At 52.3% G+C, this 106220-nt stretch overlaps 4 protein-coding genes, 1 long non-coding RNA gene and 1 pseudogene across 23 annotated transcripts; 4 read left to right on the top strand and 2 right to left on the bottom strand.

Moving 5' to 3' along the window:
- Window positions 1-12330: 12330 nt before the first annotated feature.
- LOC102166857 (vomeronasal type-1 receptor 41-like) lies at window positions 12331-13271 on the top strand (annotated as a pseudogene).
- Window positions 13272-15783: 2512 nt separating this feature from the next.
- LOC102165847 (uncharacterized) lies at window positions 15784-24989 on the bottom strand. Of its 11 annotated transcripts, none has more exons than XM_084961632.1 (6): window positions 24893-24989; window positions 24636-24723; window positions 24176-24288; window positions 23526-23741; window positions 20609-21004; window positions 15784-18815 (listed from the first exon to the last, which is right to left on the bottom strand). In XM_084961632.1, exons 4-6 carry the CDS (start codon window positions 23634-23636, stop codon window positions 18114-18116), a joined length of 1209 nt encoding a protein of 402 aa, XP_084817758.1. In that variant the 5' UTR covers window positions 23637-23741; window positions 24176-24288; window positions 24636-24723; window positions 24893-24989; the 3' UTR covers window positions 15784-18113. The 11 variants fall into 11 exon arrangements, with proteins under 11 accessions (XP_084817758.1, XP_084817753.1, XP_084817756.1 ...); XM_084961627.1 differs by having other exon boundaries at window positions 24181-24288; XM_084961630.1 differs by lacking the exon at window positions 24636-24723 and having other exon boundaries at window positions 24176-24291; window positions 24766-24989.
- On the top strand, window positions 20885-23331 carry LOC146402406 (uncharacterized). The gene is made up of 2 exons (XR_014806624.1): window positions 20885-21013; window positions 21853-23331. It is a non-coding gene; the product is annotated as an uncharacterized LOC146402406 (long non-coding RNA).
- LIG1 (DNA ligase 1) lies at window positions 24532-90615 on the top strand. 4 transcript variants are annotated; one of them, XM_084961387.1, is made up of 29 exons: window positions 24532-24716; window positions 24857-24938; window positions 53709-53780; window positions 59401-59490; window positions 63085-63220; window positions 65601-65727; window positions 66769-66864; window positions 68224-68331; window positions 69292-69423; window positions 69641-69716; window positions 72175-72255; window positions 72499-72555; window positions 75686-75858; window positions 76646-76812; window positions 77175-77251; window positions 78073-78164; window positions 78394-78493; window positions 79385-79470; window positions 80010-80125; window positions 81132-81227; window positions 83173-83283; window positions 83788-83859; window positions 84229-84373; window positions 84479-84561; window positions 85807-85959; window positions 87566-87619; window positions 88273-88416; window positions 90179-90271; window positions 90374-90615. In XM_084961387.1, exons 3-29 carry the CDS (start codon window positions 53764-53766, stop codon window positions 90455-90457), a joined length of 2766 nt encoding a protein of 921 aa, XP_084817513.1. In that variant the 5' UTR covers window positions 24532-24716; window positions 24857-24938; window positions 53709-53763; the 3' UTR covers window positions 90458-90615. The 4 variants fall into 4 exon arrangements, with proteins under 4 accessions (XP_084817513.1, XP_084817511.1, XP_084817512.1 ...); XM_084961385.1 differs by having other exon boundaries at window positions 69289-69423; XM_084961386.1 differs by lacking the exons at window positions 24532-24716; window positions 24857-24938 and adding an exon at window positions 51076-51178.
- Window positions 32308-50744, bottom strand: ZSWIM9 (zinc finger SWIM-type containing 9). 4 transcript variants are annotated; one of them, XM_084961375.1, is made up of 5 exons: window positions 50051-50245; window positions 49075-49350; window positions 43084-43180; window positions 39297-39609; window positions 32548-35459 (listed from the first exon to the last, which is right to left on the bottom strand). In XM_084961375.1, exons 1-5 carry the CDS (start codon window positions 50118-50120, stop codon window positions 33276-33278), a joined length of 2940 nt encoding a protein of 979 aa, XP_084817501.1. In that variant the 5' UTR covers window positions 50121-50245; the 3' UTR covers window positions 32548-33275. The 4 variants fall into 4 exon arrangements, with proteins under 4 accessions (XP_005664703.1, XP_084817502.1, XP_084817501.1 ...); XM_005664646.4 differs by lacking the exons at window positions 43084-43180; window positions 50051-50245 and adding an exon at window positions 50714-50744 and having other exon boundaries at window positions 32308-35459; XM_084961376.1 differs by lacking the exon at window positions 43084-43180 and having other exon boundaries at window positions 32308-35459; window positions 50051-50258.
- Window positions 90616-93279: 2664 nt separating the features above from the next.
- On the top strand, window positions 93280-105688 carry CABP5 (calcium binding protein 5). 3 transcript variants are annotated; one of them, XM_013998554.3, is made up of 7 exons: window positions 93300-93440; window positions 95063-95093; window positions 95588-95731; window positions 96990-97099; window positions 101262-101409; window positions 104174-104232; window positions 105373-105688. In XM_013998554.3, the coding sequence occupies exons 1-6, from the start codon at window positions 93378-93380 to the stop codon at window positions 104197-104199; spliced, it is 522 nt and encodes a 173-aa protein (XP_013854008.1). In that variant the 5' UTR covers window positions 93300-93377; the 3' UTR covers window positions 104200-104232; window positions 105373-105688. The 3 variants fall into 3 exon arrangements, with proteins under 3 accessions (XP_084817988.1, XP_013854008.1, XP_084817987.1); XM_084961862.1 differs by having other exon boundaries at window positions 93280-93440; window positions 104174-105688; XM_084961861.1 differs by lacking the exon at window positions 93300-93440 and having other exon boundaries at window positions 94768-95093.
- Window positions 105689-106220: the final 532 nt, after the last annotated feature.

The following is a 106220-nucleotide window of genomic DNA, read 5'->3' as shown; positions in this document are numbered from 1 at the left end:
GTATATCATCAATGGGGGGGGGAGAAACAGAGCAAGTTGCTTAGACTAGTAAACGTGTATTTCATGCAAAATGAGCTCAGAAAGATAAAAAAGAGGAAAAAAATAGAACACACATGATAAACATATAGCAAAGCATCAATCCCATCATATCCACAATGAAATGGACTAAACCAAAGGCAGATAATGCAAGACTGAAAAATACCAGACTCTGGGAGTTCCCATCGTGGCTCAGTGGTTAACGAATCCGACCAGGAACCATGAGGTTTCGGGTTCGATCCCTGGCCTTGCTCAGTGGGTTAAGGATCTGGCTTTGCTGGGAGCTGTGGTGTAGGTCACAGACGCGGCTCGGATCCCACTTTGCTGTGGCTGTGGTGTAGGCTAGCGGCTACAGCTCCGATTCAACCCCTAGCCTGGGAACCTCCATATGCCGTGGGTGCAGCCCTGAAGAGACAAAAACAAACAAACAAACGGGATAAAAAGTGATGTACTATGCAAGGGTTAATCAAAAGAAAGCAGGAGTGACTACATGAAGAGGGAACAAACCAGACTTAAGACCAGGTCCACATCTTTTAGAAGATTCATGTCCAAAGAAGAAAATAAAATAACATTACAAATAAAAAAAATGAAGGTGACATTAATTACAAACGCCCCATCCCAAAGCTGGTGTATTTTCATTCATAATGTATTTTTTTTTGGCTTCTTTTTTTAAGATTGCTGAAAGCAAAGCAAGATTAAAAACAATGGGGTTTCTGTCAGCAGATGGACAATTGTCTTAAATGCAATTTAAAGACTGATGCCATTTAAGTAGCATAAATACACTGAACCTAGGAATTAACCCATGATAAAAAATGTGTAAAACCTCTAAGAAGAAAGGATGCTATCAATTAATCTAACTGTGGCTTAAGCACCTTTGAATAAAAAGGAGTAGGTCATAATTTGAATAAAGGATGTTATAAAAATAGAATGATGCATGGGAAAAACAAAAGCAAGCAGAACAGATTATAAAAAAAGAAATTAAATGAACTTGAGAGGCATGACACGGTATCAGCTGTAAATAGATATCAGTTATGATGCAGAAAATAAAGGACATGAAATCAAAGTATAAGATAAGGGGAAACAATCAATCCATGGAATTATTTGAATGGGCAGATATTTTACTAACAAACACAAAAGTGAAATAGAATGCAGCAAGTGTAATAGATGCAATTTTAAAATAAAAATAAACTGTAGAAAATGGCAGAGGGCTGGAAACTTAAAACAAATCCTAAAGGGGAAAAAAAGAGTGAGGAAATGAAAAGCAACACATATGAAGGAATAGAGAAATAGCAACAACGGTATGAGAACGAAAATAAAATATATTCATGTCACACAGAAGAGTCAGGGAAAATTAAATTTAAAACTGAATTGTCTGTAAGAAAGGTTAGGGTGGTGAATGGAAATATTGAGTGTTTTGATACCTCTCTCTCTTTCTCAACACTGAGGATGCAGGTTCGATCCCTGGCCTCACTCAGAGGGTTAAGGATCCAGCATTGCTGTGAGCTGCAGAGGTGGCTCGGATCTGGTGTTGCTGTGGCTGTGGTGGAGGCTGGAAGCTGTAGCTCCTATTTGACCCCTAGCCTGGGAATTTCCATATGCCACAGGTGTGGCCCTAAAAAAAGTTTTTTTTTTAATTAAAAAAAATTAAACAATTAAAAAAAAAACAAGCGAACTGTGTCTCAGATCCTTACTCAAAGCAGCTGGCTTCCCCCAAGAAGGTGAGGCATCGCAGACAGGCTGTATATCAGGAACGGGAGGGCGAGGCTACCTCCCAGTGGGTCACCTTGTCACCTGCTGTCTCCACGACCTTGTTTACTGGGGACCATCCTGATGCACCCAGAGGAGCAGCAAATCCCTCTCCCAGATGCCAAACGAGTTCTCTAGTAAACTTATTAAGTTTGCTGCTGGGCACGTGAGTCACCATCTGAGGATGTACATTTTCCCATCGAAGACATCAGAATATAAACTCCGACAAAAAAAAAAGAAGAATTTCCCCGGTGGCTCAGTGAGTTAAGGATCCTGTGCTGTCACGTCAGAGGCTTAGGTCGCTGCTGTGACACACGTTCATTCCCTGGCGCAGGAACTTCCACACTCCTGGGGCTCCGCCGAGGGGAAAAAAAAAAAAAAAAAAGTAAACTCCAGAATCTAGAAACCTGATCAAAATTAGTTGTCGCTCAGCTAATAGAAATTCCCCCAGGGCTTGATAAAAAATAAAAAATCTGGATTAAAAAAAAAATCTGATCTCAGAACAGCTCCTCAGAGAACTTGTTCACTTTTGGGGTTTTTTGGCACATTGTTTCGGAAAGAAATTGATCTATAACATTGTTTCAGGTGTGTGATGCGATGATTCGATGCATGTGTATATCGCGAAAGGATGATCCCAATAAAAGTTGGTTAATGTCTCGGCTCTCCCATCACGATCCTTTTTTGGTGAAAACGCTAAAGATCTACTATCTTAGCAACTTGCAAGGAAACAATACCCTATTGTTACCTAGACTTATCATTCCTTTGGGCAGATCTCCCCAAACTGTTTATCTTTGAATTGGAAGTTTCTGCCCTTTGGTCAAGGTCTGCCCATTCCCCCGCCGGCCTCTGATAACCACTGTTGTTCTGCTGTTTCTATGAGTTTGGCTTTATTAGACGCCACATATAAGTGAAATCATACGTACTTGCCTTTCCCTGTCTGACATAATTCATGCAGCATAAAGCTCTCAAGGTCCATCCAAGCTGTGGCAGGTTTTCTTTTAAAACAAACCAACACGAGAGCTCCTGTCATGGCTCGGTGGTTAACGAATCCGACTAGGAACCATCAGGTGGCGGGTTCGATCCCTGGCCTCACTCAGTGGATTAAGGATCTGGCGTTGCCGTGAGCTGTGGTATAGGTTGCAGACTCGCCTCGGATCCCGTGTTGCTGTGGCTCTGGTGTAGGCCGGTGGCTACAGCTCCAATTGGACCCCTCACCTGGGAACCTCCTTATGCCACAGGCTCGGCCCTAGAAATGGCAAAAAGACAAAAAAGAAAAAAAAAAAACAAAAAAACAAAACAAAACAAAAACAAACCAATCAACAAACAAACACATGGAAAACAGTATCTTCAACAGTAGATACTGAAGCAGCAAAGTGATGCAGTTATACATACAGACTCTGTACACATTCTTTTCAAAAATATTCTTTTCCATAAGACATATTGTTGTCTCTGCTGTACGCTAGGACCTGGCTGTTTATCTCCTCTGTGTACAAGAGCTTACATAATTCTAATGCCAACCTCCCATCCATGCCTTCCCCAACCCCCTTGGCAACACGTCTGTTCTTCGTGCCCATGCGTCTGCTTCTGTTTCATAGATAGGCTCTTTTGTGTCATATTTTAAGATTCCACATATAAGTGATATCATATGGTATTGGTTTTTCTCTTTCTGACTTTGCTTAGTTCAATCATCTCTAGTAACATCTGTGTTGTGGCGTTATTTCATACTTTTTTATGGCCAAGTAGTATTCCATTATATATATATACGCACACTGCATCTTCTTTATCCACTCATCTGTTGATGGACGTTTAAATAGATTGTTTCCAAGTTGTGGCTACTGTGAATAATGCTGCTATGAACATAGAGGGGAATGTATCTTTTTTTTTTTTTTTTTTTTTTTTTGCTTTTTGCTTTTTAGGGCTGCACCCACAGCATATGGAGGTTCCCAGGCTAGGGGTCGAATTGGGGCTACACCTGTCAGCCTACACCACAGCCACAGCATCGCCAGATCCGAGCCTCGTCTGCGACCTACACCACAGCTCACAGCAATGCTGGATTCTTAACCCACGGAGGGAGGCCAGGAATCGAACCCACAACCTCATGGTTACTAGTCAGATTCGTTTCTGCTGCACTGCAATGGAAACTCTGGTGAATGTATCGTTTTGAATTCGAGTTTAGACTACATGCATGCCCGGGAGTGGGATTGCTGGATCGCGTGTTTTCTGAGGAATCTTCGTCCTGTTTTCCATAGTGGCTGCACTAATTTACATTCCCACCAACAGTGTGGGAGGGTTCATACGTCTTTATTTGTATAAGACGAAATTATTAGAGGAGCTATAAAGAACTTTTTGAATAATCTGGAAACATAGGTTATGTTTTAAAATTGTCACTTGACCCAAAGATCCATCTTCAGAGATCTAGTCTATGAAATAAGAGAGCCTATATGCAGAGACAGCATGGAAAGATAGAACCAGTTTATGTATCAGGAGAAAAAGAAAGCCAACTGAAATACCAGGAATAGTGGAATAGTTGGAAAGAAAATGGGAGAATCCATATGGTGGAAACTTCCATAACACTTTCAAATGAGTTTTTTTTTTTTTTTCCCCGTTAAAATTGCCAGCTTTATTCTTCTGGCTAAAAGATCCAGAAGTAATATGAGGCTTATATCTGTTTGTTTTTGCTGCAGTGTGCAGCGGCTTGATCTCAGTTCCCAGACCAGAGATTGAACCGGGGCTGCAGTGGTGAAAGTGCCAAATCCTAACCACTAGACCACCAGGGAACTCCTAAGGTTATATTTTTTCCCCATAATTCTTTCATCAAGAGGTTAGCTGCCCTCATTGCCTTTAGAAGCTGGTTGCTAATTATTCGATTGACTCTTAGTTATAAAGACACTTTCATTCTTTTTGAGCTACATGTTCATTTAAAAATACCTATAGGAGTTCCCATCGTGGCACAGTGGTTAACGAATCCGACTAGGAACCATGAGGTTGCGGGTTCGGTCCCTGCCCTTGCTCAGTGGGTTAAGGATCCGGCGTTGCCATGAGCTGTGGTGTAGGTCGCAGACGCAGCTCGGATCCGAGTTGCTGTGGCTCTGTCATAGGCCGGTGGCTACAGCTCCGATTGGACCCCTAGCCTGGGAACCTCCATATGCCATGGGAGCAGCCCAAGAAATGCCAAAAAAGACAAAAAAGACCAAAAAAAAAAAAAAAAACCTATAAGCAAAAAGAAAAAGAACTTGCACCACACAGAAATAAGCATAGTTAAATTTTTGACATATGTATGTATGAATACACTCTCCCCCCAATTTGTGATTTTCTCCTACAAATGTGAGCTGATACTAAATATGCTACTTGTAACCTGTTATGTTTTTCTTTACAATATGGAATGAACATATTTTCATGCATGGGTGTGAAACTTCCCAGTTGGAACAGAGACCTGGAGACTGTGTCAAAATACAAATTCCAAATGCTGGTAAGAAGGAAACTGTCTATCAGTTCACTGGTGACCTTGGTTAAGGTTTCCGCATTATCACTGCAGCAGCTTGAGTCACTGATGTGGCGTGGGTTTGTTCCCTGGCCTGGGAACTTCTTCTTGCTGTGGGTGTGGGCAAAAAATTAAAAATTAAAAAAATTTAAAAATTTAAAATTAAAAAATTAAAACTATGGGGTTTTTTTTGGTTTTTGGTTTTTGTTTTTTTTGTTTTTTGTTTTTTTTTTTGTCTTTTTGCCATTTCTTGGGCTGCTCCCATGGCATATGGAAGTTCCCAGGCTGGGGATTGAATTGGAGCTGTAGCTGCTGGCCTACACCACAGCCACAGCCACACCAGATCTTTAACCCACTGAGCAAGACCAGGGATTGAACCAGCGTCCTCATGGATGCTAGTCGGGTTCATTAAATGCTGAGCCAGGACGGGAACTCCTCTTATGTTCTTTTTGAATAAATGAGTTCCGCAGGAATCCAGAGGCTTTTCCTCCCTCTTCCCTTTCCCGATTTGGGGCACTCCCAAAAGACCAAGAGTCCTGGGAGTTCCCTGGTGATCAAGTGGTTAGGACTTGGTGCTTTCACCACTGCAATCCCTGATCTGGGAACTGAGATCCCACATCAAGCTGCTGCGCACACACAAACAAGACTGAAGTCTTGAAAGGATCGGGCCCTTTCTTCCCCGTAGCACCCAGAGATGGAAGACCACCTTCGTGACTTTCCCAGGTCAACCACCCTCTCATGCTTTGGTCGTGGCCAGTGTTGGGGCCGGACAGACCATTTCCAGGCACATTTTGGGGTAGAGGGACATTCACGTCTCCCAGGTGCCACATCTCTACATCTCACATCTCTCTGTGCCACCCTCACTGGTCCTGCTCCGGTTCCCCAAGACGTCTGATCGTTCGGATTGTAGGAACCTGAGGGCTCCTGGGTGTGATCTTTTGGTCCAATATGGGAAGAAGCAATGCCTCTGTCTCACTCCCCGTTGCCAGCATCCTCCTGCATGTTTGAAATGAAGTCTAGTCCCCAGGGACACCCAAGGGACATTGGGACAACAAATGTCACAATAGTATCTCTTTCTCTTCTGGGTCAAAATATTTTCTCATGTGTAAATTTTTTTTTCATTTTATTTTTGCCCAGCCTCAAGCATGCTAAAACCTTGATAGACATGTGGTCCAGCAACTATACCTCAAAACAAAAGCAAAAAATTGTAATAGACAAAGCCTGAATGAAATGGGGCAAATGTAAATGGCTGGGTTTTCGGATCAGTGGATATTATGAGGCTATAATTTTTTAAAAAAGGAAAACTCACCATTTGGGACCATTTGGATGCCCTCTGAAGGCATGGTACTTTGTGATATGTCAGACAGAGAAAGACAAACGGTATGCTCTCGCTTATACGTGGAATCTCAAAAAGCTTAACTCCTAGAAACGGAGAGCAGGTCGTCGGGGGCTGGGCAATAGGAGAAATGGTGAGATCGTGGTCAAAAGTTACAAACGAACATTCCTAAAATGAATAATTTCTGGGAATCTAATCCACAGCATAGTTACTATACTTAATAATCCTGCATTGTATTAAAATTTTTTTTATTACTCATGAATTTCATTACATTTATAGTTATACAACAATCACTGCCTCCCAGTTTTATCGCATTTCCATCCCAAATCCCCAGCGCATCCCCCCACCCCACAACCTATCCCCTTTGGAAACCATACGTTTTTCAAAGTCTGTGAGTCATTATCTGTTCTGCAAAGAAGTTCACTGTGTCCTTTTTTTAGATTCCACATGAACATTTGATGTTGGTGTCTCACTGTCTGACTGACTTCACTTAGCACGATCATTTCTAGGTCCATCCATGTTGCTGCAAATGCCGTTATTTCTTTCCTTTTAATGGCTGAATAATATTCCGTTGTGTACGTATACGACTTTTTTTTTTTTTTTTTTTTTTTTTGTCTCTTTGCCATTTCTTGGGCCGCTTCCACGGCATGTGGAGCTTCCCAGGCTAGGGGTCTAATTGGAGCTGTAGCTGCCACCCTACGCCAGAGCCACAGCAACCCAGGACCCAAGCCACGTCTGCAACCTACACCACAGCTCACGGCAACGCTGGATCGTCAACCCGCTGAGCAAGGGCAGGGATCAAACCTGCAACCTCTTGGTTCCTAGTCGGATACGTTAACCACTGCACCATGACGGGAACTCCGCATATACGACTTCTTGATCCACTCCTCCGTCGATGGGCATTTAGGTAGTTTCCACATCTTGGCTATTGTACAGAGTGTTGCAATGAACACTGGAGGACATGTATCTTTTCGAGTCATGTTGTTTCTGGGAGTCTAATCAGCAGCATGGTTACTATAGTTAATAACCCTGCATTGCATTTTTTTTTTTTTGGCTGCACCCACGGTATGTGGACGTTCCCAGGTCATGGATGGAACCCTTGCCACAGTAGCAACCAGAGCTGCAGCAGTGACAATGCTGGATGTTTAACCCACTGAGCCACCAGGGAACTCCAACAATACTGCATGGTGCACCTGACATTTGCTAAAGGAGTAAATGTGAAATGTTCTCATCCTTGACCGCCCCATGCAACCACATACACACAGACAGGAAATTATGGGAGGTGATTGAGATGTTAGCGAATTTTATTATGGTCATTATTTTGCAATATCGGTTGACATACAACTCTGTGAAGGTTCAGGGCGCTGACCCCTGCACAAGTGAAAATCCAAATATAACCGTACATTGAGCCTTCTGTACCTGTGGCTTTGGATCAGTGGACTCAACCAACCCTGGATGTAGAGCACTATAGTACATATTTAGTGGGGGAAAAAAATCCGTATGTAAGGGAACCTGCACCTGCTCAAACCCCTGTAGTTCAAGGTGTGACATCATTCAATGGAGTCTCAACGAACCTGTGGAAAAAGTAAGTTATAAAAGCAGGAGGCACAGCAGGCTCAGGAGGAAAAGGAACGTGTTCTCTGAGGAGCTGCTCTGGAGCCAGACTTTATCACGTCCTGGGGGACTGTCCATTCGTGGAGGGAAAACCAATTTCGATCCCCTAGATTCTGAAGTTGGCTTTAAGATGCAGAGCAACGGAGAAGCCTTTACATCCTCAGAGGGCGACTTGGCATCCTGATCAATAAACCTCAGGAACTTACCAGGAGAATCACTTGGCATCTGGGAGAGGGATTTGCGGCACCTCTGGGCATGTCAGGATGGTCCCCAATAGACGAGGTCGTGGAGGCAGCAGGTGACAAGGTGACCCACTGGGAGGAAGCCTTGCCCTCACGTCCCTGCTCTACAGTCTTTGCTGGTCAGACCCAGCCTTTCCGCAATGCCTCGCCTTTTTGGGGAAGCCAGATGCTCGCAGTAAGGATCTGAGACACGCAGCCTTGAGCATGAGGGGGAGGCATGAAGACCCTCCCAGTTGTCCCATCCTCCCCGCAAGCTTCCTTACAGAGACTTCCATTGTATTCAGATTTAACCTTCAGGTGTTCCTCTGTTGGAGAGAAGGGTACTTCTGCTTTTCTCATATCACTGCCCCCCATGCTCTTTTCCTCCACGAATGTCGCTTTACCTTCCTTCCTGCTTTCATCCTATCTTTCATTCATCAGTATCTCGTCCCGCTCTCCCGTACTGTTTCATTGCTGCTGTTTTGTTTCCATTTAAAACCACATGACCCTATTTATTAATGTTTTCAAGGTTATGGCCACGTCTTCAGCCTATGGAAATTTCCCAGCCAGGGACTGAATCTGAGCTGCAGCTGCGACCTGTGCCCCAACTGCGGCAACACCGGCTCCTTTCAACCCGCTGCATCAGGCTAGGGATGGAACCTGCACCTCCACAGCGACTCCAGCTGCTGCAGTCAGATTCTTAAGCCACAGTGCCACAACGGGAACTCTGTATCATACTTTCTTCATTGTATTTTTTTTTTTTTTTTTTGTCTTTTTGCCTTCTCTAGCACCACAACCGCGGCATAGGGAGGTTCCCAGGCTAGGAGTCAAATTGGAGCTGTAGCCGAGGCCACCATCCACCTGATAGCAAAACCACAGCCACGCGGGATCTGAGCCGAGTCTGTGACCTCACGGCAATGTGGGATCCTTAACCCACTGAGCAAGGCCAGGGATCGAATCCGCAACCTCATGGTTCCTAGTCAGATTCGTCAACCACTGTGCCATGACGGGAACTCCTCTTCATTGTATCTTGACTTTCAGCTTATTATTAACAGATATATGAAAATTCCACACACCTTTATCTATCTTTTCTTTCATGTCTCTTCTTGATTCTGTACATTTAGTCTGATGTATATTTACATGTGATAAAATTTGCCCCTTGAATTCACTTCATTCCTTTTCCAATCATCAGTAAGTCTCACTTTTGTTTTTTGGGTTTTCATTTTATTTTATAGATAACACCATTTGTCATTCTACTTTTATGGATAACACTGTTTATCAAATTATCACACATCATTTTCAATTAAAATGCTTTAATTACATGTAAGCAGATGTACACCACTGTTTTTTCTTATAGGTTTTACACATCTTTTGCCAGATATTAATTCCTTTGTTTAACAGTTTTTGTGATCTATTTTATGTATCCCTCTTGGGGTTTTTTGTTTTGTTTTCTAATGTGGGATCTAGTTCCCAGACCAGGGATGGAACCCAGGCTGCAGTAGTGAGAGTGCCAAGTCCAAATCACTAGAACACCAGGAAACTCCAATGGTATTGCTCTGTATTTATTTATGTGATTATTTTTTTCTTTTTAGGGCCACCCCCATGGCATACTTTCCCAGGCTAGGGATTACATTGGAGCTGTAGCTGCCAGCTCACACCACCACCACAGCAACGCCAGATCTGAGCCGCATCTGTGACCTACACCACAGTTCATGGCAACGCCAGATCCTTAACCCACTGTGCAAGGCCAGGGATTGAACCCACATCCTCATGGGTGCTACTCAGATTCATTTCCACTGAGCCACAATGGGAACTCCAGGTATTGCTCTTTATTTTTTTATTTTATTTATTTATTTTTTTATTACTCTTTAAATTGCATTTTAAAATTATTTTTTGCTGGCGTATAGAAACCCAAATAATTTTTGTTAATTAATTTTGCTTTCAGTGACCTTGAAAATCATTCTTAAATATTCCAGTAATTTAACCAATGATTCTACTGGTTTCTTTCTTAAAACTTAAATAATCTGTCAATGATTTAAAAAATGGTCTTCCAATTTTCTGATTATTATAGATTTCACTTTCTCTCTTTATAGGAAACCATGAAATCCGAAAGTATGAGGCATAGAAGCAGCGGTAGCAGGTATTTCTACTAAGTCTCAAATGGAGAGATTTCAAAACGCAAACTTAAAGATGATTCTTGACATTCTAGGTATAAGTTTTTAAATTTTGGTTTCTAATGATCCCTGGCCTGGGAACTTCTGCATGCCATGGGCACAGCCCAAAAGTATTTTTTTTTGGTTTATGCAATAGAGCTGGTGTTGTCTTTTTCACACTTATTTCGTTGCTCTTTGCTCCCAGAGGTATGCTGAGTGCATAATGTGACTAGTAGACTATGGTCACATGAGCTGAGCTCATCGTGTGGTGAATAGAATATTCTCCATTATTCCATCCTTAACAGTGATTCATAGATATTATTTGTATCTGATGTGTTTGGTGCACCTCAGCATTGAAGCATTCTTTGAGATATTTTCTGGGAGAATTTTTCCCGCTGTTCAATGTTATCATGAGGAGCCTTGCATATTTATGTCTTTCTATTATTTCAATATAATTTTTTTGTAAGTTATGTTTTCTAGAGTTGTGTCCCCAAATCTCCTCAATTTCCAAATTTATTGGCATAGACAATCATAGTATCATGTTATTTTTCTAATATTTGCCACTCGTCCACTGCTCTCTCTTCAACATTGTTAATTCCTGGAGTTTCCGTCGTGGCTCAGTGGTTAACGAATCCGACTAGGAACCATGAGGTTGCGGGTTGGATCCCTGGCCTTGCTCAGTGGCTTAAGGATCCGGTGTTGCCGTGAGCTGTGGTGTAGGTCACAGACGCGGCTCGGATCCTGTGTTGCTGCGTTTGTGGTGTAGGCCGGCAGCTGAAGTTCTGACTGGACCCCTAGCTTGGGAACCTCCATGTGCTGCGGGTGCAGCCCTAGAATTGACAAAAAGACAAAAAAAATTGTTAATTCCTGATATTATTGGTGTCTTCCTGTGGGGGAGTGTTACAGTTTCATATAGATTTTTTTTTTACTTTTTTTTTTATTACTCGATGAATTTATCACATCTGTAGTTGTATAATGATCATCACAATCCAATTTCACAGGATTTCCATCCCAAACCCAAGCACATCCCCCCATCCCCTAGATTTTTTAAACTATATGTTATTATTATTTTGAAGGACCTGACTTTTGAATTTGTTTTTCTTTTCCACATGAGGATTGTAATCTTTTTTTTTTTTTTTTTGGTCTTTTTAGGGCCACGCCCACAGCATATGGAGATTCCCAGGCTAGGGGTGGAATCGGAGCTGTAGCTACCAGCCTACCCCACAGTCACAGCCACAAAGTATCCAAGCCATTTCTGCGACCTACAGCAGAGCTCACGGCAACACCGCATCCTTAACCCACTGAGCGAGTCCAGGGATCGAACTCACGTCCTCATGGACACTAGTCGGGTTCATTACCACTAAGCCACTACGGGAACTCCTGTAATCTTTTAATTTTGGCCTTTACTTGTATCAATTCCAATCATCTTTTTAGAATCGATGGCTATTTCTGTCTACTGCTACCATTTTCTTTTTTCCCTCTGTTTCAATGAGCAATTGGAACTCTATTTTCCTTATAAACCTAATTCTATATCTAAGGTTCTCAAGAATTCCCCCGGACCAGGATCTGGAAGCGACACACCTTGGCCTGTCATCCAGAAGCGTTTAACATGCTTACATCTTAACCTCACACTGACCTCTGAGTCCTTACAGCCTTCCTCAAGCTCCATTATTTCAAACTTCACGGCATAATCGATTTTGTTTCATTTGATCTAATTACAGCATGTAAGACATCAATGCAAAAATGTTTCCAAGTGATGTAGTTTGAGGGCTTTTCTTCATATTTCAAATTTGTGTTGGGTTCATGGGAAACTCATTGCTCTTCATGTTCCATATGTCTGTCTTCTTAAATCAAAATCCCTTGAAAAAGTCTATATGATTTGACCCGACTTTGGTCAATGCCTCGTCTGCATGTTCAAGTTGATACCAGATAGCGTGTCATCCTTTGGAGTAAGCCGTTTTCTGGATGAGGTTGGGTGTGAGGTAACTTCGTTCATGCACAGAGTAACCCGGGGACTTTCCATCTGTACCACCGCCCTCCTGAGCGCCTTCCAAGCCGTCACCATCAGTCCTGGGAATTCTAAGTGGGCGTGGCTGAAATCGATAAACTCTGGGTGCATCTACCCCTCCTCCTTCTTCTTCTGGGGCATCGACCTGCTCATCTACATCCACATCATCAACATGGTAGAAGCGAATCCCAATTTCACAGCTGTTGGGTCTGGATAGTCTTCACTCCACTGCCCAACGAAGCAGTTGGTACACAACCGCTCAAGGGCATGTGTGAATGTCATAATAATTCGAAATCTCCTTTCTGTGGGCTTCATGGTGTGGTCCAGGCTCTACGTGGTGAATCTCCTCTGCTTGCATCACCAGAGAGCCTGGCATGTTCACAGCCCCAGCCTCTGGTCCCAGCCATCTCCTGAAATCAAAGCCACCCATACTATCCTTTGGTTGGCAAGTTGCTTTGTCGTCTTTTCTTTTTTAAACAACCTCATGACCTTCTATTTGTTTCACAAACCTGAGAAAAATCCAAGATTGGAGAGAATTCCTGGGATAATTTCACCCTGCTACTCAACCACCTGCCCTTTCGTGCTGATGCAAAGTAGTAAGATTACTTCCAGGTTAACATCTTCCCTTTCGAAGATAAGAAGGATTTTTTTTTCCTTGAAGAAAAACATCCAATAGGTGACCTCACACCCACAGGTCCTTGTGGCAAAGAGGAGTCTTTATAATGATTTGTAGAAGGAAAGAAAAAAAAACAAACGCCATGTGGATCTTGAACATTGAAATAGGACTAGGATGAAGTGAGATGAGCTATCTATTAAAAATACACCCAGATTTGAAGTCTTACCATGAAAAGGAGTACATAAATATGAAATTAATAACTTTCATTTTGATTGCTTGTTTGAGTACAATATTTGTGGGTAAATGAAATATATTACACATGGATGATGACAACTAAATTTATCTGCTTTCTTTTGCTCTTTTAAAAATGTGGCTGCTAGAGAGTTCCGGTCATGGCTCAGCAGAAACGAATCCAACTAGTATCCATGAGGATGTGGGTTCAATCCCTGGCCCAGCTCAGTGGGTTAAGGATCCGGCATTGCTGTGAGCTGTGGTGTAGGTCAGCAGCTGCAGCTCCAATTCAACCCCTAGCCTGGGAACTTCCATATGCCATGGGTGCAGCCCTAAAAAGCAAAAAAAAAAAAAAAAAAAAAAAAAAAAAAATGTGGCTACTAGAAACGTTTACATTACATTTGAATTCTATTTCTATCAAATTACACTCCTCTATGGCAGTCATGTATCTATGCAGCATACACATGGCATGCCTCACATGTTTCAGGCACCGTTTAAGGGCTGGGCATACATTCGTGAACAGCAAAAGCAAAATATAATTATTAAGGAGTTTATAGAAAATGTTTGTGGTGATGTCGGCTTCATAGAATGTCTTTGGGAGTGTTCCTTCTTCTTTAACCTTTTGGAAAAGTTTAAGAGGGATGGGTATAAATTCTTCTTTGTAGGTTTGGTAGAATTTACTTGTGAAGCCATCTGGTCCTGGACTTTGGTTTGCAGGGAGTGTTTTTATTACATATTCAATTTCATTTCCAGTGATCGGTCTGTCCAATTCATCTAGTTCCTCTTGATTCCGTTTTGGTGGCTCTGTGTCTCTAGAAAGTTGTCCACTTCTTCTAGGTTGTCAAATTTGTTCACATATAATTGTTTGTAGTATTCTCTTATGGGTTTTTTTTTTTTTCTTTTGTATTTGTGTAGTATCCGTTGAGATTTATCCCTTTTCATTTCTTACTTCGTTTGAGTTCTTTCTCTCCTCTTCTTAGTGAGTCTGGCCAGAGGTTTGTCAATTTTGTTTACCCTTTCAAAGAACCAGCTCTTGGTTTTACTGATTTTTTTTCTATTGTTTTTTGAATCTCTAGTCTATTGATTTCCTCTTTGATCCTTAGATTTCCTTCCTTCTGCTGAGTTTAGGTTTTGTTTGTTCTTTTTCTAAATCTTTTAGCTGGTATGATGTCAATTTGAGATTTTTCTTCTTTTTTGAGGAAGGCCTGTAATGCTATGAACTTCCCTCTAAGCACTGCTTTTACAGCATCCCACTGATTTTGAATGGTTTGTTTTCATTATCATTTATCTAAAGGTATATTTCATTTCCATTTTGATTTCCTCGTTGACCATTGGTTTTTTAGTAGCATGTTGTTTATTCCATGTAGTCAGTTTTTTCTCATTTCTTCTCCTGTGGTTGATTTCTTGTTTCATGCCATTAGGGTCAGAGAAGATACAGAAAGAATTTCTGCACTCTTAAAGTTGTTGAAGTTATTTTTGTGCCCCAGTATGTGGTCAATCCTTGAGAATGTTGGATGTGCTCTTGGAAAGAATGTATATTCTGATTTTTTTGGAAGTGATGTCCCATTCCTACGCTCGATTCCAGCAAAGGTACTTATATTATGCTAGAAATTACACAAGGAGGTAAAATATTTAAGGCATAGCATATGAAAAAACACCATCCCTAGAAGTTCCTGTGTTGCAAAATGGGTTAAGGATCCAGCATTGCTGTGGTTGTGGTGTAGGTCGCAGCTGCGGCTCAGATTCAACTCCTAACCTGGGAACTGGTGTGGCCAAAAAAAGAAGGAAAAAACTCCACCATTGTGAATGGTTGTGAATGCCTTAAATGTTCTTGGAGAGTAGTTGTATAAGCCTTCCTGGATCAAGTTGTGAAAAAGTGAGGCTTCAAATAGAGTGACAGGTATTAGACATGATACTACTGGAGGCAATTGTCTTCAATGGTCGGAATCTTCAGAGACCCAGATTAATCATATACATGCAGGGGTTCCCGCTGTGATACAGTGGGTTAAGAATCAGACTCTGGCAGCTCAGGTCGCTGTGGAGGTGTGGGTTCCATCCCCAGCTCTGGCGGTGGCTTAAAGGATCTGGCATTGCTGCAGCTGTGGTGTAGGGTACAGCTGTGGCTTGGATTCAGTCCCTGGCCCAGAAACTTCCCTATGCTGTAGGTACGGCCAAATATTCAATACATGTTAAATATATTCAACATGCCAGCATTCAGTGTATATAAAAATTGAATGAGATGCAGTGAGTGCCCATATTTGGTGATGGGTTATCTTTTTTTTTTTTTTTTTTTCTGGTGAGATAAAGGAGATTCCAAATACCAGATGGTGACTGCCTTAGGTTATCTGTGAAATTATCTTTATTGTTTTCTAGGTATCGTTTTCCAACTATAAGAAATGAATTCATATTGTTACCAAACAAGAAATACACTTAGAGACTTAAAAGCAAGATACAGAAAGGGTGAAGTGTTAAAATCTTCCTGTGCTAAGATTATTTTGGCTGTGATTGAATCAACCTCTCATTCTCTTCCTTCGCCTTCTTTCGTCCCTAAATGCAAGAGCCCATGCAGCCCACCCTCAATCCCCGTGACCCCCAGCACCTCTGTCCTCACTGGACCTGGATGGCTCTAGGGTGGATGGTTTCCACGTGGTCGAGGACCTTCTGGAGGCTCAAAGGAAGGATCTCTACTTATCAGCATGACATCACAAGGCTGGTTTCCGAAGATCCGATTTCATTTCTGCCTCAACCATACCCGTTTCAAAATACCTGTGGGGGTTCCCATCTCCATAAGCCTCAGTCGGCTCGTCTGTAAATGGGGGGGGGGGCTGTTTTCCCAGAAGTGAATATCCAGACTCAGAGCTGAGCGGGAAAATAACCCAACGCAAAATCCCACTAACCTCACTGCGGCAGGTTGGAGACCCCCCAGCAGACGGGGCTGGTCTCCTGGTCCTTGCATGGCCTCCCAAAGGGCACAAACAGAGGAGGGCAGCACATGCCCCCTCTCCCAACCAGAGGAGAACTGACCAGAAGGAAGACATTGGCTTTGCAGACAGAGAGGTGCATGCCGGGCTCACATTCAAGCACCCACAGCTTGGACCAGCACTTGGGGCGTGACCCAGAGGTTTCTCAGGCCACAAGCCACCACGGGGACGTTCTCATGACCAGAGGCCCTCATTCGCAGAGTAAATTAGTAACAGCTACAGGGCCACCTAATGGGTCATTCGCGGTAGCAGCTCTGAGTTTACACCACATAACCCGTGTACTGGGTTGGGTATGTGCACTTTCTGCTCTGGGTGAGATTTATACATGTCCCCTCCCCTTATTTTTGATATTTTTGCCATTTCTTGGGCCACTCCCGTGGCATATGGAGGTTCCCAGGCTAGGGGTCGAATCCGAGCTGTAGCTGCCAGCCTACGCCAGAGCCACAGCAACGCGGGATCCGAGCCGCATCTGCAACCTACACCACAGCTCACGGCAACACCGGATCCTTAACCCACTGAGTGAGGCCAGGGATCAAACCCGCAACCTCATGGTTCCTAGTCAGATGCGTTAACCACTGAGCCACGACAGGAACTCCATTATACGTGTTCCTCTTGACTTTGCAGGAAAAAAGAAAAAGAGAAATGTTTTGTGAAAGCCCCTCTGCAAAGCCCTTCTTGAGAATATCAAGAACACGAAGCAGCTTACCGGGACCGTGGTGTGTGGCACGCCTCCATGCCTTTGACCTGTGGGCCAAGAGGGCAGCAACTGGCCACCTGTGGCTCTTGAAAGTGCAGTTGGTTCAAATTTGGCGAGTTTGACTATTCACTTAAATTTTGGTGAACGCCGAATAAAGATCGGTACCCACGTTAACAGAGTCGTTCCAGAATGGACTGCCTGGTTATGTATGTATGTATGTATTTTGCTTTTTAGGGCCACGCACACGGCCTATGGAAGTTCCCAGGCTAGGGGTCAAATTGGAGCTGCAGCTGCCCGCCTAGGCCACAGCCACAGTAACGTGGGATCTGAGCTGCATCGGCAACCTACGCCACAGTTCATGGCAACACCCGATCCTGAAGCCACTGAGCAAGGCCAGGGATTGAACCTGCATCCTCATGGATCCTAGTCGGGTTTGTTAACTGCTGAGCCATCAAGGGAACTCCAGGATTGCCTGGTTTTGGATAATGTCCTATGGTTATCTAAGATGGGCTCCACGGGGGAAGCCGTGTGAAGGCACATGGGAAAGTCTGTGTGATATTTGCAACTTCTTGTGAGTCTATTTCAAACCAAAAAGTTACAAAAAACAAAACAAAAAACCAAACACAACTCTTCCACAGGGGTACTAGCCACAATTCAAACGCTCAAAAGACCACATGGCTGGTTGCTAAGATATTGGAGGGCACTGATGCCAAACTTTCCTTTCTTTGGCAACCCCAAAGCATGTGGAAGTTCCCTGGGACCGGGGTCAAACCTCTGTCACGGCACATAGGTGCCAAGCCGGAATGGTGGCAACACTGGATCCTTAACCTGCTGAGCCGCCAGGGAACTCCCCCAAATATTTCTCTCGCTGCAGAAAGTGCTATTGGACTGCACTGTCCTAAAGAGGGCCTCTCCTGGACATGGTTACTGCTTGTATAACGGCTTTGGGGACATGGAGCCCTCCTTGGCTCCCCGCTACCCAGCACCCAGCCCTCACCCATCCCCATGCACCCTCTGATGCTGCTGCAGGTTGCTGGGATGCGCGAAGCCCTTGCCGCAGATGCCGCACTTGTAGGGCGTGTCCCGCGTGTGCACCTTCTCGTGGACCGCGCAGTAGTTCAGGTCCTTGAAGAGCTTAGGGCAGAAGCGGCAGGCGTGGGGGCGTGTGGCGCTGTGCACGCGGCGATGCTGCAGGAGCAGCGAGGGCCTGGCGAAGGCTTTGCCGCAGGTGTCGCAGGGGTAGGGCCGCTCACCCGTGTGCATGCGCCGGTGGATAGACAGGTAGGACGACTGTTTGAAAGCCTTGCCGCACGTGGCACAGCGGTAGGGCCGCTCGCCCGAGTGCACGCGGTGGTGAGAGGCCAGCGCATTGGACTGCTTGAAGGCCTTGGCGCACAGCGGGCAGACGAAGGGCCGATCGCCCGTGTGCACGCGCTCATGCACCCGCAGGCTGTGGCCGTAGGTGAAGCGCTTGCCGCACACCCCGCACGCGTGGGGCTTGTCCTCGCAGTGCTGCCGCCGGTGCAGAAGCAGGGCGGGCCCAGCTGCGAAGGCCTTGCCGCAGTCCGGGCAGGGGAAGGGCCGCGAAGGAGCGTGCAGAGGCTCATGACGATGTAGCTCGTAGGGGGTCTTGAAGCGCTTTGGGCAGGATGCGCAGGAGAACGGGCGCTCCCCGGTGTGGATGCGGCGGTGCTCCTGGGGATGGGGACAGCACGGGGAGTGAGGGCGGGGGCTCCTGTCTGCAGGACACGCCTCTCCAGGTAGACGCACCCCTAGTACTTGCCGGTCTCCGGTCTCTGGTCTCCGGTGTCCGGGAGAGAGACCAAATGAACTTAGACCAACCATCTAAACTTTTTTTTTTTTTTTTTTTTTTTAGGGCCGCATCTGAGCACATGGAAAGTCCCAGGCTAGGGGTCCAATCAGAGCTGCAGCTGCCGGCCTACACCTCAGCCACGGCAAAGGCCAGATCCAAGCCGTATCTGCGACCTACACCACAGCTCACCACCAAGCGGTATCCTTAACCCACTGAAGAGGGCTAGGGATCCAGTCCGAGTCCTCATGGATACCAGTTGGGTTCTTAACGCACTGAGCCACAACAGGAAATCCCAAACATTTTCAAAATTACAAATCAGAAGTCCCCGATGTGGTTCAGTGGTAATGGATCTGACTAGTATTCACGAGGATGCAGGTTTGATCCCTGGCCCTGCTCAGTGAGTTTAAGGATCTGGCCTTGCCATGAGCTGTGGTGTAGGTTGCAGATGTGGCTCGGTTCTAGAATTACTGTGGTTGTGGCATGGGGGCAGCTGCAGCTCCGATTTGACCCCCAGGCTGGGAACTTCCATATGCCGGGAGCGCAACCCTAAAAAAGAAAAAAAAAATTACAAATCAAACCATTAAGTAAAATACATTTCAAATAATAATAAAATGAAATAGGTGCTTCCTCCGACCTGGACAAATGGACCTTCACCATGACCTGGAAGGCCATGTTCAAAGTCATAATTTTTGGAATTCTTAGAGTTCCATACACTAGAACTTGGGGGCCCAGGAGAGCCTCCTGGAGCTTCTCAGGCCTCTGGGGATATGGCACCCACAGAAGGACAGCCCGACCCACATCCCTAAGCCTCCCTGCCACCCTTCCAGCCTAGTGCACACACGCTGCTGGCAGGGCAAAGTAGGCCCCTGGGATGGTGGATTCAGAGAGAGCCCTGGAAGTAGACCTGTGGCTTCTTGGAATTTCAAGGTCTCTTGTCCCTTTGGCTACACAAGGAGGGGCAGCAGGAGAGGGGCACCCGTCACGTGAGGGATCCAGGGTAGGGCCCTGAGAGTGGGGGCTGCCTCCGCTCTAACTCCTGGCTTCTCTTTCCTCCCATCATGGCCCTTGACCCTCTCCCCTTGCCCTCCCTTTCCCTCCCCAGCCACGGAAGCCTATCTTTCCAGTACGTTCTCCAAATCTAACCCCTATCTCCTTCTTACCCTCCTCAAAAATCTTTCCCTATTTCCCATCAACTCATGGCCACCCAGCGACCACCTCCCTCAGTGGTAGGTCTCCTTTCTCTAGGCCTCTCTCTCGTCTTTCCTGGGCTTGGTCTACCTTCTAGCTCATCTCCACATTCGTTTAACTCAACCCCACCTCTGCCATCCTGCCCCCATTCCCTTCCATCCCAGCCACATCTCCCTCTGCAGTGGGCTCTGCCTCTCCCCATCCACCCCAGGTACCTCCAGTCCAAAGGCCCCGCTCACCCTGGTCGCAGAAAGGGCCACCCCTCCGTTCAAAGCAGGACCTACAGCAGGTCCACCGCCCTTCCCCCGCAGGCCCCACCCCCTCCTACAAGCCCTGCCCCTTTCCTTCAGGCCCCGCCCATCTCTCCTCCACCGCCCTGCCCCTTTTCCCGCAGGCCCCACCCCTCTCTCCAGACCCTGCCCACCTCCCCGTGCCCCGCCCAGCCCCGCCCATTTCCCGCGGGCCCCGCCTCCCCTCGGCCCCGCACCTGCAGGTTGCTGGCTCGCTTGAAACGCTTGCCGCAGGCGTCGCAGCGGTGAGGGCGCTCGTCGCTATGCACCAGGCGGTGGCTCTTGCAGTCCGAGTGGCGTTTGAAGGCGGCCGCACACAGGCCGCAGCGGAAGGGCCGCGCCGCAGTGTGCACCACCTCGTGGCTCAGCAGTTCCCAAGCGCGCTTGAAGGCTTTCCCGCAGGCCCCGCAGCTGAACCTCCTGAGCAGCCCCTCCCGGCTCTCAGAGCTGTCGCGGAGGGAGCCTGGCGCCCTCTTCGAGGAGCGCTCCGCCGCCGCTGCCGCGTCCGGAACCAGCCGCGCTGTCGAGTACGCCCCGTGCTCATCGATGAGCTGCACCAGGACCGGAGCCGCATCCTCGGCTCCTCCGGGAGCCTGGAAGAGGTGAAGAAGGGGCTCGGGTAATCCCCCCATCCCACCCCTGCCCAGGCGTGACTGTGAGCTTGGGGCTGCAGCCGCCACACTTACAAAATGGGCAAATAACGGGACCGACCTCCTGGAGCGGTGATGCGGATCAAGAGGGTTAAGATTGAAATCCTGCTTCCCCACCCCACCCCTGCCCCTCCTGGCGCCTTCCTGTCAGCAAAAGGGAGCTCCTCCTTTTCTTCCAAGTGCTCGGGGCAAAAACCTGACACGCCTTTCTCACAGATCTTCATCTAATCTCTCATCAAGTCCACTGACTTGAAAATACATCCAGAATCCGACCACTTCTTTCCATCCCCAAGGCCAGCACCCTCCTGGAAGCCAAAATCATCTCTCGGGCTACCGCCATGGTCTCCTGAGTTCTCTGCCTCGACGCCCAAGGTCTGCTCCCCACATAGCAGCCACAAGGCACCTATTAACACCTAAGTCGGCTGAAGTCCCTTCTCAGCTCAGAGCCCTACCTGGCTCCCCTCTAACTCAGAGAAAAGCCCAAGTCCTCACTCTGACCCAGGAAGTCCTTCGTGACACGCCTGCCTTTCTTCTTTGACCTCATCGCTCACCCTCACCCCTGGCTCACCAGGCTCTGGCCACTCCTAAGGCATCCTCAAGGTTCCCTAGCAGAGTGGTTGCCTAGAGCCCTCTTCCTCTCAAAAGCTGTGGGGTTCCTCCCTCACCTTTGTCAGGTCTTTGGTCAAACGTCACTTCTCCTTCAGCTCTTGCCTTACCACCCTATTTAAAATGGAAACTCATGCTATCCCTCTGACTTTTCCTACCCGCTTCCTGGCTTTATTTTTCTCCAGAGTACTTATCTTTGGATGTGAGCCTGGAGCTGTCTGTGTTCCTCTTTTGCACCCTGTGAGAAGAGTCAGCCTGGCAATGAAATATCCATAGAAGAAAACAACCCCCAAAGAAGAAAGAGATGGCTTCCTGATGAGCACCTAGATCTAGCTACACCTGAAGCATCCTTTCCTCCATTCTGGTTAGGTCAGGCAATACATTACCTTCTGCTGCTCAAACAAGTTTGAGTTGTTGTTGTTGTTTTATGTCATATGGTAGGCTGAAGAATGGCCTCTAAATATATCCAAGTCCTAAATCTCTAGAACTTGGGCTTGTTGCCTTAAATGGTAATAGAGGAGTTCCCTGGTAGCATAGCAGTTAAGGACTTGATGTTGTCACTGCTGTGACTCGAGTTCCAACCCTGGCCCAGGAACGTCCGCATGCCACAAATGTAGAAAAACAAACACAAACAAACAAACAAAGGGTAATGGAGACTTTGTAGATATGATTGAATGAAGGATCTTGAGATGAGGCGCTTTTCTGCGTGACTCTAAATGTAACCATAAGTGTCCTTATAAGAGGGAAGCGGAGGGATATCTGATGCTGAAGAAGATGGCTAGGTGACCCCAGAACTAAAAGCTGCTGGCTGTGAAGACAGAGGAAGGGTCAGGAGCCGAGGAATGTAAGGAAGCTCTGGAAGCTGGAAAAGGCAAGGAAATGACTTCTCAGGCGTCCGAGGCAGCACAGCCTCGCTGACACCTTGATTTCCACCTTGTGAAACTGATTTTGAACTTCTGAACTACCAACTGTAAATGAAGAAATGGGTGTAGTTTTAAGTCACCCAGTCTGTGGTCCTTGGTTTCGGCAGCCATAGGAAACCAGGACTTGCCATTGGCAGCCCAGACTCCAAACACAGAGGGGACGCTGGTAATAAAAACCTTTTCTTTGGCATTTATTCAACACTTGCTGGATATTAGGCACCAGACCAAGTGCTCACAATAAACTGAAGCTCAGAGATGGTGAGTCACTGGCCTGAGGTCACAGAGCTTGGAAGCAGAAGAGGCAAGATTTGAATCTGGGAAGTCTGGCTCTAAAGCAGCCCTCACCAGTCCACGGTCCCCTGCGAATTCAGTGACAGGGTCAGAAATAACATTAGTTATTGGATCCTCAGGGGATGTGGGCACTGTTCTGAGCAATTCATGTGTATTAAGTCCCTGAACTGGAGTTCCCGTCGTGGCTCAGTGGTTAACGAATCTGACTAGGAACCATGAGGTTGCAGGTCCGATCCCTGGTCTTGCTCAGTGGGTTAAGGATCCGGCGTTTCTGTGAGCTGTGGTGTAGGTCGCGGACGCAGCTCAGATTCCGCGTTGCTGTGGCTCTGGCGTAGGCCAGCGGCTACAGCTCCGATTAGATCCCTAGCCTGGGGACCTCCATATGCCGCGGGTGTGGCCCTAAAAAGCAAAATAAACATTAAATAAGTAAATAAATAACTAAATAACTAATTCATTCTGGAACAACTCTGTTAACGCGGGTACTGATCTTTATTCGGAGTTCACCAAAATTTAAGTGAATACACAGCAGTGTGTCCATGGGCCAAGTCACAAAGCCAGGAAGTGATAGATCTGGGACTCACACTCACTCACAGCTGCCTGAATCTCTGCTCCTACTGGGGTGAGGTGGGGATCAGGGAGCTCACCTCTTCTTCTGGGACCTCAGGCTCTTCAGGGTGTATCCTCAGCTGACCTGGATCGAACCCCAGACAGTCTGGGGGGTCTCCAGGACCCGCTTCTCCGTCTCCTGCCTTCATGAGGTGAGGTCTGTCCCTGACTCAGTCCTTGGGCTCCAGATGCCAAAGAGAGGGTGAGGTGAGGCTGCTGTCAGTCAGCTCCCGGTGGTGAGGAGGCAAAGGGGGCTGAAGAAGAGAGAAGGGGTCTGAGGCGACAGGGAGGGCTTTTTCCATGCTGCTGGTGTTGGGAGAGGGGTCTTATCTGCCCTAGAGGCCCAGGGAGGCCATCTCTCTCCAAGACTCTCCTGGGAAGGGGTGCGTGTGTGTGTGGGGGGGTGACAGTCGCACTATACTCTCCATCCCCACAGCCTTGAATCCAGGTCATGCGTGTCCTTGCCCAGCCTCCTCCCGGGCCTCCCTGCCTCCAGTCTCCCCTCTCCAGTCTGTTACCCACACGACCCCAAACAGGTCTTTCTACGGCCAGATGACCTTGTCCCTCGCCTGCTCACGATCCTCCCATGGCTCCCCAGCACCATGAGACAGCGTCAGGCCCCTCAGCCTAGCAGTCCAGGCTCCCTACATACTCTCCAGCATCATTTTTGATATATTTGCCCGCGGACCTTACATTCCGGCGCAGCCCCCTCTTCTGCAAATAGATCCTTAACTCTTCCACTGTGGGGCGTTTGCACCTGTTGTTCGCCCGGATCTCAGAGCCTCTGTCACAGTCCAGCTCCTGCTTCAAGGCACAATTCAAACCTGTTACCCGCGCACACACTCACCCGGACCCTCCCCATTCATACATGAAGAGGTTGCTCCTCAAGAACTGCCCAAATCTCCCCAGACTAACAATGGTCTCTCCCAACCAACTCCGTCCCCCTCAGTCGGACACGCAATGAACTCGCCCACCCCAACCTCCTACCTCCCCACCAATGAACCCGCCCATCCAGAGGCCCCGCCTTCTTTTCCCGATAAAGGTCTTCCAGGCCCCGCGCCCTTCCAACAAGGGTCTCCCGAAGGCCTCTCCGCTCCTCTTCCAACCGTGTGGGCCCCCTTTCGCCCTTCCCCCCATTTTCTCCTGACCTCCGTGTCAATGGTCTCGCTCGCCGAATGGTCCTTTCCGCCCCCAGGCCCACTGCCCCCCATCCCTCTTCTGGAAACTTGGTACGTCCTGGAGTGGTAGAAGAGAACGGGAATCGGGCGAGACCATTACCAGAGCGGGGGGTGGAAGGTGAGGTGAGCCATGAAGGGAGTCCTTTCAACTAGGGACTGACCAGACCTCTGGCTTCCCTGGTGCCTTTCAGATTCGACCTGTATCTCTCCAAACTCCGCTGCCTCACCTTTCGGTCCAGGTATTCTGCCGGTTCACGGGAGTCTCCATCCACGGTAGGATTCTGGGCCCAGTGCCTCTGGCTCTTCCGAATGCGCATGCGTAATGCCTGTCTGGTACCGTGGCTGGTTTTTATCAGGTTGACCCGGCGAGTTTTCCCTCCCTATGGAAATTTGGAGCATCACCAAATTCACCTCAAACGCCAACCCACAGCGTCCGCCTCTCAAAAAGAAATGGAAAGGGCTGATATATAATGACAAGCAATTACCGATATGCTTAGCATGTGCTAGATAGTATAAGCATGTGATTTTTAGTTCTTAAAACGGTCTGAGTTACTATTATCCCTATTTTCCACATGGAGAAAGCGAGGCTCAATGAGAAAGAGCCTCAAGTGCATGACCACGTATTGGGAGCCTGCTGTGTATGACTCCATCCCGGCGCTCTTTCTGCTAAAACGAAAGCTCTTGAAAGTGCAGGGGTGGACGGTTCCCGTGGTGGCACAGCGGGTTAAGGATCTGGCTTGGGTCCTTGCTGTGGCGTGGGTTAGATCCCTGGCCCTGGAACTTCGCATACCCCGGGCTTGGCAAAAAATAAAAAAGTGTGGGGGTGGAGGTTGAGGGAGGACCTACCCTCTTCTCTGCTGTGTGCCCTCGGATAAGTCACTGAACCCCTCTGATTTAATTTTCCCAGCTGGAAAAAACGGACACAATCCTTATCTCCTGGGGTGTATAGGGGTGATCCTATAGGTGACCCACCCAGCAGACCCACCTAGCACAGTGTAGTTCAGGGATAGTTAAATATCAGCATGGAGGCAGGCATGGGATTTTGATGGGTAAAGAAAGCCAGATGGAAAGCTATAAAGAGAGTTCTGGACCAAATGCGTAGAGATTTACTGCTACCCATCACCGGCCAGTTGTTGCTACAAAGAACACAGTGTTGCCAGAGAGTCTGAGATGGCCTGGCTTCAGCAGAGTGGATTTCAAACCATTTTGCAACTCCAGGCTTCTTTCCAGGTGCAGTGAGTCCAAGTGGGAACAGACTGGGACGAAAAAGCAGGACCCTGTGTATCCCAGCTCTGGCTTTAACATCAGTAATAACTTTGATGATGACAGGCCGTCTTCGGAAAACATCCCATGTGTTATCGCAGTCAATCCTCAAACTTATGTGATAGATATTCCCATTTTACAGATAAGAAAACTGAGGCACTGGGAGTTTAATAATGCAGCAAATAACAGTGAATCTGCTAAAACATCCCAAGTCCTCCTCTACCAGACCCTCATTTGTTTTCTAATGTAACCCTTGTGCTCCATCCTTTCTTTAATTTTTAATTTTATTTTTTAAATTTATTTTTTAAAAATTTTATTATTGTTGATTTACAATGTTCTGTCAATTTCTGCTGTACAGCAAAGTGATGTGGCTACACATATACATACATTCGTTTTCTCACATTCTCCTCCATCATGTTCCATCACAAGTGACTGGATACAGTTTTCCCAGGGCGATGCAGCGGGATCTCATTGCCTCTCCACTCCAAATGCAATAGCTTGCATCTACCAACCCCAAACTCCCAGTCCATCCCCCCTCTCCTCTCCCCCTCCCCCTTGGCAACCACAAGTCTACTACCTATGTCCATGGCTTTGTGTGTGTGTGTGTGTGTGTGTGTGTGTACATAGGTTCATTTGTGCCATAGATTCCAGATACCCATCTTCTTTTATCACCTCAATTCCTGATATCAGTTCCTCTCCTATCCCCCTCAACTTCCCTGTGACTCTGTTTATCTAAAACTCCCAATCTCCCATGTCATATCTCTGCTCTCAAATTCTGAATCTCTTCCATTCATTTCATCAACAGTTTATGGAATATCCCCTCTGTGCCGGGTGCTCTTCTGGGCTCTGGAATTTTTCGTGGTAAGCAGCACAAGGCCGCCCCCTAGTGGGGACGATGGACAATTTTAAAGATAAATGATGAACAAGTAATTTAGATCCGGTTTTTGAAAGAAAGAATAAGGGGGGATGGGATAGCGACTGGTGGTGGGAAGGGGATAGTGGTTACTTTAAATAGGGATGTCAAGGGCATCTATTCCTGGGAGGTGACATTTAAGTCTGAAACACAAACAGTTGGATGGGCATTCCAGGCAGAGGGAATAGCAGGGGCAAAAACTAGATCAAACTGGTCCTATGTGCGGGGGGTGGGGGTGGGGGATGGGGCGGAACGGGGAGAAGCCTGCTGTGGGTGAAACAGGAGGGCAAGTGATAAGAGATATGGCCGGGGAGTTCCCGTCGTGGCGTACTGGTTAACGAATCCGACTAGGAACCATGAGGTTGCGGGTTCGGTCCCTGCCCTTGCTCAGTGGGTTAAAAATCCGGCGTTGCCGTGAGCTGTGGTGTAGGTTGCAGACGCGGCTCGGATCCCGCGTTGCTGTGGCTCTGGTGTAGGCCGGTGGCTACAGCTCCGATTCAACCCCTAGCCAGGGAACCTCCATATGCCGTGGGAGCGGCCCAAGAAATAGCAACAACAACAAAAGAGACAAAAAGACCAAAAAAAAAAAAAAAAAAAAAAAAAAGAGAGATATGGCCGGACAGTTAGGAAACGGGAAACTCCATATTTGCTGTAACATCCCAGTTCATCCTGTATATTAGTGCTGGCCAACAAACATTTCCCAGATTATGGAAATAGTCTAGATCTCCACTGTCCAATACAGCAGAGCCACTGAGGATTTGAAATGGGGTGTGACTGAGGAACTGAATTTTTCATTATATTCCATTTAATTACTTTAGCCACATATGACAACCTCCTACTGATTTGGATAACTTCCCACTACACCTCAAAAGATCCAGCTCTTGGAGTTCCCGTCGTGGCGTAGTGGTTAACGAATCTGAGTAGGAACCATGAGGTTGCGGGTTCGGTCCCTGCCCTTGCTCAGTGGGTTAACGATCCGGCGTTGCCGTGAGCTGTGGTGTAGGTTGCAGACGCGGCTCAGATCCCGCGTTGCTGTGGCTCTGGCGTAGGCCGGTGGCTACAGCTCCGATTCAACCCCTAGCCAGGGAACCTCCATATGCCGCGGGAGCGGCCCAAGAAATAGCAACAACAACAACAACAACAAAAAGACAAAAAAGACAAAAAAAAAAAAAAAAAAAAAAAGATCCAGCTCTTCCTTAAAACTCCCACTCTCCCCAAACACCCCAATGCTCCCTACAAGCCTCCACTCGCCCCTATAAGAATCCTCTACCTACTACACAATGCACAAACAACCCAATTCTCTTTCTTTGTACATATGAATTCACCCAAACACTCCCACTCCCTCAGAACACCCAATGCCTAGAATCTCCCCAACTCTCCCTATTTCACCCTGATTCTTCTATCACACTCTCCATTCCTCCAAGAGCACCTCAGTGCCTCGGCTGTTACTCTGTTTCCTCCCGCGGTATCCCTTAAACATCTCACCCCGCCCCCTTCCGTTGCAGAGTTACCATGGCAACGCCCATCTAGGATTTCTCTCCAACCCTCCTGCAGCTATTCCGCGCACCTAGCGGGGCCCAGCACCATAGAAACTGGAGTGGTCCCCTCCTCCCCCCTCACGCGAGATGGCTGTTCTGGGACCTAGACCCTTCAGATCCGAGAGAGCCGGGAGAGATGAGGGGCCCCCACAGTGCTCAGCGAGCAAAGGGTCCTCCCCATTTTTCAGCCCGGATCCAACTGAGCACCCTGCAGCAGGCAGACGCTCAGATGGAAACGCCAGGCAGCGGATTCTACTGCGCAGGTGCTCACAGTTAGCGGACCTCGCAGGAGGCGCTCAGACTGCTGGGAGTTGTAGTTTCCTGGCTGAGACACATGTGGCCAATGGGTGGGCCGGATAGAAACCAGGTTACTGAAGCTGAGAATCGCTGGGCAGGCTCGACTGTCACTGTAGCAACGTGGAAACCTGATGAACCTTACTAGCCTGTTTGCCATGTTTATTCATCTTTCTTGCTCAGTACTTATTTTGCACCAGATGCTCTTCTAGGCACTGGAATTACAGTGGGAAACAAAATAGAGCTTAAAATTTGCTGTTATGAGACTGCATTATAACAATGATGATCGCAGATCACTAGAGAAAACGGTGTAATAGGTAATTGAGATGCTTTAGGAGAGGTAGAGATGCAGATAATGTGAGAGCACTGGTACGCACACGAATTCCTCTATCCTCACAGAACCCTATGAGGTGCTATTACTATCCCCAAACTGACAAACATAGATTAAGCAACAAAAGGACATAAAAGTAGTGGAGCTGGGATGTGAAACAAGACCACTTGGCTTCATTCTCTGTGAGTTTAACTGCAATGCTCAACTGGTAGAGATTTGTGGCATAATTTCAAGCAGTGATAAGTGTCATGAAGAATAAAGCAGAGAGGGAGTTCTGGCTGGGACACAGCGGGTTAAGGATCCCATGTTGCCACAGCTATGGCATAGGTCTCAGCTGGGGTTAGAATTCCATCTCTGGCCCAGGAACCTCCATATGCCAGTGGGTGTGTGTGTGTGTGGGGGGGGAGAATAAAGCAGAGAAAGGGGATAGGATGACTCTTTATTTATTTATGTCTTTTTTTTTTTTTTTGTCTTTTTAAGGCTGCATCTGCGGGCATATGGAGGTTCCCAGGCTAGGGGTCGAATCAGGTCTGCAGCTGCTGGCCTGCATCACAGCCACAGAAACACCAGACCCAAGCCCCATCTTTGACTTACACCACAGCTCACGGCAACGCCATATCCTTAACCCGATGAGCGAGGCCAGGGATCGAACCCGAGTACTCATGGATGTTATTCAGATTCATTTCTGCTGAGCCACGATGGGAACTCTGGGATGACTCTTTAAACGGACGGTTCAAGAATGGCTTTTAGGAGGTGACATTGTGGGGCACAGTCCAAGGGTCACTGATCTTTGGGAACACGAGGTTCCCTCTGCCAAGACTGCCTCCTCATTCTTTCTCTGTCAAACGCATCCTTCAGGATGTGGTTTTGTGAAGAAGCTTCTGCTCTGTCCTGTTTTGCTGACCATAAATCTCTTCCTCCTCTGAATTCACCTCTGAAACATTTGTCACAATAAAGCTGTCAGGGGTAATTTTACGTATGTATGTATGTATGTATTTTTTGCTTTTTTGGGGGGCAGAGGGTAAGTTCCCAGGCTAGGGGTTGAATCAGAGCTGCACCTGCTGGCCTACACCACAGCCACAGCGTCACAGAATACTTAACCCTCTGAGCGAGGCCAGGGTTGGAACCTGCATCCTCGCAGATACTAGTCAGGTTTGTAACCTGCTGAGCCACAAGGGAGCTCTGGGTAGTTTGATTTTTTTGTACGTCCAATCAGGCCATGCCCCTGCTTGAAAAGTTGGGAATGGCTTCCCACTGAGTAAAGAGTCATCTCCTCATGTACCAATAAGGCCCTGATGTCACCATCCACAATCTCTTCCCTTTCTCATGCCCTGACCCCCCCTTTAGTAGCCGGTGTTCAGGATATATTATGGCCTGAGTTGCTTCCCTCCCAAGGATTCTCCTTCATCCACATCCAACAATCTAGAGATACAAGAGTCAAGTAGGGACATTTGGGACAAGGGTCTGCACTGGACTGCTGTTAGGTCTGCCTGCCAGGACGCCTCCTGCATCCTTTCTTTAACCCCCTCCCCCCCAGTGATCCTGTACCTTCCGTCTGCCCTGGCGACATGCTGCAGGAATAGGCAGATGTCCAGCCGGGCCTATCAGAGCAGTGCGTCTCCAGTCATGGCCTTTGAGCCAGAAGCGTCAGCCTCGTTTGGGAACTGATTAGACATGCACATTCTCAGGCTCCGCCTCAAACCTACAGAAACTCCATGGGGTGGGGGTAGGGGTGTCTCTGTTTTAACAGGATCTCGACGTAGTCAGTTTTCTGAGGCCTGCTCAAGCTTTAAGCAACACGTAGACAATAAAGATATTTGTTATTAACACTTCTGAAGCGTTGTGGTTGTTACGCAGCAGTAACGTAACCATAGCTGATTGATGCTGATACTTGAGTGAATCCGATCAACTTCTTCTTTGAGATTCGATACTCAGATGCTGGTCGAAAGGTCTCTGGGGCTCAAGATCTGAGGATATGAGATGAGGACAAGATGCTATCTTTGGAGTTCCCACTGTGGCTCAGTGGTACCGAACCTGACTAGTATCCATGAGGACGCAGGTTCGATCCCTGGCTTCACTCTGTGGGTTAAAAATCCAGCATTGCTGGGAGCTGTGGTGTAGATCAGAGATGTGGCTCAGCTCTGGTGTTGCTGTGGCTGTGGTGGAGGCCGGCAGCTTCAGGTCCGCTTCGACCTCTAGCCTGGGAACCTCCATATGCTGTGGGTACGGCCCTAAAAACACAAAAAGAAATAAAGACCCTAACTTTCTCAGCCAAAGGAGACAGCCTTCTTTGGACGGGTAGAAGCACAAGGGAGAAACCAGGTATTATTTGAGTCCCTGGACTCAACTTCACTTGAAGCTTTTGATTTCCCAGTGATGCGAAGGGCTGGCTGAACTTTTATATTAAGCTCCCTCGCTGCTACTCAGAGTGTGTTCCAGAATCCAGCAGCAACCACATCATTAGAGAACCTTCTACCATCTTGGGCCCCACCGCAGACCTACTGGTGATTCATCAGTTCATAAAATTTGAGACGTGCTGAGCTATTTCCACCTGGATTTGTCCCCTGAAGTAGGAGTCAGTGTCCTTCACCAGTTGTGGTAACAGAAATCCCAACTCAAACTGCTACAAGTACTGAAATATCCTTTTTTTTTTTTTTTTTTTTCTGCTGTGCCTGCGGCATCCAAAAATTGCCAGGCCAGGGATCCAACACATGTCACAGCAGCAACCCAAGCCAAGCAGTGACAAGACCAGATCCTTAACCTGCTCTGCCACCTGGGAGCTCTTAAAATATCTCATATCTTACTTAGGAAGCTGCCCAGGAGGGCAGACTCCAGGGACTCTACCAGGCCAAGCAAGGGTGCAGCTTTGCTTCATCTTTTAGTTCTGTCATTGTCATATGCTACCACGATGCTTGCGAGCAGGTAGAGGCCTAACCATCTTTTCTAGGGCTTCTTCTTAGGATTGAGAGACCCTTTAGAAGCCTCCTGCCCTAAGCAGACCCAGGATTGGGCCACATGCCCATTCTTCAACCAATTACTGGCACAGCAGCCGAGATTGGCATGGACTAGTCATTTGGGGGTGGGATCCAAGGATGTTGGCACATCGTCACCATGGCACACTGGTCCAGGCGAGGGAGGATGAGGCCTGAGCTACCGTGGAGATGGATTTATGCGGGGCCCCTTCATTCCATCCAGCCCCAGCAGGCCCTGTGGATAGAAGACACGGGGGATTGCTGGACCATTTCAACTTCCCTCTGGGTCTGGGCCTCCCACCATCCGCCACAAGCCAAGAACTCAGCATGAAAACCAAAATAATACTGTTTTATTCCCATCTTGAAGCACAATGGTCCCGACAGTCCCCCCACCCCACTGGAGAGCCCCCAGTCCATCCCACCAGCCCCCCGGCGTCCTCCCTTATTCTGCCTCTTGTGAGAATGAAGGCGAATGGGATCCGAGACTCCAGACTTAGAGAAATCCCCAAACCGCTCTGCTCTCCTTTCCCTCCTCCCGTACCTTCCCTTCGTCATCTTTTTTCCATCCCTCTCCTCCATCCTTGCCTCCTCCTCCCCTGCCCCACCCCCTCGCCTCGCTCTCCTTGTCCCCATTTCTGCCTCTTTTCTTTTCTCTCTCTCTCTTTTTTAGGGCCACATCCTCGGCATACGGAAGTTCCCGGGCTAGGGGTCCGTTCGGAGCTGCAGCTGCCGGCCTGCAGCACAGCCACAGCCATGCCAGATCCAAGCCGCGTCTGCAACCTACAGCACTGCTCATGGCAGCACCGGCGCCTTCACCCACCGAGCGAGGCCAGGGATTGAACCCCTGTCCTCAGGGATGCTAATTGGGCTCCTGACTGCTGAGCCAAGACAGGAACTCCCATTTCTGCCTCTCTTCTTGTTCTCTCTCTCCTCTGTGTCTGTGTCCCCTTTGTTTTTCCTCTCCTCCATTGTCCCCAGCTCTCCCCCTCCTCCTGCCAGGTAGTCCCCTCCCCCAGCTTGATCCCCATCCTCCGCCTGCCCCTGTCTACACCTCTCCCCGCACATCTCTTCTCCTGAGGGTCCACCGTGGCCACCACCACCTGCCACCGCTGTGGCTTCCCCTGGGACCCAGAGAAGCAAACTGCGGAGATGAGGTCCCTGGATGCTCCGGGGGGTGGCTGGAGGGACTGGGGTGGCCTTCTTGGCCTCAGCCCTGTTATCTTTGGGATCAAAGAGTGCCCTCCTGCACCCTCCAGCACCACTACCGCCGTGGAGGGTGACAGGCAGGGGCTGGCAGGCTCAGGGCTCCGGGGCTCGCCCCCAGCAATCCCTGAGCAGGTCCACGTGGAATAAGGCTGCGCCGGTGAGGAGGCGCGCGGCGAAGAGGTGGCGGCAGGGCAGGCGGCGGGCGGCGTGGATGGAGCAGCTGCAGCGCGTCAGGGCTCCGTCCAGGAAGAAGTCCGAGGTGCCATCCTTCAGGGCAAACCCAGCGCCCGTCCAGTGGAACCCGCGGGTCCCGTGCTGCCGGGCAAAGGCCAGCTCTTCGGCCACCAGCTCGGCCAGCTCTGGCCCGCAGGCCGCTCGGAACTTGGCCAGAGGCTCCCAGTCCACCTCGTCCTCCCCCGACAGGCAGCGAGGCCTCTTTGGTTCCCTTGGGCCTTCTCCACTACCTTCCTGCGCGCCCTCCCCAGCGGCCAGGTACAGCCTCCTCATCACTGCCCACTGGGGGTCACCCTCCAGCACAGTCCCCGCGGGGGTGCTGCACGGGACTCCATTCCCCAGCCCCAGACAGCCCCCTACTGGGTCCCCACACTCCATCCCCTGCCCGCCTCTGCTCTGGGAGCCCCCAGACTGGGCGCCCCCTCCATCCCCGTTCTCCAGGCCTGTCACCCTGGTGTCCCCCAGCTGGACCAGAACCACATCCTCCAGATCCCTTCTTCTCTTGACACCCAACCTCACTCCCCGCTCCTCTCTGGCCTCCGGCCCTCTCAGCCTCCCCTCTCCCGGCGGGGCCTCCCTGTGGTCTCTGTTCTCTCGAACCCATTCCAAGGGCTTCTCCATACGGACCCCCCTCCAGTTTCTGACCTCCAGCCCCCTTCCCTTCTCTGCGTCCGACGGAGGCCCCTTCCACTCTCTGGTTTTCAGCCCACTTGCCTTCTTATCGTGCAGCCAGGCCCCCCTCCAGGAGCTCCCGTCCAGGCTCCTGGCCCCCTCAGAGTCAAACCCGGGCCCTCTCCCGCCTGTGGTCTCCAGCACCCGAATCCTTCCCTCCTCCAAGTGGGCTGTCCTCCAGGTAAAGCCTTCTGAGCCTCTCGACCTCTGGTCCTCCCCCGGGGCCCCCCTCCAGGTGTAACCTTCCCGGCCCCAATCCTTCTCACCCTCCAAGGGGCCCCCCCTCCAGTCTCGGATCTCGGGCCCTCTCAAGTGCTCCTTCTCCAACTGGGACCCTCTCCAGACACTCCCCTCTAACCCTCTCACTTGGTTCTCCAGCTGGACCCCTCTCCAGTCTCGAATGTGCAGCCCTCTCCCGTTTTCACTCTCCGCAGGAGCCCCTCCCCGGTCCCTGGTTTCCAGCCCTCGCGCCCATTCCTTCTCTAACTGGGCTTCTCTCCAAACGCTTCCTTCTTTCGGGGCCCCTCCCCAGTCCCGGGTCTCCAGGCCCTTCACCCTCTCGTTCTCCACCCGGGCTCCCCGCCCCGGCTCACCCTCTAGCCAAGTGCCCCCGTCATCGGAGACGTCGGGCGCCGCCTCCCCAGCCGCGTCGGCCCACTGCATGGCCACCAGGTCGCGCAGGCACTGAGCCACGCTGCGCGAGGGGCTCAGGCGGCGCAGCAGACGCCGACGGTGGCCGCGCACCAGGGCGCACGCGTCCAGGTCGCGCGCCGCCTCGAAGGCGCGGAAGCGCACCCACATGTCCCGGCGCGGCGCCCAGTTCCGCTCGAAGTAGTCGACGAAGGCGGCCGGGCCGTGGGCGCGCAGCTCCGCCAGCGCCTCGGCGTAGGCGGCGGGCGACAACGCGCCGGCGAGGCGACATAGCCGCGGCCACAGGCCCGGGTCCTCGCGGCCCGCGCCGCCCAGCTCCTGCGCCTTGCTGAAGAGCGTCTCGAGGCCCTGTGCCCGGCAGATCTGCACGCGCGCGCCGGGCAGCAGCTGGCGCACGGCGGGCAGCTGCGCCGCCACCTCGGGCCCTGCGGTGAGGCAGCGCACGCGACCCTTGACGTCGGGCGCGCTCTGCAGCAGTGAGGCCAGCGCGAAGCGCAGCAGGCTTGGCGTGCCCGGGCGCGCCACGCAGCAGGCGGCCTGGCGCGCGCGGCCCGCGCCGTCCACGCACAGCACCGCCAGCAGGTCCAGGGCGCCCTGCAGCCCCGGCAGCCGGTCCACCAGGAGCATCCGCGGGAAGCGCCGCAGCAGCGCCCGGGTGCGCGACGTCAGGAAGAACACCGTTTCCACCACCGCCTGGTCCTCCACGAACACCAGCTTCACCTGCGGGCGAGGCGGGGGGGGAGAGAGGTCAGGAGGCGCCCGGGGGTCGTCCGCCCACGATCTCCCCCTTTCGGGAAAGGGGAATGTATTCATTCGTTCGTAAGTGCGTGCAGGAGGCAGTGCAGGGGAATGGTTCAAAATGTCGGAAGTGGATTGCCTGAGTTTTGGATCCTGGCACCACCATCTAAATGCTGTGTGATTTTTGCCCACTAGGCTGCCTCTCGGAGCCACAGTTTCCCCTACTGGGAGCTGGGCATTCCTTCCGTCCTGCGCTGAGCAGTGGTTCTCAAAGTGTAGGTCCTGGACCGACAGCGTCAGCATAACCTGCTGGGACCTTGACAGGAATGCCTAGTCTCAGGCCCCCGGCAGCCCTGCTGGGTCAGAGATTCCGGGGAGGGGCCTGGCCATCTGCTTTGACAAGCCCTCCAGGGATTCCCACGGAGGCCCGCTGGAGTTTGAGAGCCACTGGGCTGGAAGTGAAGCGCGTCGATGGTGGAGCCAGGTTGCCTGGGTTTGAGTCCCCGCCGCACCACTTTCTAACGTTGGGACCTGAGCTTTCTGTGCCTCAGCTTCCGCCTTAACCTCCCTGTTCCCCAGTTTCCCCTTCTGGGAAGTGATTATTCATTCCTTTGAAACTGAACAGGGCCCTGTGGGACCCCTGGGCACACAAGCCTTTCGGTGTCCCCATTTCTTATTTGTAGGGGATAAGCTTCCACCTCCTCGACCTTCCCTGACTTCCAAGGCAGGTTCACAGGGTGGTGAATCAGGGAGGAGGGGATGCAGAGGTGGGGAGGAGCAGGCGAGAGACAAGAGTGCAGCCTCCGGGAAGGTCCTGGTTCCTCTTCAAGGAATATACATAGCAATATCTTTGAGTTCTCCTGCAGAACGAAAACCCCCAACGAATGGAAAGTATTAGCTACTTAATGGAACATTCTCCACCCCAGAAAGAAGGAGGGCCACCAGAACCAGCCCTGGGGCCACTAAATGATGCAAGCTTGCCTCTACCCTGATCCTGCTCTGAGGCCCTGTTTTCCACTCCCCAAACTGTAGAACCACCTCCTAATCTCTCCCAAGGGGGGGCACAGTCTTTAAGGTATTAGCCTGCTGTGGGTTCCCTTGGCTGGCAAAGCAATTAAAACGATTAATGGAGTTACCGTCATGGCGCAGCGGAAACGAATCCGACTAGGAACCATGAGGCTGCGGGTTCGATCCCTGCTCAGTGGGTTAATGATCCGGTGTTGCTGTGAGCTGTGGTGTGGGTCGCAGACTTGGCTTGGATCCCACGTTGCTGCGGCTGTGGTGTAGGCCGGCTGCTATTAGACCCCTAGCCTGGGAACCTCCATATGCGGCGGATGTGGCCCTGAAAGGCAAAAAAAAAAAAAAAAGGTGAGTGATCTGGTCCTTTTGATAGATATTGACAAGCTGTCTTCTGCTGAGATTGTAAACAGTTGACCTTTCAGGATTTTTTTTTTTTTTTTTTTTTTTTTTTTTTTTTGGCCACGTCCAGGGCATGCAGAAGTTCCTGGACCAGGGATTGAATCCATTCCACAGCAGCAGCCTGAGCCATAGAAGTGGCAACGCCAGATCCTTAACCCACTTCACCACAAAGGAACTCCCAGTATTCTTAAAAGTAGCACATTTAGATCACAGTTCATGTTTTTCCAAAGGCGAAACACACACATGAGAGAAGGCCGCCTCATTTCTGTGCAAGATCCCTCTCTGCCCAAAAAGCCAGCTTGCTCTTCTAGTGTTTCTTTATGTGACTACATGAGGCCTCCAGATTCCTATTTGCTTCATCTTACACATAAAACACATTATGTACACTGTTTTACGCCTCGAAGTTGGAAAGCAGATGGACAAGCTCACCATCGCCCCCGTAATGGCAAAAAAGAAAAAAACACCCCATGATTCCTAAACTAGCAATTGGGACCAACAGCAGAGTCCTCAAAAGGAATTGGCAGGAGTTTCCTGGTGGCCTAGGAGTTCAGGATCTAGCATTGTCATTGCTGTGGCTGGGCTCATTGCTGTGGCTTGGGTTTGATCCCTGGCCCAGGAACTTTTGCATGTTGAGGGCCCAGCCAAACACAAACCAACCAACCAACAAACGGAATTGCAAACCTGGGCAGGGTGGGAAGTTAAAACAGTGAGTGTGAGGGCAGCTAGATCTCTAAAGCTCCTGCTTCTCCTCAGCCCCTGGGGACTGGAGGGTTATTGTGTGGAGGGGCTAAAACAGAGAGGGTTGCTGGCCCCCGGGAACATCGGCCTGCTGTGCGGGGGTGGGGTGGTTAGGTCAGTGCATCTTGCTGACCCAATGCCAGCAACCAGCCCTCTTCCCCCAAGTGGCTCCAGAAAGCGGGCAGCCTGGCCTTTCCCTGCCGGCCAGCCAAGTGGCTGCAGTTTTCTCAGGGGGATTTGACAGGCCCCAGAGGAAGCACAAAAGATGCTAACAGCTGGCATGCCCCAACATACAAAGCAAGATGCAAAAAAGTGGTACAATATGCCATCTTGCTGGGGGCGGGGCAAGGGGAAAGAAGGTTAAAAATAAATTCATGCAAACTTATCCATATATAGAGCTGTGCCGTTTGATACAGAAGCCACTAGCCACACGGGACTGTTGACATTTCCATTAATTAAGTGAAATGAAGAATTCAGGAAACAAGGCCCTGTTACATAGCACAGGGACCTTCAATAATCTGTGAGAAACCATCATAGGAAAGAATATGAAAAAGAATATGTGTGTGTATAACTGAATCACTTTGCTGTACAGCAGAAATTGACACACCACTGTAAATCAACTATACTGCAATCAAAAAGAAAAAAAGAATTCCGTTCCTCAGTCATACCGGCTACATTTCAAGCACTCAATAGCCACAGGAGCTACCCCGCTGGACGCTGCAGATAGAGACTGTTCTTAGCATCATAGAAAGTTCCACTGGGAGCTCCCGTTGTGGCTCAGGGGTTAAGGAATCAGACTAGCATCCGTAAGGACGTAGGCTCAATCCCTGGCCTTGCTCAGTGGGTTCAAGATCCAGCATTGCTGTGGCTGTGGTGTAGGCTGGCAGCTGCAGCTCTGATTGGACCCCTAGCCTGGGAAACTCCACCACAGCTCACAGCAAGGCCAGATCCTTAACCCACTGATCGAGGCCAGGGATGGAACCCACACCCTCATGATTCCTAGTCAGAGTTGTTTCCACTGAGCCAGGACAGGAGCTCCCTTTTTGTGTGTGTGCATTTCCTATTGGCATAGTTCAGTTAAAAAATTTTTTTAAATATTATCTTCCATCACTTTGCATCCTCTCCTTCCTCACGCCAACCCTTCCGCCAAACCACATTTGCATGCACCTGTCTAGGGTTGGTTTTTCCCGCGACAACTGCAAGGTTGTAGTAGCCAATCACCGCAAGTGGCTGTTTAAATGTTGATTCATTAAAATGATATAACATTTAAAAACTCAGTTCCCCGGTCCTACTGGCCGCACTGCAAGTGCCTACTAAGCCGCGTATGCCAGGTCGCTGCCATGCTGCGCAGTGCAGAATCACCAGGCATTAGCATTATGGCAGAAAGCTCTACTGCCCTAGAGGATGGGCTCTGTGCGAGTAAGGACCCTGTGTCCTGCTGGGGGCTGTCCCTCGCCCCGTTCCCCTCAACGCCTTGATAAATACATGTAGAATGAATGCGCGAAGGAATGAATGAAATGTGGGAATATGCATCGGTGGGCGGGTGGTTGGATGGATGGATGGATGGATGGACGGACGGACGGACGGACGGATGGATGGGTGAACGCGAGTCTTGCGCGCGGCTCTCCCCCGCCCCCGGCCTGCCTCTCGCGAGACCCCCACCTTGGCCTCGGGGTCGGTGCGGAAGAGCCCCTCGAGCACGTGCAGGGCGTCCAGGACGCCGTGGTCGCGGCCCTTGCAGTAGGAGAGCAGGCGGCGCACGTCGGCCGGGGCCACAAACTGCTTGGAGATCTTGTTGGTGGTGCGCACGGGCAGGCAGGCGTTGGCCAGCAGGTGGCCCGGGCGGAAGTAGTAGGCGAACTCGAGCGGGCAGGCCGGGTGCGAGTGGGTCAGCTGGCACTCCGTCACCACGAGGCGGTCCCGCAACGGGCTCAGCTTGACGATGATGAAGGCCGGGCAGCCGGGCTGGGGGGGCCTGCGGGAGGAACGACCACCGCCGCCGTCACATCACCCTGCTGCCTGCCCTCTCGCGCCTTCCCTCTCTCTCCTGGACTCTGTTTAAGAAGAATTGTGGCAGGCATAGAGAAGAGGGGAGGGCCTCCGGAAGAGGCCAGCCGTGTGACCTTTGGGCAGGTCCCGGGGCCTCAGTTACCTCTTAAAAGGGAGGAGATTATCCCCGTCCTTTTCGTCCTTTTCGCAAAGGGTTGTTGTGGGGATTAAAAGAGCTGACTCAGGGAAGGCACTGAGAAACAGGGTCTGAGCCCCATGGGCCGTGGAATTCCCTACCTACCCGCTGCGGCTCTATGAAAAGTGGATGAATGGCTTTTTATATTTACCTCAATCAACTTTAAGAAATAAAACATTTCATATGCTCCTGAATCTGCTTCTGATTTAGCAATGACAACATTGCCAGCTGAGGCCCTCTGTGAACCCTGTCCCAACCAAGTCCCTTCGCTCCTTCTGTCCCCCGAGGTAGCCACAACTCAAGTTAGGTACTTAGCATTCTTACATATGTTATGAACCTATAAACAATGGAAGACTTGGCACTGGGTTTTAAAATTTTGTACACACAAAAAGGTGGTCCAGGAGTTCCCATCGTGGCTCAGTGGTAACAAACCCAAATAGGATCCATGAGCATGGGGGTTCGATCCCTGGCTTCGCTCAGTGGGTTAAGGATCTGGTGTTGCCATGGGCTGCGGTGTAGGTCGAAGATGCAGCTTGGAGCCCAAGTTGCTGTGGCTGTGGTGCTGGCTGGCAGCTGTAGCTCTGATTTGACCCCTGGTCTGGGAACTTCCATATGCCACCAGGGCAGCCCTAAAAAGCAAAAAAACAAAACAAAACAAAAAACCAAAAATGAAAACCAAGAAAACCAAAAAACAAACAAAAAAAGGTGCTCAAATTCATTAGGCATCAAGAGAACACAAATTAAAACACCCTAGGGTGGTATATGCACTTGTGTGTGTGCATGCGTGCACACACACACACACACACACACACACACAAATATTACTCAGCCATAAAAAAGAGTGAAATGATGCCATCTGCAGCAAAATAGATAAGCCTAGAGGTTTTCATACTAAATGAAGTAAATCAGACGAAGATAAATATATATATATGTGGCATCTAAAAAAATGATACAAAAGAACTGATTCACAAAACAGAAACAGATTCACAGACATAGAGAACAAATTTAGGATTACCAAAGGGGGAAGGGGGGGAGGAATTTGGGATTAAACTATACACACTACTATAGATAAAAGAGATAATCAGCAAGGACCTACTTACAGCACAGGAAGCGATACTCAATATCTGGTAATAACCTATAAGGGGAAAAAGCCTAAAAAGGAATATATATTTACAGATCTATACACACACACACACACACACACACACACACACACACACACACACACGACAACTGAATCAGTTTGCTGCACACCTGAAACGAACACAGCACTGTAAATCAACTACATATCAAAAGAAAAAAGAAAAAAAAAACCCTCGGGAGAAGCCACTACCCGCCACCAAATAAAAGAGACTGATAACGTCAGATGTCCGTGAGGAGGTGGAGCAACCGGAACTCCCACGGGTTGTCGATGGGCGTGTGAAACGGTCCCAGCACTTTTGCAGAACAGCGTGGCAGCATCTACTAAAGCTAAGCACGTGCCCCTTCTGTGAACAGTATTTCCACGCAAGATAAATGCCGGCGGAGAAGCCCCGAAAGATGTTTACTAGAATGTTCTTAACACCACCACTCCTATCAGCCAAATACTTGAAACAACCCCAGCATCCAACAGGACGGGAAAACAAGTTTTGATATATACCTAAAATATCAATCGCCACTAAGAATGAACACACCGTGGTTATTCGCGGAACGTGGATGATCTCACGTGCCTGCTCTATAAAAGAAGCCAGACACAGAAGAAGACCCGCCACATGGTTGCAGTTTATAGAAAATTCAACAGCAGGCAAAACTAACCTCTGCTGGCAAGGGACAGGATACAGGTTACCCTGAGGGTTTGCCCCTGTGGAGGGCATGGAGGGTGGGGGGTTTCTTGGCACCGGACACGTTCTGCCTCTTGTACTGGGTTCTAGCTACAGGTGCATTTTATTTGGGGAAAATTCATCACGTTGCACACATATGATGTGTGCACTTTATTTGTTTGTTTATTTATTTATTTTGTGGTCTTCTTAGGACCACACCTGCAGCGTATGGAAGTTCCCAGGCCAGGGGTCGAATCACAGTTGTAGCCGCCTGCCTACGCCACATCCATAGCCACTCAGGATCTGAGCCACATCTGCAACCTACACCACAGCTCACGGCAACACCAGATCCTTAACCCACTGAGCGAGGCCAGGGATTGAACCCTCATCCTCAGGAATACAAGTCGGGTACCTAACAACTGAGCCACAATGGGAACTCCTATGTGTGTACTTTTATAAAGGTGTGTCACACGTTTTTAGGAAGATTTCCTTGGCAACTTTCTGTTTTCTGGTGTGAGAGGGGGCAGCATAACAGCCCCCCAAGGATATTCACATCCTACTCACTGAAGCTGTGCAAATGTCCCTGCATATGGCAAAGGGACTTCTTGAAGATATGATTCAATTCAGTCTCAAGAGGAGGACCTGATGTGGGTCATCCAGATGGGCCCAGTGTGATCACAAGAGTCCTTTCAGGTGGAAGAGGGAGGCAGGAGTGTCAAAGTCAGAGAAAGATTGAAAGAGCCGTGCTGTTGGCTTTGAAAATGGAGGAAGAGGCTGCAAACCAAGAAATGTGGGCACCTCCAGAAGCAGGAGAAGGCCAAGAGACAGAGTCTCCCCCTTAAGCCTCCAGAAGAAACGCAGCCCTGCCAGACACCTCGATTTTAGCCCAGTGATTCCCACGTTGGAGGTCTGACCTTCGGAGGGGTAGGGTCACACATTCGTATTCGTTTTGAGCCACTACATTTGTAGCGCTTTGTTACAGCAACAACAGGGAATGAATGTGAGCATCACACTCCATCTATGCTTCTGTAGCTTGCTTGTTTTCACTCATCAGCTTTTCAAGACTTTTCTTAAAAAGACAACAACAACAACACAAAGGAGTCCCCTGTGTGGCTCAGCGGTAAGGAACCTGACTGGCATCCATGAGGATGTAGGTTCTATCCTTGGCCCCGCTCAGTGGGTTAAGGATCTGGTGTTGCCTTGAGTTGCAGTGTAGCTCACACATGCAGCCTGGATCCCGTGTTACTGTGGCTGGCAGCTGCAGCTCCGATTTGACTTGAACCCTAGCCTGGGAACTTCCATATGTGGCAGGTGCGGCCCTAAAAAGAAAGAAAAAAAAAGACTTCTCCATCTTGTTCCTTTTTTGGGCTGCCTAATATTCCCCTCCACAGCTCCGCCAACTATTAGGTTGTCTCCCATTCTCACTTCTTATTCACAATGCTTTAGCGAACACTCTCTTACACACCTCTTTTGTGTGTGAGCAAAACTCTGTCTCAGACAGTGGTTTTCAAACTGCAGGGCAGGGCCTGTCACTGGACATCGACTTAGGGAGTTACATCCGCCTGGTAAAAAATGAAAGAGAATTTGAGAAAACTATAGCAGAGTATATTTCTCTGATAAGATTTAAATGGATACCTGCTGTCTGAAAGGTGTTTGCGTTTATTCGTGGGAGGTGACAGCAGCGTGTTTGGTAGGAGGTGTTGTGTTTCTAGGGCAGGGGTTGGCAAACCTGTCCTGCAAAAAGGGCCAGTGAGTAGCTGTGGCTTGTCGCTATATGGCAGACACGGCCAGGGACCATATGTCCATGAATGGGTGCCAACAAAACTATTTACAAAGATGAGCTGCCGCTTGCAATTGGCCCAAGGGCTCCTAGTTTGCCAAGCCTTGTAACATAGACCATCTGAAGCCTGGCATATAGTTAAGAAGCCTGGCACCCCCAAAATGCTCCCTCACTGTTTCCAAATAGTCCCTGAGGAGGGTAATCCACCTTGAGAACCTCCGGGATAAATACTTAAGAATTGTCTTTAATAAAGCAGAAGGAGGAGTTCCCGTCGTGGCGCGGTGGTTAACGAATCTGACTAGGAACCATGAGGTTGCAGGTTCGATCCTTGGCCTCACTCAGTGGGTTAAGGATCCGGTGTTGCTGTGAGCTGTGGTGTGGGTTGCAGATGCAGCTCGGATCCCGTGTCGCTGTGGCTCTGGCATAGGCCAGTGGCTGCGGCTCCGATGAGACCCCTAGCCTGGGAACCTCCATATGCTGCGAGAGTGGCTCAAGAAAAGGGAAAAAGACAAATAAATAAATAAATAAATAAATAAATAAAGCAGGAGATCCTCAACACACCCCCTTTCTCCTTCATGTATGAAATAAAGTAAAATCCAGGAGTCTGACAGATTTTTAAAAATCCACATAGTGTCTGAGATTTTTGTTTAAAGTAACAAAAATAATGCAAAATTAGAAAAATCATTGAGGGAGTTCCCCTGTGTCTCAGTGGTGACAGACATGACTAATACCCATGAGGATGCAGGTTTGATTACTGGCCTGGCTCAGTGGGTTAAGGATCCAGTGTTGCCATGAGCTATGGTGTAGGTTGCAGATGCAGCTCAGATCTGGTGTGGCTGTGGCTGTGGTGTAGGCTGGTGGTTACAGCTCTGATTCATCCCCTGGCCTGGGAACCTCCATATGCCCCAGGTGTGGTCCTACAAAGAAAAAAAAATCACTGAGTGTACGAATCGTTCTAAATAAAATACAAATGTAGAGCCACTATGGTGGTATCAGGGAACGAAAAGAAATTCCCAGCATGCACCATTTCTGATCTACAAAAATGGCAAGTGCGTGGGGTTTGACTTGGTACGTTTCTCTAGAAAAACTCACGGGCTTTTATGAAACTCTCTGGTCTGAATTCTTTGGGCCTGGGTGTTTCAGCAACTAGAACGAGCCCCCAACTCGTGAGAGGTCGCCTCTTCTGGGAAGCCGTGCCTCTCACTGGAGACGAGCACGTCCCCTCTGTGGGGTCCCAGTGTCTTGCACAATGGTCCACGGTGGCCTCAACACGTCACCTCTGCCATTTCTCTCCATCTATCTGGGGGAATAACATCACCCCCCACTAACTATAAACGTGGCCAGGAATTTTTGCCCGTTTTGTTTCCTGCTGTATCCTCAGCACCAAGAACAGCTCCTGGCACTTGGGAGATGCTGGGTCACTACATGATGGGTGAATGACTGCATCCTAATGTTTGAACCCAGGTGCCCAGGCACACCTCTCATCCCATCGAAAGCACCCGTCACCAAGTCCTGCCTATCACGCCTTCTAAACCCTCCAAACCACCCACTTTTTTCCCTGTGTGACCAACCTACTCTAAGTTTTTTCCCTCTTTACGGAACACCATTCTCCCTTCTTGCACCTATTTTTAAAAATTTTTTTCGCTTTTTTAGGGCCACACCCCTGGCATATAGAGGTGCCCAGGCTAGGGGTCAAATGAGAGCTACAGCTGCCGGCCTACACCACAGCCACAGCAATGTGGGATCCGAGCCGTGTCTGTGACCTACACCACAGCTCATGGCAACGCCGGATCCTTAACCCACTGAGGGAGGTCAGGGATCAAACCCGCAAACTTATGGTTCCTAGTCGGATTCATTTCCGCTGCGCCATGACCAGAACTCCTTCTTTTCACCTATTTAACTCCTACTCGTCCTTCACAACTCAGAGCCGGCATCGCCTCCTCCAGGAAGCCCTCCCAGACCATCCCCAGGCGAGGGCAGATTCCATCACATATTGGGGTAGTGATGTGACCGATGCCCAGCTGTGATGAACGCTCTCCACTGAACGCGGAGTGCTCCCACAGAAATCCCGGCATCTAAAACACACACACCCCGCACATGGTAGGTGCTCAAAACAAACCAAGAGATGAATGAGCAAACACCATCGTGCCTAGGACCAAAAAGTCCCTGGGGTGTCAGCACATTTAACTTTCATGTTCACGACCCACGATGGAAAGAAAGAGGAGCAGAAAGAGAAGGGGAGAGAGAGAGGGAGCTGCATGGTAATTACAAGCATGGGCTGTGTGGTCGAGCGGTATGGGTCCCAGGGCTGGTTTTCCCTCTTTAGCAGCTGTGCTATCTGGGGTGAGCCCCTTAACCTCTCTGCCTCAGTTTTCTCATCTGGAAATTGGGGCTAATAATAATGCTGACCTCACAGGGTCACTGAGAGGGTTAAAGAAGAGGACATAAATGGCTAGAAAAGGGGCTGGTGTCTAATAAACAGTTAATGAAAAGTAGCCACTATTTTCAATCATCTTTTTCCTTTTTTTTTTTTTTTTTGCTTTTTAGGGCCGTACCCACAGCACATGGAGGTTCCCAGGCTAGGGGTCGAATCAGAGCTACAGCTGCCAGCCTACAGCACAGCCACAGCAACACAGGATCCGAGCCATGTCTGCCACCTACACCACAGCTCACAGCAGCACTGGATCCTTAACCCACTGAGTGAGGCCAGGGATCGAACCTGAAACCTCACGGTTCCTCGTCAGATTTGCTTCCCCTGAGCCACAACAGGAACTCCTCTATCATCTTTTTTCTTCCAAAAGGACCGTGGCTTTGCTTTGCATTCCACTCACTCGTTTCCTCATGATCCCTCTGGGTCTTGAGATTTTGTGGTTTCAAAGGCTGGTGTGTTGGGAGCGGCTGGCAGTCTGGTTCTAGAGGAGGCAGTGCTATGAGAGGCTGGGGAGGAGCGGGGAGAGCTGGGGATCCGTGGGTGTGACGTGGCTGTCACGGTGCAACCTTCAGGAAAGAGGGATGGAGTGGCCGGAAAGACAGCCCTTCTGTGAGGCCCCTGGACCCTCAGCCCAGCCGCCTCCCTGGCCTCCGCTTTCTCTCCCCCAGCCCAGGTCCATCAGGCCCCAGAGGGTCTTCCTACCCCCCAGAGCTGCCCCAGCTCGCCGCCGCCGCCGGGGCTCCCCAGTGCCCCAGGATAAAGTCCCAGCATTCCAGCCACATCTCCTGCCTTTTCTCCCGCACTAACTCCCCAGATTCAGACCTCGGTCCCTGGGCTGTGACGCCAGAGAGGCCCTGCCTGAGTTGCTGGAGGGACAGAGAGGTTCAGAAGTGATGGGCCCACATCATCAGCCACCTCCACTCATGAGCTCCCCCCGCCCCTGCCCCGCCGAGGACCCTCTCACTGACCCCCAGTCACCAGGCCCGAGCCCAAGGCACCGTCCTTGCCCCCGTGCCAGCCTGTACTGTCTTGCCACACCTCCGGTCCCCACCTCCCTCTGCTATTTGTAGAGAGCCAGTGCCTGCATGTAGTATGTGCCGTGTGTTTAAGTCAAATACTGTACATACACAGATATAGAAACAAAAACCTTTCCAGACTCCACTGACGGGTCACCTCTTCCAGGAAGCCCTCCAGGTCCACCTGTAAGCTCTCAGTAGAGCTGGCCACTCCTCTTTTGTCATGCTCCATTTCCCTCGTCAACCTCTTACTACCTCGGGCCATTTCTTTTTTGCCCCCTGGAGGGAGGAATGTCTCTGTCTCCTAGATTAGATCCTGAACCCCTCAAGCGCAGGGACCACTGCTCCATAGGCCCTACGTTCTGGGTTCCCATATACACCGTAGGGGCTCCATAAGTGTCTGTTGCTTTGAATCGGCTTCTGCTAACAAATAGTGCTTCCAGATTGGGCCTAAGCTTCCGGCAAGCTCGGATGTTCTAGGGATCCGGGCTTCTCTGGGTGTTTGATGCTGTTCTGCTTCGGGATCGCCAAGTCTGTTTCTAGAACAAGCAGTGCATAAGCTATGGAGAATCTGAATTCTCACATTAAACGTTTAAGTAACGGTGAGTGAGAATGGCCGCTCGCGAGTGCTCACCTGGGCCCCCCTGAAGCATGTGCCTGTCTTGGCTCATTTACTCCTCAACAAACTCCAGCGATCCATACCGTTACTTCTCCCATCTTCCCAGGGAGGAAGCTGATGCCTGGAAAGGGGACGGCCCTAATTCAACGTCAAGGATGGATCAGTGCTGGGGTCCTGGTTGGTATCCAGGCTGCCGCCCCCCCCGGGCTGTGCTCTTGGCTCTGGAAAGGCTGTCACGGACGGACGCAGCCGCCCTGGGTCCCAGGCAGGGGTAGCGCCTCCCTGCACGCAGCCTCACAATAAACTCACAACAAGCCCGCAAGGCAGGTACTGCGGTAACCCTCTTGCAGAGAGGAGGAAACCGAGCCTGAGAGATGGGCGGTCCGTGGCCTCAAACCCCACCCAGGAAGTGGTGGAGCGGATCTTAAGCAGTCTGCAGGCAGAGTCTCTGTCTTTTTTTTTTTTTGCTTTTTAGGGCTGTTCCCACGGCACATGGAGGTTCCCAGGCTAGGGGTCTAATCTGAGCTGTAGCCGCTGGCCTACACCACAGCCACAGCCATATTCACCACATCTGCGATCTACACCACAGCTCAGGGCAATGCCCAATCCTTAACCCACTGAGGGAGGCCAGGGATCAAACCTGCGCCACGATGGGACCTCCCAGAGCCTCTGTTCTTAAGCACTTCCCTCTGTCTACAGCCCCATCCAAGGGTCGCCAACTCACACGCAGTCAGGGTCCTGACAGGCCAAACAAGGAAGTGGTGAAGGCGGAGGTGGAAGGGACTGGGGGGGGGTGGCAAACCTGAGCGCCAAGGCTCAGTCCCACGGGGACTCAGTCTCAGCGTCTGTCCTTGGAAACCCCACACTGCATGGGAATGTTCGGGGTTTAAAACTGGGGTCAGTTAAAACACCCCCGGCCACCCGGAGACCTTTCCTAGCCCTCTTGGATTTCTCAAGCTGCTTGTGGCATTACACTTGGAGGGAACTACCCTTGAGTTTGTTCACGGAATGTCAGTCTTCCGTCCAGTAAGAAAGTTCTAGAAGAGCGAGGAATTTGCCTTGCTAAACCCCACACCGCCCCCAAGTGAAAGATCCCTAGCTCCCAGCATGGGACCTGGCCTTGTATCTCCTGAATGGATGGATTTTTTTTCTATCTTTATCCTGTGGTTTTCTCTGCAGCCCAGACTCTAATCTCTCTGTAGGTGTCCAAAATCTGGCTCTCATCTGTTTCTCCTGGCTGTTTGGTGTCTTTGGCACTAAGTCTCCATGTTTCTGGAATTTTCTTTATGTCGTGTGTGTGTGTGTGTGTGTGTGTGTGTGTGTGTGTGTGTGTCCATCTGGCTCTCTGCCTCTGCGTGGCTCTTTATTATAAAGTCTGTAACTGGAGCCCACCCGCTAAAGGTGTGCGCCTTTGTCCCTCTGGGAACCGGCTGTCTCTGTCTCAGGAAGCTTCCCTCCTGACTCCCCTGGCCTCTCTTCACCGTGTGTTTAGGGGCTTTCGTTGGAATCGCTGCCCTCCTAGTCTCGGGGTGGGGGGCTCGGCGCCTCCCCCTTCCCCTGGCGGCCCCTCCCCCCAGCACCCCGCAGGGCAGGCGGCTCAGCTCACGCACCCCACGGCGGGCCGGCTGGGCGCGCGCACGTCCTTGCACACCAGCCGCACGTAGCTGTACTTGAGCACGTCGATGAGCGTGTAGAGCGGGGGCGCGCTGGCCCAGCGGCAGCGCGCCAGGTGCATGGAGCTCTTGACGAAGAAGAGCGCCAGCCGCTGCTGGCACCAGGCGTCGAAGAAGCGGCTGAACTCGGCCCAGGAGAAGAAGGCCCTCTCCCGCAGCTCCTGCTCCTCCTGCCCCGCCACCGTGCCGGGAGGGGGCTCCATCCTGGGGTGCCTGAGTGGGAGGGGCAGGGAGGACACGTGGAGATCAGATCCATCCCCACCCGAGGGGGCCCTCTTCCTCCACTCTGCGCCTGCTCTTCAGGGCTGATTCCTCAATCCAGGTGGGGCCTGGGGCGGGATAGTCCCGTTAATCTCTAGACATGAACCTCCACCCCATCTCTGGCTTCCTCCCACCGCGTGTTTTATTCTTGGGACAACTGGAACCTTTCATCCTGATCCTAACTCCAACGCCGGTCCCCTTCTCCACGGGTGTGACCCCCACCCCCACCCCCGTACAATTAAGGTCCCTCTCCCAAAATAGGCGTCCTTAAACTCAGTCGCGGACGCCTCCTCAAATGTGTTCTCAGCTTCCAGGTAGGATCTCCTCGCCTTCCAGATATGCCTCCCACATTTGGCGGCAGCCTCTAGTGCCTCCATTTCCATAGAAATACCCTCCCCCGCCCCATGTGCCTACACTTGGGCTGTAAGCCACATCCAGCTTGTCCCCCCTCTAAAAATGTTCCATCTCCAGATGTGCTCTGCCCATTCAGTTATGGGTTCCTTGTCCCCAGTCATACTCTTTTTCTTTTCTTTTGTTTTTTAATGGCCGCACTGGTGGCATATGGAGGTTCCCAGGCTAGGGGTCCAATCCGAGCTGTAGCCACCGGCCTACGCCACAGCAACACGGGATCCAAGCCTCTTCTGCGACTTACACCACAGCTCACAGCAACGCGGGATCCTTAATCCGTTGAGCAAGGGCAGGGATCGAACCCACGGCCTCATGGTTCCTAGTCGGGTTCGTTAACCGCTGAGCCACAACAAGAACTCTGCTAGTCGTATTCTTCATGCATCTGTGGCTCCCTCCTCCCCAGATGTGTCTCAGATTCTAGGCAGCTATTGCCCCTCTCCTGGATGGGACCCCTATGGGTTGCCATATCCAGCTGTGGAGGTGCCCCCGTATCCAGACGTCCTCCCCACATCTAGTATGGACCCTCTGCCTACAGGTGTGTGCCCCATTCACTTGTGGCCAATTCTCAGAAGTGTCACCAATATTCATCTGTGGTCTCTTCCTGCCCAGATATACCGCCCAGTCCAGTTGTGGCCCCCTCCTCTCATCTACAGTTCCCGTCCTCCCCAAATATGGGTCCTCATCCTAGACATGGTCCGTCGTCCTTAGATGGGCTTTATCACCCCAGATGCTCCCCCACGTCCAGCTTCGCCTCCCCCCCTTGGGCAGCCCCTCCCAGCTGGCTCCTGTCTCCCCAATCCCTCCCAGCCCCGCCCGCCTCGGCACCTCCCATCCAGGCTGTCCCACCCAGCTGTGCCTCTCCCCTCCCCCAGATGTGCACCCTTCCCGCCCCTCCCCAATCACCTACCCGCCCCGGAGCGGCGTCCACCTCCCACAATGCCCCGCGCCGAGGCCCGGCCCGGCCCTTGCTCCCGGGATGCCCCGCGCGGCCTCCCGCCTCTCTTCCCGCCGTGCCTCGCGAAGCAGCTTCCACCGAAGCTCCCTTTTCTTGGCGGTCACTCCTTGGACCCGCAGCCGCACCCACTCATTCAGTACAAGAGGAGGCTCGGGGCCGTTTCCCAGCGTGCTCTGCGGGAGGGCTCGCCCCACTTCACCCCCTTTCTTGCGGTCTCGCGGCCAAGAAACTACAACTCCCAGGACCCTCTGCGCGACGGCGGCGCGGCCGTCCTCCGGGCTCCGCCCCTCAGCTCGGCCCCGCCCCCGGCCGTAGAAGTCTGCGCGCGAACTCCGTGGCGCGAATTTGGTACTGCAGTGTAGCGCCCTGCGGTTCCGGGTGTGACGCTCTGGCCAGCGGTGTCTGGCCCGGAGAGAGGCAAGTGGAGTCGTCCGTGCGGGGCTTCAGGGCTGGGGAATGGCGCGCGTGTAGTAAACTCAGAGTTCATGCCTTCGCAGCGTCGGTCAGCTGCAGAGGAGCGGACGTGGGGAGACGCTGAGGCGGCCAGGAGCGCGCTGTGGAGGGGAGAGAGCGGGCAATGGGCCGCTCGAGGGGGCGGGGCAGCATCTGTCGGAGGCTCAGGGGCAGGTAGAATGTAGGTGAGGCCTGGAGCCCCTGGACTGAACTGGCTCTGAGGAGAGGCCTGGAGGGGCGGGACCACATGGAAGGGCGTGTCTATAGAGGGATGGGGGCGGGGAAAGGCTGTTGGTGGGCGGGGTCATCTGGAAGTTGGACTTGCGGGGCGGGGCCGGGGGAGGCGGGCCCACCTGGAAGGGGTGGGGCTAGGGAAAAGTTTAATGAAAATGTTGGAAGAGGAGTTTCCGTCGCGGAAACGAATCCGGCTAGGAACCATGGAGTTGCGGGTTCGATCCCTGGCGTCGCAGACGCGGCTCGGTGGCTCGGCTGTAGCATAGGCCGGCAGCGTCAGTTAGATCCCTAGCATATGGGAACCTCCATATGCCGTGGGGGCGGCCCTAAAAAAAAAAAAAGCAAACAAAAAAAGGACGGGGCCAGCTTTAAAGGCTGAACCCAGGTAGATGGGTGGGGTCAGGGGGAAGTCAATGGTAAGACTGAGGCAAAGGCCTAATGGGCTAAGGCCTTATGAAAGGTCAGGAACTTTCTGGAGGGCCCTGCAAGGAGGCGGCCAAGGCGTGGGAGGGAGTGGGGCTCAGGGGAGAGTAGCTGAAAGGTCTGAACTTATCATTGCCCAATGGCTTATCATTGCCTGAGGGCCCGAGAGGCCTGAGGAGGGAAGAGAGAAGTCTTGGAGAGCTTCAAGGGTAACGGGTTGGGCACTTGGCAGGGAGGGGCATTTGGAAAGGGGAGCTGGCTTGGAAGGGGGAGGGGAGACAGCAGAAAATGGGATTATGGCCGTCACTCCTTGGCCACCATTTCAGCCCATTTGAACCTCTGACTTATTAGGCAGCCTGAGAAGAAGGCACGAGGGAAAGGCAGGAAGGATGTGTTGAGTTGAGTAAGACCGTAAGAGTTTAATTTTAGGATCCTTAGGCCTGCAGATCTCCCCCTCCATCCCCAGGGCTAATGACCCTGGGAGAGGGATAGGGATGTTTTTTGTTTCTTTGTTTGTTTGTTTTGTTTTGTCTTTTTGCCTTTTTAGGGCCACACCCGTGCGGCACATGGAGGTTCCCAGTTTAGGAGTCTAATCGGAGCTGTTGCTGCTCGCCTACATCACAGCCACAGCAATGCCAGATCCTTAACCCAATGAGCAAGGCCAGGGATCAAACCCACAACCTCATAGTTCCTAGTCGGACTCGTTTCTGCTGCGCCACAATGGGAACTCCGGGGTAGGGATGTTTTAAATGCGAATCCAGATAGTTCTCAGAACTGGAACCCTCTGTTTCTGGTGTCTGTCATTGACTGGTTGTGTGGCCCTGACCAGGGCACTGTCCCTCTCCTGTCTCTGCTTCCTGAGTTGTCTTTTAGGGGACGCAAAGCTGTTTTAACCTCGGCACAAAGGAGAGTAGCATATTCAGGAGAAAGGTATAAAATATTTCACGGGAGTTCCCATCTTGGCTCAGCAGAAATGAATCCGACTAGTATTCATGAGAAGTGGGTTCAATCCCTGGCCTTGCTTAGTGGGTTAAGGATTGGGTGTTGCTGTGGCTGTGGCATAGGCCAGCAGTTTTAGCTCCAATTTGACCCCTAGCCTGGGATCCTCCATATGCCATGGGTGCAGCCCTAGAAACACACACACACAAATAAAATATTTCAGTCTAGTGCATTCTCCAGTGGAATGGCATTCAGTAATTAAATGCATCATATGACAGTTTGTTTATCCATTCACCCTTGAAGGACCATTATAAATACGCAGGGGGTACATTCCTTCAAGGCTTTAGAAAGAGAAGAAAAAGGATTAGCTCACACACAGGTGGTTGGTCTGGGTCAGCACCTGGGAAGATCTTTGAAGGGCTCCTGGGCCTCATAGGAAGAGAGGCCTTTCTCCCTGTCTTCAGAGTGGACATTCTTTCTTCTTCTTCTTCTTATTTTGTTTTTTTAGGGCTGCACTTGCAGCATATGGAAGTTCCCAGGCCAGGAGCCCACAGCCACGTCGGATCCTTAACCCACTGAGCGAAGCCAGGGATTGAACCTGCATCCTCATGGATGCCAGTCAGATTTGTTTCCACTGAGCCACGATGAGAACTCCCCAGAGTGGACACTTTTTCCTTGTGGGAAATGCGGGGTCGTCTTTAGTGGTGGAGGCCGATGTATGTGGTGGACAGGTCCGGAGGAGGCTGACCTGGTTAGCATAGAGTTCCAGCCCACTTGTGTAGACGCTGCAGCCATTCCCCACACCTCAGCATGTGAAGCTTTATCCTAGTTAGAGGGGTAGGTGTCTGGATCTCTGCGCAGTCAGAATCCTCGCTGAGTATTTGGATGTCTGTTTCAGGAACAGCCGACTGAGAAGAGGAGGCTGAGAGGGGAGAGAGAATTCTGACGCCATCATGCAGCGAAGTATCATGTAAGGACCCGCCACCGTCCTACCACCACCAGGCTCCCCTCTCCTCTCTCTAATGCTGTGCCTTTTTTTTTTTTTTCTATATTAAAATTGTTATATTATGCAACTAAAATTTATAAAGAAGAAAGCCTTATATACCATTAAATATTTTATATAGCATAATAAAAAGAATAGCTTAACTGGTAAGAATAACAAAAATAATATACCCTCTGAAAATAAGTAAGATATAAAATGCATAAATTGGTTAAAAAACATTGTAACTATATAAACATGTCCTCACAGTTTGTTACATCTTCTTGATTCTTCAGTATAGGCATTACACCATTCTAGGTGATGTGATAAACAAGACATTATAGGCCTTACATTGTACCGTGGAGAGAAATGGTTATTAATAATACAGTTGTAGAACTGTATTATTTAATTATAATTATCATAAATTCTTTGATGGAGAGGAAATCAGAATCAGATCTAAGAAGACTTCAGCATTCCAAGAATGATGTCAAATGACCCCCTTCATGGTGGATGATGCGCTTATTTACTATGAGATATGTTTCTTCTCCAGAGACTCCTTGTTTGTGTATCAATTGTAGATTTTTGGTTTGCAGTTATTCTGCAGTTTTGATATGAGTTTATATGTATATGAGATTGTTTTAAGTTGTTCTCTTAATTGCAAGTTCATCTCCAGTGTCCTGCATTTGTACCCACCTCTTCTCATGATTTCTGATTTTGGTGGCATAATTGTGCATGGATGATTTCGTATCTTTACTGTATATGTACTTTTACTGGTGAGCCTTGTCATTTGTGGAATTTTTGTTTCCTGTTGCTGTCTTTTCTTTTCTGCCTAGAGAAGTTCCTTTAGTATTTGTTGTAAGACTGGTTTCATATTGCTGAATTCTCTCAACATTTGCTTATCTGTGAGGGTTTCGAATTCTCCTTCAAATCTGAATGAGAACCTTGCTGGGTAAAGTAATCTTGGTTGGAGGTTTTTTCCTTTCATCACGTTAAATATATCATGCCACTCCCTTCTGGCCTGCAGAGTTTCTGCTGAAAAATCTGCCGATAACCTTATTGGAGTTCCCTTGTATGTTACTTGTTTCTTTTCCCTAGCTGCTTTCAAGATTTTCTCTTTAATTTTGGTCAGTTTGATTAATATGTGTCTCGGTGTATTCCTCCTTGGGTTTATTTATTTATTTATTTTTGTCTTTATGCCATTTCTTGGGCCGCTCCCACGGCATATGGAGGTTCCCAGGCTAGGGGTCCAATCGGAGCTGTAGCCACTGGCCTACACCAGAGCCACAGCAACTTGGGATCCGAGCCGCATCTGCAACCTACACCACAGCTCATGGCAACGCCGGATCCTTAACCCACTGATGGAGGCCAGGGATGGAACCCGCGACCTCATGGTTCCTAGTCGGATTCGTTAACCACTGTGCCACGATAGGAACTCCCTCCTTGGGTTTATTGTATATGGTACTCGTTGTGCTTCCTGGATTTGAGTGAGTGGTTCCTTCCCCATGTGAGGGAAGTTTTCGGCTATTATCTCTTGGAATATTTTTTCTGTCCCCTTCTCTCTCTCTTCTCCTTCTGGCACCCCTATAATACGGATGTTGGTGCGTTTAATGTTGTCCCAGAGTTATCTGAGACTCTCTTCATTTCTATTCCGTCTTTTTTCTCTTTTCTGTTCCACATCCGTAATTTCCGCTAATCTGTCCTCCACCTCGCTTATTGGTTCTTCTGCCTCCTGTATTCTGCTGTTAGCTGCTTCTAGTGAATTTTTTATTTCAGTGATTGTATTTTGCATCTCTTCTTGCTTAAGTTTTATATCTTGTATCTCTTTGCTCAGTGTTTCCTGTAAGTTATCCATCTTTGCCTCTAGTTTATTTCCAATATCTTGCATCATCTTCAGCATCAACAATCTAAAGTCTTTTTCCTGGAGGCTGAGAATCTCCTCATCGCTTAGCTGATTTTCTGGGGTTTTTCTTTTCTCCCTCATATGAGTTATAGTTCTCTGTCTTTTCATTTTTATAGGTTTTTGGTGTGGTGACCTTTTGACAGATACTAGAGTTGTAGCTTCTCTTCCTTCTGGTGTCTGCCCCCTTGTGGCTGAAGTCGGTATAGGGGCTTGGTGTAGGCTTCCTGATGAGAGGGGTTGATGCCTGCCTCCTGGTAGGTGGAGCCGATTCGAATCCCTCTGGTGGGATGGGGCTTAGTCTCTGGATGGGGGTCTTTAGGGAGCCTGTTTACTGAGGGGCGGGGCTCTGACGGTTGTTTGCCCTGGGGCTTCTCAGCAGCTGACTGACGGGGGGGGGGGGGGGGGGGGGGGGATTTTCCCCAAATAGCCACCTCCAGAGAAAGGCAGCTGCTGAATATTCCTGAGAGCTTTGCCTTCAGTGTCCTTGCCTCACCACAAGCCACATTCACCCCTGTTTTCCCAGGATGTCCTCCAAGAACTGCAGTCAGGTTTGACCCAGATTCCTATGGAGACCTTGCTCTGCCCTGGGACCCAGTGCACGTGAAAGTCTGTGTGCGCCTTTTAAGAATGGGGTCTCCACTTCCCCCAGTCCTGAGGAGCTCCTGCACATGAGCCCCACTGGCCTTCAATGCCAGATGCTCCGGGGCTCTTTCTCCCAGTGCCAGCTCCCCGCACGTGAGGGTTTGATGTGGGGCTCAGAACTCTCACGCCTGTAGGTGAGTCTCTGTGAACCAGTTAGTTTCCAGTCTGTGGAGCTTCCCACCTGGGAGGTACGGGGTTGTTTATATCTCGAAATGGCCTCTCCTACCTCTTGATGTGACCTCCTCGTTTTCTTCTGGAGTAGGGTATTTTTTTTTTAAGGTTTCCGGTCCATTTGGGTGGAGATTGCTCAGTCTTTAGTTGTGAATTTTGTTGTTTTTAGGAGAGAAGTTGAGCTCTGGTCCTTCCAGCCCGTTGTCTTAATCCCGTCTGGGGTTGGCACAAGGCGGTTTCTTTCTGGAGGCTGAGGGAGAAGAAATCCACGCTTTCTCCTAGTTTCTTCTGGCTCCCAGCAATCCTTGGCTTTCCTTGGCTTGTAGCTACAGCACTATGATCCCTGCCTCTGTCTTCATGTGACTTCTGAAGGCTGTGCCTTTTCTTAGAAAAACTTCGGTTAGTCTTCATGTAGAAATTTCCAGGAGTTAAGCAGTAGGGAACATGGGGTGGGAGATAGGAAAAAGGAGTAGTGTCGAAACCACAGTTTTTAGCTGCAAGGTTGAGCCACCCCAACCCAGTGTTCCTCAGTTAGGGGCAGTCACCCACGCCCCCCAACATCAGACATTTTTGGTTGCCACGACCAGAAGGAGAGAGGAGTGTCCCGTTATTAGCATCTAGTGGACAAGGGCCAGGCAGCTGTGAGACATCCCTCAGTGCACAGGATAGACCCCCGCAACACAGAACGACCTGGCCTGAAGTGCCGGCAAGGTCCAGGTTCAGAAACCTGGTACTAACTCAGGCTGGCTTCAGGAGAACAGGGGCAACTCCTTGGCTGGTGTAAGGGGAGACCTCGATTAAGAGACCCAGGTTCCACACTTTGTCGCTGGGAATCTGTCTCCATGGTTCAGCTCTGCTTTCGTGACACTGGGTCACTCTGGCAGGTTCTCTTCCCTGGGCTTGGGCACCCTGCAGTCAGCACTCCCAGTGGAAAGAGGCAGTCACTCTCCTGGCTCTCTCTATGTATGTATACAAAGCAAGGTGACAGAAAGCGATCAAAAGTGCTGTCAGCAATAAAAAATGTATACACATACTTTTTTTTTTTTTTTTTTTTGCTTTTTACCACTGCACCCACGGCATATGGAAGTTCCCAGGCTAGGGGTTGAGGTGGAGCTGCAGCTGCTGGCCTACACCACAGCCACAGCAACATCCAAGCCACATCTGAGACCTACACTACAGCTCACAGCACCACCAGATCCTTAATCCACTGAGCAAGGCCAGGGATCGAACCTGAGTCCTCATGGATACTAGTTGGGTTCATTACTGCTGAGCCACGACAGGAATTCCTTTTCCAGCAATACTGAGAGTCAGGTTGTGTGGGCCCACCCTGGGCTGCATGCCAGACCCTGAACCAGACATTGTAGTGGCCCTAGGGACACAGGGCTTTGAGTGGCCAGGCCCTGGGACACATGCCCACCCTGATTGGGGGTGAAAGGGCCCCTCCACACACAGCGCAGGGACTGAGAGAATTTGGGGGAGGGCCATTCCCAGGAGAACTCTAGACAGAGTCAGACCTCGACATCACCCCAGAGACTTGGGGGATGGTGGCTTACACAAACCCAAGGCCGTGTCTCAAGTGACGTGAAATCCTGGGACAGTCTCCCTGGGATGATAGCACTTTTGCTTGATTCCTGTCACCTTCCTTTATTTTGTTTTTTTTTTTTTTTTGTCATTTATTGGGCTGCTCTCGTGGCATATGGAGTTCCCAGGCTAGGGGTTGAATCAGAGCCATAGCAGCTTGGGATCTGAGCTGCGTCTGCAACCTAACCACAGCTCACAGCAATGCCGGATCATTAACCCACTGAGCAAGGGCAGGGATCGAACCCGCAACCTCATGGTTCCTAGTTGGATTCGTTAACCACTGAGCCACGATGGGAACTCCTATTTTGTTTTTTAAAGATTAAATAAGCTTAATTTTGGAGCTGTTTTAGACATAGTGAGAAGTTGTAAAGTTAGTCCTGGAGTTCCCTGGTGGCCAGGCAGTTAAGGGTCCAGGGTTATCAATGCTGTGGCTCGGACCTGGATCCCCGTCCCGGGAACTTCCCTATGCCCTGGGTGAGGCCAGGAAAATAGTCCAGAGAGTCCCCGTACCCCGTCGATGTGGTTTCTGGTGTTGAAATCTTATTTGACTGTGGTCCGATGGTCACAGCAGGACCCAGCAGCAGGACCTTCCTAAGCCCCAGCCTTCATTTGCGTTTCTCCAGCTTAGCTGTTAACGTCCTTTTCTGTGCCAGGACCTGATTCCAAACCACATTGGACTCACTCGTCATGCCTCCTCAGCCTCCTCTCGGCAACATTTCTCAGGCTTTCTTTGTCCTGACACCTGTGGCCTGTCCCCTGATTCAGTTTGTCGGAGGTTCTCAGGGGAGGCTATGAGGTCTGAGTCAAGTGCCTGCTCAGTGCCTGGTACCTCTCAGTGCTCTGCTCTCTGGGAGCAAACCACTCAGTGCTCCCGCCTCAAGTGGAGGGGAGGGTACCTCACTTTATCTTTTTCGGAGCACTTCACGCCTCTGGACACTTTGTCTGTAGCTACTTGTTTAATACCTGCCCCCTCTGCCAGAGTGTCAGCCCCTCAAGGGCAGGGGCTTTAATGTGTCTGGGTCACTGCTGAGTCCCCAGGTCCCCAGGACAGGCCCTGGCACATAGTGAGTGTGTGGTTAATACTCGTGAAATGGAAATTGGGATGTGTCACTTCTCAGGTGAGAGGCGAATTGGGGCCGACAGGTGAGTGTTTCCTCCTCCATTTGTCTCAATCTCCGTATTGGTCTAAGGGAGTTGTTTGAAGTCTGTTGCATGCTGGCGTGGGGATGGGTGTCGGAGGCCCTGGAGTGTGAGGTGTGTTGGAAGGGTTATTGGTACTGTTATCATTCCCTGCCCCCCTCTTCTCTGCTCCTCCAGGTCATTTTTCCAGCCCAAGGAAGAGGGCAAAGCAAAGAAGCCAGAGAAGGAGACATCCAACAGTACCAGAGAAATAGAGTCCCCTCCAAAGTACGTTCTGTGGCTGGGAGGTGGTGAATCTGTTCCTTTATCACTCAGGATGCTCTTGGCTGCCAGTGTTATAATCGTAGCTCAGAATATCTCAGGGCCTCTCAGGGAAATTTTTGACCCTGGTAACTGGGAAAGCCAAAGGTAGGTTCAGCTTCAGGCACGGCTGGATCCAGGGCCTCAGAGTTGTCTTCAGGGCTCTGGCCCAGTGTCTCGACTTCATTCTGGAGCAGACTTTCTCTGTGAGGCAGACAGCCTGCCACTGGCTGCATCTACATGGAAGAGAACAGCATCCTGTCACAAGCTCTTGGGAAGACCCTGTTTGGGTCCTGTGATCCCCCCCTGGACCAGTTAGCTTTCCAGAGCATGTGCTCAAGGTAGATTTAGCTCATATCCCCAGTTTGTGACCCTGAGCAAGTAACTTCACTTCCTGTGTCCCGGTGTCCCCCTGGGTAACAGGGCATCATGATCTGTACCCGGCTTCCTGTGTGGATTTGATGCATTAACCCACTAACAACTTAGAGGACAGTGCCTGGTTCATAAAAGCCGCTCAGTAAGTGGTAAGAATCAGCTTATGGTTTATCCAAACTCTTGACTTTAGATCCGCCCCCTTTGTGTTTACACCGCCATATGTACACGCTTATGTAGTTTGATTTTCTGCGGCATGTTTTGATTTCTCAAAGAGAGATTATACTGTGTATGTGGTTTCTCAACTTGGTTTCTTCAGCAGCAGTATGACGTAGAGATGTTTTCCTTCGTGACCACAGAGGCCACCCAGTCCCTTTCACCCTTTGCTTTGTGTTCCATTTAATGGTTATACTTAACATTTCCCTGCTGGTGGATGTTGATGTTGTTTCCACCTTTTGGCTGAAACAGTCCATATGCTGCAATAAATAGTCTGTATGAGTGTCTCCTTGGGCGCATGTGCAGGTATTTTTTTCTAGCGTAGATTGGCGTATGTGGGATTACACGTAATTGTCCACACCTCAGCTCGGAGAAGTAGGTAAAGTGAAAATTTGAAGTCCTTCGGTATTCACTCCCCAGAGGCACTGGTATTAAGGTTTGAGATAGATCCCTCCATACCTTTATTCTGTGCATATAAGCATATATACAAAGTTCCCTGGTGGTTCAGCTTGTTAAGGGTTCAGTGCTGCCACTGCTGTGGCATGGGTTTGATCCCTAGCCTGGGCGCTTCCACATTGTTGTCAGTGTGGCCCCCAAAAAACCGACATACATGGGCCTGACCTACTTAGTTATAACACATAGTTGGTGCTTAGTGATTTGTTGACTGAGTAAGTGTTTTCCACACTTGTATAATATACTGGATGGCAGGGACTCTCATTTGGTCCCTATTTATTTATTTGTTTTTGGCTGTTATCTGTGGCATGTGTAAGTTCCCGGGCCGGGGATCAAACCTGCACTGCAGTTGTGATCTGTGCCACAGCTCTGGCAGTATCAGATTCTTAAACCACTGCGCCACAGGGGCACTTCCTTATTTTGGTCACTATTATATCTCAAGTAGCTGGCACATGCCTGACATATAACAGATGATAATACTCACTTTCTTTTTTGTCTTTTAGGGCCGCACCTGTGGTATATGGAGGTTCCCAGGCTAGGGGTGAAATCAGAGCTGCAGCTGCCAGCCTTCACCACAGCCACAGCAATGTGGGATCTGAGCTGCATCTGCAGCCTATGCCACAGCTCATGGCAATGCCAGATCCTTAACCCACAGAGCAGGCCAGGGATCGAACCCGCATCCCCACGGATGCTAGTCGGGTTCGTTAATCACTGAGCCATGATGGGACCTCCTCACTTTTAATTTTATTTTATTTTATTTTATTTTTTTTTTTTTTGTCTTTGCTATTTCTTTGGGCCGCTCCCGCGGCATATGGAGGTTCCCAGGCTAGGGGTTGAATCGGAGCTGTAGCCACCAGCCTACGCCAGAGCCACAGCAACGCAGGATCTGAGCCGCGTCTGCAACCTACACCACAGCTCATGGCAACGCTGGATCGTTAACCCACTGAGCAAGGGCAGGGACCGAACCCGCAACCTCATGGTTCCTAGTCGGATTCGTTAACCACTGCGCCACGACGGGAACTCCTAATTTTATTTTTAAATTAGAAAAGATTATAGTGTATGCAAGTTGCAGGTACCTATTGGCAAATATTCCTGGGTTTTTGTTTGTTTGTTTGTTTGTTTACACTCATGGAATTGTACTGTATAGATTCATTTATTCAGCAAAGATCTACTGAGAATCTGCTTTGTGCCAAGCACTGTTCTAGACCCTGTGGATTTAGCAGTGAATAAAATCAACAGCAGCTCCTCTTGTGGATTTGACAGCCTTTCTCTCCCCACAAAAAAATGTCTTAGAGCCACATGCTTTCATCAAAACTCACTTTATTCCTTGTAATAATGTTCCATGACAGGAATTCCCCTTGTGGCACAGGGGAAACAAATCCGACTAGGAACCATGAAGTTGCAGGTTTGGTCCGTGGCCTCGCTCAGTGGGTTAAGGAATCGGCATTGCCGTGAGCTGTGGTGTGGGTTGCAGACGTGGCTCGGATCGGGCGTTGCTGTGGCTGTGCTGTTGGACAGACCCCCAGCCTGGGAACTTCCATATGCTGCAGGTGCAAGGCCCCCTGCCCCCCCCACCCCCGATGAAAATGTTCCCTGATAGGAATGTTCCAGCATTGAGCTAAGTCGGGAGTTGTACGTCTGGGTCTCTGTCCAGACCGTGCGCTCTGTGAGTGCGGAAACGGGTAGGAGTCAGCTGTGTCCTCAGCTCCTTGGTGACTTCCATCAGCTCACACATCATGCTGTACTTTGATGGCCTGTGTCTGCTCCTCACCAGCCTGGGAGCACCTCCGAGCCAGTGTCAAGGGAGTACTTGAGCAGCTTTGCCAGGAACTAAGGTCACAGTGACTGGGTTAAAATTGAAATTGCCTTTTATTCACTTGAAAGACTCTAGCTGTTGAAGCAGGTTCGGGCAGGTAGGTGACGCTGTACCACCCGGTGGTCCTGGGACCCAGGTTGTTTCTGTCCCTCTGTCCCCTCTGTCATGCCCTCATCGGCACTGTCAAAGCAGCTGAGCAAGTCGAGTTCCAGGGCTAAGACAGCAGTGAGGACAAGCAGTTAGGAGCAGGTCGCAGGTGTCAGGCATGCCCCTTAGGTCCTATTGGTCTGAACTCATCATGTGGGCATAGCTGGCTGCAGGGAAGGCTGGGAAATGTAGTCTTTAGCTGGGCAGCTGTGTACCTAGCCAAGACTCAGGCACTTAGAGGACTGACTGAAAGAAAGGGGGTCTCCGAATGGTTGTGGGAGGCCAGCCTCTGCCCTGAGTAGCCTCTGCTGAGGCCAAGGAGCACTTCACATGTTCCTTGGCCTCAGCCATCACAGGGTGGGCACATGGGCCTCCAGAGATGTGGGGTGGGTAGGTGGATGGTTAAGAGTACCTGCTGTGGAGGCCCCTAGAAATTCAGTGTGCATGGAATGTCTAAAAGGCAGGGGTGGGAGCAAAACGTCATGAGGGGGCGGGAGGGTTTGGGGCAGGGTCCCCACCCTGCCTGTTGGAAAAACCTCCATTTCCTCACCTTCCAGGGTGGCACTGAAGGAGCGGAATAGAGTGGTGCCCGAGGGCGACTCTCCAGTAAGGAGGCCTGGGAGGAAGGTGGCCCGGGTGCTGGGCAGCGAAGGGGAGGATGAGGAGGACGCCTCCACGCCCCCCAAACGCCAGGTAGGTCCCCCGCAGCCTGCCCACGCGTATCAGAAGGCACCACAATTCCCACTGGCCTTTGGGACCACGTGCAGCAGCTGCCTGGGAGAAATCTGGAGGTAGTGCCCCAGGTCGTGGAGGAGCTGGGCGGTTGCGTCAGGTCCGTGTGCCCCTGGGGCCTGGGCTCAGCTCCTTGGCCTGGTTCCATCAGACCCCGCCTCATAGGGTGGCAGCTGTGCAGGTGCAGCGAGGCCGTTTCCCATTTGCTGTAACACAAGTTTATTATCTTGCAGTTTGGGGGGTCAGCTGTCTGAGCCAGGCCTCATGGGCTAAAATCAAGGTGTCGCCAGAGCTGGGTCCCCTTCTGGAGACTTGAGGGAAGAGTCCCCTCCCTGGCCTTTTGCAGCTTCTAGGGCCCCTGTTTTTCCATTTTGACATCTACCAGCTCTGTGCCTTTCTTTGTGGACACGTCTCCCTCTCACTCTCCTCTCCTGCCTCCCTCTTCCCTTTCTGAGGCCGCTGTGATTACACCGGGCCCGCGTGGATGATCCAGGGTAACCACCCATCTTCAGGGCGGTTGATGAGCAACCTTAATTCCATCTGTGGCCTTAACGGCTCTCTGCCCGATCACTGAACACCTTCACAGGTTCGGGGGCTCAGGATGGGGACATCGTTAGGAGCTTGAACTTTGCTGTGAGGTGGCTGCGTCCTGCACAGCAGGGCCCAGGAGATCCTCCCAGGGGAACGGCGTGGTCTCACAAACACAGTTAGAAAGCGGGGGACCGGGAGGCACCCAGTTCTGTAGAACAACGGCCCCTAGGCTTTAGCCCACAAGGCTTGTATTAGGGAAGGTGACACGTTTAGGTTAGTGGGTAGAAACAGGCACAGGCAGTTTCAAGGTTGCCTCCTCGTGAGGTGAAAGAAAGCTGCTAGCGACCGAGTCACTGGTGTATTCATCTAGGACCTAATGCGGCTGCTTGCACAACAACAAAGTGATCGCTTGAGTTCCTTGTCTTATCTCAGCAGAAGAGCCTGTGCTCTAGAACCTGCGTCGGGGTGTGCGCCTGTCTGGCTTTTGCCGTCTTAAGCGTTCCTCGGCTTATTGGGCTTTTGCACACACGCCAAGCCTGCCTTCTGCAGAGCTCAGCAGTTCAGGGGTCCCCAGCAAGGACAGGGACATCTTTGGGAGCTTGGACTTTGCCATGAGGCTTCTGGGAGCCACGGCAGGAGAGGGACAGAGGGAGTTTTGGGTCCCAGGCAACAGTCGAAGCATCCTTTTGGGGCCTGTATCCATCAGGGTCCAGATAGGCAGAAATTACATGAATGATTTGAAGAGACAGTTTAATAGAAAGTGTTGTCAGCTAGGCCTGCCGTTATTAATTGGTAACTGAAGGAGGAGTTAAAAGAGAACTCTAAGGCAGGGTGCACTCCCACCCCCAGGGCCTTGGAGCTGAAAATCAGACCATGGCAGATGCTGGCGGGGGGTGGGGGTGGGGGTAGTTCTGAGCGTGGAGGGGCCCTGTGGGCCTGGGGCTCAGGTGTCTGCGGAAGGGGCACTGGGCAGTGGGTGCTGGCATTGCTGGGCTCTGATGGGCACCATGTAGCAGGCCCTGCAAGTGTCGGAAATACCGTAGATGGGGTCGGCTCGCGTGGTCTCCTTGAGCGCCCTGCGTTGGCACTGCCTGATGCAGAGCTGGCTGCCAGAGCAGGAGAGGGGTTTGCAGGGCCCCAGCATCGCAAGGGGGAGTGAATGGAGCGGGCTTGGAGCCGAATAACTCCAGTCACTTAATAACAGGCCCAGGGCCCGGTAAAGTTAGTTCATAGTTGAAACCAAAACACAAATAACAGTGGCTTAAGCAAGGTGGGAATTTATTTCTCTCTCTAATGAGCGCAAAAATCCAGGATTAGTGGGGCTGCCTCCAGTGTCAGCCGGGCTGCTTCTGCTCTGAGGCCTGCCAGCCTTAGGTGCTCTTGTTCAAGGGAGCATCTGCATTCAGCCAGGGGGAAGAGCAGGGCGCTCCACTTGCCTTCAAGTGATTGTTCTTTGAAGCAAGGGACATGTAGATCACTTCCCCTCCCTTTCCATGGTGTAGACCTGGGGCTCCTGATCACACTCAGCTGCAAGGGAGGCTGGAAAGTACAATTTTTAGTTGGGCCTTATGTCTAGCTAAGCATCATAGATTTTGTTCCCTTTAGAAAAGAAGAATTTTTAGGTCCATGATAAGGACAGTCTGGGACCATGAAACTGTGCAGGAGGTTAGAGTGAGGGCCCAGGTAAGAGAGGATGAGGCCTGAGCTCAGGCTGAGAACCTCTACTCTCTCAAGTGTTTGGAAAATGACATAGCTGGGTGCTCCCTCTTTCCGCCCTCACTTAAGAATTGCTCTTTCTCTCCTCTTCCAGAAACTTGCTCCAGACTCTCCACAAGTCTCCCATCCCGGTCCTGTCTCTTTTCCTGAGAGCAGCCCTTCCCTCTCCAGCTCCTCTCCGGAGGTCATCTCCCCATCAGGGATCCCGAAGCGTCGCACAGGTAAGGAGCCCCCGGCCCTGCCCTTTCAGTTGGCTGGCTTTGTCCACGCCTGGATTTCTGCTTCATTCGGCCATTCTCGTGACAGCTCTGGTCTTAGGGTTGCGGTTAAGAGCATAGCCCCACTGTCCACGGGCTATGTGACCTTTGGCAAGTGACTTACCTTCTCTGGGCTTTATCTGGAACACCGATGGTAATAATTGTGGTACTTCCCACATGGAAATGTTGGGAGGATTAGAAGAGGTAAAGTCTGTGGACCTGGGCCCAGCCCATGGGACGTGCTCAGTAAATGTCCGTTATTGGCATTGATTATGTGCAGGGAGGAAGGGAGCTCAGGGGAGGGGTTGTGACTCCAGGGAAACTCCTAGAAGAGAGCATAACCATGCTGAGCCCTGAAGGATGAAAGAGGGAGCAGGGACCGAGGAGGGGAGAATTCCAGGCAGGGGGAGTGGGTGTGGAGGAGGCCTTTGGGGGCTGCTGAGTGATTCGGGGAAGAGGAAGCAGCCGGTAAGATGTGTTCTCTGGTCGGGTTCCCCCTGGGCAGCCAGAGCTGGATTCTGCAAGGAGTCTGGGAATCGGTGTGAATGTGTGCCTGTGAATCACCCACCCCAGTCCTGGGAGCTGGGCTGTCGATACCCCCACTCCCTCGGTCCCCGGCTGAGGGCCACTCCTAGGGCCTCAGTTCCCTGCGCTTCCAGACCTCTGAGGATCCAGAGAAGCTGTCCGGGCCCCAGGAGATAGTAAGATCCTGGGGATGCTGGCAGGGCACCCAGAGCATCTGTTGGTCAGGCCAGGCCCATTATCATTGTTCCCTTGGTGTGATTGCTTCCGTTTTCGAAGAAGGAACAAGGCACAGAGAGGTTAGGTCACCCACTCGGGGTCACACAGCCAGGAAGCAGCAGAACCTGAAGGATAAGGCCAGCACCAGGGCAGAGGCTGTAGGCAGGCAGACAGGGGCAGGGGCCCCATCATCACAGGGCCTGAGCTCACTGGGGCAGGCGGGCGGGCAGCGAGGAGGCCACACGGAACCCTTTGCCTTCCCAGCCCGGAAGCAGCTGTCCAAACGGACATTTCAGGATGTCCTGGAAGAGCAGAGCGAGGACAAGGACAGAGAAGCTAAGAGGCCGAAGACGGAAGAAGGTGAGGCCCTAGGAGCAGGGAGGGAGAGGGACTAGCTGTGTGCTGTATGTTTTGTGTGTGTGTGTGTGTATGTGTGTCTCGTGGGCATGCGCACAGTGGGGAGTCTGGAAGGGAGGGGGCCTGAGAGGACAGGATGTGCGGACTCCACTGATGTGTCGCCTCTGTCCAGGAACCCCCACATGTTGTCAGAATCCCATGGCCCCAAACGGGGATCTGCTGTGGCGGCATTCTGGACTGTGTTCCATTGGCCACCTTAATTCAGTATTCATTCATAGGCCGTTTCCCATTTTTCTCTTCTGTGTTTACATTTGTTGTATGGCAAATATTTTCCCCTAAGTGGTTTTGTAAATTTTACCAGAAAGCAGAGAGGTTCCCAAACTTCCATACACTGAAAGGAAAAATAGCCTTTTATCTCATTCTTAAAATAGTCACAGTTAATTTCTACAAGGCTGTCTCCTGGGCTCTGCACAGTTTCTCAGACTTTGGGATCCAGTTGCAAACTTCCGCTCTCATATCCTGTTCCATGTTGAATTTTCTGCAAGATAAAACCATTTTATCACGCCACCAGTGAGTGCCCAGCTTTGCAGAAAGATAAGGTCAGGCGCTGCAAAGAATGCAATGGAACACTGCCACCACCTCAAGCTAGTAGTTCATGTGGTGTCCAGCAGATGTCGCTAATTTCCCTTGAAAGTGTAAACGCAGCCCTGAGGAGCTGATCTGCTGACCAGTTGTGTGAGATTATAGTAATTTCAGCCTTTGCCACTGTCTGTCGGTTTGTTTAATAAAGCGTCTTTATCAGGCTTGTCTTTCCCAGGGGAGATTTGAATTTGTTCGAGATTTGATTTCCTGGTGGCAATTTTTAGTCAGTAAGAGAGTTTCCTGTAAATGGCCTGGTTTTAGCTCTTGACTGTGTGCGAGTTTGGGAGGGGCGTGGCTTCTTTCTACGAAGGCAGGTTTTTCCCAAGTTAGTTGATGCAGTTTTTATTATTACCCTGGAGGAAGGATCTTTTTTTTCGGTCAGTTTTAAACAAAGGACTTTATTTTTATCTCTAACAAGTGAACCTTTGGCATTTTGAATGCTTTCGTGTTCTATTTTGTGGTGAATAATTCTGAAATAATGGTTTATAAGAAAAGACTGCCCCTGTTTCTCAAGCTGCACAGGCGAACATTGGGGTCAGTTTCCCAAAGGATGGGGTCTTGCTCAGGGTTGACCAGGAGGGGGCTCTTACACCCCCGTCACTTTCCAGAGGTATAGTCAGCACAGCAGAGGACAGAAAGAGGCAAGGGGTCTTGGGATTTAAAATGCCTTGGGGGGTTCATAGTGACTTTTCACCCTCTGACGTTTTTGTCATGCATCAGAAGCCGAGACACCAACAGAAAGCCTCACAGAGCCTGAAGTGAGCAAAAAGCAGGAAGCAGAAGAAGGGGACCAGCCCACAACGCCCCCTGAGCCCCCAAAGACTGCCAGTGAGTTTCTGGCCTTCTCTCTCCCTGCAGCCCCGTCTCTCTGGTTTCGATGTCAGATGTCTTCGAAGGAGAGTTAAGTTAAATAAGATGTAGATGAGACGTAGGTGAGATTCTCCAATGTGTTGTCTAAATTCAAATTCTAGGGGAAAATGATAGATTCCATTACTACTATTATCATTATTATTTTTGTCTTTTTAGGGCTGCACCCCACGGCATATGGAGGTTCCCAGGCTAGGGGTTACATTGGAGCTTAGCCACCGGCCTACGCCACAGTCACAGCAACACCAGATCCAAGCCTCATCTGCGACCTACACCACAGCTCGTGGCAACGCCAGATCCTTAACCCACTGAGAGAGGCCAGGGATCGAACCTGCGTCCTCATGGATGCTAGTCGGGTTTGTTAACCACTGAGCCATGATGGGAGCCATGATTGAACTATACTGTTGTTATTTTTGTTGTTATTTTCCCTCCCTGCTTGTGGGGGGAGAAGAGAGCCAGTCATCCTCCAACCAGATGCATCTTTCAGAAATCATAGACCCTCGGCATTGCTGATGGAGCGGTCACTTAAGAGTAAAATCTCCAGGGCAATAAAATGGCCCCTGCGGTCGAGGTGTCCGGGGGCCCCGTGGTGGAGACAATGCTCTGGGGACGTTTTTAGGAGGCAGAATCACAGCTGAGTCTCTGCAGCTGCAGCAGTGGGAGGATTTTCTTCTCATTGTGCTGAGATTTCTTTTCACTCCTCTCCGTAAGTCTCCAGTTTCAGGCCAAATGCAAGGATTCCATTCGTTAGTCCCAAAGCATCAGGCCTGAGAGGCTCAAAACTGATGGCATAGGAAGGAAGAGGGCAGAGTGATAGCTTTCCATCTGTAGAGTCTGGATGACCTCGTAAAAAAAAAAAAAAAAAAAGAACCTCAGGGTCAGAACAGTTTGCATCACCCTCTGACCTCGCTTTCGAAGCAGAGTCCCCGGCGGTAGCGGTGGCGGTGGCAGCAAGCATCTCGGGGCCCGAGGTGGCGGCGAAGCAGGCAGTGCAGGAGGATGGCCAGGCGAAGCCTCCCCCCAGAACTCTCAAGACGCTCAGCAGTTTCTTCTGTGAGTGTCTCCCCCTCCCCTCCCGGGCCAAGTGGGGAAGAGGCGGCCGGGTCTTTCTGCAGAGAATTCTGCGCGTCCCTCCCGCCCTCCGTGGGTCCGAGTCGAACTGCCTCTCCTGCCCCGTGGCCAGCTCCCCGGGCCCTTGCTGGCTGGAGATGCCAGGCGGGTGGGGCTCTCCAAAGGGGAAGGACCCACCACGTCCCGTCTTGCCTCCCAGCCCCCCGGAAGCCGGCAGCTAAAAAAGAAGTGAACGAAGAGGGACCCAGCGCCCTACGAAAGGACGAGGCCACGGGGTGAGTGGGTTTCCGCTGTGAGCAGGACAGCGGGTTCAACAGAGTTAGGCGGCCAGCCCAGGGCGGCTCCCATCAGGTTGGGGGCAGGTCCCTAAAGTGAGACGGGCCGTCACCCAGCAGTCTTTCAGCTGTCAGATTTTGTGATGAAGGCTTCATTATTCTAAAAAAGTTTGGGGGATTCTCAGTGACAGTTTTGTACCCCCATCGAGACCTTATCAGAGAGAGTAAATGGCACTGTTTCAGCACGTGACTGCCCCGTGGGCCGATCAGCTCCTCTCCTTGCACCCCTCGTGCATGTCAGGAGAGGTGCTAAAGGCGCCCTTTATGCTTTTTTACCTCACCTCCGCAGCAGTCCTGTGGCGGAAGCGGGTGTTCAGGTCCTTTCACACACTCAGGCAGGTGGCCCCGGGAGGGCAGGTCATCTGCCGCAGGCCACACAGGCCAGGCCTGGAACCCGGGTCCCCCTGATTCCTAAGCCTGGCTTCTTCAAGTAAGTTTCTCGAACAGAAGTGGTTTCCTACAGGAAGTTTAATGTCCTGGCTTTTATTTCGGGTGATGCTGTCTGTGATCGTTTGTCTTAGACAATTCCCAGCCTGGTCACTGGCTGCCTCGAGGAGACAGACAAACTTTCAGGGCCTCCGACTTCCTCGCTTTTAAAATGGGAACCCATTGGAGTTCTCCTGTGGCGCAGCAGGTTAAGGATCTAGTGTTGTCACTGCAGTGGCTCCGTTTGCTGCTGTAGCACGGGTTGAATCGCTGGCCTGGGAGCGTCTTCATGCCGTGAGCATGGCCAAAAAATAAATGAAAATAAAATGGGGACGTGTTAATGGCAGGAAGCACACCCTTTTATCCACTGTCAGCGGTGTGCCGGCACGAGGCAGTGTGCCTTCCGTATCCTAACTCTGGGTGTCGGGTCTGTTGGTATCCCCATTTCACAGATGAGAAAAGTGAGGCGTGGAGGCGGGACCGTATTGCGGAGTGCTTAGAAATTCCAGCTCCACCGGGAGCTGTGTGACCCGGGCCGGGTGACTTAGCCTTTCTGGGCCCGTCTCCTCCTGAGGGTTTGAGGCATTTAGACGAGGGTCTGGCCGGGCCCAAGCCCTGCAGGCTGCAGCTGCTGGCATTATTGCTGTGAGGAGGAGGAGGTTCGCCTTCGATCACATCGCTCGGGTCCCACATGGGAGGCGCTTGGGATTTGAAGCAGGCAGTCTGGCTCTAGAATTTCTTCCCCGCCATGCCCTGCGCCTCTGGTGATAACTCTCAGAAGGACCAGGAGGGCCGCCCCTCAGCAGCCCGGCGTCTTTACAGCTCAGGCCCCGGCCAGCTCAGCTGTCCACACCCTCCCTCGTCTGCTTTAGGAGCAGCTGAGGAGCTGAAAACAATGTGGCATCTTCTCCCTGCCCTTTTGCCACCCCCCTCCCAGTTTTGGAGGAGATACGGGCCTGAGGCTGGGGAGTCAGTGTTCTTCGAAAACGGCTCCCTGCGAATCGCACCCAGGAGTGGCCCCCTCAGCAGAGTCCCTTCCTTAACCTCTTGACAGCGTGTTGTGGTGGGGACTCCTGGTCGCCCCACTTCACAGATGGAGACCCTGGGGCTCCGACGGGGAAGCTGCTTCCTCACAATGACTGCTGGTTGTGGTGGAGCGGGGATTGAACCCAGTGAAGTCTGACTGTAGAGTGTGGACTCTGGTAGCTCTGACGAGGTGGAGGTTCAAAATGCAGCTCTGGGGCTGTGCCACTTACTGGCTGTGTGACCTCGGGTGGGCTGCTTAACTACTCTGCCCAGTTTCCTTATCTGGATATAGGAGTAGAAGGATCCCTGCCTGCAGGGTTGATTGCTAGCAGGTTTAATACTCTTAGCACGATGCCTGGCACTTTGTGGCGCCCAGGGACTGCCCCCCTCCTGCTGGTCCAGCCACAGGGCGAGGGAGGGGTTGGCCAAGAACCCCGGGGGACCCTCGCCTCTTGGAGTGGAGTCTGAACAACATCCACATGGAGCTGCTTCACTCCAGCCATGCTGACGCTTTTTCTGTTCCTCAGACATGCCAGGCGTGTCACTACCTCAGGGCCTTTGCACTTGCTGTTCCCCCTGCCTGGAATTTTTTTCTCCCTGGTACGCACTCTGCTTGCCCCTCCCGTCATTCTGCCCAGCATCTCTGGCCTACCCTACCACCCTCTGGAATAGCATCCCTCCTCCTCGTTCCTCCCCCAACCTGGTTAGGTTTAGTTGTCTGAGATATTTTTTAATGCCTAAAATGATTTACTTGCTTATGTCTTTTGTTCGTCCCTGACTCCCCCACTGGACTGTGAGCTCCAGGTTGGCGAGCTTGTTTGCATTCACTCTCGCGGCCTGTGCCTGGGCTGGTACAGCATTAGCAGGAGCTCAGTCAGTGTTACCGGGAGGGTGACATCTCTTCCGCCCAGGCAACCAGCCTGCCCTCTCCCTTCTTCCTCCGCAGACACCCGGACCCTCCCAGCTACAATCCTGCCAAGAACAACTACCATCCCGTCCAGGATGCCTGCTGGCAGGCGGGCCAGAGGTGAGGCCCAGTGCTGCCCAGCCTGCCCTCCTTCCGGCACTGCCAGGGGCCCTCTCACCCCAGGCCTCGGGGGAGGAAACTGGCCAGCCTCTCCCCTCCCTGTTTGGGGAGACAGTTGGCAGCAGGCTGGCAGGGTCATAGGTGTCTTTTGGGGACCAGCAAGCCTGTCCCCAGGGAGGCGTGGGGAGGCGAGTGGCCAGAGGGCAGCGTGGGGTGTGTATAGTTTTCTCTTTTCCTCCCCAGGGTCCCCTACCTGGCCGTGGCCCGGACCTTTGAGAAGATTGAGGAGGTTTCTGCACGGTAATAACCAGGCCTGACTGGCCGCTGCTCTGGCCCCCTGGCCGTCCCTGTGCCTCCAGCTGTTTAATCCTTTTAGCCTCTCCTCTCTCAGCCTCACCCTCACGCACAAGGTCACGGGCAGCAGGCACGGCCACAAGAGCGGCTGTGGGCCCGTGGGCAGCCCCGGCGGGCCTTTCCACCTTTGCTGCTCATCGTCTGTGGCTTAAAGCAAGGCCTGAGGTCAGGTGCAGCTCCCTGGCATGGGGAAAAGCCTCTCTTGCCCCCCGTCCCCTGACAGGAGCGTAATCGAGCTAAGCGAGCGCAAGCAGCCCCCCCTTGCTGGCGTGTCTCAGTGTTGGAGGAAATGCAGGTCTCGTGCATGGTGGGGGGACCTCCCCCTCCACAGTGAGGCTCTGCCTCCCCCGTCCCGGGCGCAGGGCCACCCAGACTTGGGCCTCCCCTTCCACCCCACCGCAGGCTCTCCTCCTCGTCCTCCCCACCCCCGCCCACCGCTGGGCGTTTAGTCGATGTGGGTATTGTTGTGGGTCCCTGTGGCTCTGCCTCCTGCCCCTGCCGTCAGCCTTGTTTTCAGCAGGCCTCTCCACGTTGCTTCAGGCAGACCTCAGCTTTGGTTTAATTGTTCTGTGGCTCATTTTCCCATGTCACCTCCACTTCTCCAGCCCTGGGGCAGTGTGTTTAGGCTGTCCCTCACACTTTGTTCTTGCAAATGTGTGCCTTTGTGAATGTGGGCAGAATCTCTGGGGTGTAACCCCCACAGCAGACTTGCAGGGCCTGGGGGCACAAGAGGGACCTTGACTGCCAGGCTGAGGGGCTCAGAGGGCCACTGCAGGCAGCTGCAGAGTGAGGGCTGTTAGCCACAGCCCTGCCCCAGGGGACAGACAGGTCTGGGAGTGGGCCCAGCTCTGCTGCTTCCTGGCTATGTGACAGTAGGTGGGTGGCCTGACCTCTCTGAGCGTTGCTCTCTCATGAGTAAAGTGAAAGTGAGACATCTCGAGTTTGCTGTGAGAACTGTGAAATGAAAAAGTAACCCAGCAGGGTTTTGAGTTTGACCTAATTCAGGAGCACTGCAGGGGATGGTCCGAAGCCCATAGTCCCAAATTTAGAATTTTTTAACCTTTTCGGAGATGACTTTAGACTTGCAGAGAAATTGCGGAGCGAGTGCAGAGAGTCCCCGAATACCCTTGCCTGGCTTCCCTAATGCTCCCATCTCACATCTGCGCGGGATGCGGATCCCGAACCCCAGTGTCAGGACATTCGTGCCCTGTGTCCATGGGGACCTGGTTCCACAACCCACACCAGGTCCCCAGACCTGCAGATGCTCGAGTTCCCTACGTAAACGGGCCTAAGACTGTTGATCCTCTGCCTCTGCGGGGCCTGCGTCTCCGCACACGGGGAGCTGTCTCTGTGCTGTTAGGAAGTCTACAGACCGTTGACGTTTTGGCAGCCTCCCCATGTGCGTGGGCAGGATCCCCCACCCCACTGAGCTTTTCTCATAAAAAAGTGGCAACGACAAGTCATTTTGTTTTTTGGATTTTTAAAGACTTTTTCCCCAACTATTTTGTTTTTACTACATTTCAAGTTGAGTAGGAGTTCCCCGGTGGCTCAGTGGGTTAAGGATCCAGCGTTGCCACTCTTGTGGCTCGGCTCACTGCCACTCCTGTGGCGCAGGTTCAATCCCTGGCCTGGGAACTTCCATATGCTGTGGGGGCGGCCAAGTTGGGGAAAAAAAAAAAAAAAAAAAAAGCCGTGTAGCAGTATCGGTAAAATCCTATTGAGCTTAGATGTCTGGTCCGCTTCGTCTCCCGCATCCCGCATCCCGGGCGGCTTCTCTGTCTCTCTGTGCCCTCACCCCCTCGGCTCTTGTGAAGCGGCCAGCGAACTGGCAGGCTCTCTCTCCCTTTGGGTTTGTTTGCGCCTCCTCGGGGAGCTGACGCGGGTGGCCTGTCTTTGGCGGGTGGAGCGCAGATGCCCTGCTTGCTCCTGGCCTCCCAAGGGGCACGTGCGGCCTGTCTGGCTCCAGGTTGACCAGGCTCAGGGAGGCTTGCGTGTCCCCTCGGCCGGGACTGGGCTCCTCCTGGGGATTCACTCCAAGGCTGTGCAGGGAGCGTCTTTCTCGGGGAGCCTCCGCCCGCTAATCGTAGCGTCTGTGTGGGTGTCCAGGGCTGCCGAGCGCAGTCACTACACGCTTGGCTTAAACCCACACAAGTGTATTGTCTCTCCGTTCGGGGGCCGGGGTCTGCAGCCAAGGTATGGCGGTGGGTTCCTTCTGGAGGCTCTGAGGGGACCCCAACCCAGCCTCTGCCCGGCTTCTGTCCTTGGTGTCCCGTGGCTGTGGACACACCCGTCCCGTCTCTGCCTGCCATCAGAGTCCCTTCTCTGTGTGTCCCTATTTTATGAGGACGCTCAGTGGGTATTCTGCCCACCCTGATCCAGGGTGGCCTCACCTCAGCCTTTCCCGTCATTACGCCGGCCGAGACCTCATTTCCATCCAGCAGGGCCTGTCTGCGCCCCGGGTGCCTGTGCTCGCACCCTCTTCCCCCACGGAGCCTCCAGGGCCGCGGCTTTCCTGGAGCAGCTGTCACCAGGGCGGGCTGGCTCTCTTTCTCCTTCCTTCTGCTTTTGTTAATCAGGCGCCTGTGAGAAAGAAGATCTTCTCTTTGCAGCCAGGCCCTCCGCTGACAGTAAACCCAGGCAGGCGTTGCCAGTTTCTGTGACACAGAAATGTGTTATCTTCAGAGCAGTCCAGCTCGGGGGCTGGGAGCCCGGGTCCTGGAGCCGCCGCCTGGGTTTGCATCTCGGCCTGATCCTCACTAGCTCTGTGGCCTTGGGCAAGTTGTGTAATCTTTCTGTGCCTCAGTTTCTTCACCTATGGAGTGGAGCGATGGTCACATCCAGCTCAAGGGAGCTATGAGGACGGAGGCAGCGGATCCCGCGGGCGCTGAGCATGGGGCACGTCTCCCTGTGGGCTCTTCCGTCTCTGTGGAGACTCGTCACCGTGTTCGACACTGGCGGATGGCGTTCCTCTCCCACCTGCAGCCCTTTCCTCGTCTTCTCCCGGGTTCCTTTTATCCCCACCCCCAACAACTTGACCCAGAAATACCGAGACATCACGGCCCGTCCCCTCCTCCAGGCTCCGCATGGTCGAGACGCTGAGCAACCTGCTGCGCTCCGTGGTGGCCCTGTCACCTGCGGACCTCCTCCCCGTCCTCTACCTCAGCCTCAACCGCCTGGGGCCGCCCCAGCAGGGCCTGGAGCTCGGCATCGGCGACGGCATCCTTCTCAAGGCAGTGGCCCAGGCCACAGGTGAGGCAGCGGAGAGCGGGGGCGAAGTGGTGGCGAGGGCAGGGAGCCTCCTGGGGCAGATGGTGCCTTCCCAGCCTCCTGCTCTTCCTAAGGGGCAGTCAGGCCAGGATGCCTCCAATGTGTGTGTGTGTGTGTGTGTGTATATATATATATATATTTTTTTTTTTTTTTGTCTTTTTTTTTGTTGTTGTTGTTGTTGTTGCTATTTCTTGGGCCGCTCCTGCGGCATATGGAGGTTCCCAGGCTAGGGGTTGAATCGGAGCTGTAGCCACCAGCCTATGCCAGAGCCACAGCAACGCGGGATCCGAGCCGCGTCTGCAACCTACACCACAGCTCATGGCAACACTGGATCGTTAACCCACTGAGCAAGGGCAGGGACCGAACCCGCAACCTCATGGTTCCTAGTCGGATTCGTTAACCACTGCGCCACGACGGGAACTCCTCCAATGTGTGTAAATCGGTGACTTCAGCAAGATCGAGAGACAGAAAAGCAGAGGGCCACTGGACACGCTGGAGGGTGGTAATGACCCAGGAGGGGACAGGCAGGGGTCCCTCTGCGCTCGCCACCCTGGGGCTTTCAATCCCGTTTGCACACTGACGACAGCACCGCAGACCTCTCCCCTGGTGGAGGTGGGGTGTCCAGCTGCCGACCCTTCGGGAGAACACTAACCGGCCCCTTCCCCCAGGTCCTGGGACTCAGAGACGCACCGAGCCCTTGCAGCAGGCAGGGGGCCCCACCAGGAGCCCACACTGCTGCCGCCCTCAGCACTGCCCTCTCCTTCTCTAGGTCGGCAGCTCGAGTCAGTCCGGGCTGAGGTGGCCGAGAAGGGCGACGTGGGGCTGGTGGCCGAGAGCAGCCGAAGCACCCAAAGGCTCGTGCTGCCCCCGCCCGCCCTCACCGCTGCCGGCGTCTTCACCAAGTTCCGGGATATCGCGCAGCTGGCGGGCAGCGCGGTGAGTGGATGGGCGACTCGCCCCGTTCCCCGTCCTTCTCCGCCTGGGACCTAAATCAACGGTTAGACGTTCAGGGCTGGGTGGCTTCCGTCCTGCTTGCAGGATGCAGGGCTTGCTTGCTTCTGCTGCTCTCAGGACCCAGGGACCCTGCTCCTAAGATTCTAGCGCTGACCTAGTCCCTGCTGCAGGCCAGGACCGCACGAGCGTGTGCTGAGTAGGGCTGGGGAGGGAGGCCTGGAGAGCGAGTGCCAAGAGCATGGGGCCCTGGGACTTGGGGAGCAGGCAGTGATGGGGGCAGGTACTCCGGGGTGCTCTGCGCCCCTGCCCCCCAGGCACTGACTGCTCCTCCCCCACCTCTTCAGTCCACAGCCAAGAAGATGGAAATCATCAAAGGCCTCTTTGTGGCCTGTCGCCACTCAGAAGCGCGATTCATCGCCAGGTGAGGTGGGGAGAGACTGGCAGCTGCATGACTGCTTGTGCCCTGACCGCCCTTGGATGAGAACAGCCAGGGGTCCAGGCCCTGAGGGGCCAGCTTGGGACATAGATTTCCTTTCAGGGGCGGCTCCTTCTCTCAGTAATGTTGCGGGGAGAAGGGTCCTGGGCTCAGGTGAGAAGAGTGCTGTGATTGATTGGTGATATCTGCCTTGGCCTCCAGAGTTGGGGGGGCGCAGTGCACTCTGAGGCCGCCGTTGCCATGACTGAAGATGCATCATTGCATCATTGACAGCCAACCTCATGGAGTATTTCCTGGTGGTCTGCCCAGTGCCAGCTGCTTTATTCCTACATCCTCCCTGCTGCCCTTAGCCCCAGTTTGCAGAAGGGGGCTGGAGGCACAGGGAGGCAAAGCCTCCTGCCAGAGGTCCCTGGCTCAGAGCAAGGCTTGTGGTAGGGACACTTCTTGGCTGTCACACTCTGACACCTTGGGGGCAGAGTGTGTTCTAATTCCAGGCCTGGCTCTACCCTGCCTTCCCGAGCCACACCTCTTTCTTAGAGTGCAGCTGAGGTGAGAGGCCGAGGCCCCTGCCAGGCCCCTAGTTCTGCTCGCAGGCACTGCCAGTGGTCGCGATTGCTGCGGGCCAGCTGTTTCCTCCTCTGTTCAGTGGGGCTGTGTGAGCTCAGTTGCCTTCTGACTCTGAAGGTTTTGAGGAGCGGGTCGAGGTGGGGGAGATGGGGAGGCAGGAGCAGGGTGTCGACAGCAGGGGCGTGGACAGGTTGGACCCGTGCAGGCAGGCCCATGGCCCATGGTCTCTCTCTCCCCAGAGCCCTGAGTGGACGGCTGCGCCTCGGGCTGGCTGAGCAGTCGGTGCTGGCGGCCCTCGCCCAGGCCGCGAGCCTCACGCCCCCAGGCCAAGGTGAGCCCCCGCAGCAGGCCCCTGCCCATCTCTCGAGGTGACCCGGCTGCCCTTTTCCTTTTCAGAAGCCCCCCCACCCCTTCCCCAGGCGGGTCTTACTTCCCCCTGCCCCTCCAGACCCCTTTCCCCTGAGGAAACTGTTCCCAGCAGCCACCACCCCCTGTGGACCCTGGGTAGCTGAGGGGGGTTGGGCCCATCTGAAAGCCTCTCCTGCTGGGGCCTGTCCTAGAATTCCCCCCGGCCATGGTGGATGCTGGGAAGGGCAAGACAGCAGAAGCCAGGAAGACGTGGCTGGAGGAGCAGGGCATGATCCTGAAACAGACGTTCTGGTGAGATCCGGGGACCCTGGGCTGAACAGGAGGGTGGTGGTGGCGCGGGGGTGGGGTGGGGTCAGGTTGGGGGAGGGCCGGCGAGCATCTGTGACCATCACGGGACTGCCGATGGCCTGGGCAGTGATCTAGGCGGAATCTGTGCTGGGCATGGGGAGGTGGCAGAGAGTGAAGGGTGAGGACAGGGAGAGGCCGACGCTCTGACAGCAGAGGAGAGGACAGCGTCCAGAGGTTTCCGGGTCCCGCCAGGACTGTGTGTGTGAAGGGCTGTGAGGGACCCAGAGGGGCTGGTGACTGATGCACCATGAGGGGTCGTGACAGTCACAGAGAGGACATCCGGGGAATGACAGTGAGGGCTCCCAAAAGAGCCTTGTGGAGGGACCCAGCCAGCTGAGACCCTGGGCTGGCCACAGGATGGTGACTGCCCAGAGGGTGTGACAGCGCAGGACGGCCAGCGAGGGGTTCCCAGGTGCCCATGCAGTGCTTGCCTTGGGCCGGGCCCCCTGGGTGCTGGGCACACACTTGCAGAGCCCCTGGCAGGGAGGGCAGGGTGGACTCAGCTCTGCCCCTGCGTGGGGACCTATAGATGAGGTGGAGGCTGGCCTCGAGGAAGCACTTTTTCTAGCCCTTCCTCAGTGGTTCTGCCGCGTAGCCCAGGTGGAGAGTCACTGGTGACAGACAGGGGCAGTGGCCGGCCCAGACCAAGGGAGAGAGAGGGCTGATGTATGGCGCCACAGAGTGAGGACCACGACAGGGATGGGGACAAGGGGAGTCGGGGATGGGCAAGAGCAGGCCCTGGGCCGGGGTGACAGGCAGGCGGAGGTGGGTCTTGCAGCCGCAGTGCAGAGCTCTGGAAAGACGCCCCGACCTGGTTCTCACCCCCTGCCCCAGCGAGGTGCCCGACCTGGACCGGATCGTCCCTGTGCTGCTGGAGCACGGCCTGGAACGTCTACCGGAGCACTGCAGGCTGAGCCCAGGTAACCCCCACCCTGCGCCCGGCGCCTTCTGCCTCAGGCTCCGCTCCCCCTCCCGGCCTTGGCTTCTGCCCTCCAGGGCCCAGAGCTCTCAGAGGAGCCTCCAAGAAGCCACAGAATCCCCTCCTCCAAAAGCGAGTCCTGTTCCCTGTGCTAAAAGCCATTCCTTTTCTCCTCAGAGCTCCCCATTCTGTGTCAGGGTTGCTGAACCAAAGATGCCCCCAAAGGCAGCGAGGCAGACAGAGCCTCGTTCTCTTGCACATAAGGGTCCAGGGGGAGGCAGGTGGTCAGGGCACCCCCCACCCCTCGAGTTCCTTCTGTCCCATCACTGTGTCATCCCAGCTTGTCACCCTGATGTGTGTGATCAGAGACAGCGTGTGTTCTGTCCTAGTTTAGAGAAGAGGGGGTGGCCAGGTTCCTTGTGACAGCGTGACCCAGGCCTTGCACTCAGCCGTCCCCACACCCTGTCTCTGACTCGCCGCCTGCCCTCTAACTCCCACTCCCGCATCCACCCGAACGGGCTTTTTCTCCTCCCCTCCCAGGGGTCCCCCTGAAACCAATGCTGGCGCACCCCACGCGGGGCGTCAGCGAGGTCCTGAAACGCTTTGAGGAGGCAGCTTTCACCTGCGAGTACAAATACGATGGGCAGAGAGCACAGGTGAGGGCATGGACGCGTCTCTTCAGCAGGGCAGGGCCGTGGGGTGGCTCAAGGCCGGCCTCGGCCACCGCTGCCCACTGACCTTGCCCGTCTTGGGGGCTGTAGTTCCCCCCTCCGTGCAGGGGGGCGAAGCCACCCGAAGGCGTCTCTGGAAAATGGGTTTTACTTGATGATGTCGTGTCCTACTGGCGTGTGTGCGACTGTAACGGGTGGCCCTCGTCATCCTCGGTGCAGCTACACGGGCGTGTGTCCCGAGACTCAGGGCCGGAGGTGTCCTTGCTCTGGTCTGTAAGGTGCTTGCTGTGGCTCTGGGCCAGCGGGGGCCGTCTCCCTGCACCTTGCCTGCAGATGGATGAGAGAGCCTGGTGGGCACGGGGGCAGCTTTTTGTGGTGGATTCAATAGACATTTACAGAGAAGGTCTTCAGAGTCCAGTGAGAGAAAAAATAAACCATGCTTTTCCATAGTGACAGCAATTTAAATATATATACATATACATACATATATATATATGTATATGGAGTTTCCTGGTGGCTCAGTAAGTTAAGGAGCTGGCGTTGTTCCTGCTGCGGCTCAGGTTGGATTCCTGGCGCAGGAGTTTCTGCATGCTGTGGCGATATATATATATATTACGTCATACACACACGCCGCCACCTCAGGATAACATCCGTGTTAGATGGCATATACTCAGCTCAGCTCAAGGACTGTGACCTGACATTTTAAACAAGTAGTTAAAAGCAGAGTGTGTGATGACATCCAGGCACGGTCAGCCTGTGCGCATGCGGCAAAGCCCCGTGCTTACAGGGTCGGGGCGGGGGCGGGGAAAGGCGGGGCTGGAGATGAAGAAGAGGCGGGAGGGGCTGCCGTTTGAACCAAGGAGAGGATGCACCAGTACCTCCTCAGGGCCTCTGGAACCTTCTGCCAGTGAAAATGGGTTCAGGAAGAGACAGGAGGGGCCACCCGGGGTGGACGGGGCTCTGAGTCCCCTCGCCTCCCCCACTGCTGCAGATCCACGTTCTGGAAGGCGGCGAGGTGAAGATCTTCAGCAGGAACCAGGAAGACAACACCGGAAGGTACCCCGACATCATCAGCCGCATCCCCAAGGTGGGCGGCTGCTGCCGGCTTTCACTCGGGTAGGGCTGGGACAGGGACCACTGTCCGGGGGTGGAGGACCAAGGCCAGGCCAGCTCGGCACAGCCGGGCGTTTATTGGAAGGAGATTGGAGCGTGTCGGGCTGCAGATGACAGAACACCTGCAGGTGCTGTTTTTCCCCAGTGAACTCAGAAGGCGCGTGGCCCCGGGCGGCTCCACTGAGCCTGATGTCCTCGTAGATCCGGCTCAGTCCTCTGTCCTCTGCGGTCCTTGGCTGGTTGGCCATCCCCTGTATCTCCAGGTGCCACCACGCTTCCAGACAAAGACACAAGGGGGTTCCGGTCTCTGTCCCCTCCCCTGGGGAAAGTGAGCGCTTTTCCAGGACCCGCCCCCTGCCCCTGCCTGACTCCAGCTTAGGGTCACTGTCCAGCACCGGGTGCAGCAGAGGCCGGGAAAGCCAGGCCCTCCCAGGACAGGGAGGAGGCTGGGGACAAGGGTGGAGGCGGCCCGCAGGTTTGCCCACAGCCTGAATGGGGCTGGGTCTCAAGGGCCCTGGAGCCTGGGGCGTCTCTGCTCCCAAGGGGGGTCTCGGGCCTGTCACGGCGTCCTCCAGTCAAAGAGCCGTTCTCCGTGCCTGCCTGCCCTCATTAATTAGGAAGTTTGTTCTTTCCTAGAGCAGCGGAGACAGAAGTAACGGTACAGCACAGGCATTAATGGAGCTTGTGTTACGTGCCAAGCGCTATTTTTTTCAAATTAGTTTTCTTAAGATGTAGCTTTCCGTAAAAGGTTCTGCTCTTGAGTGTAGAGTGCAGATTAGATGAGTTTTGTAAGTTCACATACTCACGTAATCAGTGTATAGAACATCTCCATGTTTTCCCAACTCTAGAATGTTGATTCCAGAACGTTTCCTCGTGCCGCTTGCCGAGCAGCCCCACCCCCCCTTCCCTCTCCCAAGGCAGCACCCACTGCCCTGCTTTTTTGTCCTGTTGGGGTAGTTTTGCCTGTGCTGGCGCTGCATGCAAGCGGAATCCTACAGCAGGGGCCTTCAGTACCTGGCTTCTATCGCTCGTTCCGTCAGCAAGTATTTATTGGGCGTCTGCTCCGTGCCCAGCCCTGTGCCTCAGGCTGGGCTTTAACTCAGACGGCGAGGCAGACAGATCTCCATCAGGGTCTTGCTGTTGCCTCTGCAAGTGAACGCAAAGATGGGGCTCTGGAGACAAGGCCCAGCATTCTGAGCCTTTACCGGAGTCAGACTTGACTTAGACTCGGTGTCAAGGAAGCAGGGCTGTCACCGCACAGCCCCAGGATCTGGTGTGAATGGTGCCGCCAGAGGTGTGCGGCAGCTTTCCTTGGAGGTGAAGGAAAGGGACAGGCGTCTAGAGTAAACAGCATGTGCAAAGGCCCTGTGGTTGGAGGGGCATAGAAAGGCTAGTGTGTTGGGGTGCAGAGGGTGAGTCGGGCGGGGGGTGGCCAGGGGCTGACCGGAGAGAGCTCCCACAGCTTTGGGGAGTTGTAGGGTGGTTTTAGCAGGGGTGAGCAGTGATCGGATGTGGGGTGGCTTGCTGTGAAGAGAGTGAGTTGGACAGGGTCAGTCAGGAGTGGGGAGACAGCAGGATGCTGTGGCTTAGGCTGGACCAGGCTCGGCGAGGTGGCGGCCAGTGGGCGGCTTAGAGACGTGGGGTGGGGGAAGTGGACATGTTCCCTGGGGAGTTGAGGGTGAAGCGGGGGGAAAGGATGACAAAGGCTCCTGGGTTTCCAGCTGGCGGAACCACAGAGTAAGTCTTCAAAAAACTCAGTATTTTCCCCCCCAGGGGGGAATGAGAGGGAGTCTCTGTTCATGTGTCTCTTGGAGGTTGGCGTCTGTCCATCCGTGGATCTTTGGTGCTGTGGAAGGAAAAGGATATTTGGCCTCATCTTCCACCTCTTACCAGCCCTGGGTCCCCCCTTCACCTTTTAGATTAAACTCCCATCCGTCACATCCTTCATTCTGGATGCGGAAGCCGTGGCTTGGGACCGGGAAAAGAAGCAGATCCAGCCATTCCAAGTGCTCACCACCCGCAAACGCAAGGTAGCCCCTGGCCCCCTCCACCGCCTGCCAAGGTCTCACACTCCCTCATCTTCCACCCAGTCCTGCTCAATGCCAGCGGTAGTTAGCAGTTGGGATACAGGTCTCGTGGCCTTTTACAGGACAGCTGCCGCAGCTCCAGCCATCGCGTTCTCATCCCAGCATGCCACGTAGGAAGGAGGAAAGGGCTGTTTTGTTAGAAAAGTAGATCTGTTCTAGGAGCCCCCACAACCCGCACCCCAGCAAACTTCTTGGCTCTCATTGGCCAGAATTGTGTCACATCGTCCCCATCAGCTGCAGAGGAGGCAGGGAAAGCAGACACGCAGCAGAGGGGTGTGAGGTGGCCGCCATCGCTGCTCCGTGCTGCTGCCCTCACGCCCTCCCGGGTGTGCGGCCTGTTTGCTGGGGAGAGGGGAGAGCGGCAGGGGGCAGGGGTGGCGGGCGCGAGGGCACTTGGCCTGCCTGTCTCACCTCCCTCCACCCCGTCTCCACTCCTCCCCGACTCAGGAGGTGGACGCGGCAGAGATCCAGGTGCAGGTGTGTCTCTACGCCTTCGACCTCATCTACCTCAACGGAGAGGTGAGCTGTGCGAGGCCTCGGGTCAGGTCGGAGGTGACGGGCCGGGCCGCGGGCCTGAGAGCTTGGGAGCGGGGTCCGAGAGTCAGGTCTGAGTCTTCCGAGTCGCTGAGCCCCGCTCGGGCAGTGGTTCTCAAGGTGGGGCCGCGGGCCCCCCCTTTCCACCCCTGCATCTCCACGGGGCAGGTGTGGACCTGGTGCCCCGAGCCAGACCTTAAAGCATCTGCGAGGCGTGAACCAGCGCCCTCTTCACGCTCGTCTCCGTCAGCCACCTGGAGGCCTGTGACCCATCCCCTCCCACGGCCCCGCGGTCGGGCCTGCTTGCCGCTACGTCCACTATGACACCCCGGCCTCTCCCCCTGCCCCCCACAGTCCCTGGTTCGGGAGCCCCTTTCCCGACGGCGGCAGCTGCTCCGGGAGAACTTCGTGGAGACGGAGGGCGAGTTTGTCTTCGCCACCTCCCTGGACACCAAGGACACGGACCAGATCGCCGAGTTCCTGGAGCAGTCAGTGAAAGGTGAGGGCGCCCGCCCGGCCCCGAGACGAATGGACCGGAACCCTGCCTGCCCCCGCGGGTGTGAGGGGTGAGCCGGCGCTTCCCAGGGCTCTCGTGTCCCCCCAGACTCCTGCGAGGGCCTGATGGTGAAGACCCTGGATGTCGATGCCACCTACGAGATCGCCAAGAGGTCGCACAACTGGCTCAAGGTGCTGCCACCCCGCCTTCCTCTGCTGAGCTCGGGCGGAAGCTGCCCTGCGGGCGTCCCAGTCTCTGCACACACCTGCGTCAGCCCCGGAGCCCTGTGCTCGATCCCTCCCGCCTCCCATTGCAGCCAGCCTCAGCTCTGCTCCCCTGGCGAGTCCTGAGAACAAATTCACCAAGACCAGGCGGCCCAGATGCCAGGGTCAGGGAGCTGGAGGAGCTTTCTGTTCCCCCTGAGCTCGCTTCGGAGTCAGGGGAGGCTGCAGGCAGGAAGTCAGCCAGGACCCGAACGGGATGAAGCCGGGGAGTACTGAGCACTGGAAGGAAAGCAGGTCCACTGAGGGCCAGTGAGGGTCTGAGTACTTGGGGTGACTGGGGAAAGCCTCTCCCGAGGAGACCTTTGGGTGGAGACCTGGACAACGGGAGGTGGTCATTGTCATGGGAGGATCAGGGGCAGAGCCTGGGGGGGGTGTCAGCAAGTGCAAAGGCCCTGGGGTAGGAACAGGCTCGGCATGTGCAGGGGTCGAGGCTGATGGAGGCAGGAGGTGAGGTCGGGTCGGAGAGCAGATCCCAGATCACACAGCACAGCGAGGGCTGCCAAGGGCTTCGGGAACCAGAGGCGCTTCTAAGGAGGAGGTGGAGCTGTGCACAGGTCCTCTGGCTGCACGGCGGATGGTGGGCGGGTGCGGAGTGGGGCTGCTGGGCAGAAGTGGGAGCCGGCAGGCAGGAGGCAAGAAGTGGTGGAGGCCTGAGCGCAGATGGGACGGTGAGGAGCAGCCAGGAGCCTGGGCCTCGGACAGGGTGTCCCTGTGTGTTGTTCATTGTCTGTGGTCCGTCTCCCCCACGAGGCTGTCAGCAGCTGTGCGGCTGCAAACCGTTCCTGTCTCAGGAAAGAGCCGCTGTCGTATCCCCAAGGCTCCTGCCTGGCACACAGTCGACGCTTCTTTCTAGGGATACATAGTATGAGAAGTAGAGTTTTCACTAAGGGATAAATGTTCTCCATACCGAAGGAAGGGGGAACCTGGGGTGACCCCCAAGCTCTCCGAATCTGACCTCTCCCTTCGATCCTGCCTCCTCGGCCCAGTTTAGTCACCTCTTATTAGCTCTTCCAGCCTAGAGACCTGCTCCTCGTGCAGCCTCCTCCAGGGACCGTCCTTGGGCCGCTCACCCAGCCCCTCCGGCACTTAACCTCCAGCAGTGGGGTCACAGCTGAGCTTCCTGCCCTCACCTCCCGCCTTCCCTCCTCCCAGCTGAAGAAGGACTACCTTGATGGCGTGAGCGACACCCTGGACCTGGTGGTGATCGGCGCCTACCTAGGCCGGGGAAAGAGGGCCGGTCGGTACGGGGGCTTCCTGCTGGCCTCCTATGATGAGGAGAGTGAGGAGCTGCAGGCCATATGCAAGGTGCTGGGGCCGGGCGGACCCCAGGAGCGGGAGGGATGGGGTTGTGACTCATCCTTTGGAGGATCTGGACCTAGAGGCTCACACAGCTTCCCTGAGGATTATTTTTTCTCCTAGCTTTTATTTACTTTTTCTGGTTCTATAAGTAACTCTTGCTTCTACATAGAGAAATGGATAAGGATCAGTTAGGAGTTGAGTGCAACTGCAGAAAGTGGGGGCTTTTTTTTTAAGTCTCATGCTAATCCCAAGTCTGAAGGGGGGCAGGCAGTGCGCTGATATCCTTAGGGACCCAGCCTCCTTCTCTTTCCCTATAGTAGGTCTGTCATGGGCGTCTGGCCTCCTCTTCATAACATGGCTGCTGGAGCGCCAGCCATCATGGCCCGTGCATGCTCCAAGCAGCAGGAAGGAGGAAGGCCTACGGGCAGAGGAGGCCAAGGGCCACCAGAGTCAGCCTCAGCCAGGGAGCAGTTTCTGCTTAAGTTGCCTTCACTGGTCAGCACTTTGCCCCGTGGCCCACCCCACCTGCAGAGGAGCCTGGGGGGCCTCTAACCGCTGCTGATCTAACAAATCTGGGGTTTCTGCCACGGAAACACACTACCGCTCAGAGGCAAGTGCTAGTAACAATTGAGGGACTGTTTTGTTTATATTTTCAGAAAGCTGCGCTCCTTCTAGATGAGTACTTTTCTGTCTTTTTTGCCCCAAGTATGTTTTAAAGATGCTATCGGATATCATTTAAGAAGTGTAAGAAATGTTAGGTTTTCACTTGTCATTCAGGACTGTCATAAACCTGACTCGAATGCCTGCATAAGGGTTCAGGTCGGAGTCCCCGTTGTGGCTCAGTGGAAGCGAATTTGAGGAGGCGAGTCCGTGAGGACGTGGGCTCCATCTCCAGCCTTGCTCAGCAGGTTGGGAATCTGGTGTTGCTGTGAGCTGTGGTGTAGGTCACACACACACACACACACACACACACACACACACCCACCCACCCACCTCGGATCCCGCGTGGCTGTAGCTCCGATTTGACCCCAGCCTGGGAACCTCCATGTGCTGCAGGGGTGAACCTAAAAAAAAAAGGGTTTTCAGGCAGCCGTGTCCCAATGTCCTGAGCCAGCTCCCTGTAGTCGTCGCCAGTTTTTAAAGACCTGCCGTTGGGGCCAAAGTAAGAACGTATTTAAGGCTCTCAGGTTGAAGGGCAGGGGCGCTTCTGGTTGAGATTTGCTGTCGCTCCTTCGAAGTTGGGCCGTCTCGCTCCCTGTTTGCCGGGGGGTGGGGGGGTATCCTGTGGCCTTTACTCTTGGTCGGTGAAGGCGAACCCTTGGCCGTGCTCAGATGGGAGATGATCCCGTTTATGGGGCAGGTGGGCGGCATAGGTCCCCAGGGAGCGACCTCCTAGGAGCGGAAAGAGCAGGGGCCGCCGCGGGGAGAGGGGTTCTCTCTCGGGGTCTGTGGAGGTTTGGGCCACAGGCCCAGCAGCCCCCTACCTTCCTCTGAGGTGTCTGTGGGTGCTGGTGAGGGCAGGGACGGGTCGGGGACCAGCATATACAGATTCGGGCCTGAGGTTGTAGGAGCAGAGAGAAGTGGAGCCTCTGACCCGCCCTGTCCTCTCCAGCTCGGAACTGGCTTCAGCGACGAGGAGCTGGAGGCGCATCACCAGAGCCTCCAGGTGAGACCCCTCCGCCTCCTTCGCCCTCCGTCTGTGGGTGCGCACAGGCTCTTGCCCTCCGGCAAGGCTCACGCTGGGAGCCGGGGGTGGCCCAGGGGCGGCACAGTACAGCCGGCTCAAGTCCAGCCCGTCCAGGTTCAAGTCTCAGCTCTGCCAGCTGCGGGCCGGAGGCGCTGGTCAGGGGGCCTGGTCTCCCCGCGCTCAGTGCCTCGGCCGCAGCCGGGAAGGCTCAGGGCAGGCTGCGCAGCTGGCTCCCGCGCGTGCCCTTAGAATGCCAGCGGAGCCCCTAGTAACCGGGACGTCTGCAGCCCTGCCCCAGGCATTTTGGGGGGTAGGTGCTGGCTTTCCTGCGTGTTGGGGTCTCTGGTCCTGGCTGTCCCGTTCTTGGTTCTCTCTTTCTCTGGGTCTCGGGTTCCCGGGCTCTGGGTCTCTTGTTCTCTCGGCCTGTCTTTAATTTCTTGTGTCAGCTGCCAGGGTATCTGTCACTTCTCACCTTCTCCCGCTCCACCGCCACCACCTCTAGCGTTTTACTTTGAGGCGCGTCTTTGTCTCTCCTGTACCCCGGTATTCCTCATCCCGCAAGCCCCCAACCCTCCAGCCCTCGGCCGTGACTTTGAGGACCCTCTCTCCCTCGTTCCCACCGCTGGCTGCAGGCCCTGGTGCTGCCCGCCCCCCGCTCCTACGTTCGCGCCGACGGGGCTGTGGCCCCCGACCACTGGCTGGACCCCAGCGCCGTGTGGGAGGTGAAGTGCGCCGACCTCTCCCTCTCCCCCATCTACCCCGCCGCCCGGGGCCTGGTGAGTAACTGGGGGACCGCTGGGTAGATCCTCCAAAGGACTTCCAGCTGGGGGGGGGGAACAGTGGGGAGGAGGGCTTGGAGCCCACATCTTTACTCTGTGGGAGATGCTTAGGCGAACTCGAGCTTGCGTTTTATGTGGGTTTCAGATCATGAGGTTGAGGTCTCATCTAGAAAACGAAAAATCCCCCAGCGGTAAAGGGAAACGATGAAATTGCTTTCCTATCTATCAGTCCTCTCACACTCAGCGCTTCATCGTTTGAAGAGTTCTTTTCGATAAAAAAAGAGTTCTTCGTCCTGAGCATTTTAGGTCAGCTACTGCATTTCTTTCTCAACTGTAGTTGATGTTCTTGCTACTAAGTTTTAGAATTCCTTGGCTAGTTTCCCTCACTGGTGGTTCTGTCCTCTGTGTCAGCTAGAGGATCGGTGCCCAGAGACACACTGCCCTGAGCTGCAGTGGGACAGCTGTCACCATCCTCCTTCCAAAGAACAGGAAATCTTAAATTAACATTGCAGTTCTGGGAGTTCCCATTGTGGCTCAGTGGGTTAAGGATCTGCTATGGCAGCAAGCTGCAGCAGGTTGCTGATGCAGCTCGGATCCATCATTGCTGTGGCTATGGTGTCGGCCAGTGGCTGTGGCTCCAATTTGACCCCAGTGGGAACCTCCATATGCCTTGGGTGTGGCTGGAAGAAGAAGAAAGAGGAAAAAAAGCACTTTCCAGAGTTCCTTGGTGGTCTTTTGAATAGGATTTGGCACTCTCACCACTGTGGCCCCAGTTTTGATCTCTGGTCTGGGAACCGAGGTCCCTGAATCAAGCTCCTGCACGTTGTAGCCAAGAGAAGAAAAAAACAAAAACAAACCCAAACTATTTCTTTTGGGATGTCTTCTGGTCCTTCAAAATCTAGCATGTGCTTTTCTGATTAGAAGCAGACTTTTGGAGTTCCCTGCTGGCTCAGTGGTTTAAGGATCTGGCATCGTCACTGTTTTGGCTCAGGTTACTGTTGTGGCATGATTTCAATCCCTGGCCTGGAAACTTCCTTGCAAGCGCGCAGCAAGATAAAAGAAGAAACAGACTTTGATTTAAAGGCAAAACTCCTATTTTTTGTTTGTTTGTTTTTGGCTGTTCCTGCTGCATGTAGAAGTTTCCAGGCCAGGGATCAAACCTGAAGCATAGCAGCGACCCCAGCTACTGCAGTGGCAACGCTGGTTACTTAACCCACGTGCCGCAAAGGAAGTCCCAGAACTCCTGTTTTTAAAATCTGATTTCTTTATTGAATGTCTCACTCATGCTCCCCATCAGGAAGTTGGGGTCCCCTGGTGACAAGTGATGGGAACAGCATTTGTTGGGTAGTTGATGAAGCCAGCGCTGCACTTGTTCACACTCACTCACCTTCATAAAAATTGAACGTCCCCATTTTCCAGATGGGGAAATAGCACCCCAGGGAGTGTAACTGGCCCTGGGTCCTGATTGGGAGCTGGACCTTGAACCCCCCAGTCTGGCTCTAGAATCCACATCCTGACTCTGTGCTCTTGTGCCTCTCAGCCTTAATAATAATGATAAAAGCACACCCAGCAGCTACCGGCTCAAGCCCTTAATTGCTTTCTTGAATTTTTACCATGCCCCATTGCTTAGCCCCCCATTGTATGGATCAGGAAACTGAGGCCACAGGTGCAGGCCTGAGGAGGAGACTTTGGATGGGAAACTGGGGTGGGCTGGGGGCTGGACCGCCACCAGGTCCCATCATGGCCCCGCCTCCGCCAGGTGGACAGCGAGAAGGGCATCTCCCTTCGCTTCCCTCGGTTTATTCGAGTCCGTGACGACAAGAAGCCGGAAGAGGCCACCACCAGCGCTCAGGTGAGGCCCTGGGTAGAGGGGTGGGTCTGGGCCTGGAAGGGCCTGGAAGGCAGTGGGCAGCCCAGGGCTCCTGACCCGCCCACCACCGACCTCTCCCCTCAGGTGGCCTGTCTGTACCGGAAACAAAGTCAGATTCAGAACCAGCAAGGCACAGGGCCCGACTCCGACCAGGAAGATTTCTACTAGCCCTCCCAGAGGCTGCGGGCAGAGGGTGGCAGCAGCGTCGCCTCTTGCTCAGCGCATCTGGAGTTGCCGTCTGTGTGGGTTGTGTGTGTGAAGGGGTTGTTTCAGCTGGAGTCTGGGGGGCGGTCCGTTTTTTTTTCAATAAATAATTATTGACCACCTTCTCTGTGTCCGTGCTGGGCTCGAGGTGGGGCACAGCCTAACAGCTCGCCGGTAACAGTGTGCCAGGAGCCGTCTAGACCGGCTCCTGCCAGGACAGCTCTGCCATGCCGGGAATGTCCCGCGTCCACGCTGTGTGGAATGACAGCCACCAGCCACGTGTGGCTGTTGAGCCCTTGAAGTGGGGCCAATACAACTCAAAAACGTTAAGTAATTTTCACTGAAATAGCCTCGCGGCTACCTGATTGGCTGTCTGAACTCTGCACAAGAACTCTAACCTCCCCTCTGGCCAGAGCCACATTTCCTAGGTGAAGAAGCACCGAGGACAGGAGAGGCTTCTGAGGGCTGCAGCCGGGAGGGCCAACGCCAGGCTTCTGACTTAGCGGCGTGGCCCCAGGCCCCACAGCGTTCAGGTGCGGTCCCCATCCTGTTGGGAGACAGTAAATGCGGTGTCTCGTGCAAGACTCCCACCTCTGCTGCCCACCATCTGGGGGCCAGGTGTGGCCTCCGAATCCTCAGCACCGTGTTCCAGACCTGACCAGGAAGCAGGCAGTAGATGGACCTCTTTTCCTCATCCTTCCATCCCCAGCCCATAGCACAGCTCCTGGTGCGTAGTCAATGCTGGTTTTCCTGATCAAAAAGGAGACCTGGTTGCAGCAGTCCCTCCTTTCTTCCTGCCCTGACTGTGGATGTGATGGTCGGTGCTGGGGCTGCCATCTTGTGATCCTGAGGAATGAGCCAGGAGAGTCACAGATAAAGTCATCCTGACAAGCCTCAACCAGTGAACCAAGAGCAGCAGCTGCCTAACCAGACCTTTTGTCCTGGGGTGGGATGGATGTGGGAGAAAAAAGAACTAAATTCCACTGTGATCTCTGTTTCTCATAGTTAAAAGAGCTCTGCCTTGAAGGACTGGCAAATTAATGTACATCCACATATACCAACTTCAAAAACTTAAGGCAAGATATTTGATTAGACATTAAAAATCATGTGTCAAGGGTCCCAGTGACTGTCCACCCCTGCAAGGAGCCCCGTGGTTCCCTTAGGTTGGAACTGGGTCTTCCTAAGGGAAGCAGGGCTGGGGACCCACTCTTTTTTTGGTCTTTTTGCCATTTCTTGGGCCGCTCCCGTGGCATATGGAGGTTCCCAGGCTAGGGGTCGAATCAGAGCTGTGGCTGCCGGCCTACGCCACAGCCACAGCAACGCCGGATCGGAGCCTCATCTGCAACCCATACCACAGCTCACAGCAACACCAGATCCTTAACCCACTGAGCAAGGCCAGGGATCGAACCCACAACCTCATGGTTCCTAATCGAATTCGTTAACCACTAAGACACGACAGGAGCTCCTGGGGACCCACTCTTACTCCCCACGCCCCTCTGGGCCCCGTGCACATACTCCCCAAGCAGCTTTGTCCCTCTGCTGGGTCCAGGCAGGGACATCTTCACTCACCTGCAACCCTCGTGACAGCCCCACTGATGAGGTGCGTTTACTACCCGCCTTGAACAGATGAGGGCTCTGAGGCACAGGGTTGCAAGGGTGTCACGCTTGTGTCCCCTGAACTAGAGAATGTGTTCTGATGTCCCTCCCCCCCAGCATGCTGGTTATTCGTGTGTCCCTCTCTGTACCGAAACCCACGAGTGTATCCCAGTGCCTCCAATTCCAACCCAGCACCAGAGAGCTCCCTCTCCCTCTTCCCCTTTCTGTATTAGGAACCTTTTCCACCAGTGAGGAAGCTGATTCCTTTTATCCTTGATATAATCTTACATGTAACCAACCACTCGCCCTTCTCCGTGGCCATCCCACCCCTGTGGGGGCGCCTTTCTTGCCATGATGTGGCATCAACACCCGACACCACACTGCCTCCCTGAGCGGGCACCCTCCTCGCAATGCTGACGGCACAGACCCTGCCCCAGGCGATGTGATACCTGCAGGCGAATACCCTGGTCACTCTGCTCGAGCTCCAGTATCCACCCCAGGCTGCTTGCTCCTCTGTGGGTTCACCCTCACCCCACCCCCCCACCCCAGCACAGCTGCCCCTCCGTGGAGAGGCCCTTCGCACCCCTAGTTAAATTTTGGCACCCCGCACCGATGGCCTCTAGTCCCCTCCACATCCCGTGCAGACACCCTGTTGCCTCCTTGGGCTCTGAGCAACCCCGCCAGGGTAGACACCTGCCTTGCCCCTCCCACTTGAATTATTCAGGAAGAAACGAAGGGAAGAGGTGAGCAGAGGGAGGGCAAATACTACCCTCTTAACCACTACATCCCTCTATCCCTGAAGTCAGGGTGTCCCACGGTTTTTGCATTCTGCTCATTTACACTCATTCCTGATTTATTAGCGTGAAGCCAGGGGCCATGTCCTCTCCATCTGCACATGCACGGAGGTCGGGCTTAGACCGATCACACAGTGTGCCTGCCGGAACGTTGTAGGAATGGATGCCCTCTGCTCTAATCCCCTTTTTTGAAACTATCCTTCTGATTCCATTCTGGGGATAAAAGGTCAGAGGCTGACACTGGCTCCCCCTCCAGTCTCCCCCAAGCCAGATGGGGAGGCAGGAACAACCCTGATCCCTCCCCATCCTGGGAAAGATATTCCGACCCAGCTGTCACTGCTCTAAGGGAGTCGAGGTGACTGAGGGAGAGGTCAGGAGAGGTGGGAAGAGCTGGTGAAGGCGTGGTGGAGAGAAGGAGGCCGAGCCAACACAGAGGACGGGAAAGAGGGGAAACATCCTGCGATCGGCGCCTGGTGAGCCGTCGTGCCCCCTCCATGCAGTTTCCCATGGGCCCCGCCTGCATCTTCTTAAGAAAAGGCATCGCTGAGAAACAGCGGGTGAGGTTGCGGGGGGGGGGGGGCAATGGGGAAGGGTCGGGGGCGCATCTTCTTAAGAAAAGGCATCACTGAGAAACAGCGGGTGAGGTGGGGGGGTGGTGGGGAAGGGTCGGGGGCAGGACAAAGGGAGCAGGGATGCGGGGAAGAGGAGGGACAGGGCAGGTGCAGCAGGAGAGGGGGAGCAGATGGGAAGAGCATGAGCTGAGATGGGAGAGGAACTCCAGGGACCATGGTGGGGACACGTGGGTCAGTGATACGGGTGAGGCTGAAATCAGAAGTTGGGACCAAAAGATGGAAGACGAAGAAGGAGATAGAAAATAAAACGATGTCATTGTTGATCATTATCATCATCCTTTTCTTTGAACCCCCATGGGGATGGCGGTGGCAGTGGGGATGGTGGCGGTGGCGGTGGGTGGAGATGATGGTTTTGATGGTCGTGATGACAGTAGCTGCCACTTATTCAGTCTTTGCCGTGTGCCCAGACTTGTACAAAGAGCTCTGTCTTCTGATGTCATTTAATCCTCAGAATGACTCATAAGGTCCATAATACTTCCATTCCCATTTTAGGGATGTGGAAAACTAAGGCTCTGAATCATGAAGTCCCTTGCTTTAAGCTTATATGGTTAGTATGTGGCGGGGCCAGGTCTACCTGCTTCCAATGAGCATGCTTTTGTTAGTCTTTAAGATCGAGAGAGGGATAGAAAGAGAGAGATTTGAGGGGAAGGGGAGAGTAAGAAAGAGAAGCTGGGGAGAGGTCTCCCGGGACAAAGGCAGATAGGAGGGTGAAAGAGGCCAGAGGCTGATGGAGTTTTCTAGGTGGAGTGCCATATACCCAACCCTGACCCTAGTGCCATGGACCCAAGCCTGACCCTGCAGGTATGTCCAGGCATGGGTGGTGGCAACACGAATGGAAATTCTGAAAGCTTTTAGGAGTTGGTCATGCTGGCAGCGATCATGCCTGGGTGCCCCTAGGAGAAAGCACAGAGGAAAAGAGTCAATGAGATAGAGTAGAAAGAATTCTGACCCAGCCAGGAGCCCTGAATTCAAATACCCATTCTCAATGCACCTGACTGGCTGCATGACCTCAAGTGACTGCTTTGGGAGGGCATCTGCCACTTAGGAGCTGGGTGACCTCAGGCAGCTTCCTTAACCTCTCTGTCCCTCGGCCTCCTCTTAAGATGGGAATAAGATTTGGCTCTCCCTCCTGGAGTGGTTCTGAAGTTTAAATGCAATGGTTGTGGAAGCCTGGTACCGTCAGCGCTCACTCGGAAACAGGATCAAATGGCTGTGATTCAAAGCCTGGCTTTCTTCATCCAGAGAAGCGGGGACTGAATTCCGTGGCCTCCCAGATCCCTTTCAGCACAAGCAGATGGCTGTCTGTCTGGGAAGGGCAGCAGGAAAGGGACTAAGGTTCAAGGATGGGGGTGAGGATGTGTGAAGGAATGAGGAAGAGCATAGCCACGGCATGGGAGTCAGCAGATGGGAGCAAGACAGAGTGGAGCACAGAGGAAGGGGGACCGGGAAAGGACGGGGAGCGCCTTGGACAGAGAAGATTTGTTCGGAGAATGGAACGGAATCCCTCACCTCTCTCCAAATCCCCTCCCTGCTGCCCTCCTTTCCAGGAAAGACCGCTGGGACCAGATGAGATTGAAGGTAACGCTCTCCCTCCAACGCGCTCCTGTTGCCATCCACCCACTTACCCCTCTCTGTTCCCTTGTGCATCTCAGTATAAATCCCTCAATGTGAAAACCTTATGTCACCCTCTCTTCCCGCTCAACTGCAATTCGGTGGCAGCTTCAGTGCCTTCCAAAGTGTTCAGAAGCTGTCCCCATCCCCCAGTGTCTCCGAGACCCAAGAACAACATAGGAGTTTTAGGAGGAGGCCAAAATTGTTAGTCTCCTGGTGGTTTCGAAGTTCCCCAGAACCTCACCCAAGAATATGAAGGCCATCAGTGCTGTCATCTAGTGGTCTCAGGACTTCTTCTTGCTAACGCATTTCATACATCACTCCTTTCTGTTTTTGCTTGTGTTTTTTTTTTTTTTATGTATTCTTTTTTGAGTTAGTCCTTCATTAATAGTTTAAGGGAAGCTGTGCTTCCCCATTGACTGTTTCAAGTTCCCCCAAAGCTCTTCTCTCTTAACTTTCAGAGCTCCGGGAAGCATTTCTTGAGTTTGACAAGGACCGAGATGGGTTCATCTCTTGTAAGGATTTGGGGAATCTAATGAGGACGATGGGTTACATGCCCACGGAGATGGAACTGATTGAACTGGGCCAGCAAATCCGCATGAACTGTGAGTCCTGGGAGTGGGAGGAATGGCTGGGGCGAGGGGAGGGCTGAGGGAGGAAGTAGGAAGGATAGAGACCTTGAGAGTAGAGTTGGAGACGGGAGGGAAGAGGGGCTGCAAGTCTGGCAGAAGACGGTTCAGACGTACTTAGGGAGGCAGCATTTGAAGTGCTTAAAAGGGTGCCTTTCAGAGGGAGAGTTGGGTTCAGGTCCTGGTTCTGTTATTTACTAATTGCAGTCGTTTTGAAAAGTGGAAGGAGCCCCCTCCTCTGTTTCCCCATCCACCCAGTGAGGGTGACATGACTCCTCACTTTGTGGAACTGTAGAAAGGAAGGGATAAAGATGTTAGTATAGGTAAAGGCTTAGCCTCTCGCAAATGCGTCTTCAATGTAGGTATTAATACTGCCAAGATTCATGAGTGGAACGCAAGACTACATGTATATATAGTATAGTCATGGATACGAGTTGGGTTCTTAACCTGCTGAGCCATAATGGGAACTCCTGGAGCTATATTTGATGCTGGAAACAAACTTGGAGTGGGAGCCTAATGTTGATGAATCATGGTGCAAACAGGATGGGTTTTTAGGTGGAGACCAGAGCTGATTCTGTGATGGAAGCCGGGATAAAACTGCTGCCAGGCTTGCTTCTGGGAGTGTGATGGAATAAACAGCATTTATCAAGGAAATGTACTCTTCACATCTGGAAGGGATCTGGAGCTCATTTAATTCATCCATCCCTTCTCCAGATCTACCAATGAGGGCACCTAGATCAAAGCCAATTAAGAGACTGCCTCAGAGTTCCCACTGTGGCTTAGTGGCTTAAGAACCTGACATAATGTCTGAGAGGATGTAGGTTCCATCCCTGGCGTTGCTCCGTGGGTTAAGGATTCGGCGTTGCCGTGAGCTGTGGTGTAGGTCGCAGACGCGGCTCGGATCCCAAGTCGCTATGGCTCTGGCGTAGGCTGGCAGCTAGAGCTCCGATTAGACCCCTAGCCCAGCAACTTCCCTATGCTGCAGGTGCGGCCCTAAAAAAAGGGAAGAAAAAAAGAGGGCGAGATTGTCTCAAGGTCACACCAAGGGTTCGTTATGTCTGCCCTTCCACACCTGTCCACTTCTGTTCAGATGAGAGGGACAAGAGGGCGTGGGGTCACGGAGAGAGGACGATGCTCCTAGAATGTCGAGAGGTTGGAGCAGGTCTATTCCTTGAACTGAGGTGAAGGGCAAGGGGACTCGGAACCTCCCTAGATCCGCCTCTTCCGTCCTCAGTGGGCGGCCGCGTGGACTTCGACGACTTTGTGGAACTCATGACCCCCAAACTGCTGGCAGAGACGGCTGGGATGATCGGTGTCCAGGAGATGCGCGACGCCTTCAAGGAGGTGAGTTAAGAGCTTCGTGATGTCGTGGAGGTTCTTGGAGGAGACCCTCGAGGTCTGTGACCAGTGCCGACTGTGGGCAGAACCCACCCAAGCCGACGGTTTTCCTAACCATGGTGTAAGTAAAATAGCACCTTTCAAGCACCTGCAGTGGACCCTCTGCATGTTTTATCTAACTTAGTCCTCACAAGTAACAAGAGGAAAAAGGAATCATTTACCCCAGTACTGCCTATGAGGAAGCGGAAGCTCAGGGAATACACATGTCTCATCAAGATCCTACAGTTTAGGAGTTCCTGTTGTGCCACAGCAGAAATGAACCCGATTAGGATCCATGAGGATGTGGGTTTGATCCCTGGCCTCGCTCAGTGGGTTAAGGATCCGGTGTTGCCGTGAGCCGTGGTGTAGGTCGCAAACGCGGCTCAGATCTGGTGTTGCTGTAGCTGTGGTGTAGGCCAGTGGCTATAGCTCTGATTCAGCCCCTAGCCTGGGAACTTCCATATGCTGCGGGCGTGGCCCTAAGAAGCAAAAAAAGTAAAAGAAAAAAAGATCCTACAATTTGGGAGTTCCTGCTGTGGCAGGATGGGATTGGTGGTATCTCTACAGCGCCAGGATGTGGGTTCCATTCCCAGCCCAGCACCACGGTTTAAAGAATCCTTGCCACAGCTGCAGCATGGGTCCCAAATGTGGCTCGGATCTGATCTCTGGCCTGGGAACTCAAAATGCCAAAAAAGTGGTGGGCAAAAAAAAAAAAAAAAAAAGATTCTGCAATCTACAAAACACGTTAGAACCTCGAACCTTCATGCTTGTAATGGGAGGAAGGAATCCAAGACTGTGAGACCCCAGAAGGGAGTGGAAAGACAGCATCTGGTTGAATGCACCCGTTGTAGAGATGCTTAAAAGGATGAGATCCAGGGTTCCCGCAGTGGTGCAGTGGGCTCGTGACCCGGCTTGGCTCTGGTGGCACTGGTTCACTCCTCCACCCAGCACAGTGGGTTAAGGATCCAGCATGTTTGCAGCTGTGGTGTAGGTCGCCGCTGTGGCTTGGATTCGCTCCCTGGCCTGGGAACTTCCAGATGCCGAGGGTGCGGCCATTTAAAAAAAGAGCCGGGGGGTGGGGGTGGGGGTCAGGGCTTGCTGAAATTCACTTGGGTACCCGGATAAATTGCTTTCCTCACTCAGTTTTCAATAACATGAGGCAAAAAAAAAAAAAAAAAAAAAAAAAAAAAAAAAAAACACAAAAAACTAGTGTTTAGGAGGAAAGACTTTAGAATCGGGCAAACAGGGGTCCAAACCCCAGGAAGCCCTCCACGTCCCGTGATCGTGGAAATACTCTGTCCACAGTGGTAACCACTGCCCTGAAATGTAGCGCGAGTGACTGAGGGGCTGACTTGTTCATTGTATTTCATTTTGCTCTCTTTCAATTCAGTTACTTTCCACGTATACTCAATAGGCTGCAATTTCCATTCATTTAAATCTGAAAATGAATACTCAGTGCAATTCTTGGAAAATCTTCACTCAGAATGACTAGAGGATGTGGATCTACCTTTTCATCTTTGCATTTTATGAAACCGAAATGCAGGGATTTCTGATAACAGTTTGTGTCTGAATTGAAACGTGCTGTGAGTGTGGAATACACCCTGGGTTAAGATGTAGCATCTTGGGGAGTTCCCGTTGTGGTGCAGCAGAAACAAATCCGACCAGTAACCATAAGGTTGTGAGTTTGATCCCTGGCCTTGCTCAGTGGGTTAAGGATCTGGTGTTGCTGTGAGCTGTGGTGTAGGTCTCAGATGTGACTTAGATCCTACATTGCTGTGGCTGTGGGTATAGGTCGGCAGCTGTAGCTCTGATTTGACCCCTAGACTGGGAACCTCCAAACACTGAAAGTGTGGCCCTAAAAAGCAAAAAAAAAAAAAAAAAAAAAAAGAGAGAGAGAGACTTAGCATCTTAGGACTTCCCTTGTGGCACAGCAGGTGAAGGGTCTGGCATTGTCTCTGCAGTAGGTTGGGTCACTGCTGTGGTGTAGGTTCGATCCCTAAAACGTCCACATGCTGCTGGCAAGGAGGGGAAAAAAAAAAAAAAGGCTTAGTATCTTAGCTTAAGTCCCCCTGGAAGCTGGGTATCTTAACTAACTACACTAAGGACTTACTAAGTAAGTAATTAGTAGGGTATTATGCTAAGTCTTATGAAATCCAGTACTCAGAAAAAGAATGTAACATACTGCTCGTTAATATTTTTTAAACTTATTACATGCTCAAATGATATTTTAGATATATTAGGTGAAGTAAAATTGACTATAAAAATTAATTTCACTTGTCTCCTTCAAATAAGTGGGTGGGTGGGGGCTGCTAGAAAAATGCAAATTACCCCTAAGGGAGTTCCCTGGTGGCTCAGCAGGTTAAGGATCCATTGTGGTCACTGCTGTAGCTTGGGTCACTGCTGTGACGCAGGTTCGATCCCTGGCCTGGGAACTTCTGCTTGCCATGGGTGCAGCCAATAAAGAACAAACTACCCATGAGGTTCGTGTTGTATTTCTGTGGGACGGTGCACTGCCCCAGGGGAAGTCACAGCCCAGGATTAGGACGCAGCGGGCAGAAAGGGGGAGCTGAGGGAGAGTAAGAAGCCTGGAGAGCTGGAGAAGCATGAGCTGGAGAGAGCAGCAGGACATAAACAAGGTCTCAGCAGAACCCAGCACCAGAAGAGTTTGCATGTCACCAAGTACTGTCAGGATCTCAGTATGAGTGGGATAGGAAGCCCCTGGAGGACTTCGAAGCCAGGTAGGGACAAGATCTGACCTGCATTTTATTTTAGTTTCAGTTTTTGGCCACACCAAGGCATATGGAGTTCCTGGGCCAGGAATCAGATCTGAGCTGCAGTTGCGACCTACACAACCCCCTGTGCCAGGATGGGGATCAAATCTGCGTCCTGGTTCGGCAGAGATGCTGCCAATCCCGTTGTACCACAGTGGGAACTCCTGATCAGTGTTTTTTGTTTTTTGTTTTCATTTTGGCCACCCCACAGCACATGGAGCTCCTGGGCCAGGGATCAGATCCAGGCTGGAGTTGTGGCCTGAGCTGCCGCTGTGGCAACACCAGATCTTTAACCCACTGTGCCGGGCCAGGGATCAAACTGGGGTCCAGTGCTCCTAAGACACTGCTGATCCCATTGCGCCCCAGCAGGAGCGCCCCTGATCTGTGTTTTAAATGCACACGAATGTGAAGTCCTGATGTGTGGAGAACAGATTACATAGGAGCACCGTGGAAGTCAGAACACCAACTAGGAAGCTGTGGCCATAACCCAGGCAGGTTAGCTGCAGCACAGCAAGGGAAGGACAGCTGGTTCCCAAGTAGGTTTGGACCCAGAACGTAAAAGACTTTCTAGGGGAGTTCCCGTCGTGGCGCAGCAGAAATGAATCCAACTAGGAACCATGAGGTTTCGAGTTCGATCCCTGGCCTTGCTCAGTGGGTTAAGGATCTGGTGTTGCTGTGAGCAGATGCGACTTAGATCCTACATTGCTGTGGCTGTGGGTGTAGGCCAGCAGCTGTAGCTCCGATTGGACCTCTAGCCTGGGAACCTCCAAACGCTGCAAGTGGGGCCCTAAAAAGCAAAAAAAAAAAAAAAAAAAAAAAAAGACTTTCTTTCTAGTAGCTCAGTGAAAGGGGTGCAGCACCAGGCGAGCTAAATGTGGAACAAGGAACAAGACTCCTTAAACCTGCTTTCGGAGTTCCCGTCGTGGCACAGTGGTTAACGAATCCGACTAGGAACCATGAGGTTGCGGGTTCGGTCCCTGCCCTTGCTCAGTGGGTTAACGATCCGGCGTTGCCGTGAGCTGTGGTGTAGGTTGCAGACGCGGCTTAGACGCGGCTTGGATCCTGCGTTGCTGTGGCTCTGGCGTAGGCCGGTGGCTACAGCTCCAATTCAACCCCTAGCCTGGGAACCTCCATATGCCGCGGGAGCGGCCCAAGAAATAGCAACAACAACAAAAGACAAAAAAAAAAAAAAAAAAAAAAAAAAAAAAAAAAAAAACCTGCTTTCGAGGAGCTGACTTTTAGCGGATGGTGCCCACGAGCTCTTAGCTGTGTTCTCGACTCCCGGTAAGTGATCAGCAAACCCTGCTGTCATCCTTGTTGTTGCTGCTGCTTATATGATACCCTCTGCTCCGACTCAGTTTGACGCCAACGGAGACGGGGAGATCACGCTGGGGGAGCTGCAGCAGGCCATGCAGAGGCTCCTGGGAGACAAGCTCACTTCCCAGGAGATCTCCGAGGTGGTCCAGGAGGCCGATGTTAACGGAGATGGCACTGTTGACTTTGAAGGTGACCTTGAATGGAGCAGCCTTTTGGGGAACCCACCTCCCTCTCCCCACGTCAGCCATTCCTTCTCGCTCTTCCCCCGGTTTGAGGGTGGAGGAGGGGGTTAGGTTTTGGATGTTTTTATTGCATCCATCTCCTTTCAAAGAGCCATGCCTCTCCCCTCTCCCCGTTTCTGCACCTGGCCCCTCCTTGGGAACCCTTGTCCCGAAGCCCATTCTGATGCCACTTCTCTCAGCCCTTCCTTGTTCACTGGGCGCCTTTGTCATAGGAGCAAGATGTCCCATCAGAAGAGGAGCAGACTAGGAGGTCCCATCACAGCTCAGCGGAAACAAACCTGACTGGCATCCATGAGGATGCAGCTTCGATCCCTGGCCTTGCTCAGTGGGTTAAGGATCTGGCACTGCTGGGAGCTGTGGTGTAGGTCGCAGACGCGGCTTGGATCTGGTGTTGCTGTGGCTGTGGTGTAGGCCAGCGGCTACAGCTCCAATTCGACCCCTAACCTGGGAACCTCCATATGCCTCGGGTGCAGCCCTAAAAAGACAAAAAAAAAAAAAAAAAAAAAGGAGAGCAGACTAGTTAGCACTGGGGTCAGACTCACAGGGTTCAAATTCAAGATTATGTCCCCCTGTCTCTCTCTTTTTTTTTTTTTTTTTGGCCATGCCTGAGGTATGCAGAATTTCCTGGGCCAGGGACCGACCCAACCCAAACCAACCATAGCAAACTCCCAGAATTGTCTCTTACTAACTATTGGGCTGTATCCTGGTCACCTACTCTCTTTAAAGGTCAGTTTTCCCATCTGCAAAATGGGGGTAATGATGCAGTCTCTGTGGCTCAGTTAAGCATCCAGCATTGGAGTTCCCACTGTGGCACAGCAGGTTAATGATCAGGCGTTGTCTCTGTGGAGGCACAGTTTCGATGCCCAGGACAGTGGGTTTAGAAAGTGACCCAGTTATGTATATATATTCTTTTTCTCACATTATCTTCCATCATGTTCCATCACAAATGATTGTGTATGGTTCTCTGTTCTGGACAGCAGGACCCTTTTGCTTATACATTCCAAGTGCAATAGTTTGCATCTATTAATCCCAAACTCCCAGTCCATCTCACTCCCTCCCTCTCCCTCTTGGCAGCCACAAGGCTATTCTCCATGTCCATGAGTTTATTTCTTTTCTGTAGATAGGTTCATTTGTGCCATATATTAGATTGCAGCTGTAAGTGATACCATATGGAATTTGTCTTTCTCTTTCTGACTTACTGCACTTAGTGTGAGAGTCTCTAGTTCCAACCATGTTGCTGCAAATGGCATGGTTTCGTTCTTTTTTATGGCTGAGTAGTATTCCATTGTATGTATGTACCACATCTGCTTAATCCATTCATCTGTCGTTGGACATTTAGGTTGTTTCCATGTCTTGGCTATTGTGGATAGTGCTGCCGTGAACATAGGGGTGCATGTATCTTTTTCAATGAAAGTTTTGTCTGGACAGATGCCCAGGAGATGAGATTGCTGGGTCAAACAGTAGTTCTAGATTTAGTTTCCTGAGTTACCTCCATGCTATTTTCCATAGTGGTTGTACTAATTTACAATCCCACCAGCACTGCAGGAGGGTTCCCTTTTCTTCACGTCCTCTTTGGCTTTGTTATCTGTAGATTTACTTCTTTTTCTTCTTCTTCTTCTATTTTTTTTTTTTTTTTTCTGTGCTCACAGCATGCGGAAGTTCCCAGACCAGGGATCGAATTCACGCCACAGCAGTGACCAGAGCCGTAGCAGTGACAATGCTGGATTCTCAACCACTCTTTGCAGGGGTTTTTCTAGGACTGCACACCTTGCTGAATTGAGTTGCTGGGAAATCCTGGGTGGCAGTGAGGGAACTTCTCTAAACCCTCTCCGCTCTGCTTATATAATCCCCAACCTTAGTAGATGTTTGTTGCCTGCTGCATCTTAGCCAGTGTCTGCTGGATGCCTGCTGGATCTAGCCCGGCTCAGGGGTACAGTGGGCAGCCATGAAGAGCTGGAAGAGGTAGGGAGGTTTGAGGAAACAGAACCTCAGCCCGTCACAGGCAAGGAAAGAACAGATTGGGACCTCGAGACCTGGGTGGGACCAGTAAGTTCATCTGACCTGAGTCAGGGCAAAGGCAGGTACAACCTGTGTTCATTCCAGGCCTCTCCATTCATCGAAAAACGGCCTGCGGCGTATTGGTCAACCTCACCAGCCTTGGTCTGCCGATCTGTAAAATGGTACTTACCCTCTAGGATCGGTTGAAAAGATGAAATCAGATGCTCATAATGACTATTGAACATTGCCTGTGTCTTTTTTTTTTTTTTTTTTTAGGGCTGTCCCTGCAGCATATAGAGGTTCCCAGGGTAGGGGTGGCATCGGAGCTGCAGTTGCCAGCCTACCCCACAGCCACAGCCACAGCCACCCCAGATCTGAGCCACGTCTGTGACCTACACCACAGCTCACAGCAACAATGCTGAATCCTTAACCCACTGAGCAAGGCCAGGGCTCAAACCCACCAACTCATGGATACGAGTCAGGTTCATTACCACTGAGCCACAGCGGGAATTCCTTGACTGTTTTGTTTCCGCTGCGCCATGACGGGAACTCCTTCTGAGTCCCATTTTGTAGATGAGGAAATCAAGGGGTCGAGGGGTCAAGGAACTAATTTCCAAAAGGTCCCCAGTGGTTCCTGACACGTAGTAAGGGCTAAAAAAATAAGGGCAGTTGCTGTGACACACGGGTGCCTCACCGGGAATTTTCCTTTGCAGAGTTTGTGAAGATGATGTCTCGCTGAGGAGGTTCTGGAATCCCGGTCACTCTCTACCTGGTCAGCGGGGGTCGGCCTCGGGGGGAGGACCAAATCCCCAGGGGCCCTTCAAGGAGAGAGGGTGGGAGGCTGTGTGGAGACAGCCTTGCAGCGCCGGGGGCTGAGGTTGGGCCAAAAGTGATAGCTTTGCCGGCTGGGATCAGGGGTCACATCTCTAGAACTAGATGAAGAAGGGAGAGTCTGTGCGTGGAAACGTGAACGGCACTGGGGTCTAGTTGCTGCTCCCCAAATTCCAAAGGCTTTTTTTTTTTTTTTTTTTTTTTTTTAAATGGCTGCACCTACAGCACATGGAGGTTCCCAGGCTAGGGGTCCAACCAGAGCTGCGGCTGCCGGCCTACACCACAGCCACAGCAACACAGGATCCGAGCCGGATTAGGGACCTGCACCACAGCTCATGGCAATGCTGGATCCTTAACCCGCTGAGCAAGGCCAGGGATTGAACCTTCATCCTCAGAGAGACAGTGTTTGGTTCTTAACCTGCTGAGCCACAGTAGGAACGCCTTAATGATATCTTTTGACTTTACAGAATCTTAAATCCTCATGACCTGCCAATCTCTTCCCCAGCTTCCTCCGGGTCAAAATAGTCTTTTCTCCTGTTAGACTCCAAGGGTTCAGCACAGCATCCACCCTTCCCCTCTTCTTGCTTCAACTGCTTCAAATTCCCCTCAGCTTCCATCTCTCAGCAGAAGGAGGTGTGCCAATCAGACAGCTGGAGACGGGGTTTTTGATAAGACTGGGCTTGGAGGTGATGAATCAAAGAAGCATCTGGGACTTCCCGTTGTGGCTTAGCGGGTTATGAACCCGACTGGTATCCATGAGGATGTGGGTTCAATCCCCAGCCTCGCTCAGTGGGTTAAGGATCCGGCATTGCCATGAGCTGTGGTATAGGTTGCAGACGTGGCTTGGATCTGGTGTGGCTGTGGCTGTGGTGTGGGCCAGCAGCTGCAGCTCCGATTTGACCCTTAGCCTGGGAACTTCCATATGCTGCAGGTGCAGCCCTAAAAAAAAAAAAAGCCTCACCCCCCCTTTCCCTGATTTCCTGGAAGCCCAGTCTGTTTTTATCTCTCTGGCCTCCTCTGTCCTTCTCCTTGTGTCAAATACTCAGCCCACTGAATTAAATCACAAATCTGGATTATTAAGGTTTAGAGCTGGCTGATCCCCCAGGGGCTTAATCCTCCTGGAAGTGACATCATGCAGCAGAGAGAGAGGACCCGCCTCTTCAAATCCTCAGCTCAGCCAGGGTCACTGCCAAGCCATTCCTGGCAGCCCCCTGCCTCTGCGTCTGTCTGCCCTGGGCTGCTCAGGGAGTTTCCCTCTGGTAGAAGGGAAATTGGTTCCACCCCTCGCATCCTGACCCTGAACTGTGCTGGGAAAGACACATTCCTCCTCCCCTCGGTCCAGGAGCAGATCACTCCGGAACGCAAAGTTCTCCAAATAAAGAGTTCATTGCACACCCTCCGAGTTTTTCTCACTTTTAAGTCCATTAAGTGGAAACGGAGAACGGGTCGTCTAGTTCAACAGCCTCCTTTTGTAAAATTTTGACTGTAAGAATTTCCTGTTGTGGCTCAGTAGTTAACGAACCTGACTAGCATCCATGAGCACACAGGTTCGATCCCTGGCCTCGATCAGTGGGTTAAGGATCCCGCGTTGCCATGAGCTGTGGTATAGGTTGCAGATGCAGCTCAGATCCTGCGTTGCTGTGGCTGTGGTGTAGATGTGCGGCTCCAGCTTCAATGTGACCCCCAGCCTCCCGACTTCCATGTGCCACTGGTGCGGCCCTAGAAAAAAAAAAAAGCAAAAAAAAAAAAAGCAGTTAAGAGAAGTTCAGATTGGGATGACTAGTAGTGGAGTGGTTAGCTATCAAGAGAACTGGGGAAGGCACCGGGGTGGCTTAATTGGCCAGAGGGTTTGAGGGCAGAGATGCCGGTTTATCAAGGAATGTCCTTGGGATCGATATCTGGAGTCAGGAACCAGGATCGGGCAACGGG

This window comes from Sus scrofa, chromosome 6 (assembly GCF_054392235.1).
Source record: "Sus scrofa isolate SSC_HxYL_T2T_F1_AM1 chromosome 6, Sscrofa_HxYL_maternal_Yorkshire_Landrace_v2.0, whole genome shotgun sequence".
Lineage (NCBI taxonomy): Eukaryota > Metazoa > Chordata > Mammalia > Artiodactyla > Suidae > Sus > Sus scrofa.
Note: the sequence above shows the minus strand (reverse complement) of the source record. Positions and strands in the feature narration are given on the sequence as shown.

Excerpts from the sequence above, each read along its gene's own strand:
- LOC102165847 (XM_084961630.1), bottom strand. The coding sequence starts at position 23,636 with ATGAAGGCAGGAGACGGAGAAGCGGGTCCTGGAGACCCCCCAGACTGT. Across the intron at positions 21,005-23,525 it reads CTGAGGTCCCAGAAGAAGAG|GCTCCCGGAGGAGCCGAGGA; the intron begins GTGAGCTCCCTG and ends CACCTCTTCCAG. Across the intron at positions 18,816-20,608 it reads AGCGAGCCAGCAACCTGCAG|GAGCACCGCCGCATCCACAC; the intron begins GTGCGGGGCCGA and ends CCCCATCCCCAG.
- ZSWIM9 (XM_084961375.1), bottom strand. The coding sequence starts at position 50,120 with ATGAGGCCGTGGGTTCGATCCCTGCCCTTGCTCAACGGATTAAGGATC. Across the intron at positions 49,351-50,050 it reads GCGTTGCTGTGAGCTGTGGT|GCACCCCAGGATGGAGCCCC; the intron begins GTAAGTCGCAGA and ends CCTCCCACTCAG. Across the intron at positions 43,181-49,074 it reads CCCAGCCGGCCCGCCGTGGG|GCGGATGTAACTCCCTAAGT; the intron begins GTGCGTGAGCTG and ends ATTTTTTACCAG.
- LIG1 (XM_084961385.1), top strand. Across the intron at positions 66,865-68,223 it reads GAGGCCGAAGACGGAAGAAG|AAGCCGAGACACCAACAGAA; the intron begins GTGAGGCCCTAG and ends GTCATGCATCAG. Across the intron at positions 83,284-83,787 it reads TCACCACCCGCAAACGCAAG|GAGGTGGACGCGGCAGAGAT; the intron begins GTAGCCCCTGGC and ends TCCCCGACTCAG.
- CABP5 (XM_084961861.1), top strand. The coding sequence starts at position 94,859 with ATGGGGGTGAGGATGTGTGAAGGAATGAGGAAGAGCATAGCCACGGCA. Across the intron at positions 97,100-101,261 it reads TGCGCGACGCCTTCAAGGAG|TTTGACGCCAACGGAGACGG; the intron begins GTGAGTTAAGAG and ends GCTCCGACTCAG. Across the intron at positions 101,410-104,173 it reads TGGCACTGTTGACTTTGAAG|AGTTTGTGAAGATGATGTCT; the intron begins GTGACCTTGAAT and ends TTTCCTTTGCAG.